This window comes from Chelon labrosus, assembly GCF_963514085.1.
Source record: "Chelon labrosus genome assembly, chromosome: 10".
Classification (NCBI taxonomy): Eukaryota; Metazoa; Chordata; class Actinopteri; order Mugiliformes; family Mugilidae; genus Chelon; species Chelon labrosus.
The window spans coordinates 27,202,845-27,347,023 of record NC_140360.1 but is presented as its reverse complement, the minus strand read 5'-3'; the positions used below and the strand labels follow the sequence as shown (position 1 = coordinate 27,347,023).

Sequence of the window (144,179 nt, the reverse complement as noted above, 5' to 3'; positions counted from 1 at the left end):
TTGCAAGGCTGGGGAAGAAACCCAGGTGGTGTCATGCGTTCATACATTTGACATCCATTAAAGTTACAAGCTTACTTCTGGTTGGTTCAACAAGCTTGCTATAGCTTCAAAACAGCGGTTGCTAATCTGAATAAGCCTACTAGCTATGAATGTCCCACTGCTCCGGTCAATAACTTTTAGCAAAGGAAAAGAAAAAACACTCGTATTCCAACTTCAATTTTTGTATTATAATGATTTTGTGTTACAATTCTCATATATTTTAATGTTTCTGTTGTCAGACCGAAACATATGAAACACTGCTTCATACTTGTTCTGTTGTCTGAAGCAGTGTCTCAAACCTAGCCAGTTAAGACTACATCACTTCACGCCATTTACATTAATTCATTCATTCATCTTCTGTAATCGCTTGTCCCCTGAAGGGGTCGCAGGGGGCTGGAGCCTATCCCAGCTGTCATCAGGCGAGAGGCGGGTTACACCCTGGACGGGTCGCCAATCTATCACAGGGCTAACACAGAGAGACAGACAATCATTCACACTCACACCTATGGTCAATTCAGAATCACCAATGAATCTAACCAGCATGTCTTTGGATGGTGGGAGGAAGCTGGAGTACCCAGAGAGAACCCACGCAGACACAGGGAGAACATGCAAACTCCACACAGAAAGGCCCTAGCTTTTTCATACAGCATTCAGCCTCCCTCATTTGGTGGAGCAGTCATAGGGCTGAGCAAAACGACCCAAAAGCAGAATGCTGACTTCAATGTACAGAAGGTGTTGAAGAGAAGAATATTTCAATCTTGGTATTTACTGATAATGACGCTGAGGTGGTCTGCTTGGTTGTGGCATGCAGGCTGACTCTTGTGGCCGAGGCCAGAGGTAGATTATGGTATGGGTGACATTGACAGCCGCCCGTTTGATTCGTTTGTGTGATCGGTTTTCTATTGCTCTGCGCACCGCATCCGGTCAGTTTGATATGATTTCACTTTGTGAACTGAAGTAGGGGGCAATCAACCTTCTGATGAGTAGGCAGTCTTCTGCTTGCTGGCCAGAAGAACTCAGTCATAGATGTATTGGGAGGTCCGGACGTTGGGAAGAGGACCTGTATAGTAATAGACTACTATGTATTTATAATGACAAGACAAAACGCTGTCAGATAACCTACAAATTCATTACTTCATTCATTATACTGTTAATATAGACCCATCACTTCACAGACAACGGAAGTTTATACAATAGCAATATGTTCACCATCAAGGTGAATTGGTTTAGTCCTGACTCTTGACTGATGGGTAATGTAGTGATTCTCCACTGTCACATTAACACCATGGAGAAGAAGAGGTCAAAGCCATCAGGTTCCCAGTTAAGAGAAAAGAAGAGGAGGAAAAACGATATAAGCGATAAAGGCATGCCGCTGTCATCTGTTTATGAATATGATGATATTATACATGCCATAATGATACAGGATAGATAATAGAACAATGTTAGCCTGTTGCTATGTTAGATAAAACTGGATATAATTTCACACTGCTTTTATAATGAAATTGCATAGCCTGAGACAGGACAGCTGTGGCTCAGAGTGGGTTACCGGTTTGATTCCTGGCACATGGATCACATGCCGAAGTGTCCTTAAGCACTGAATCCCGTGTTGCTCCCAATGCACGGCACTGGTGTGTGAATGCGTGTGAGCTTGTGTGAAAGAGTGGTTAATTGTGACATTGTGACTGTAAAGTGCTTTGAGTAATGGGGGGGAAGCGCTATATAAATGCAACCCATTTATCATCTACAAAACTGTTACAGGCCAACACATGATTTATTTTTCAACTTATGATATGACACCACCATGAATGAGTCCATTAAGCTAACAGGCAAGATGTATACATTATATATATTTACACCCATCAGGCATAACATTATGACCACCTTCCTAATATTGTGTAGGTCTCCCTTGTGCCTCCAAAACAGTTGTGACTCATCAGAGAATGGACATGGACCTTCCTAAGTTGTCCTGTGGTGTAACAGATGTTGTTATTGGGGGCCTTTGGGTCCTATGGGTTGAGGGGAGGGGCCTCTGTGGATCATCCCACAGATACTTGATCAGTTTGGGATCTAGTGAATTTGGAGGCCAGGTCAACACCTTGTGCTGTTCTTCATGTTTTTTGAGTTGTTCCTAAAGTGTTTTTGTGTGTGTGCCTGTGTCAGGCTGCATCCTGCTGGGGATGGCTGCTGCCATCAAGGTGTGTCATTGCTATGGGGTGGGGGTGCCTGGTCTGGTCTAGGTGGGTGCTACATGTCTAAGTAACATCCACATGAATACCACGTCCAAAAATTTCCCAGCAGAACACTGAATGCACAAGATGCTCAATGTTCAGAGGTCATATTGTTATGATTTATCTGAGTATTTTGTATCTATTGTATCTATTGTGTCCAATGCTTAGTATCAGCCATTAGCCCAAGAGGTTGTATATTTCGTATTGTTAAAAATATTCTATACTATATATTTAATGCTGTACTTAGACAAATTCCAGTACTGTATATAAATATGGATGTGATGGCCATCTTGGCAGTGCCTGACTTCGTCTAAATCCCTCCTAATTTGAAAATGGGCAAAGACGGGGAGCGTGACTGGAGCTGAGATGGGCAAATGATGCCATTCATGTCCTTAACAGTGCGTAACTTTAAGCCAAATACAATTTATGAGTTATATAAAAATTAATTTGTCATGAATGGAAGCTGAAGAATCCTACACAGTTTTTGTAACAGTTTGTAAACAAGTTTATTTCAGCGGTAAATTGGCGATTGAGCCTTGCATTTGTAGTCGGCCTCTAGTGGCCATTAGTAGAACTGCAGAAGCATTTTTCAGCTGAAAGTTGCAAGTAGTTTTCATTGTCTAAAATGCAGATTCGTAAAAATGTGTTATAAATGTAAACGTTAACATGAGCATAGATATATTTTTGTTAATAATATTCTGCGTACATGTCAAAAAACCCTTGAAGGGTGCAGTAAGTCTTCAATATGTCACCAACCAAGCTGAGCCCATACTCCATATGTTTTGTTTCAGCTGACATATACTTCATCAAGTTGACTGGCAGAATCAGAGCTTAACTGAAAGATCACTGTGGAAAGTTTTCAAATGTATCATTTTTATTAGATTCAGAAACACTTCTTATACGCCCCTGAACAGCACTTGACATAAGACTTAAAAGTTCAATGTGAATCATTTAATAATTTGAAAGACTTTAAAGGTAAAATGAAAATTGGTCTCTGGTGAAGTCTTGATACCATTAGAAGTTGCACAAAATCATGGATGACTGGTTCCCTCTCTTCATAATGTCAGAGTTTCGTTCTTGTGAAAGAGCGTGCAGTCATTCTCTGAGCTTAAAGCCATAACGGTCACAATGAGAAATGGATTGTTAAATACAGATTACAGAGGTGCTGTGATAAATCCTGGGCCACAATTCAGCTGGGAAACTTTCACCTCTATGTAACCTGCACCTAAGTGGCGAACATTGATTTGCTATAAAAGGGACTGCAGACTCTCTCCGATTCATTTTATCCCGCTGACCAGACTGCAACATGTGTAATAGACTCTTTTTTTCAGGTTCACTGGACACGTTCACAGATGTTTGAGTCAGTACACTCTCCTTTTCTAGAACTCAGTGGCTTTTATCGTTTTTGCTCTGTGCTGGGCGGATCTTTGGATGCCAGTCTCACTATTTGCCAGCACATTAATTCCCTTCCTGTTATCTGATGTTCAGACTCAAAGTTGCTTTGAATGTTTAGCGACCACCTTTGTAAACTAACACTTTGACCAGGAGGAGCTTAAAAAACTACGTCATATATGGATTTTGCTGTGGATGGTCATGGTCCACAGTTGATGAATTCATGCAAATCATTCATGCCCCTCATCAGGACAAAGTATAATAACTCTGGCAGCCCAAGAATATTTCATGTAGTGCACTAATCAGTTGTGAAAATGACATTTTTGCTAAACTAATGTAATTTCTAATAGTTAAGACCATATCAACAACTGTTCGTATGAAAACATGCTTTGTCATTTTGAGCATGTTACCATGCAGACATTTTCACTGAACTCAAAGCTCTGCTGTGCCTATAAGTATGGACCCCTTTTTACACATGTGTGACCTGAAGTCTCTTTTAAACTTCGCACTGATGAGGAAAGAAAGCCCTCCAATTACCATATCTGATGCCAACATAATAAGAAGAATGACGAAAACAAAATTTACAACATCTTAAATGGGATTTTACTTCATTTCTAGTGCATACTTGGGGTCTTCCATAATAAAACTAGCATTGGTGCACTTTGTGGAAGAATGTTCTGTTTCAGTATGTGGAATGAAATTACAAAGAGATTAAAAATCCCCCACCCTCCCAAAAGAGCCTGTAGAATAGATAATGGATCAAAAGCAAATTAAGATGCATAGCAGAAATATAAGTTGAAAGTTTCAAGCAAGGCAAGAGTGTGTGAACATGTTTGATATAAAGGTCCATGTTGTTTGCGATCAAATTGAAGTATTTAATTGTGTCTTAAATAATTCGTTTGAATTCATTGAAGGATTGTTGATGGCAGTAATTCTCACAAGACTGCATACATGGCTGTTAGCAGTGCCACATGCTTCTCATTGCACAACAGCAGTGTGGCTGAATGAGCCCGCCGTGGACACTAAACCTGCTGATATGCCGCTTTTCCATTATGGTAGCTGCAAACTGCAGCAAAAAGTATTTTTTACACATGTGTGACCTAAAAATCAAGTTACGTAAGCAAGCTGCGCTCTTCACAGATTTAAAGTCTGCTCCTCATTGGCTGATGTGGTGGAAGTGGCGATAAGATTGATTCTAAGTACTTTTGAAGTCTCTTTTAAATTTCACACTGATGACGAAAAAAACCCTCCAGTTACCATATCTGATGCCAACATAATAATAAAACAAAATCTACAACATCTAAATTGGGAGAATGGGATTTTACTTCATTTCATAGTGCATCCTTAGGGTCCTCTATAATAAAACTAGCATTGGTCCACTTTGTGGAAGAATGTTTTGTTTCAGTATGTGGAATGAAATTACAAAAAGATTAAAAATCCCCCCTCAAAAGAGAATGTAGAATAGATAATGGATCAAAAGCAAATTAAGATGCACAGCGAAAATATAAGCTGGAAGTTTCAAGCAAGGCTGAGTGTATGAACACATCTGATATTAAGGTCCATGTTGTTTGAGATCAAATATAAGTATTTAATGGTGTCTTAAATAATTCATTTGAACTGCAGGCCAGTAATGTACCACAACCTGCCATGGATTAAATGATTTGTTCTCTTCTTTATGAGTGAGGGGAAGAAGACTGCTGGAAACTATAAGCTTATGATAAATGAAATGAGCTGAATGCATTTCCATTTAGAGCAGACAGAGATTCAAGCAGACAATTCAATAAAACTGACCCTCAGAGACTTCAATGGAAGTGGAGTCACCATTAACGGAAGAGGTTAACGTCCTTGAAGCAATTATAAGGGAACACAATTGCGACGGTCACAACCAAGCAACGCAAAGCGATAAGGAGATGTGGAATATGCTGATATGCTAAAAAATACATTTTCAAGGTTATAAGAGAACATCTGGCAAAAGCCAGAGGAGAGAATGAAAGCAGAATGTAACCAAGTGGACTTCAAAGAAATCAAAGATTATCAAGGTGAATCCCTATGCAGGCAGCGGGATATAATTGGTTGTCATTAACTAACGCGCTGCAGCCCAGAAATAAGCAAACACTATTGATAAGTCAACTCCATTTGTGTGGCCCTGTTAATGGATCCTGTGGCAATGATAAAAATGTGTTGAAGAATTAATTACCACCCACAGCTGAGAAGGCCATGTTAAGGTAAAGAGAAAAAAAAAGACCACCAGAAAAGGTGTCTTTTGTTGGTTGGTTTATGTGGTTTTAAAAGAGTCACACTGTTAGAAAGCCCATGTTGTTTAGGTGTTTTCAATTGAATACTGTTCAATTATATTGTGTTTTTGGTGAGTTTTCATATGTCCGACGCTCGTGAACGCACCATAGCCGTTCCGACGTTATTTAACGCACCACACCTGTGTGTGAGATGCCGTAGCTGTGAAAGTTTGTTTTCCTCCGAAGACAGCAGTGGATAGCTTGTGATTTTCCCTTTACCTGTCTTCCCAACATTCACCTATATGTCCTGGGTTTATTGTGTGTAAATGATAGAAGGTGAGTCTAATGGCGTTTTACTGTCCAAGTTGGATGCTATATTCTGCTAATGTTTATTGTTTACCGGTGAATATGGCTAATGCTATCTCATGCTGCTTGATGTTCAGCTAATAAGCTAATACTTACTGTGTTGGTGCTATATGCCTCATGTGAAGTAATTATTTACCATATTTGATTTGATTTATTGCTGAATACAGTCCTTATTTCCAGAGTTATATTACTATGTGTGTATTATGTATGGTGTGTTCTGTACTGATTGTTATTTTGTATCGTTATTATAGAACCACAGTCGAATAAATCCACCACTAAACTGGACATCTGCCTCGGTGTCTTTTAACGGGGACACATCCCATACACCTTGCCGCTCTAAATAACCAGCTAAGTCCTAGAGAACACCTTATCTCCTTTTTATGGTCCTTCGAGCCGGATTAGAGTACCAACCAAGGTATGGATCCTACAGATGCCCAGACTGAGCCAGCACCCCAACGTGTTTCACAGAGACAGCGACACCCCCCAGCTTACCTGAGTGACTATGTGGTTGCAACTCTCCCTTCAGAGGGACAAACCCACACCACACAACGGGCTCCCTCCACCCAGAGTTCACATACCCGAAAAACAGGCTCATCTCGGAGGAGCTCCAACTCCAGGTCTGGACGCTCATCTCGCTCATCCACCAGCAGATTCCCTTCTCACATTTTATCAGAGCTAGAAACAGCCCAGCTCGAAGAGCGCATGAAAGAAATGGAGCTTGAGGAATTACAGCAGCACATAGAGGAGGATCAACAAATTGACCAGGAGTGTCAGCGGCTTCAAACACAAGCCAGGGAAGCCCAACGGCTACAAGAGGAAGCCATTAGACAACAAGAATCGCTAAATAGACAGATGGAGAAACGACGCCAGCTAAAGAAGAGAGTGAATGAGCTGGAGATAGCTAAGATGGTTACTTCTCTCCTCAAAGAGAAATCACAGGATCCTGATGGCGCCGGATTCTCACCACGTCCATCAGATCAGCACAAGACAAGTAACCCTGTGCCTCTGCCTCTGGTGCTATACGCAGCCCCATCTCCGGCAACTCTAGCTCCGCCTCCCACAGCCCCGGCTTCGCCACCAGCGATAGTGGTTCCGCCTCCCACGCTCCACACAACTCAGCCCGCTGCGGCCCTGGCCCCACCTCCAGTGAGTGTAGCTCCGCCTCTCACTGTCCCACCTCCGCCTCCAGTGAGTGTGGCTCCGCCTCCAGCACGCAGTGCAGCTCCACTTCCCTCAGATCCGCTTTCAGTACCGCTGGCTCAGCCTATCACGGCCCCTGCTCCGCCTCCAGTGCAGTATCCATCTCTCCCCCCACTATTACTGTCTGCTCCTCCTCCTGCATCCTTGCATCCTAGTTTAGCGCCAGTGAACTACAACCTGGTCCCTACTCCATATTCAGCTCATCCAGCGCAGTATCACCCAACTCAGTCAGCCTTTACCTATCCTGTCCCAGCAGCGTCGTACTCCGCTTCAGTCTTGCCCAAATCCAATCCACAACAGCCACAGGCAGCTGATGTGTCACCGTTCTTCGCCCCATCTTACGGCATCCCCAAACCTATGATTCCTTGCTTTGAGAGTGGTAGAGAAAGTGACTTCGCCTTATTGAAGATGGCGCTCGACAACCTTCTGACCGGCCATGTGCACCTGAATGAGCAGTACAAATATCAAGTGCTCCTTGGACATCTGAAGCTTCAGAGTGCGCTCCAACTGGCCAAAGCCTACATGCATGATCCAAGGCCGTATACAGCAGCTATGCAAGCTCTACAGGAGAAGTATGGACAACCTCGTCAGCTCGTCCAAAGTGAATTGGGTGCCATCCTAAACGCTCCAGCCCTCAAGTTTGGTGACTCTGAAGCCTTTGATGCATTCGCCCTATCCATCCAATCACTGGTAGGCATGCTTAGGACCCTGGAAGGACAGAACGGTTACGAACTGCGATGTGGATCTCATGTCGACCGACTATTGAGCAAGATGCCGCCAAGCTATCGTGATGGGTTTGTGGAACATTGTCTGAGCCAAGGTATTCTTAGGACAGGTACTGACCAAACTTACACCCTACCTGATCTGAGTTCCTGGCTACAGATGAAATCTCAAGCTAAACGCATAGCAGGTCGAGCAGCTTCACTGTATAACTATGAAGCACCCAAGCTACAGAAGAAGGACCAACGTCCCTTCAACCGATCAAAGGAGAAGTCAACAGCATTCTTCCTCACTGCCAGTGGAGACCAAATCCCCCAAGGACGGTCTTCACAACCGAAATCCTCGTCCAAACCCAAACCATATTGTCCTCACTGCGACAATAAAGAACATTTCCTGAATGCCTGCACTGAGTTCAAGAAATTCAACACAGACCAGGTCGTGAGGTGGATAAAGGATGGACATCGATGTTGGAAGTGCGGACGATCTCACAAACCTGAGGTTTGCACCCTCAAGCGACCGTGCAATACCTGCAAAGAGCAACATCTCACAGTACTACACGATGCAGTCCAGCAAACCCAGAAGAGTGTGCTCATGGTGACCGCTCCGACTGCAAAGGTGTACCTGGACAGACCAAACAGATCCCCCAAGGTGATGTTGAAGGTTGTGAAGGTTCTACTGCATAATCAAGACAGAGTACTGGAGACCTATGCAGTTCTAGATGACGGTTCGGAGCGAAGCATTATCTTGCCACACGCTGTGCAACGGCTGAACCTCACCACGCAGCCCGAAACACTCACCCTCCGAACTGTTCATCAAGATGTGGTGCAACTTCATGGTGCATCAGTCGCCTTCTATGTGTCTTCACTGCCCAAACCTGAAGAGAAATATCACATACGTCAGGCATTCACTGCTGACAACCTGGGACTCTCAGAACATTCATATCCAGTGAGAATCCTCCAACGGAGATATAAGCACCTCCGCCACCTACCTTTGCCTCCTGTGGATCACGCTCAACCCCTGTTGCTCATCGGATCCGACATGGCTCATCTCCTGACACCCATAGAGCCGGTGCAGTCGGGACCTCCTGGGGGACCCATTGCAGTCCACACCAAGCTTGGCTGGTCACTTCAAGGTCCCACCAGTGTCGACCAAGTTCCTGTATCCAACCAGCAGTGCCTGTTTACAGCCATAGTATCACCTACCTCTGAACTCTTCAAGAACGTTGAACGCCTTTGGCAGATCGACACGCTGCCTTACACAAGCGAGAAGCAGGTGACCCGATCGAAGCAAGATCAGCAAGCCCTAAATCTGCTCCAGACATCCACCGTCAGGGTCAATGTTGAAGGGGTCCAAAGATATGCTACACCGCTGCTTCGCCGAGCCAACTCCACTACCCTCCAAGCTCCTATGGAAGCGGTGTTGCCTAGACTTCGTAGTACTGAGAGGAGACTCGCCAAAGACCCACAGCGCGCCGAGGTCTATTGTCAGGAGATCCACAAACTAGAGAAGATGGGCTACGTAGCAGTGGTGCCACCGGAGGCAGCAACATCCACTCCGGAATCCTGGTTCATACCTCACCATATGGTGCGACACAACGAAAAGGACAGGATTGTCTTTAACTGCTCCTTTCAGTACGAAGGAAAGTCTCTCAACGACCTCCTTCTTCCTGGACCTGCCCTAGGCCCATCGCTGCTAGGAGTCCTCATTCGGTTTCGGCAGTACCCAGTTGCGGTGAGTGGTGATATCAAAAGTATGTTCCACCAGATTCGCCTTCTGCCAGCCGACAAACCTGTTCTGCGCTTCATCTGGCGGGACATGAAGAGGACTGAAGAGCCGAAGATCTACGAATGGCAAGTCCTTCCATTTGGGACTACGTGCAGCCCTTGCTGTGCCATCTACGCCCTGCAGCGGCACGTCCAGGAAACGGGTGAGTCCAACAGCCATCTCGTTCATTGTGTTGAGCAGTCATTCTACGTGGATAACTGTCTCCGCAGCACCCATTCAAAGGAGGAAGCGAAGCATCTTGTTGATGGGCTGCGCCAGCTGCTCCACACTGGGGGCTTCGAGATACGCCAGTGGGCTAGCAACATCCCGGAGGTCATTGAGCATCTTCCATCCGACGTCAGATCCGAGAGCAGTGAGCTGTGGCTTTCCCAATCCAGCATGGATCTGCAGGAGCCAACTCTTGGGCTACGTTGGGATTGCCTCCGTGACTCCCTAAAGTACAAACATAGACCAGCGGACAGAACCGAACCCACATTGAGGAACGTCTACAAGGTACTTGCCTGTCAATATGACCCCCTAGGTTATATTGTACCGTTTACCACCAGAGCCAAGATTCTAGTCCAGGATCTTTGGAAGGAACAAATCGGCTGGGATGAGCCGATCCAACCACAGAGCCTCCGTGACAGATGGTTTGCCTGGGAACGAGAGATTCCAGACCTCATCCAGATGGAGATCCCCAGATGTTATGCACCAGCATCTGCAGACTCGCCGACATCAAGCAAAGATCTGCACATATTTTGTGACGCTTCTGAGAGAGCCTACGGGTCTGTTGCTTACCTACGAACAGAGGACGCTCAGAATGAAGTCCACGTCTCCTTTGTCCTAGCCAGGTCCCGTGTGGCGCCAAAGAAGCAGCTGTCCATGCCACGGCTAGAGCTGAGCGCTGCACTTACCGGTGCGCAACTAGCCAGTGTTCTCCGCACTGAGCTCACCTTACCCATCAGGAGGATCACTCTCTGGTCCGACTCTACTACAGTTCTACACTGGATCAAGTCAGAATCCTGTCACTATAAGGTCTTCGTGGGTACACGTGTGGCAGAGATACAGAGCCTTACTGAGGTGAGCAGCTGGAGGTACGTGGACAGTGCGAACAATCCCGCTGATGACATCACTCGGGGAAAGAGCCTGAAGGAGCTGTCCCGACCACATCGTTGGCACCAAGGCCCTGATTTCCTACGTTACGCAGAGGATCACTGGCCGACCAGCCCATCATCCTATCCGGAGACAGATGATAGTGAGCTGAAGAAATCATCCTTCTGCGGACATGTAACTGTTGACACCGGTCTTCAACTCCCCGATGTCAGTCAGTTCTCCGCGTGGAAGGACTTGATGCAGACAACCGCACGGTCCCTTCACGGGGCGGCCGACCCAAATTCTGACTCACCCAGTGAAGCAGCTGACTACATCAAGGCTGAGAACCTCCTCCTGAGACGGGCGCAGTTGGAGTCATTCCCAGAAGAGGTCAAAGCTCTCATCTCCGACCGACCTTTGCCAGCCTCCAGTCGTTTAGGCTCCCTATCTCCTGAGTACGACAAGGATGCAGGACTTCTCAGGGTCGGGGGGAGGTTAAGGAGAGCGGAGCAGCTACCACAAGACACCATCCACCCGGTCTTGCTAGATCCCAAGCACCCGCTGACCAACCTCATCATTCAGGATTTCGATGAGACCCTCCTGCATCCTGGACCCGAAAGAGTGCTAGGTGAGCTGCGTCGTCGGTTCTGGATTCTGCGGGGGAGGGAAGCGGTGAAGAGGTGTCAGAGTCGCTGCATACAATGCCACGCATGGCGAGCCAATCCTTCTGTCCCTAAGATGGCGGATTTACCACCTGCTCGTCTACGCCTCTATAAACCACCCTTCTATTCGACTGGAGTCGATTGTTTTGGTCCATTCACAGTCAAGATTGGACGCCGAACGGAGAAGCGTTGGGGAATCGTTTTTAAGTGCATGACAACCCGTTGTGTGCATTTAGACCTCCTGGAGAGCCTCGATACTGACGCCTTTCTGATGTCTTTACGACGTTTCATCTCCAGAAGAGGCAAACCTTTCGAGCTCCTGTCCGATAATGGAACCAATTTCACTGGTGGAGCCCGAGAGCTACGTGAGGCCTTCGAGGCCATGGGCCCTCAACTGAAGGAACAGTTGGCAGAACAGCAGATTGAGTTCTGCTTCAATCCCCCCAGTGCTCCCCACTTCGGTGGAGCATGGGAGAGAGAAGTGAGGTCCGTCAAGACTGCTCTCAAGGTGGTACTTAAGGAGCAGTCTGTGCCTGAAACAGTGCTCCGCACAGTTTTGGTGGAAGTGGAGGGCATCCTGAATGCTAAGCCCCTGGGTTACGTCTCATCAGACGTAGCTGATCCAGACCCCATCACGCCTAGCATCCTACTAATGGGACGCTATGATGCATCCCTTCCACAGGCTGTTTACGACCCCAGTAACACCCTCGGGAATCGTCGATGGCGGCACAGCCAAGTCCTTGTCGATCACTTCTGGTCCAGATTCATCAGTCACTATCTGCCCAGCCTGCAGGAGAGACAGAAGTGGCTGAAGGATGGGAAACAGCTCGAACCAAATCAAGTGGTGCTCATCCTGGATCCACAGCTCCCGCGAGCTTTATGGCCTGTTGGGAGGGTAACAAGCACTTACCCTGGAGCTGATGGACGCATCCGGACCGCTGCTATCAAGGTCAAAGATCGGACGTACGTTCGACCAGTGGCTCGTCTGGTCCAGCTCCCTAAGCTGGAAGACGCGGCCGAAGATTCAGTTACTTGAGTGGACTTTCTACCTTGGATTCGACTGTCTGTGTAGACAGTCGGGGGCGGCTGTGTTAGAAAGCCCATGTTGTTTAGGTGTTTTCAATTGAATACTGTTCAATTATATTGTGTTTTTGGTGAGTTTTCATATGTCCGACGCTCGTGAACGCACCATAGCCGTTCCGACGTTATTTAACGCACCACACCTGTGTGTGAGATGCCGTAGCTGTGAAAGTTTGTTTTCCTCCGAAGACAGCAGTGGATAGCTTGTGATTTTCCCTTTACCTGTCTTCCCAACATTCACCTATATGTCCTGGGTTTATTGTGTGTAAATGATAGAAGGTGAGTCTAATGGCGTTTTACTGTCCAAGTTGGATGCTATATTCTGCTAATGTTTATTGTTTACCGGTGAATATGGCTAATGCTATCTCATGCTGCTTGATGTTCAGCTAATAAGCTAATACTTACTGTGTTGGTGCTATATGCCTCATGTGAAGTAATTATTTACCATATTTGATTTGATTTATTGCTGAATACAGTCCTTATTTCCAGAGTTATATTACTATGTGTGTATTATGTATGGTGTGTTCCGTACTGATTGTTATTTTGTATCGTTATTATAGAACCACAGTCGAATAAATCCACCACTAAACTGGACATCTGCCTCGGTGTCTTTTAACGGGGACACATCCCATACACCTTGCCGCTCTAAATAACCAGCTAAGTCCTGGAGAACACCTTATCTCCTTTTTACACACCTTTAACAGCAGTTACTCTTGATACTTACACCTGATTTGCAAAAATTTAGCCTGACAATTTAGACGAAAGAATATTCTTAAAGGGGTCTCATTGTATAGAATACTTGATTTTAGTGATTTTGCAGCTCTCCACAGAGGATGGTGCCTACCAGTATGGATCATGGCAGGTGGATGCGTCAAAATATCCACAGAGACTCTAACCATTCCTGGGAATATTCTCCCAAGACAAGCAACCTTTCAGAAAGTGACCCAACCAACATGTTTAGCCTTCTAGAAGTTGTAGGAACATGAATATAGCTGATTGTGACATCACCTCATCTTCATTCATTCATTCATTCATCTTCTATACCCGTTTAGTCCTGTTAAGGGTCACAGGGGTCTGCTGGAGCCTATCCCAGCTGTCATCGGGCGAGAGGCAAGGGTACACCCTGGACAGGTCGCCAGTCCATCGCAGGGCTTCACCTCATCTTGACTGTGCCAAATATTTGCACTTGAACACATGAAGCCAGATCAACTTCCTTGCCCACAAGTCTTTTGTGGGGAATTGTTCGTCTGGGGCCGCTCAATTGGGAAATGATGGTGCTCCAGCGAAGGTCTGCTATTCCAATCAGATCATTTATTCTGGATTCATGTGGTGATGGAGAGAATAGTAACAACGATGAAGTTATACACGTCACCTGAGCGCCATGGAATTTCATTTATTGATTAATCTTCTGTAACCGCTTGTTCCTGTGAAGGGTCGCAGGGTCTGCTGGAGCCTATCCCAGCTGTCATCGGGCAAGAGGCAGGGTACGCCCTGGACAGGTCTCCACTGTATCGCAGGGCTAACACAGAGACACAGACAACCATTTACACATACATTCACACCCAATTTTTAGAATCACCAATGAACCTAATGAGCATGTCTTTGGATGGTGGGAGGAGAAACCCAGAGAGAACCCACGCAGACACAGGGAGAACATGCAAACTCCACACAGAAAGGCCCAGTCGGCCCATGGATTCGAACCTGGGACCTTCTCGCTGTGAGGCATAAGTGCTAAGTGCTCTCCGTGTACTCCAGCTTCCTCCCACAATCCAAAGACATGCTCATTAGGTTAACTGGTGATTCTAAATTGGCCGTAGGTGTGAGTATGAATGGTTATTTGTCTTTCTGTGTTAGCCCTACGACAGACTAGAGACCTGTCCAGGGTGTACCCCGTCTTAAGCCTGATGACAGCTGGGATAGGCTCCAGCAGTCCCCGCGACCCTTAACAGGAATAAGCGGTTACAGAAGATGAATGAATAACAGAATGTCACCAAACTGTTCAAATTATCATTATTTTTGTGTGTACTGCTCCTTTAGCAAGTGCAGCGGTAACAGCCAATCAGGTAACTACAGCGCCGCTTGCTGCAGGGAGGGAGAATAATTAGCGCAAGAGCAGAATGCTAGAGAGTGCAGACAGAAAAGTCGAGAATAGAGGAAAAGGGGAAGTAAATAGAAGTAAAAAGTGTATTTTGATGTTTTACACATTGGTTTTTCATTATTGGGAGGATATTGTATTCACCTGCTGTCCGCGTTGCTGGATTCTGTTTATTTGAGTTTTGAACGAGGATTTGGTGAGTCAAAAAGCCATTTTCTTTCAGCGTGTGTGTTAGCAGGTTATTCCTTTGTTGTGTAAGCTCAATGTGAAGACGATATTACTAGCAGCTAAGCTAATGCAGTCTGAGCAAGTGTAATACTGTGTATTTTATGTTTTTCATTTGTGCAATGTGTAGCTAAAAGTTAAAAGGAGCATACATGGTCAAGTTTGCCTCGCAACGGCGGGAAAGCGAGAGCAGAACCGCCATTTTAGGTCCCAGTTTGAATTTAAATTTAAATAAATATATTTGTACAGCAGGCCAGGTATTTAGTTGGGATCGCCAGGTATTTAGTTGGGATCGCTGGTGTGTGAAAACACCTGGCGCTGCGGAAAGAAGATGGCGAGCCACCCATAGGGAGAGACTTGGAGGATCACTATTCTGCAAAACTGGACTGATAAAAGACTGGTAATACACCAAACTGCCGAAATGTGAGTCATTGGTTATATACACTGACCTGTGAGATCTGAGATTTGAGTTGTATTTTTTTGATACTTTAGTGAACTGTGTTTTCTTTTAATTATTTACTTTTTCCTTATTGTGTGCCAAATTGGAATTACACGAATGTAAAGTTGTATAAAGTGAGTACTTGGCGGTCTCATGTTGATTGGATGATGAAGGATGTTTCTGTTTCTGACCTTGAGAAAACAAGGAAAATCCTTGAGAGTCTTCTTGTCCCAGATTCTGATGTTGTTAGACATCTTGGTCCTGAAGCATCCCCTACGGCTTATCTACAAATGTTAGATTCTGCATTTGCCATTGAAGATGGGGAGGAACTGTTTGTATGGTTCATTCCAAGACTCTGGAGAAAAACTGTCTTCCTACCTGCAGCGTCTTCAAGTTGCCCTGTGTAAAGTTGCGCACAGAGGAGGCGTCCCAGCACAGGGCGTAGACCAGGGGTACCCACACTTTTTTGGCTTGCGAGCTACTTTTACAATGACCAAGTCAAAGCGATCTACCGTATGTATATATATATATATACACACATATATATACTAAGTCATATTAATTGTTGCTCGTGTGTTAAAAGTTCTATCCATCTTTGTTTTTATTTTTATCAAGAAAAATTGATGCACTGCACCTTTAGAAAAATAGCACTGTCTCTTTAAGAAAGACTGTAGTCTTGAGTTGTTGAAGTTGAGCGTGGCTGTGGATGTGTGCCGCTGAACTGAGGGCATGTTGCAAATATAAAGTAAAATAAAGATGAATGTTTGCCTTGCTGTTTGTTTTGGAGGTGCAACAGATAAATGTTTTAGACTAACATCTAAAACATGTTTTTTCAATGGCACGTACTGCCCGCACTGCCTTCGCAATCTACCAGTCGATCGCGATCGACGTAATGGGCACCCCTGATGTAGACACTCTGACAGTTCTGCAGGGGCTGTTCTCCTTAATGACTTCCACCTAGAACACCAAAAACAAAACCCCTATCATTCGCTGAACTCTTAATGCTTTTACGCACTGAGGAAGATAGGCAAGAAGCCAAGGCCGTGAGAATAAAACAACACTTGGGCACCACAAAGCAAAAAGCTGTGTCCCACGTGCAAACTGTATGTAACTGTGGTGAGACCCAAGCTGAGTCTGACACTAGTAGCATAGATGAGCTAAGGAAACAAGTTGCAGACTTGAAAAGTCAGGTAACATTCTTCATGAAAAAGAAAAACAGTATCTCCCAAAAGAGAAACTTCAAAACACGCAAAAACCTGACCATGCAACCACAGAAACCAACTTACCTTCTCAAGGGTGCAACTTCCAAGCCAAAGCCTTGGTACTGCTTTCGCTGTGGGGAGGATGGGCACATCGTTGCCACCTGTGAGTCTGATGGTAACCCTGCCCTGGTAGCGGCAAAATGAAAAGAACTGAGACAACGACAGCAGTTGTGGGAAGCACAGAACTCCCCTACTTTTCCTTTAAACTGAGTCCAGTTCCTGTCGAGGGACAGACAAGAAGTGATATTAGTCAACCATGTCCCACTGGACCCAAGCAACGTGCCATACTGAAACAGTCTTACACAAGAGGTCGTCCGTTCAAGCTACTTCAACTGCTCCTGAGGCACAGCAGCCAGCAGAACATGGCTACAAGGCCGTGTTCAAAGTCGTTGAGCTCAGGCAGCAACAGAGTAAGGATGGTAACCTTGGGTTGGTGAAGATGCATGGAAAAGACCCCCAGTTGGTCCCAGCTGGCCCAACCGTGGTCTTGGAAGGTTGTGTTGCAGTCAATGGGTTCACTATGGAGAAATCAGTAGTTCTGGAGCACCCTTCCTCATCTTCATTGCCAGGTGGTCTGCTGGTGAAAACTTGCTTTGTTGATTTGCCCACTAAAAAGCCATGCAAAGTCCCAGTAGTACTTACCGAGTTAGACCATGATGTTATTGTCTGCCAAAGATGTATTATTGGTGAGATCAGTGCCTTTCAGAAAGTTCTCTCACAAGAGCATAGTGTACTTGCCTCAAAATCTGACTCTCCCCAGAAGTCAGACATCACATTCAACTTCAGTGATTCTCCGGTTCCTGCTGAATGGAAAGAGCTTATCGCATGTAAACTGAACAGCATGCCTGAAGTGTTTGCACAGAATGATCTTGACTTCGGCAAAAGTGATCGGGTTAAGCACCAAATCAAGCTCTCAGACAAGACGCCATTCAAGCACAGAGCCTTCCCACTACATCCCCATGACGTGGAGGCTGTCCGTAAGCATTTACAAGAACTGCTTCAAGCTGGAGTGATCCGAGAATCTGAGTCTCCATTCTCGTCGTCTATAGTGGTAGTGAGGAAGAAGAACGGAGAGGTCCGTCTCTGTATTGATTATAGGAAACTCAGTCTCCAGACTGTGAAAGAGGCTTATGCACTCCCGAACATGGAAGTGGCGTTCTCCTCACTCACTGGGTCAAAGTGGTTTTCAGTCCTCGACCTAAAGTCCGGCTATTATCAGATCCAGGTTGAGGAAACAGACAAACCCAAAACCGCCTTGGTCTGTCCTATGGAGTTTTGGGAATTTAACCGGATGCATCAAGGAGTCACAAACGCTCCAAATGCGTTCCAGCGGTTGATGGAGAGATGTATGGGAGATATTAATTTGACGGATGTTCTTGTATTTCTTGATGACATCATTGTCTTTTCAAAGACATTGAAAGAGCATGAGGTGAGGCTGATGAAAGTCCTGAACCGTCTCAGAGAATTCGGTCTTGAGCTCTCCCCAAAGAAATGCAAGTTCTTTCAAACGTCTGTCAAGTACTTGGGGTTGAAAAGTTTAATGATTACCTGTACAGAAACCAGTTCACTGTCATTACAGACAGTAACCCCTTGACATACATTCTCACCAGTGCCAAACTGGACACCACGAGTTACAGATGACTATCAGCCCTGTCAGCCTTTACCTTCAAGCTCCAATATAGACCCGGCAAACTGAACTCTGATGCGGACGGTCTTTCTAGAAGACCACATGGAGAGAACAGGAGCGCATCAGTCAGTTCACACAAACACATTTGGCCAACTTTGGGGGTGTGGTAAGCCAAGACATTGTACACACCATCTGTGAGAGGCATCTTGTTTGTGGTGTGTCGGATGAATGTGGAGACAATAATGGAGGCATGACGCTGGTGCAATCTCTGGCAATCTCTCCTGAGGCCTTACAGGACAGCAGCATGGTGACTTACCTGGTCTTCCCCATCTGTCCTGTCTGAGAGAGATTGGAGATAAACAGTGAGCCGACCCCTGTCTCCGAGAGGTAATGGCTCAAATGGAGAGTGAAGAAAAGCTGCCTCCAACATTCAGGAAAGAACTCCCTGATATTTCCTTCCTTCTAAGGGAGTGGAATCATCTTGAAATGCATGACGAAGTGTTGCACAGGAAACGTCAAGACAATGGCAGCGTCACATATCAACTTGTCTTACCTGAGGAGCTCCGGCCTGTAGTCCTGCAGAGCCTTCACAATGATATGAGCCACCTAGGCATCAAACGAACCTTGGATCTGGTATGGCCAGATTCTGGCCAAAGATGGCGGCTGATGTGGAAAGAAAAGTTAAGACCTGCGATCGGTGCATCCGCAGAAAAGCACAGCCAGAAAAGGCGGTACTTGTCTTTAGAGCCCGACAGAAGTGGTGCAAAAGACTCGTACAACACATGAAAAAGAAACAAGGACTAAAGAATCAACAAGTGTACTTAACTTTCAATGTCCCTGGATCTGCTGGAGATGACCTTCTTACCAAGAGAACTATACAAACTCCTGAAAAGGATGTCCCTGTTGAAAGAAAAGAGAGAGAGTTGGACAATGGTGCAAAAGTTACCAATGATACCGTGCCATCTGAAAGTTTTGACACCCAGTGGTATCCATTGTCCAGTGTCTGTTTCAAAGCCTGAGTACAGCTCTTACTGATGCTTTGTTGGAAGTTGAAGATTCAAAAACAAACCTGAACCCATCCTTTAGACCTGTTACTAAACAGCTGCTCCCATGCACAGAGGCATGCATGAATTCAAGAGGGGAGGGTGTAACCAGGGTTAAAAATCTATAATAAAAAGAGCTAATTCATATTAAAAAGTAAGTTCATGGAGTACGTTATTAATGTTAAAGATTAAAAACTGATATTTCTCTAAAAAGCAATTCAACTGAGATAAAGAGAAAATAAATAGGAAGTTTATTTTGAAGGGGATGGGTTGGAGACCTGCTGTCAGCCAATCAGGAAGAGGCTTGGACTGTTGACCTGCACGGAGCAGAGTTCACTTCACCTTGAGCAGCTGGAAGAAAAGAGAACAAACCTCGTGAAAATATATTGAAATAAAAGTTGTTAAAACGGAAATTAAAACTAATTGAAATAATCCAGTGTGGAGCCCTGGGCCTGTGAGAGTGCAGTCGGAGAGACCTGACGTCTCCCTCACGAAGAAAACGCATCGGTGAGCGATCGTTTTTACCATGCTAAGCGCTAGCCGCTAACGCTAGCTCACACGGCGCGCTAGCTGAGATGCTAACCAGCACAATGGCAGACGCCATTTCACCAACGCTAAAACCATTAGCTTAATATTTTAAAGCTGCAAACTTAATCCAATGCTGTGTAATATGTTGGTTTGCATAACTGTGACACACACTGTGGAAGAGGTTGATTTAGCATTATTATTTGTGCATTTTTGTGCACATTAAGCCAGGGATTCAGAACTTTATATCACAGCTGTGAGTTTGTTTACATTTTTTATTTTCCCACTTACCCAGGTAAGATTTGTGTGAGGGACAGACTTGGAGGATCACTATTCTGCAAAACTGGACTGATAAAGGACTGGTAATACACCAAACTGCCGAAATGTGAGTTATTGGTTATATACATTGATCTGTGAGATCTGAGATTTGAGTTGTATTTTTTTGATACTTTAGTGAACTGTGTTTTCTTTTAATTATTTACTTTTTCCTTATTGTGTGCCAAATTGGAATTACATGAATGTAAAGTTGTATAAAGTGAGTAAAAGCTTAAATAGAGCTGGTTAAGCAAAGTAAAGAGAAAGTATAAAAATAGAACTAAACTCATAAATGACACGCCAGGAAAAGGAGGAGGACTCAGACGCAGAGGTAACAAAAGGCAAAGGAAAATTTATTCTTTTCGAACACAAGGCTATCAAAAAAACAAAACAAAGTATCAAACAAAAAATCACTCCAAGGAGGCAAAAACGAGACAATGAATATTCAAGGACAAAAAAAACTTAGCTATGACTTGAAGTACGAAGGCTGGTATGCACAAGGAATCGACGATACGATACGTGACACACTGGCACAAGACAGGGGAAAACGTAGACCATATATACACAGGAGGGTAATGGGGAACAGGTGGAAACAATCAGGAATCGGGGAAGACAATCAGACCGGTGACACAAGAGGAAGGGCAAGTGACCTGAAACGAGAGGAGAGTTAGACTTTCAAAATAAAACAGGAAACCACGAGACAATACGAAAACAATTCACCGCTGTGTGACAATAAATAGGCGGAGATAGAATGAGAACTTAAACTGAGTAAACTCAAAGGAGATACCAGGAACTAAACAACCAATGTAAGAAACCTAGGTATAAAATAATATCTAAACTCAAGTAGGTTGGATTAAATCCAAATGAGATAAATAGGGATAAATAACCTTATTTTTGGAGATTTTGGTTTCATTTTGAATGGTTGAAGGGAGTTGAGTAGTTATCTTTTTTATGTGTGTGCATGTACCGTAATTTCTGGACTATAAGGCGCACCTGAATATAAGCCGCACCAGCTAAATTTTGGGGAAAATACAGATTGTTCCATATATAAGCCGCACCCGACTATAAGCCGCTGGTGTTTTAATGTTTAATTACCGTATATAAGGGTTTCTTCTACCACGTAGGGGATTGTCGGGACAGAAATGACTGTTTGGAAATGCAAAGCGTCCCATTTATTTACATTTGAGAAACACAAAAAATCTTTCAATCAATCAATCAATCAATCAAACAATCAATTGATCAAACTTTCACATCTTTAACATTACAAACAGCATTTGTGCAGTGCACAAACAATACAATGGTGTGCTCCTAGCACACTTCCTGCAGTCATAGTACCGTAGTAGTGCAGTATAACAAAAAACAAAGCTTACAACGCTTGACGAGGCAATAACGTTAAATGGCTAAATTTAATTCGTTTGTAAAAGTGCTTGCCTGTAACACGGCAGCAAAAGTGCAGTAAACCGGCTGCTCAACAAAATAACCAGCATCTTTTTCGAAAACAGCCAACACAGCAGTAAAGGTGCAGTAACACGGCCGTTTACTGTATCAAAAAAACCAGCCTATTATACCAGAAAAGTCAGTTCTTAATCCTCGTGTACTGCATTTGGGCTCACTTGGTTTGTTTTGCTCTCGTTACCTGGCGCGAACTGTCTGTCTCGCTCTTGCGCTTCCATCATAGTGCGCCCCTGGTGGCCGTTAGCTGTAAAAATCCATAAATAAGCCGCAGCGTTGTATAAACCGCAGGGTCCAAAGCAAGTGACAATAGTAGCGGCTTATAGTCCGGAATTTACGGTATTTGGTACCAACGTATTATTATCTGTGTTTCCGTTATCCGGTAATTACCGGACTTTGACCAGTAAAATCTGCCGATATCCGGTATTTTTTAACCCTGCCGGTCAAAATGTCAGGTGAAAAATATTCCCTCCTGTACCAGGAAATCGTGCACTGTCAAAAGTTCTGCGTTGGAATGCAAGCTGTGATTACGTGCGTTCATTTTTTAACGTGTTCTTTGTAATTAATTATCGTAATTAACGCGTTAAAGTCTCACCCCTAGAAAATGCATGTTCTCCCTGTGTCTGCGTGGGTTCTCTCTGGGTACCATGATAAGATAAGTGCTGCAGGACTATATTCTAGGGATGCTTGGATAATTTATGACAATCTCCTCTGGCAGTATCTTTGTGTTTTAATTATAATCCAATGTAACCCTTCACTGCCTCCTTTCGAGCTCAGAGAATATTTGGATACTAATGGATATCTGATTTTAATTTTAAGGTCACAGATATTCAAAAATAACTACAGTGAAAAAGGGCACTGGATACCTGTTTTCTAGGATTGTAGTGTATGAGAAAGTATTTATCCGGTTATGAAATCAAACTGTATTATGCACAGTAGGAGCAAAATATCTTGCTGGAGGACTATCAGGAAACCCCACTTGAGAACCATCACTATAACAATGATGCCAGAGTGTTTGGTGTTTTTTCTTGCTCCAGTTTGCATGCGGTTGAACTGGGCCGTGATGTATTGTACATTATGTACACCGCATTCTAGTCAAGCTGAGAGACAGGCACCAGGGCAGCTGGAAACAAGGACACCACAGCACAGGGGGCAAATTCCTCCACAGTTGACCGTTCCATGGCTCAGGGCTGAGTCAAACATCTGTTGAATGTATTAAGATCTAAAACCGAGCCAATTACCAGAGAGAAACACAGACTCTGGTCAGTCTGTCCTCGGCCCATTTCTGTTTAGCTGTTGATGACTGCGGCTTGCTTCCATCTTCCTCCCTCCTGCAGGCGTGATTGGCTGAGTCTAGTCCAAGGACAGGGATGTGCAGACCTACAAGCACAATAAAAAGCCAACCTGACTGACTCATGTTGTTTATAAAGGAATCCATGCGGGAGTGGGTGTGAGGAGGTGGACCTCTTTGTTTATGTGTGTATGTGAGCGCTTTGTGTTTAATCTCTGGCAGCTATTTAACATCGATATATTCATATTCAGATTTGTGCTTCCTACCACTGGGATGCTTTAAGGCCCTTTTCTCTATATAGGTGGCTTGATCTGGAAGGAGGAGGCAATTATTTTTGATTGGACACAGATAAAAAGCTTTGCTAAACGGGTATGTGCCAGGTCTGTTCTGCAGCAGGAATTTAGATAACAGTCATTATGAAGGTGACAAATACGTAAATATCAAATGTGTGACATGGTTCAACCAAGTGATGACAAACATGGCTCAGATGCATTCTCATGAAGGGTTTTATTGTGTTTGAAATGAGATTCAGTTAAAAAACGCCAGTCGGCAAGGGTGACCCAAACAATAAATAATAAAGACGAGGGGGAAAAAGGGTACATAAACTCCTGGTAGTTATATACTGTGTATTATGGCTAAGACGAGTGTATATTTCTACTGCTTTCGTTAATGGAATTTGTTCTAAACGTAAGTGTTTTACAGTGCTCAAACTGACGCAAGGATTGCTTTTGATTCTTTCATTCTTATCGTCTTTGCTTTGTCGTCTTTTAATCCCATCTGGCTACTGTATTTAGCATGCCTGCGAATGCTTCACAATAAAAGTGCCAGCATTGTGCACGTTCACACTAAACAAGAACTAGTTCAAAGTTCAGTTCACACAGATAAAAGTGAACTAGTTCGAGTTCATAGTTCACATTTTTTAATTTTGAACCAAGTTCATAGACTCCAAAATGAACAGTTCACGTTCATTTCTTTTTTTTTTTAAATGAGCAGCTTCGAGCAATTCGAGCAAGTTTAATAGAATCTCTCACTGATCGTGCTCATGCACAGCACTGCCCATAACTATGAATTTAACTAATTTTATATCTGTTAACACAGTTGTTTTAATTCACACTGATATATTAATGGATGCAACATTTTTTGCAATTTAAAATGTTTACCTTTTATTTTCTTGTTTTATTTTTAATAAAAAAGACTGACTCGTACCTTTGCAAATGGCAATAAAGTCTATTCTAATCTAATAGTGGTCAAGTAACTACGTATATTTTCATTGGTCTGATTTTTATTTTTTATAAATTTTTTGTTGTTTTAACCTGTCTTCAAGATTTGTGAGAGCAAACCGGAGCGCCCGGGGAAAACCCACCGATGAAGACAGGTTTAAAGGGGAACTACTGTTTTTTACTACCTGGACCTTCCTTCTGGCATAAAATACGATTGTTTACTCACCCACATAACTTTTGTGTAATTTGCAGTCGTTTGGGAGATAATCAGATCAGTGCATATCCATATATTGGGAGTGACTGGGGCACCGAAACGCAGCCTCTAAATAATGCAATATCTGCCTCGAAACCCGTTCATTTCACCAATAACTAGTTATCGTACAAAATATTGGTGAAATAAACAAGTTTTGGCAGATAATGGTTATTTAGAGGCTGCGTTTTGGTGCCCCAGTCACTCCCACTACAAGTTGTGAATAAAAAAAAAAGTAGTTCCCCTTTAAGTCAATAGACTTCTTATCAGGTGTCACTGTCGAATGTGGAATTGTTCTTCCACTTAGCTGGTTTCCTCAAACCCAGGAAGTGGCGGGTTCTTTTCCAGACTGATTGTTTCTTCTCCTCCAAGACTTCATTAACCTCCATGGGTATGGGATCAAGAAGGGTATTAGGGGTGGACATGTCCTGCCTGCAGAATGACACCTTAGTTGTTGTCTCTGGTTGGTTTTCTACAGAAACCTTGGCCACCTCCATGGGTGTGGGATCAAAGAGGGTTTTGGGGGTGGACATTTCCTGCCTGTAGAATGACATGTCTGTTGTTGTCTCTGGTTGTTTTTCCTCAAAAACCTGGGCCACCTCCATGGGTGTGGGATCAGGGAAGGCATGAGGGATGGGTGCCTCCTGACTGTACACTGATGTCCGATTCATTGTCTCTGATCGTGGTTCTTCGGGGACTGGAGCCCACTCTATGGGTGTAGGATCAGGGAAGGGATGAGGGATTGGTGCCTCCTGACTCCAGAATGATGTCTTATTCATTGTCTCAGGTCGTGGTTCTTCGGGGACTTGAGCCCTCTCTATGGGTGTGGGATCATGGAAGGCATTGGGGATATATGCCTCCTTCTTGCATGGTTCTTGTCGTCTGGCTATTTTCCTTCGGGGAGGCCCATAGTCGTTTCTCTCCTTGATCTCAGTGGAGAGCTTAATGTTGATGGAGACCTGCTTTTTGAGCTCCAATTCAGTCTCCTGCAGTTCCTCTCGAAAACAGATTTCCTTCTCACAGAAATATTTTTGAAGAGCTGTGATCTCTTCAGCCATTTTTTCATTGAGGGCATCTCGTTGAGCTCTCAGGTTGTTGATGAGCTCCATATCTTGAGCCACCCTCTCTGTATGGGACTTGTTTGTCTTTTCAAGCTCTTGCTTAAGGCTTTCAGCATCCTGCATCACTGTGATAACATCATTGTGATATTTGGTGCTGAGCTCCTGGTTTAAAGCCATCAACTTCTCCATATCTTCTTGGAGAGCCTTGTTTTTCTCCTTCTCCACCTGAAGCTCACGTGAAAACCTTTCATTGTTGATTATATGGGCCACCTGCAGCTCCTTATAGTCTTTGTGCAGGTCTTTCTTCTTCTTATGCCTGGTGGTATTGTGGACTTGAGCTTCAATTTTTGCAGTGCTGAGGGTCTCTGCATCGGCGTATTTCTGCACTCTTTCTAGCTCCTTCTTGGTTTCTTTCTCCCTGTTGATGTACATTTCTTTCAGGGATTTCTGTCTACGCAACTCCACCCTTGCTTCATTCAGGTCGTTGGACTGCTGGTTTAGTTTGAGCCCCTGCTCATCCACCAGAACATTCAGTCTTTTAATTTCTTCAAGGAGCGTTTGGCGCTCGTTACAGTTTATCGGCTTCCTTCTCTCCTCTCTAAGCTTCCTCCTGATTGGGCAGTTTGGGTTGTAACCTGCCATTTCTTACAAAGTGGAATCAATGTAATGAAATTGCAAAGTAATCAAAGGTTTTGAATTGCAGTGTGTCTCTGAACAGATATCTGTATCAGTGATCTGCGTGTTTGCTTCGTCTCAGTGGTGTGTGTCTCCTTCTGAAATATCGAAATAATGTGTTCTTCTGAACAGCTGAGCTCCTATTTAAAGATTTTAGGATTTCAGAATTTTACCTTTGATCTTTGTCTTTGATCTTTGTCATGTGACCTTTGATTTATGTCATATGACCTTTGACCTTAGCCATGTGACCTTTGAACTTCAGTCTTCCAACGTCCGTGTTCTTCTTCTATTCTTTTTTAAGTGTTTACATTCAAAATCACATTCTGCAATTCAAATATGGTCCATTAGATTCAAAACAAGTACAATTTTATCTGTCTGACATGTTTCAGTCATAAAATAGTGATGGTCCGACTGTATGAAAACCCAAGTTTTCTTCAGTTTGGCACCAGCCATTAACACAGTGGTTTTTATTCGCACTGGTTAATGAATGGATGTAACATTTACACATTTGGGCAATAAAGAGTAGCCAATTAACCTATGGTGTAGCCTGACGAGCCAGACCCACATTAAATGTAGGGTCTGGGCACTCTCCATAGACAGGGCTCAACCGGAGGGGTGGGATAAACGGTTGTCTTTCAAACTCCCTCTCCACACAATAGGATAGCGCTACAATCAGTCAGAGCAACGAAGAAGGTGGCGTAGTCAGAGCAACGGAAAAGAGAGTTCCTTTCTCAGAGAAAAGCTTAACTTCAAGTCTTTCAGAGTGGCGGCCAAAGCCGATTCGAAAGAAAGTTGTTCACTAGCAGCAGCCATCGCTCTGGTAGTTCTAGCAGGATGGGGAATTCACGCGTAATTCACGGAACTTATGGAGAGCCGAAGTCCCGCCCCTTCCGATTGCCTCCATGGGACCTATCTTTCGAAAAAATATGAACGGCAGTCTATGGCGAAAGATAAATTATTTTCTGGTCCCGATCGACTTGTGCCTTGGATTATACATATATTGTTTTTCAGAATAAAAAATTATTTTTCATGTCAAGAATGTCACAGTTTGTCGCAAGATAGTTAAGTTAAACACTATGGAAAATACGTAATTAAACGAACTACAAGTCCAAGTCGCTTACCGCTTACCCGCATGCTGGCGCGTACAGAACCGACCAAAACTCCCTTCGTGTAACTACAGCTCTCGACATGACCCGATTTATAATGATTTTCACCTCGTTTGATGCTTCTGCCTTCGTCCTGGAAGAAGATGGTAAAACTCAACAAGGAGACAGCCATGGTTCTCTCGCAGGTCAGTCGTCGTCATGTTAAGCCCGCCCACCGACTCGTGATTGGCCCGGTACATCTTGGATTTTTCGAAATCTCAAGTCAACGGAGAGTAACTAGACTGACCCTGGAAGCAAATGTAATTTGCTGCCCCTAGGGGCAGTGTAGATTCTAGGCTACCTATGGTGACTTATGGATTCACTGGTGCGGCAAGTGTTAAAGAGTGACTTTGCAATCCAGATGAATTCTAATGCAGAAACTACATTCATGAATAAATATGTGTAATAAAGTAACATTTAAAGCCACTTTTGTAACTAAAACACAGTTTAGTCCATGTATGTTTGAACTCTTTTGTTACCAAAACATACTCAAGTTTCAGTTATGGAATAATTACAATGAATTCAACGCTCCCAACTGAAGTACAGTATAGAGGTTTGGATGTGTTCTTGTGCTGCCCATTTTACTAACTTGTGTAGATAAACAGTCAGTTTCCCAAGTTGGAGCCTACTTTCATACAGTATTTGCTCAAAGGTTTTTAGGGATATGAGGGCCCACAGGAGAAACGGTCAGCTTGTCTCACAAGTTATCGTGTTAACTGGGCAGTTAGCACTCATGTCACCTTGCCAAGAACGACATTATATCAACAAGTCCTTTAAAATTTAATGTGTCTTTGTCTCTGGCTGTTTCCTCAAATTTACACTACAAAGCTACTATTTTCCAGAAATGTTATTGCTTGTCAGTAAAATAGTCAGAATATTCCCACTGCCAAGAGGATGAAACTCTTCAGTTTGGTAATGCCCCGAATGCTCCTTGCCCTGGTTCCAGTAAGTTTGCAGGATGCAGTCCAACCAACAACAACATCTGTTTATCATTGCTCTTTAAAAAAGGGGGATGAAAACTGACACAAAAGAACCAGACATATCTTTTCTTTTTTTTTTTATTTCACGCATACTTCATCCTTATCAAAAACTGAAGCCAAAGCATTTTGCCAGACAAAATTGTCAATTTGTTTTCCAAGTTGTTGCCTGACAACAGTTTGACAATGGTGTTAGGTCTGCCCATGGCGTTGATTGGATGATTGCTTTCTCAAAAAAGATGCTGCTGTTTCATGTCACAATACGAGCCAAATCAGTGGAGTGGAAATATTTAAAGGTCTGAACCCTGGCATGCCGACGTTACCCACAGTGCAAATTGACTACAGATAGTTTAATCAGAGAATCCGGTGTGTTCGGAAAATTGTGGCAACCTTACAGGTGGCAGATCATGAAATAGCAGATCATGCAAATATGTTGCATTCCATTTGGTAAACATGGTTCTTCCCTCCAACAGTGGAGACTGTTGTTCATTAAGTTAACGCTCATGAAGACACACTCTGATTTTACACTGTATCTCACTATCCCCAGTTCTATTTGAAGGTGTCAAAGGATAGACAAGATTGTAAATGCAGTCTGCATGTGGCCACCTGGACTGGGTGTTTGATTAGCCATTTGGTGTATTACTTCCCCTTTAGTGTTGTGAAATGCAGCAGCACTGTTTCTCTTCATTCTTGTCCAGCAGACCTCCAAGTGGCTTCCCTCTGTGCCTCGCTCTATTTCAGTCTCCACAGGCTACTCCATTATTCTAACAGCGTAAATCTATGCTCACGCTGTCACGGGGATTCACTGCCTCACACTCTGTTCCTGATGGACAACAATGTCTCAATTTTATTCTGTAGAAAAAAAAAAATAAAAACATTAAACTAAACTAAGCTTCACTTGCCTTCTGTTACCAGCATGGAAGAAACACCTTTAGACAACTGAAGTGTAACTCAGCACACAGTGCTTTCTGTTTCTTTTCTTTACTTGGGAGCTTTACAAGGCTACATTTTAAATTCCAGGAACACTGAGCTTCGGGAACGTTAAAAGCCAGGAAACGCTAGAAAAATACTATTTAATGTACAAATTTTACGTCTGCTCAACAAAGGATTCAGTGAACCTTCCTGTAAGCAGGAAGTTTTATTCCTATGTGTGAATCTCTCCAGTAAATCCCAGAGAGGAGTGATTTTGTATTCTCAGAGAAAACAGCTTGAGCAGACAGCGCCCTGTCACACAAGTGCTGCGACTGATTCAGTGCTCTAGGTCAAGCGCCTCCCATAATCCATTGCAAATATGATGACATGTGCTAAAGCAGTTGTTCAAGTCAAAGCGGGTTTATGTACAGGTCATGTGCATATGTCCTGAAGGTCAGCAAGCAGCCGTTTGCTCTCGATATCCATCTCTAGAAATCTGGCTGATGTCATTATCCGCCTGCTAACAGGTCATCTTTCTACGCAGCAACACATGGAGACACAAGATGAATCAAAACAACCACTCAACAACTTGACATACCATTCTGTCATGTGACATGCAATCAAGTATTTATGACAGACTGAACAACAGTTTGGCTTATCACCTGTACATGCAATACAACGCGTGAGGCAGTGTCTGCCCTCCTGGGTGAGCACCACCCGCCCTCTGCCTCTGCTCGAATCCACTGACGTTTCTTTGTTTATGTTCGCCCGATACTGCTATCAAACTTTCACGCGGGTGCCTGTCAACCATATCAAACTCAGTTATTCCCCGCAAAGTCAGACACTTATGCCTCCTCTGAAAAAGTAATTTCACACCAATTAAAAGCTGCAACAACCGAATATGCAATCCGGTATTGCAGACCCCTTCTATCCAGCCTCCAGCCTTGACAATGTGATACAATGAGGTCAGTCGTAAGCTCAGCATGATGATCGTAATTTTTTTTTTGTGTGTGTGTTTTGTTTTGTTTTACAGGGTGGAGGGGAGGCAGGTTCCAGGAGAATAATGCGCATTCCTTTAAGTGCAGAGAGAAATAAACACGCAGCAACTGTTGAAGGATATTGGTGAGATAATTAAAACCTGCACAATACCTGTCTCTGCCCCGTTGGGCTTTATAGCCAGTGTTAAACTGCCAGATTATATTTAATAGAAATTGGGTTGTCACTGCGGCCTAAAGAGGGGAGGGAAAAATTAGCACAGGTTACCAAATCACCTCATTGTTGCTGTGTTACTGTTAAAACCGTGATTAAAAAACATGGGTATGCCTAGAAAGAAGGGTTGCTCCTCTGCATCCTTCAAGGGCTCGAGTATGTATAACACTGAACCCGTCGGGCTCCAGAAATCCTTTTATTATGTTGTGCCAGCGGGACATGGCCTCTTATCGAATCTCTCATCCCGTTGGACCTGTTATGGGGGATTTTCTCGGTAGGAATCATATTATTGATGGTTTTCTCATTTGAATAATTTTGCAATAACAAGAAAATGAATTTGCTGCGTCCCTTTCCTGGTAGCATTCGTGCAGCTAAAAAGTGTAGCAGCGTTTTAATAGCTTGCCTGTGGTTGTTGTTGCAGCGCTTTGAACAGAGAGCAGGAAACTATTTCAATGTTGTCTGCTTGAAGATAATCTTCAGCTAATAAGGGTATTTGCCTGTCACAATGGTTTTATTTGCTCATTATTAAATGCATAGTTTGGAAACACGTACCTCTTTTGCTGGTATGTTTCTAACTGCTGACTGTTTGATGGGATTCAATGGAGAAAATACAGCAGCGACTTTAACCCAAACACATAACATACGTCTGTTGGCTTACAGGAAAACAACACTGTAAAGCAAATGAGCATAAAGCATACAAGGCAGGGAGACACAAATGAACATTGCAGAGCCTCTAAGTCAAAACAGAAATAGAAAAATAAGACTGCAATTCAAAATTATACCATGTTACTTCTGTTCATATTATTCATTCATTCATTCATCTTCTGTAACCTTCTTGCTGTGAGGCATCAGTGCTAACCACCACACCACTGTTACTACCGCCCTGTTCATATTATTATATATTAGAACATTTCATCATTATCATGGGTAAGATTTTCATTTAAATGAAACGATCCGTCACAGAAGAACCTAACACATCTGGATATGAACACAGAATGATAAAAAGTCATCAGACAACAGCCTTCAGACACAACAAATGCTACTAATGCAAACTTAACATTTCGGTGGGCGGAAAAAAAAAGCAAGCCAGCTGCAATCAGTTACTGTTGAAACAAAATCTCCGTCTGATGTCTTTCCCTCTCTGTGTTACGTGTCAACTGATGTTGGTAGTTGAGATTATTTGTATGGAAAACACACCTCCCTAATTAACCAGACAAGAAACGTAGGCTTCAGAGCGCCGCGGCTGTCTTTGTTTGATCACTCTTGCTCTCTTAGAAGCAGGTACTACTACAGCGAGTATGCTAGTTGTGGATTTGGACTGGCTAATTAGAATTTTTTATTTTTTTTCCTCACCCCCACTCCGCCAAACACAGAGAACTTGTTAACACATGTTCTTGCAGACATTCTGTTACCGACTGGTGTTTTTGGTGATAACAAAGGAGAAATCATCTAAACAAGCACAAAGTCACCACAAACTTGACATGTGTAATTTCAGGTCTTGCCCGAGATGTTGCTGCCAACAACAATGGGCATCAGGTCAGGAGAAAGTGAAAGATAAACTTGAGGAACATTATCATGACCTTGTGTTTGGTGTGTTTTCAGAACTTAGCAGCCAAGGGGAAAAAAAGTGTACACAGAGATTTGCTGTCTGGATGTTTACCGCGGACTATTGACAGATGCCACAGATGAAGGAGATGTCCGTTAAAATACATCGGGCCCATTGGGCTATGCCTGTACTAGTGTTATTGGAGACACAAATAATTTGTCTTTCTGATGTGAGGGCAGGACAAAATCAATGTGGGCAGGATGGACAACAGTGATGAGCAGGGGAATTACTGCTGTGCTAGTGGTATGATATGTGGCAGAAAAGAAATTCATGAGTGAAAGTTTGATATGAGAAGTCACACTGGGAGAAATCAAAGTTCATTCGGAGCTCAGGTGACTCAGAGTACAGACTTGTTTTCTACGCCAGTCATGTTATGTAAAACTAAGAGGGAAAATATTAAAGCTGCTCTTCAGAGATGCCACAATTAATTCGCCTTCAGGTGTTCATTGGGCTTATATAACCTATTTAGAGGTATTTTATACAGGGCTTCTGCTTAACGTCCATTATATTTCATCCCATTACACCAGTGTAAATATTAAATGCCTGCATTGTCAAAGAAATTACTTCCACACTTATGCATATTCCAGCAGGGTTAGTTTGAGGTTTTGGAGCTATCTTCACCCAGATCTGACTTTCCTCATCAGCCACACTCCACACAAATTACATGCAACATCAGTCACTCTGGAACAAAGAAGACGAGGACAGAAATACAACTCCAGAGAGAAAGTTGCTGCAATTTTTCTGTCAGCTAAGGATATCAACAATGTACGATAAGCTTTCTTGACTCGCTTGCATAGATGTCTTTTCATTGTAGTGACACAAAACAAGCTGGAGATGTTTCAAAGGCTGACTGACAAGAGTTCTGTTGAAAAATCTGATAAAATTGCCGTCTTTTGTTGATTCAAACACGTGTAAACATTTCAGCCCATCTTCAGACACGTTGAAAGATAAAATAGCACAATGGCACTTGTGCAATTGAAGGATTTGTGTAATTTCATAAACCATATGTGCACCACACACAAAGGAAATGACACCCAAATCAATTTATTAATCTGGATATGTGATAAGTGATTTTAGGCTGCTATAATCAGCATTTTTATGGTAAAATGTTATCAAATGAATACATGCATGTGAATAGTGTTAGCAGCAGCAACATAATGAAGTACCACACCATTCACCTTACCTCTGTGGAATATGTTTAGTGTCTTTAGCTCATCGTTTTTCTTTTCCTGCCCTTAATTGTTTGGATCTCAGCTGTTTTAATTTAAAAAAAGCTCAAAAAAACAAGCTTGTTTCTGCTGTCCATGAGAGGCCCAAACAGTCAGATTAAATCAGTCTTTATACACCAATCATGCATAACTTTATGACCCAATATTCTAATATTGTGTAGGTCTTCCTTGTGCCTCCAAAACAGTTGTGACTCATCAGAGAATGGACATGGGCCTTCTGAGGGTGTCCTGTGGTGTCTGGCAACAGAATGTTGTTAGTGGGGGCCTTTGAGGGGAGGGGCCTCTGTGGATCATCCCACAGATACTTAATCAGTTTGGGATCTAGTGAATTTGGAGGCCAGGTCAACACCCTTGTCTGTGTCAGGCTGCATCCTACTGGGGATGGCTGCTGCCATCAAGGAGTGTCATTGCTATGGTGTGGGGGTGCCTGGTCTGGTCTAGGTGGGTGCAACATGTCTAAGTAACATCCACATGAATGCCAGGTCCAAAAGTTTCCCAACAGAACATTGTATTGTCACAAGATGCTCAATGTTATTTACTTAGCCTGTCAGTGGTTTTAATGCTGTGGCTGATCACTGTGTTATTTCTGACTGATTATAATATAATGAAATTATCACAGTGATGCTTAAATTAAACATCTGTGCTTAAAAAGCAACATTTATTCTTTTTTTGCTTCACTTTAAAGATGCCTGAAGAGAATTTTCACCACTAGAGGTCAGAAAGTCACCGAAACAAATAAAGCACAGGCTTAGCAACTGTCAGAAACACTTTTAGAGTCTGCCACCACAACATTATGATTCCGCTGGAGGCAAAATAACAATAATAATCACTCTTGTTTTACATTTTCTCTAGTCTTCCACAGCTAATGAGAAAAATATCTTTTGTCAGCCACTCCGTCTGTCCTATTGTGCTGGCAGGAGGTTTACTGCCCACAGTTCTATGCAAAGGATTGGTGAGCAGTAAAACTCAACTGTCTTTTTTTGGTGCTGGCAAAAACAATGGCTGCAGAGTTCGTAGGAAATAAATGTGTTTAGTGCTATGGGAAGGCCTCTGCAACACTCACCTAACTCAACTAATATCAAAAACATTCCAAGTTTCTGATTTCTTCACTTTGTTATTTGAAGCTTTTTCAGTGACAGTCCTAATACTGATGGTTAAAACACTTTCCTTTGATGCAACTAGAGTGTGTTGAATATTGCCTACACTTGTTTAATCAAAGATCACATCTTGACATAAAGCACATACAGAGGTGTCTAAAAGTCTAAAAAAGATCCCATTGCAATAAAATTTGGCACCATCAAAATATTCTGTAAAATTTTTCAGTAGTAATTTAATTTCTCTGGTCAAATTTTCAATTTTGCTAATTCTTAGGTAAAACTAATAACGTTCCAATCAACCTTATCTGTACTTGTGTTTAATACTGATATGAATATGCTAAGTCAGTGGTTCCCAACCTTTTCACAGCACGTACCTCTTCAGACATTTGACCTCCAGCCATGTAGCCCCTACTCTCACGCACTTGTAGCAGCTAGAAAAAGAAATGTCTGTGAGCCTGCCGCATAACATAAAATCTCTTAAAGTGATTTCTCACAAAATAGATTTATTCACCAGCATTTTCAGTGAGCAACAGCAGTTCACTTTTGAAAAAAATAAATCTACCAAACATTTCTACATTTCTAGAACATATTTAGTTATGAATCCACTTGAAACTGAAATACAAACTCACCACAGCTTTAATGAGAAGGCTGTGCTTGAGAGGACGCACATAATTCTGCAATGTTTGGTTGAATTTGAGAAAGTCTGAGTCTTAAATCGTTCTCCACACAGAGTCTAGTTCTGTATTTTGTTTTCATAGCTGTCAGAGCTGAGAATCCACTCTCACATAAATACGTGGTGGCAAATGGCATCAAAGTCTTGAGAGCGCGTTTGGCCAGCGCAGGCTGTTCTGTGCGCAGTCCGATCCAGAAATCTGGGAGTGGCTTCTGATTAAATTCCATTTTCAGGGATCCATCTGTTGTGATCTCAATTAAGCTCTCATGTTCAGATGTTGATAAAGAAGCAGGCACAGCTGTAAATGGATGACGTATCCAACTGTCTGATCCGTCTGTTTCAGGGAAATACCTGCGCAGCTGTGCAGCCAGCTCACTGAGATGCGTGGTTATGTCATCTTTTACATTGTCTTTCAAGGAGAGCTTATTTGCGCACATGAATTCATGCAACGACGGAAATACCTGTTTTGTCGTTGTCAATGCAGTTTGACCAGAGGTTCAATTTCCTGATCATGGCCTCTACTTTATCTCTCACATTGAATATTGTTGCTGAAACTCCCTGTAAACTGAGATTCAGTTCATTCAAACGAGAAAAAACGTCACCCAGATAAGACAGGCGTGTCAGAAACTCTTGTAAATTCTCAGACACTTGAAAGTTATGGTCATTGAAGAAACTTTTCAGTTCATCTTTCAGTTCAAAGAAACGTGTCAATACTTTACCTCTTGATAGCCAGCGTACGTCTGTGTGAAATAGTAACGTCTCATGATCGCTGCCCATTTCACTGCATAATGCAGTAAATATGCGAGAGTTAAGTGGCCTGGCTTTCACAAAGTTCACCATTTTCACTGTTGTGTCCAAAACATTCTTCAGGCTGGCAGGCATTCCCTTGGCAGCGAGAGCCTCTCGGTGGATGCTGCAGTGTACCCAAGTGGCATCAGGAGCAACCGCTTGCACGCGCGTTACGACTCCACTGTGTCTCCCGGTCATGGATCTTGCAGCGTCAGTACAGATGCCAACACACTGTGTCTACATAAGTCCATTTGACGTCACAAAGGTGTCCAGCATTTTGAAAATGTCCTCTCCAGTTGTCCTTGTTTTTAGAGGTTTGCAGAAGAGCATGTCCTCCTTAATTGTCCCTTCATGAATGTACCGCACATATACCAGGAGATGTGCCAGGCCGGCTACATCTGTTGACTCGTCCAGCTGTAGGGCGTAAAATTCACTAGCTCGAATGCGATGTAGTAGCCGTTTTAAAACGTCCTCTGCCATGTCACTGATGCGCCGAGAAACTGTGTTGTTTCATGAGGGCATGGACTGTATAATTTTTTTGGCCTTTTCCCCCAGCATCGTTGCAACCATATCTGTAGCAGCAGGGAGAATCAAGTCCTCCACAATAGTGTGTGGCTTGCCAGTTTTAGCCACTCGGTAACTCACCATGTAAGATGCTTGTAGCCCGTTCTTATTAACGGTATCTGTCTCCCGTATGCAAGTCTTACTGGTAGAAAGTCTTCTCAGTTCTTGCTCAAAAAACTCCCGTGGCTTACTTTTCAAAGGAGCATGTTTTGTTTCTAAGTGTCTGCGCAACAGTGAAGGTTTCATTGAGTTATGAGACAGTACCTTTGCACATATAACACACTGTGGCCGAGTAAATCCACCAGTGCTAACACTAGTAAACCCCAAAGCGATGTAGTTCTCATCATATTTGCGCCTTTTCGACGAGGTAGTCTCCCTGCCTGAGGTTGGCGCTGCATGCTTTCCCGCATCAGGAGGCTCCGCATCAGACTCCTCATCGCTGTCCGTGGCTATGCTAGCAGCTTTGCTAGCCACATCTGCACTGTTTCTAGCATCCCGGCCAAACTTAGAAGTTGAGGAATAGCCTGGGTTGTTGTCGCTGACATGTGCATCTTCACCTATGGGCTGACTGGTGGTAGCTTGTGAGTTCTCTGTGGAAGGGCAATTGATCCGTTTTAACCATTTATCCATTTCTGGCGATTAGCCGGGCGACTTTACTCAGACTGATGACTTGACAAGTCAAAGTTATCAGAATTGTTGACGACATAATTTAATGACCCAATCAAGAACGAGATTTGCTTGTTTCTGGGGGGAAAATAACTGTAGCGAGTATAGCTTTATCATCAGGAGATTTGCACCTGCCCACCAATCACGGACATTTCAGGGAATCAGCGTCTTTCTTATTTAGGTGACCTAGCGCTAGCTACATTAGCAGCAAACTGATACATAACTTCAAAGCCAGTTGTCCTACAATCTAGATATTAACATAATTGACTCACATAAAAAAAACAGTCTTTTGATTTTTCATTTAGGTGGAGAATCAGAAAATGAGAAAAACAACCCATTATCCGTTTTTTAAGTTTTGAAATGTAATCAGCTGAGTTCAGAATCACCTCTTTCGCGTACCCCCTACGTCACTTTGCGTACCCCTGGGGGTACGCGTACCACAGATTGGGAACCACTGTGCTAAGTAACTATAAACTATACTAAACATGAGAATGGTAGCAATATCATGGTGAATATGTTGCTCTGTCTGTGTTAACCCAAAGAACTGGGGTATCTAAGTCAGCCACATCCTCACAGTGCTGCTAGGTCGACCATCAAAACTAAAACAACTTACAGCGTGCTTGATGACTGGATATTGAAATTAATTGAATCAACTGACATCCATAAACACTCAGCACTCAAATGCAGCCTACCTTGGCTCAGTGACTTTCCATCTGACCCAACAGTAGTTGCATCTAAATCTCATGATCAAGATCAGATCATAATCTGATGTGTTCAAAGTTGTACAGTAACCTTAAGATATTATTAATTGTAGTTCCCCAATGTGTCCAGTTAAGATCATGGATGGATTAGGCCCTAATTGAATGGCTTTATAAATATGCACAGTCTTTACAATTTACAACTAGGTCATGAAACAGACTGTAAATAAAGAGGAAATACATGAAAATACATCTACTCACAGCAGTCTATTTACAGGCAAAGGTATATGCTACAAACATATCACACCTTAATCTGCATGCTGTTGGTGGTTGAGTTGCATTGTTGGCAACATAGTCGCTGAGCTTTGTCAAGGAAGAAAATGTGTGTCGTAATTTGGAGTTCACTTCTAAATAGATTTATGAGGGCTGATCACGGTTTCACTACCAGTAACATTCATAAAAGGAACTTACTAGGAGAACTTTAACATGTCCATAGCTAAGATGCCTTGAAGTTAATTTCTCTTTTCTTTAGCCCATGCAGATTTGGGCGTTCAATTAAATAAGTGTTGGAGGAACAATATGAAGTGTCACTTCATATAATGTCATGTTACAGTGCAGGGTGTCCAAGAATAGCACAATTCAGGCTGGTGACCTCAGCAAGTCTTATTATTTCAGCCAGAGTTTTGAACACAGCCTCAGCTCAAAGGTCAAGAAATTCAACATCAGCTAAGGCTTTATGGATATTTTTTTATCCCCACAGTGGGATAAATAAAGGATTATCTTATCATAAAACCATCAAAGTATTATTGGAAAAAAAGGTTTTATGGATTGAGGGAAGATCTTGTTTATGACTTATGATTTCTTGTTTATGACTGTGGAGAGAAGCAGCGTTGGCTGAGTTTCCCAAGGTGTGTGAATAGCCAGTTGCTCTGACCAGAAACCTGTGAATTTCAGTGAAGCTGAACATTTTCCACCAAGCTGCTGAGCTCTGAACCACACCGTCAGAATACAGAGAGAAGGCCAAATAATTCCACCTGAGACAAGGCAACTCTTACTCTGATTACACTGGAGATTGATTATTGAACCAAGCTCATGCCACATACCTTGCTCTATGGTGGGTCATACATTTCCAGCCGATGGCTTTAACCTCAGAGTCAGTGGAGGAGTGAGAGACCGAGATCTAGATAAACAGGGACATGGACTGACGGGGGAATGAGGTGAGTGATGATTGTATGGATGAGACCTGAGTTAAATGTGCTGTTAGACTGACGGTGAAAGTGGGGTTGACCTCTTATTGTCAGACGAGATTTGAATTGTACCGCATTTGATAAATCTAATGGCCTCTTGTCACAATAAAATATCTGGTGTCGACTCCATAACCGGCACGCCAGTGATTTGCAGCACCACAAGGTCAAAGAGGTGATGTAACTTCAAGCTGGCTTTTCACAATAAGATCTGCACTTTGAAATAATTGACTTCTGTAGACGAACAGGTAAAAATGGACAAATATTCCTCCAAAGCTGTGGATTAAAAGATGCCCTTCACCTGGAGAGCGAAATCTGATGTGGATCAGTCTGTGATTATCTACTTGGAGCTACAAACAGCTCCTTTATGTTCACTGCCAGTAACTGCTAGACAAGTTCAAGGTAACACGCAGAGCATTATTTTTTCAAGTGGGTTGCTGATATGTGCTTTGGTGTTTTAATTTGGCCCAAGTCCCATCCACTAACATGGAGGTGGAGTTTATGACCTGTACTGCAGATCGAGCTCCACTTGCTTTGGCTTCACTTTTTAGGAGCTGTTCCATTGTCTATATTTATATAGTCTATCTATGGCATTGTCCAATGGACTGTCAGAAAGATGGACTAACTCTCTATGACACCCCTGTGCACAGTTTTGTAAACTTAGTGTGGTGGCTCTGGCCATCGTCATTGCCTGTCTCTGCCTAACAGGCAGCTTATTCAAAACTTGAGACAGGACCAACCTGCCACTCAATGTCCCCTAAATTATGCATAACTTCCCGTATTGATATAATTTAAACAACTGAGTTGTATAAAAATTCTCCCCCTGTACTGTTGTCGTGAATGGGAAAATTATCTCTAAAGATAAGTATATAACAAGTATATTTCTGACATAAAATTCTGCATTTTAACATGGAGGCTTGTAGTTATTGACTTGCTTTTCGAGACAGCATAAAGTGGCCATTTGAGGAACTACAGTTTGGCCTTCTGTGTTGGCTTTATTACAGCTTCTACTCTGCGCATGCCAGAGGACACACTTACTACTGTACTTATTGTAGCTGGGTGCTCACACAGTTCTGATGTGCAGTGTATTTACAAAAAAAAAAGGTTTATTATCTGACCCTAGAGTTTCTTGATCCATCTCAGTTATTAAGTACAGTGTTATCACAACGACAAAGGCAAAAGCTTGAGCAAACCTCAAAAATAACACAAAACAGACATGCACACTTTTCCTTTCTATAGTACAAACTGTGAGTCAGTGGACAGCTACATAGGAGTTGGGGTACAAAGAGGCAGGGTTTGATCTTTTCTTTCAGCTCTTCATTTGCACAGACTAGTTCTGTCATTTTCTCCTGAACAACTGAGTTCAACATCATGAATGTCCTCAGGGAGACTGTCTGAAAATGTGTGCTGTTACCCCCATATTCAAATGGAACAATGACTGGCCCCTCCCAATGGTTGAGTGGTTATTCAGAGTAGCAATACAGTGAGCGAAATTAGTGCTTTTAAAACAGAACCCAGCTGCTTTGGATTGCATTGTGTAAGTAAAATATCAGTTAAAATAAGCAGATTTTAATATTAATGTCCAGTAACTGATATCCCAAAGACAATAACCTTTGCCGTTATGGATAATAATCCTTTCCTCTCCTTCATTTTAAATTTTATCCACACCCAAAGCAAAGGCGAGAAACTCACTTCTGTATTCTGTGTTCATCTCATAGTGTCGAGAAGAAAGCACATCCAATTAAAACAAAACACAGATGACAAGTGCATCACTGTGGCCCAGTGAAACTGAATCCACTAACATCCATAAAAAGCAGCTGGTATGTGAAGCAGACGTCCAGCAACTTCATTGTTGAGCCCATTGGCTGGCTTCCTCAGTGATCCTGGCCATTACTTAAAAGGTTTGTGTTTTTCTAATATGATTTTGATCCCGTGGCCCTCAAGAAATTCTTTGCAATTCCAAAAGTGGGCAAATGGTGATGACTGTCCTCCTTTTAATGAGCGAGCCACAGACATTATTCTCGTATGAATATTGCTCTGAGGCTGTCTGACCTGTGCAAAACAATGTTGTGGTACTCAGTCATTCGGTGAGTGGTAATGAGAGAATTTAATCACAGCTTTCGGCCTCTCACTAAACACGTGATGTAAATTTAAAACTGAGCCACTGCCATTGCCCAGGAGGAAGCATGAAGACTTTAAGTGGAATACCACAGAGCTGAAGTAAACAGAAATCATATTCCGGTGGCCTCTGGATGCCCAATAAGTATTTGTAAGCATTACTTTAGCAACTCCCCCAAAGCAAGAAAAAATGTGCATAAAACCACCGATATACAGTATGTCATGCTAATGTACGCCTGGTGCTGTGCTGCAAACAATGAGCAGATTTGCATGATAAAAAGCTTTGAGTCCGTGCCTTTTGCTATTACCTGTCAGTTTATGCAAATGTAACCCCAATTCTTGAAGGTTAACTCATTCCAGCCAGTCTGGGCTGTGCTACAATCATAGGTTTATTACCAACATAGCAAGGCAGCATAACGCACTGGGCCACGCTGTCTTTGGGTTCACTCCATGGACTGTATATAAAGATGGAAAAAGACTTTATGACAACACCCATTGGATTCATAAAGAGCAGCTTTGTAGCTCATTGTGGTTGGCATCAATCTTCAATCTGCCTTTGAAAGATTTGATATCCCTTTTTTTTTAAAAAAAACATATGCCATTTCTTGGGCCCTCTTGTTAGAAATCTTCCCAGATTTTGGATTTAAGAAGTATGACTGGAGAGAAAACCTGGACAAAAGCAATGCTATATGCAAGATGAGCCAACTAGAAGCACAGAATTCAAAAACCAACCATAAGTTGTGAAAATCTCTTTCATAACCATACTGAACTGATCCAGAAAGGAAGTATGGTAGACACATGTAAAAATGTCTTCAGGTTGTAAACATATTTACTTCAAATGTAAAGTTGGGAATTTTAACATGGAGGCCTGCGGGGATTGGCTCACTTTTAGAGCCAGACTGTCTCTGCGGTTTTTGGCACTGCACGAGTTGGATTCACACCCGGTTGTTGCCACCTGGCTCACATCAGGCTTGTTTTACACCGTCCACTTGAACTAAAGCTGCTAGGAACGGGCAACATCGAGTTGACATGTCAATAAGAATATAAAGAGGAATTTAGTTTTACTACAAAGACGAAGTTACAACAGATCTGTTTGAAACATTTCAGTAAGTATTTGAACAAGAAGGAGCAGCCACAGTGAGCTGTTAAATGAAGAGCTGCAGGCAACAAGCTGCACACCTCCAACTCCTGAGAGAGGAAATTAATTTCAATGTGTTCTGCTGTTCACAGAATGATGGAAGAGGCCAATTAGTATATCTTTATTAAAATGGCAATAGCTCATTTTTATTTGTCTTCTGAATAGCTGTAGGATTAAACTGAAAATCGAAGCGAAGCCAGCAAGTATAGCTCCCCCTGGTGTCTGGCTGCAGTATAGCTCATAAGCTCCACCTCCTCCATGTTAGTGGATGGGACTTGGGTAAAACTAAAACACTAAAGTACATGTCAAATAAATTATTTTCAAGGATGGTTTCTGTCATTTTAGGTAGTGAATATAATACTGATGTATACGCAAGTGTACGTTTTTCTGATAAGCTTCACTTTAAATTGTTATTTAATCGCGTGCCCACCACTCTGTGAAGTGGTACCGTAGTAAATAAATAAATTATATAATAATATCGTGCACTGCTCGCATGTTCTCCGCGCACAAGAAAATCTATGCAGTGCATAAAGTAAAATCCAATATGAAAATAAATTAAACAAATAACAATTTATTCTGTACCATTTTGCAATGTAACTCAGTGAGTGACACGTGTCCAGCCAATGATATGATGCCATTCACTTATGCAGCCAATCTTTGACAGCGCTTTATGTGTACGTGCCCTGCCCATACGCACCGTGGCGCCGGTGTTTTGCAGGTTAGCTATAGGTAACAGTGCGACGGAGTTAAGAGACGCAAATGGTACTAACCCCTTATTATGGCGAAACAAACGGGCAGTGTACTGTATCACATTGTATCACATGCTTGTGCTACAGCACACATGTCATTGTGCAAAATGTCAATGTTTTAATATGAATAGAATTTTATCTCTGAAAGGTCTACATGTCTCAATTCTTCCAGAGCAGGATTCTCCCTCATCCAGACCACAGCAGGACCTTCACACGGACATATAACATACTACACAGCTCATGAACAGCAAGATTCTTTTTCATGTTAAGTGGGCCAAATCATTTATATTAAAAGTAAACTAACGGAAATTACTGCTGTAATTTGATTCTTTTAATAAGCCATGTAACTTGCTATGATCTCAGGTTTTGGACAGGCATGATGCTGGTGTGTGGCCACAGCGTGCACGTCTGATGTTGCTCGCAGTGGTCCACAGTGTGCTCAGGAAGTTTTTGTGTATGCCCATACACATGAAAAATTAGAGGGAACTTTGACAGTAGTACAGTACTGTACACTGTATAATCCAACATTTCCTTGTAACAACTGGAGCGGAGCGCAGTATTAATTAAACAATAACGCCAGAGAGTCTGGATGAAGCGTGTTTGGGTCATCACTAACTTGGCTCTGGACCATTCTGGCTCCAAACTTGCAAGATGGCTCCTTCCTGGGAAACTTGCGTCAGTTTGGCCAATACAAGGAAGTGGGGACGCAATTTATATAGAGTCTATGATGCAGATCATATAAATCTACTGTACTCAATGTTAAGTGATAAAAAATAATTGCAAAATGTTGTACAAATGTAAATATACATTTACATACATACAATTTCATTGTAGTGAATATTATAGAAACACAGTTTCACACTTTACTGCAATCAACAAAGAAAAGGAGACCTTGTCATACACTATAGAAAATACAGTAATAATGAAATCAGTTCCCTATCTAATCAATGCCATTGTAAGATAAGGATGTTTATAATAATGTAACAGGAATTATGATACCCTTTCTAATTCAGTTCATATTTTTACATTTACATTAGAAGTTACAATTACAAGGCGGATCAGGCATAATTATGAGATAAGGTCTCTAATTTAGCCGTGGGCCGGTGTGGTGAATGCATGGTGATTCTGTACAACAAAGACTCCTACAGAGCCTAAAGTCACCGTGTCACTGACACACAGTGAGTTATAAAAAGAGGGCTCTGGCGTGGTGCTCTTTTGCTAATTGGGTCTTAAATCAAAGGCCTTATAGTGAGTAAAGCTACATATCTAGAGGGTGGATAAGTAAAATGATTCAACAGCCAGCGATAAATAGACACCATAAAAGTGGCAGAAAACCACAAGGCGCTAGCCAATTTGAATGATAGGAGCAACAGGAGAACAGGGACTCTTGGAGCACGCTGTGACAGTTCACACTTATTTTGCCTCAGAGTGTTGTATTTCAAGATAATTTCCACCTCTCTTATTTCAGTCCATCAGGACATTTGCATATCCTATTGCAAAAGTTTGGCAGCCACTGAGAGCCTCCTAATTCTGTTGTGAAACCTCTCTGTCTGAATCAAAGAGTACATTTTCTTCGCACTGAGCCCTGGCTCAAGACACTATAAGTGGGAGACTTACTCTTATATCACACTTGCATTGACTCAAAAGCACAATGATCTATACTAGTGAAGCATTCAGATTAAAACAGAATGTAATTAATACAGTGTCTTGTATAAAGCAAGCAGTGTGTAAGTAGTGAATAGATGAGCTTGTCCTCATTACCAGAGCAGATTAGAATAGAGGGGCCTGAAACTGAAAGGCTGGCCCAGTAAAATCTGTCCAGTTTTTAAAGTTGCAGTTAGGTATATTTTATTGGCAGAAACAGGCATTTTGTTAGCGGCTCCTCCTGCAAACTGTGCTAATGAAGTGTTTCGGATTGCAGTAATTGCTACTAAGATACAAAATGGTCTGAGCAAGCAGTGCTGGCTTGGCCTGGATGTGTGTTTTTCCTGGAAATGGTTCACAATTGTCAGGTCATCATCTGTGCACTAGTTTCCTGAACGCTACAGTGAACATTACTGCTGTTTTTATGGGGAGCTGGTAGCACAGGAAGCAAAAGAACAATGAAGCCAAAGTTATTCACATAAACACTTAGCTAACGTTTGAGGGCGAAGGATTAAGCATCAATTTTCCGGAGATGCATTTCCAGAGGAGATCTATTTATACAAGAAATAAACACATGGATGAATCTTTCTACGCTAGTTTGAAGACTTTAGTTGTACGGCACCTCCTCGTCTGAATCCCCTTTGATCTGGGGGAGTTGAGGATTTGCAGATGAAAAAGGGTTGGAAACCATAACATGCAGTATACAGCTACTGGATTAAAGTAAACAATCAGGATAAATGGGTGAGAGAGGTGCAAATACGGTTGCTTCTCCATGCCATTCAGCATCAAAGGTTACAGCCTGGTTTGATGAGTATGAGAATAAATCCAATAATACAGCCTCCTGGTCTCAGGGCGCACCTGAGGTTTTGTTGATATGATCAGGAACAAGAGAGAAAATCAATGTATTGTTGGTTTTTAGATCTGGTCTGGACCTGGACAAAGCCAATGGACGGCTTTGGTGACAGGCCACTAATTGTGACTGTTTCACGATTTCATAAGGAACTTGGAATACTTCTTGATATTTAGATAACAGATCAGTCGTTTGCCAGGTTCTTAGCAGTTATCTACCAACTTAAATCAAGTCAAATCAACATCTTTGAGGTGTTTGAAAGCTCACCAGATGAAAGAATTTCAATATGTTTCTTCGTTTTTCAACACTTAAGGCTGATGTTATCTCTTGAACATCCAGGGTTTTGTGGACACAACGTCCGATGTCTTAACCACAAGCTCAGAAGTTCCATTTGATGAGAGCATATTTCTTCCACTTTAATCTGTCTCATCTGTTACTCATTATGCTTCCCCATATTATGCATTTGATCCACATGTTCCGCCTCTTTCTTTATTCCTTTGTTTTTGTTCATAGCCTGTGAAACCTCCTGTACCTCTTTCCCATCAACATGGAACAGGTTACATTCATGATCACACACCTAATTTTGGACACCAGGCATGTCAGGGCATTTCAACTAAAAATAAGTGGGTTTGGAACCTGACCTGAAAAGCTGCTTCTTAGCTGGTTCCTAGTTGGAAACCAACTAAGAGGCAGCTTTTCTTTGAACTGTTTTTCTTTTTTTTTTCCTTTTCCGGATAAGAAATTCGTAAGACAAGCGGTTACGGGCTCCAGCCTTGCGGTTATCAAAGGTTCTCTGCTTTTCACTGAAAATAGGCAAATCAATGAAACGAAACCTTACAATTAATGAGCATGAAATGAACAAAAATCATTTCGATCTAAAAACTATATTTTGACAAGGACATTTTTTGAATCCCTGTGTAAGACTGAACCACAAGATGGAGGTGCAGTACAGTTGATATTGCACAGTCGAACAAATCTCTAACAAATGCACGATTAATCATTGTATGGAGTGGACAGGGTTCTTCGGGACCCCTGGATGTCTGAGCCTTTATGCCGTCGCCTGCTCTGACAGTCTTGTATGGGGTAATGAAATTCCTTTGACTGATAGCAGCTTTATGTGTTTATGTATGTTCTCTGGTGTCACCAACAACTCATAAAGTCATATGAGCACTGCAGCTCAACCTCATATTTCACAAGTAATAACAAACAGACAGAAATGAAGAATTTTGTACAATAATATATAACAGAAGGGTGGGGAGAACACATGAAGACACAAGGTCAACAAATCTTAGGTTTAACAGCTGTTGTCCTTCTGCTCTGTCAGGGACAGAATGCATTCACACACTAATGCACATGTGTTACAATGGCAGAAAAAGAAGCACGTACGCCATACATTTCTTATCAACACACTGCTTTCACATCAGTTCATCATCAGCAGGTGGATTTAAGTAATTTAATGTTTGCATTCATGCTAAAAGCACATTTAAAGTATCAAGATTTTTTTTCCACACCACAAATAAACTGGACTAAACCGAGAGACAGGCACGCTCAGTCTGGTTCTTAGTCCACACCAGAGTTTGATTGATGGCTTTCACATCAGCCTTAAAGAACTGCTCCAAATGCACCAGGGTTTGTTTTAGCCAACAGCATCTTTAAAGGAATCCTGCGTGGTATATCTGTATTTCTGGAAGAATTATTGAAACACAGCAAATACGGAAAAAAAGAAAATATAACACGTTATTTAAGGTCTGGAGTGAAATTTAACTGATCCATGATGACCTCAATGTTCATGCCACATGCTAAAATTCACTTGAGTCCACTGTAGATATGCCTTATTTGAAGCTGAAGAAACACTGAAACATATCTTTGTGATTGATAATGATTAGTAATGAATCTAGTGAACTGCAAGGACTTGTACAGGATGTGTCTGCTGTGTTGACTAATTATGCAAATTTCATTTTTAGTTCATCAGAAGATCAGCAAGAATCGGCAGGGGAGGATGAGATAATTCGAGAAATCGTTCGTTTCATCAGCCATTTGCATTTCATTTGGGGTTTTGAACGTGATCCATTCATTTCTCCAGTCACTGTAGAAATAAACATGATCCATTCATGATTCAGGACAAATTTAACTGCTGCTCTTCACTTTTTTAGTAATACTGACATCAAAACTACAAAGGAACACATATTGAATTATGTAATTGACCTGGCCTCCAACTTCACTAGATCCCAAACTGATCAAGTATCTGTGGGATGATCTACAGAGGCCCCTCCCCTCAACCTATAGGACCCAAAGGCCCCCACTAACAACATTCTGTTGCCAGACACCACAGGACACCCTCAGAAGGCCCATGTCCATTCTCTGATGAGTAATAACTGTTTTGGAGGCACAAGGAAGGCCTACACAACATTAGGAAGGTGGTCATAATGTTATGTCTGACTGATGTATCTTATGTTGTAGTCACCTGGAATGGTTTTCCAACGGTCTTGAGGAAGATCCAAGAAGTGCTGAGCACTTGTTCTCTGCTTTGCCTTCACTCTGCGATCCATCTAATCGCAAACCATCTCATTTGGGTTTAGGTTGGGTCATTGTGGAGGCCAGGTCATCTGATGCAGAACTCCATCGTTCTCCTTCTTGGTCAAACAGCCCTTACATAGCCTGGGGGTGTATTTGAGGTCATTATCCTCTTGAAAAACAAATGATGGTGTGTAAACCAGATGGTGTGGCGTGCGGTTGCAGAATGCTGAGGTAGAGATGCTGGTTAAGTGTGCCTTGAATTTTGAATAAATCCCAGACTCTGTCACCACTTTTTCTGAGGCCAGTAACTCTAATGAACCTACCCTCTGCAGCAGGGGTTACTCTTCGTCTTCCTTTCCTCACAGGAGCCAGTTTCATCATAGCGTTTTATCGATTTTGTGAGTGCACTTGAGCCTACATTCAAAGTTATTAAAATATTCCGGATTCACTGACCTTCGTGTCTTAAAGTAATGATGGACTGTTGTTTCTCTTGACTTAGTTGAGTGGTTCTTGCAGTAACATGGACTGGAACAGAAAGTCGAACAGGACTACTTACCTCGCCGTAGAGGACCGTGTACCAACCCTATCTCTGTGCAACACAACTGACGGTGTCAAACACATGAAGAAGGCAAGAAATTCCACAAATTAAGGCTTGACAAGGCTCATCTGTTAACTGAAAACCATTCCAGGTGACTACCTCATGAAGCTGACTGAGCGAATACCAAGAGTGTCAAGAATTGTCAAGAATTTAAAATATAAAACATAGTCCGGTTTGTTAAACTCTTTCTTTTGTTTGCCACATAATTCCATGTGCTCCGTCATAGTTCTGGTGTCATCACTACTAATGTACAATGTTGAAAATGATCAAAATAAAGAAAAAAACTATGAATGAGGAGGTGTGGAGTTAACGTTACAGCTCAGCCTGGTACTGGATTTTTGACCTATATAGTATGACAGACTAAAGATCTGATGAATCTATTGTCAGTTCTTTGAATATGAAGATATTATATTTTTCACATTTGCCCATTTATTGTTCTCCAAACAATAGGACAAACCCACAATCCACATAGCATACTGTACAGTTTGTGTTATGTTACACATACAGTACGTTATATAGGGAGTTATTGCTATTTGACCATGTTTCTGATTGATTATCCTTAAGAGAGACACTATCATTTACAGCAGCTGACATGTTTATTGTTGCTTTGTTTAAGGCTGGGTCCAAGGATTCACAATTCATTCATAAAGTACGCATCTGTGTCATGTCACTTGACACCAAATGTACGCTCTGTGCAGCTGTGTAATTTAAACATATGGTATAAAGCACCATCAACCAGGCATCATGGGGGCTTGAAAAGTCATGTATTTACCCTCATATTTCACTTTTCTGCTGCACTCAATCAATCCCCTCCGCGTGCAATAGGAGAAAGAGTGAGTGAGGAAATTGAAGGCAAGGGCTGTTATATGTAAGGATCCCCACACCGCGCTTCCTGATTTATTTTATTTGCGCTCCCTCGACTCTTTCCCGTTGCTTACCTCTCTTTTCCTGCTCGCTCGTCCTCCTTCTCTCAATGTCTTTTTCGCTCTCCCTTCACAATTATCTCTTATAGCCTGTGAGGTGATTAATGGGTTTCATTTGACGTCCTCTCCTACCCTTCGCAGAGCACCAACAAATAAAATCGGGGCCCAGCACACAAATTGTCCCTCAGAAGGGCAGTAAAACTGGGCAAAATACGGGGGCTGCGAAGAAAATGAAGCAGAGAGATCTGGCCTTTGGAAAGAAAAACATTTGCAGAGGAACGGCCTGGAACGATTTCCTCTGTAGCCTCTCTCCCCAGAGAAATCCCCCTACTGCTAATCTACAGTTATTGCTATTGCCGACGGCAGTCTCCAAATTAAAGAAGGGAGGGGGGATAAAAAAAACACTTAGACCTTATCGTCTCTTTACTACTTGTTGTTATTAACACTTTTTTTTTGTCTGTGCTTTGTAGCCAGATTCCAGGTGGCATTATGTGGTAGATTATTGGCCCAAGAGTTCAAAATGTGAAAAAGATTCATATCACGTAGTGCCATTTCTTAAGTTTCTGATGCCATATCAATTCAGATGTGTCAAAAGCACTGTGAGGACTCCAGACATCAATCACTGCCAGAGACATAATCAATACCAAGACTGTGACCCTGTGGTTCATCCCAGAACATTCTGGTTGAACAATAAATGGAAACAGGCTCATTGGCATTTTCCCTCACCACATATTTAATGTGAAGAAAAAAAAAAACAGTAAATCCTGTATGTCAAATATATATGTTTGCTGGCTTTTTCCATTTGTTCCAACTACATCTCAAGAGTCACGATAATCTATAACAATCTTTGCATGGATCCCAGTATAATTAGGCATAAAATACATGGATGTCTGATGATAAATTTGGTGAGCAGCTAATGTTCACATTTGGGCTTTGAGGGAAATGGCTCATCAGCTACAAATGATTTCCACAAATCGGGAATTCCTCTGATGATATTTTGACTTTTTCCAATCATCGGGACAAATATTAATTTGTCCAGTACTTTGGTTTATGATAAAACATTCCAGATAATCCTGGCTCTACTTTCTGTTTAGTGCTAATTTGCTTAGGTTGGCATGCTAACATGCAAAGCTAAACTAACACAACAAAATTATTTAAAGTGGCAGTCTTGAAGATTGTACTGATGAAAGTATTTGCAGTATTTATATATTTTAATGAATCCATCACTATCTAATGTCTATTAATAATATAGATATCAGGTATTTGATCTAACCTTATGTACCATATTTTCCTTTATATTGTTAGAGTGATGTAGGACTCTTCTTTCTGCTCCAGACCATATTCAGCAGTTTTATCCAAGAGGCACGGTGGGAAATGCCAGCCAATGACATTCAACTCATGTAAAGGGTACATCATTCCATCTGCTTTGCGGTTCGCAGCTGTCTGACCACTTACCAAACTGTGTCTGGGCATCATAACCGTATGTTCAGCGTCCTTCTGACAAATGGATCCTATGTGAGATAAATATAAAGGAAGCCCTGAGGTCATCCAGGACTGCAAGTACGAAAGAGGAAAAGGATGGAACCAATGGCCGTGGTTACTGCTACCACAGCGCTGTATTGACGTAAGTGTTCTGACACGCCATCACTACAGACATAGCATGACATTTATATCACAACCGAAGGCTTTTCTTAATTCCACAGGCGGACAATAAAATGTCATTAAACACAGAATGAAACCTCCTTAAAGTTTATATTTAGATGCTAACTGACAATCTCTGTATTGTAAACTTAATGTTCTACATCTGCCACATACTGTACTATATGGTTAACCTATAACAGACTGAAGGTCAGATTTATTTAAAGGGATAGTTCATCACAAAATCAATATTATATAATTATATATATGGAAGTGTTTCCTATTGATTATCCTATTGACAAAATCACATCACCATAGGTTTCCTGACCCTGAGTAGACAGATTGTTACCTGCGTCCAAAGCCTACATGTCCTTAACTCTGCATAACATTTAAGCTTTAATACAGTTTAAAGGGATTAGTTATATACAACTTGTAAAGTTGTTATAAATGGAGAAATTACGGATAGAGACCAAAACTGCTTTTGTATCAGTCTGTGAACATGTTTATTTTTGCTGTAAAATTTAACACAGAGGTTATGGCTCTATGTGGTTTGATTCACTTTTGAAGCCTCAAGTGGCCAGTCAAGGAGGACTGCAGTTTTTGCACTTGCACAATTTTTTCCTCAGCTCTGTAGCGTAGTCTGTATTGTTTTCTGTATTGTATCTTGTCAGGTTTGGGCTACAATCCTAAACCATGACCCGGTCACTCAAGAAAAGCCACAGACCTTGTTGAGAGCAGTTTCACGCTGGAACTATTTTATGACTACCTAACTAACCTGCTGACCGTATCACTGCAGAGAAGGAAGCATGCATGTATCCGCAAGGACATAAAACAATGTCCTCCCCAGTTGAGCTGTAACACTCTGATGCTACAGTAGACCCAGCACTGTCAGTTAGTTAAAAACTCCATGAGCTAACAGTTACCGGGTCTACTTAGACATAAAATAATAGGTCATCATTTCTGAACGGAGACATTGCTGTTCAGTTTTTCAATTGTTTTCTGTTTGTTCTGAATGTTCCACCTAGCTCCATTATATTTGAGAGGAACAGAGATCTCAAATAATGAATAAATAGCACCCAAAGCCTGAGGAAAACATGCATATTTGATTTTGGGTTGAACTGTCCCTTTAAATTTTTGCTGTTCTGTGTGTTCACATATATACATAAATGCATACAGTTTTTAAAACTGTTTCACCCCAAGACTCGAAAACCACAGACAGGCAGGAAGCAGCCTCTCTAAAGTTTGTAGACATTCAGTTGCTAATTAGCAAATGGTAAAAAACAAAATATCCCACACCCCCGACACAGCAAAGGTATTCAGCACAAGTGACTCTCCAATCAGCAAATTGCCACAGCACACCACAGTGGTTTACATTATCACGGAAACTAAAGCAGGGAAGGGGACATATAAATCATTCAAATCACCTGCCTTGAAACCATGAAGGAATTTATCGCCGAGTGTGGAATGGGAAGGCAGCGGCGGCGTTGTGGCAGAGGAGGCGGGGGGGTTTCAGTGAGCTTTACGAGCCTTTCAATAAACATATGAATAATTTTGAGAGTCGTCAGGAGCGGCCCGCTATCTTGATCTCAAATCGATGCATTCAGGGTAAATTAAATGCCACAGAGGGGGGGAAGGAGTGAGCAGAGAAAGTAGGAACTGAGCTGAGGCAATATTACAAGGTGATTAAAACAGTGTCTGTGAATTGCTACGCTGGGAGGCTGGCGTACAATGAGGAGTAAGGGTGCAAAAGAGAAAGGCAGGAGGTTATCTTTTAGCCCGGGTTTATTAAGGAAGCAGCCTCTTTTCTCCCAGAAAGTGCAGGTTTCAGCTTTTACCATTTGCAAAGCTTCCATGAGAGTAAGAGTTGTACTTGCTGGAGGACTTGTGCGTCAGCAAAATCATGACGCTAACTGTTTCCTTTGAACGTAATGCTCCGGCACTAAATTTTCCTGGACAAGCATTAAGTGAGAGCTAAATGGTGCCTAGAAACAGAGCAAACATTGCTTCTTTACAGTAATTATACTCTTAGAACTACACACTTTTAAGAATATATTATGAAGTGCTGTCACTGTTCGGTCTAGATTCTGACGCTCCATATTGAGATAAAGTACATTTGGCTCCTGTTTTACAGCAGATTACCTAATCTGATATGAGCATCTGATGATGAATTTTATTGCATTTGTGACCTTCAGTCCCCTAGCAATGGCATAACCCACGGAAGCAGGGGAGCACTAAAGAGGAAAACAGGTGAGTAGATGAAGGGTAAGATGAGATCAAACAAATGACACAACCTTAAACACCCCACTTCAGAATGTCTAAGTCTGCCTTCACCCATGGGACAGCATTAAGACAGAAAAGCAAATTATTGTGTTTGTACAGCAAAAATCCTTTGAATTGCAGATGAAAGCAAGTAAAACCTATTAACTGCCTCATAATATGCTGGTGGCACACACGCTTTTATCCAAACACACTATTATTCAGCCCCTGGCAGACAATAGTAGGGGTATGGTATGGCCGGATATGTTACAAGGATGATTGCTGCTTTAGCTTCAAGGGTCCTGTTCTTCCCAAATGTCGTATTTGCGTAGCTTGAGAGGGGAGGCGGGAGAAAAGTTTAGTGCCAGAGTGTCTTTAATCCATTGCCTGACATTTTTTTTTATTGCTCAGCAACAAAGTGATTTATACCATTCCCAGTGGTGCAGCCTGAGGAATAATGCCATCAATTTGCCCTAATTCAGTTTCAGTGACAAACCTCTCACACTGGGTAAACCCATTCCCGCTGATCACCTCACAGCTTAAGTGGCCAGCAGTTTAAAGAGGGAGTTTGCTGCACAAAGCCCAGTGTCCCTTGGTGGCGTGGCAGCAGTTTTTAAAGTCAGATTATTGTCACAAGCAGAACCGTCCCAACAACAAGTAGGTCAGACAAATTTTGTACCAAGCTGGCTTCAGCGTACAAATCAGTAAAATGATGTTGACTTATACCATTGAAAAAACATTTCATTAATATTTCTCAGTGAAGGAGTGATCATACTATTCATCACAAAAGTTACAAGAAGACATAATTAGGAAATATGCTGTTTACTATATTCTAACATTAGTTAGCATAAATGATTATGATTTAACTTTAAGGGTTAGAGCCGATTGCTATTGGCAATGCAGCTGTAATATTTATCCTCAGAAGGTTCACCCACGTAGAGCATGCCGTTTATGGAAGTGTACGTTGCAGATGCACTGGAGAGGAGTGCTGACACACCATCCATTAGCATCTGCTGTAGACTGACTTTGTTTAGTTCTTGTCCGAAAAACAACACATTGACCAATCGAGAACCAGACAAAGCTCACTGTAATATTCGTGCTGCTTTCTCTTCGTGTCAAGGTCAGAAAGCCAGTTGATCCTCTCTGCTGAGATGTTCGTGCATAGCCGCTGTACTGCCATGGTAGGCCATTTAAGCTTTACAGTGTCCACACTGTCTCTGACTCATTTTGGACAATCAAGTGTAGGCATGCTTTGGATACAATCCCATTTTAAGCATGCCTGCCAGCAGTTACTGTAATTGGGGATGAACATGAACATTGCAGAGCTTTTTTTTTTATTGTATTCCACGTGAATACTTAGACAATAGATCATGTTGGCATGTTGTTACAGCCCAAGTCTGCAGTTCATCTCCAGCACAGCACTTGAGCAAGCTGCTCGCCACAAGGTCCATGTTAGTAGCAGCTCCGGAGCGTTGACACACTGTAACACGATGCATAATCACCATCGGCATCCAACACCAAAAAATAACTGGCAGCAACTGGACTGACTTGACAAAGATCTCACAAAATAAGAACAGCTACTAAATAGACATTGTATTGAGGCCTATAATGTACTGTTTTAATACAAAATTTTTGACGTAATTAGATCTGCCGCCCTCGGCAAGATTCAAACCAGCTGCAGTTACACGTTGTTAGTATTAACCTGCTCATCTACTAGGATGCCACGTCATTTTTTCTTTAGATACTTTTTTTTTTTTTCATAGTGCAAATTAGAAGAGACCAAAAGACCAAAGACATGCAGCTGCTTCAATCTGGCCTCTTGAAGCTCCAGCAGCAGCTAGTGTATTTGTTTCATTGTAGACAATATCTCTCTATAACTTGGACCATTTTCTGTGAACTGAAGTCCATCCTTTATCAGTTTTTCTCCCAGAATGCCAACAACCGGTCCTTTGTGGTCTGTCCACTTCCACTCTCTCTCTCTCTCTCTCTCTCTCTCTCTCTCTCTCTATGTCCATAGACATCCCATCCTACTTAATACTGAACCCAACCATGTGTGATATTGGCTGTGCTGGCTTTCCAGTGGCTGCGATCCACCCATTCCAATCCAGAGGTGTTTTGCTTCACCTACAGCCTGGAAACCGTGGTTGCTCTGACTAAAAATTTCATCCAAGAAGACAGCATTTTTCCAGGTGACAGGGTGACAGAGGTGACTTGAAATAAATCAAATTACCTTCGTGGTCATGCTGGTCATCATGCTCTGTTTCTCAAATGGAGGCGAAGAGCTCGTCTCTCTGACCTGTTTTCTGCTTCACCAAATTCTCAAGACGTCTCTGAGTCCTGCTTTACTTACGGGAGGAAGAGAGGTCTTTTTAGTATTCTGGTTAGTCCTATTTTCTCAACCATATGCAGTAAGGACTTCAGCTGAAGCCAACATTAAAAGCTTAGACATATTTTAATACTGCTCCAGGTATCATAAGAGGATCAGTCAAATAAGAGACCCATCTGTCTGGGTTGAGTTTGCACTTAAGATCCAACAAATGTGCACATAGTGCTTCTTCCCCCGAGGCTTTTATCCATTGTCTCCTGCAGCAGTGTTACCATTTGTTACAACAACTTATTTCTGCCTAGACATGGAAAAAAAAACTGTAATGTAATTCACATGTGTGACCTGGGAAAATGGAACAATGTATTTCTCTGCACTTCCGTCAGTGCTATCGACCAATCAATTAGAGCATTCTTTCCTCCACGGTGCAGTTTCTGCTTTAAGTTATGCCCTGTGTATGCCTCTTTTCTGGCAGTGTTATGCTTGTTTCCATAGCAATGACTCCTTTGCTCCCACACTCTCCACTTCCAGGTAGGCGCTGCTGGGGTGACAATGCTTCAGTGAAGAATTTCTCATCATTACAGCTCCTCTGCTAGACTAAGGAGAGACATCCTAGCAGTAAGTCAATTGTCCTTGAGTGTGCTCCAATAAATTTCCATTGATATCTCGTTGAAAGGCTCAGCCGTTAACATTCGACATACCAGAGTGGCTTTATACAAGCTTATATACTTTATAGTGTTAAACTGAGGAAAGATGGTGAAAGGAAAACAGAAGGCGGTGACTTTTATGCAGATGAGGAAAGCTCTAATCAAGCTTTATGCATCTGGGCATAGTACTGTTTTTGTTTGATTATTTAACTCCTGAAATTTAACATTAAGTTTAGCCACTGGATATTTTGGCATCCACAGGGCTTGGAGAAAACGCTGCTTAACCAGAAGTTAGCCCCCGCCGCCAACACAAATTGAACATTTCTTCAAGGTCAGCTCCCCACATTTCACAGTACTGCACCCCTTTCAGCCGGCTCTGCTGACATTGCTCAAATTCTGATTTATCCAGCTGCCTTTGTATGATTCAACAAAATGACAAAAAAAAAAGTAAAGAGGCAGCACAGAGCTGGAGCAGGAGAGACACGTGCTGCAAGATATATCCATCTCTAAAGCATTACAACAATAAACCGTATATGTCGTCTATGTGATCGACGGTGCTTTTTGTGCCTCTTTTCTGTGTCGTTTTTTAACAGTGGGGGTGCAGTTATTTTTATTTGTGCATGGAGAATGCTTGCAGCCAGTATGCACAGGGATAAAGGTCTCGCAGCCAGCCAATTAGCAAATCGAGCTTGATTTAACGTTCCCTCCGCCATCTAATCATGTAAAACACTGAAGCAGTCTGGTGATTTATCATACGCCAATCTTTCCCACTCCTAGAAGGGACCGCACAGGCAGTGAAATGGATAGAGACATTTTTTTGTTTTGTTTTGCATCCTCGCCTATTCCAGGCATATGTCCGTGGCTGCCCGCGGATGCCAAATGAAAGAACCGCAACCTGCTTCCCTTGGAAAACATCATCCTTTACTTAGCTGCGTAGTTTCTTAAATCACAACTTTTACTCTTTCCTGAATTGTGTCTTTTTCTTTTCTTTTCTCGCTCCCAGATTTATTCTAAAGAGCAACTTGGAGCATCAAACTTGCCCCTCAAAGGTGTCGGTGTGAACCTGTTTCCTTTCAGGTTGACATGTGAAAAATTGGTGACACTTCACAACAGCTGTGTGAAAGCAGACGAAAGAGTTGAAAGTAGTAGGTACTAGATGTTACAGAGAGAAAGACGGAGCAGACGGTAAATGGGTACATCTTGTAAGGGTGTGATTCCTACTCTCTGCATTCATCTTCAAGCTATACCATGTCCAGACATAAAGTTCTCCCTCGCAGCATACCGCACACCACTGCAAACACATTATTTTCCCTTTCTGCAAGTAAATGTTAAGGTGAATGTGAGCTGAAACGTCACTGCAAATAAAATATATATATAAAAAGTAAAAAAAAATATATCTGTTACTTGTCTTTGAATTGAGAAGATATGACATTTCTCTAAAAATAGTTGAGTGGCCCTGAGCAGCCGGTCCATTGTGCTGACAGGGCGTCTGTGCACTGTTTAATAAGAGATAGAATAAGTGCATGTCAGGCTCGACACAGAGTTCTGCTGGGGGAGTGGTGAATATCACAGCCCTTGATGGCAGGAGATCAATGGTGATGGCTCATCCACACACTGAAACAGTCGCCCCGCTCACACTTACTCATACTTTTATCTCCTCGCTCTCAGACCCTGTTAGCAAGAATTTGCAGAAATAATGTCAAGTAAATCTCAATCAGTTCAGACAAAGGCAGCTGAAGTAATCAAGTTTTCTGCTTGAAATTTAGTCTGGCATTATCATAAATGATCACAGTTTGTGAGTAAATCAGTCATTTGTCATTGAGTAGAACTGACTGCACGATTGGTTTGGTTTTAGACTGAAAAGTGTGTATGCAACTTACTAATACAGCAATCAGCCACAACATTAAAACCAATGACAGGAGAAGTAAATACCCTTGACCATCTTGTGACAATTCAATGTTCTGCTGGGAAACTTTTAGACCTGGCATTCATGTGGATGTTACTTAGACATGTAGCACCCACCTGGACCAGACCAGGCACCCCCACCCCATAGCAATGACACACCTTGATGGCAGCAGCCATCCCCAGCAGGATGCAGCCTGGAAGGCTACTTCACACTGACACAGACACACACACAAAAACGCTTTAGGAACAACTAAAAAAAACAGGAAGAACAGCACAAGGTGTTGACCTGGCCTCCAAATTCACTAGATCCCAAACTGATCAAGTATCTGTGGGATGATCCACAGAGGCCCCTCCCCTCAACCCATAGGACCCAAAGGCCCCCACTAACAACATTCTGTTGCCAGACACCACAGGACACCCTCAGAAGGCCCATGTCCATTCTCTGATGAGTCAATACTGTTTTGGAAGCGCAAGGGAGACCAAAAAAATATTTGGATGGTGGTCATAATGTTATGCCTGATCTGTGTATAGTTCAGTATAGTTGGAAGGACTGCCAGAAGAAATATCAGAGGTGTCTGCAAAACCTTGCAAGTCCAGTTGCCCTTGTTTCAGCTTGTTTTTGAGATATCAGACATTATTTAAGACAGTGAATCCTACTTTTCCCATAATGCAATGTGCATCCAGGAACTTGAACTGTAGGTTGTGTTTTTTGTGAAGTAGCTGGTAGCAGGAAGATGGCTGGAAAACAAATATTGCACAGTTTTTATGGATGTAAAAAATTTAAATAATAATTCAGTGATTAAAGGTAACAGGTAAATGTATTTTCCAGTGTTAATGTTCCATACACAAAGTGGACACTGATCAGAAACACTCCTGCAGCAGGCGTGTTTGATTTGTGGTATTTACCAAGATGGAACTTGAATCGTGCTCTGACAGGACTGTGGAAGCAAATGAAAATATTTTAATGAACAGGAGTAAAGACACGATGCTTATAGGGAGTATAAGAGGAAAAATATCTAACATGAAGTAGCCTTCCAGGCCAGACTGCAAGTGATCTTGTACACTGAACAGTAAGAAAGCACTAGACAATGCAGGCAATGCTTCTTGTTATCTGAAGTAAAACAGAAATCCTGCTTTCATGTTAAATATTTACCTGTTACAGTGTATAGGTGTTTGATGTCCAAAGACTGATGATAACTTCTGGAAGAAACAAGGGAGTGGGCAGATACTTCAGATCCACTCAGCCATTACTAAGAGCCAAACCTGATTCTAGAGGCACTCCACATGGTGCTCTATGCACTATTAATGGCCAAGAGCCGAGGAACTACAAGAAAATATGATTGCCTCTATAAATTCCTCAACATCCACTTGACCATCTTTGCAGTTACAGCCCAGTGTTAAACATTAAATATACCAACATCCCAAATACTTGTTTTATTCAGCATTTCTACCGTTGCCTCTCTGTAAAAATTTCACGTCTTGAAAAAGGAAATTCTGTACATGATCTCTGGAAAGTTAGACTGGTAATCCTAGCTGCCACTAAAATGTTCCTCCAAATGAGGTTGCCATAGTAACACATCAGCTTTTGTCTCTATCAGCCGTTTCTCGTGCTCCACGTTTTCTTGGTGCAGGGCATGAAACGATCAGATTTTGCTCACCTGCTGTAAGGTTACTGTGGTAAAGAGTCTATAGTGCACATGTGGGTATGCATAACATATGCAGTTTATAAGTGCTGTATCAGTTGAAGCACGGAATATGTGAACAGTCTCTAAAAACATAAATCAAATAAGCCTCGGCTGCCCTGCTTACCCTCCATCTATGAATGCAGACCGGGTGCATCTCAGCACAGATCAATAATTGGCAATTCAGTGTGACACCTCCTACAAAATAATATAGTAAATGACTTCATTATGGAAAGGTCGTCTGTTTCGCTTGCACCACCCATTTTTCTCCATGTATTTGGAGAAGCCGTTTGGTAAGCACAAATGCATGATGAATTATATGCATGCACATTTTGACTCAAGTTATCTTTTAGCGAAGTATATCTACCTGAATGTGATACCTTTGGTCTCACTCTGCTTTTTGCGATAAGAGTTTTTTTTGTAATATAAAAGGTTGCTTGCAGAAATTTAGAGACTCCCATGATAGTAGCAACTATTATCCTCACATTCCTTTTGGGCTTCTGGGAGACATGTCTGCCATCCCAATTTGATTGACACTTCTTTGCCCACTAGAAACATGAAGAGGAAACTAAAAAGTGCCTATTTTGCGGCTTTTTTTGCAGTAATAAATTCTTACCATGCTTGTGATTTCAGTTTGACATTCCCACCAGCGATGACTCTGATAGCTGGTGGGAACGAGAATATATTTCCTTAGTCTGTGCTTCATAACTTTGAGGAAGAGGCTCAGTATGATGGGGAAGAATCATTTTAGGGTTGCTGTGGGATATGAAATTTGTCATGGGGTTGATGGAAGAGGGCGTATTGTTGATGCATTGTAGGGCCTTCGTAGGTCCGAGGTCTTATAGTTGTCTTTGCACAATATACCAAGACAATTTTTTTGGTTGACAATACCATGTTTTTTCTTGTTCTCTGGTTTTCAATGAGATGATATTTAAACAAATAAAATAATGGTGGTCAGTTTTGCTTGAACCTTTGGTAACAGAAACCAGGAGATGTCACAAAGTAGTATACAAAGCAACTCTTCGTAAGATGTTGGTGATTTGAAATTGAGCTAAAAATGGCTTTAAAAATGGTCAGACGGCTTCCGGATAAACTAAAAAGCTTCCAAAACTCTGGATTGAGTGGGTTTATATCATGTTAGTGTACAGATAGAGTTGTTACAAACATTCATGTAAAAAAAAAAAAAAAAAAAGACTTTTTTTTTCAATCAAGAGCAGATAGTTCTATAGTTTAGCGTATTTCATGGTAAACTATAGTCTGCTCTTGTTATTTCTAAAAAAACATATCTTCTTTATGTTATAAATATGTCAAGAAAACATTAACACATATGCATTTAAAAGAAAAACAATAAAATATTGTAATAATATTACATAATGTAATAACACTGCTGCAGCTCTATAACTGGAGGACAAATGTGTGAGTGCAATTACATTTTAAACATGTGGCTATCTCCTAACGGATCTGTTAATTAGAAGCTGTTTGGTAAAACTTTAATAAAGCTGCCAAGATGCTCTGCCTGTTAATGTATGTCTACCCATAATCGTAAACACAGGCTCACTTTAGTATGCTGTAAACACTGCATTATTTGTTTGCTAGTCAACAAGAGAAGACCTGTCGTATCGCCCTATTAAATGAGGGTTTTCTTCTTCTTTTATGTTGTCAAATACTTGGCAGGAGAACTACTTTGAACATCAATAGCAATAAAATCAAGCATTGTGATTAAATGAGCATTCATTTAACTTACTGCTGATTAATAATGTTGCCTTGTGTTCTCCCATCTGACTGTAGGTCGAACAAGAGAAAGACTGAAGGGAGGAGAGGTAACTAGTTTGTCGATCACCAGTCGCAAGACTCCTTAAAGCTGAACTGATCGATATTTTTTGTGCCCACTGTTTTCTTTCCACTCATTAACTCTGTTTCCAGTTGCAGAAATCCGCTGAGAAGAATCCATTTTTTTTCATTTCTATCTAAAAACCTTTACTTGTAGAAATTGAAATATTGCAAAACATTAAATAAAACAGCCAAATGCAAGTGTCATAATAAATACTGCTGTGTAAATGATCATTAGATACATGTGTAGCGCCCATATAGCGCCCATATAACAATACCAATACAGGCACACTGAAAGAAATTTAAAAGCTAGAGTGCAGAACTTTTACAATCAAGGCCTTGCCCATCAAGTTCATACAATTCTGATTTAGCTCATCGGCGGCAGGTAGATCCCTCTGTACTTTACTGTACCAAGGCCTTAAAATCTGGAGGCAGTGGTGACGACAGTCCTGCACTGGCAAACCATACGTTTTACGCCAACCAGCAATGCTTGTTTTCCTGACCTGAAGAGGGTCAGCAGCCAGAGCAATGGTGACTGAGTGGGCTACATCAACGAGGTGTATGGAATGTGTACAGAATGTAATGTTCAATGAATTCATTGTCTTTGATGGGCAGGAAGAATTCAATAGAATCTAGGAGGTATGCAAGAAAGGGTCCTTGCATTCAAAGGAAGGATTACAGTCTAAAAAACAAAGCAAGCATCAAGGACAAACAGGGATTACCTTTGGTGTAGCTCTTCCTTGCTGAAGAGCAGTGAAAGAACAGATGTGACTGGGGGACTATCTACTGTATAAATACGTCGTACGAACGTGTCGGCGGTGTTTGTATAATTACTCTCACTGCCAGGAGGGGGAGACAAACGTTCTGCACTGATGCTCTTTTGTATGTCTCAAGATTTCTGTTCAGATTAAAGCCTGGAAAAGCTACAACAAACACCCGGAAGGCCAAGAAATCCGGGTTTCTAAGAGACAGCCAGTAAAGATAATCCCATGGCAACCTCTGAACACTCAGACGTTTCCACCAGAGAAGCAACTCTGTCTGTAACCCCAGCAAGACCACAGCCATAAACCCACTCTGCAGCATCGAATTCACCGTGTACATTTAACTATACCCACAACTGCTGTTCAGAGCGACTCAATCCAGCTTAGCAGACATACACAGCAACACTCAAATCCCTCTTCCTTTTAATTCGCACTCTCGTGGCGGGGTGTTAATGGCTTACACAACAGATGTTTAGTATGCTGCGTTTTGGTCCATGTGAGCCAGAACCACCCGCAGCCTCAGACATCCATGACAACCTGTGACTCTGTCTCTGAGGCAGAATAAGCCCGTTCACAGTCTTATCACACGTACGTGTCGCTCGCATGAACAAAGGCAAGCACGCATGAGTACGGGTGAGCATGAAACAGGGGAAGACGGCATGCAAACCAGTGAGTGTGAGAGATGGGGTGTGAATGAGAAGGGTAGAGATGGAGGGAGTGACAGAGGGAAAGAGAGCGATGACAGCTTCCATCTGCTGGGAAGCAACTGATGCGCTCCTCAGACAGAGATATCCACTTGGATGAGTATGTATGTATGTATACACAGTAATGCACTAATGAGGGTATTTGACAGAAGTGTGTGTTATAGCAACAATTAGTGGGGGAGGAAAATTTGCCTCATCATGTATAGAGCAGTCGGTTTTACAAACAGCTGCAATTCATCTGATTGGGAGATGAGTGTGTGTGTAATGGTGATAGAGGCAGAGAGTGTGAGGCTAAGATAGAGAACCCACATAGAACACACCATAGGCTAATGGATGCTCTATGTTCAGAATCTGAGCACAAAACGGGTCCAAATACAGCAAATGGCTCTTTCAGGAAAGACTGGTGCGGTTGCAAAGGCTAAAAACAGGTGTAATGTGCTCATTGGTTTGACACTTTGACCCCGAGGTGTACAAGAAAGGCCGCCACATTCTCTCTCTCTTTTTTTACGCAAGAGCTGATCTTGTCACGGGTAATGTTTTCACCCATCCCGCTGTGCGGTCACATCAACACAATGATTCTAATGTAACAGGATTTTTTTTGCCCACCACTGACATCTTGTAGTACAGGTGTGCAAAAAGCCTCCAGGATGACAGTTTAATGCTGCACTCGTGTCATACAGGAGCCATGGTAGATACAGACCCGCTTGCTAGACGGAGCCTTTCGCTTCAGCGTTCAGCTGGTAAATATTATAGAGGAACATATTTAACCTCATCTCAGCAAGGTGACTTGATCGATTGTGATGTTCTAAAGTCTTCCTGAATTCTCACGTCATGTCCACCTAGTATATACTAGTACATACTGCACAGTATCACTTTCTTTTTAAAATGGGGCTTGTACATTTTAAAGGAGGTAACAGTATGTCATCTACACATTAAAAACAGCAACAAAAATAATATTCTATGTATCATTTTGTTGTGTGATCATTGCTAGTGACTCTGTAGAAAACCTTTCATTTTTTCCATAATAAACTTCAGTGTAAAAGTAAATGGTCTTGTCTTTTAGATAGCACTTTTGTGACTAATGGTACTCAAAGTGCTCTACAGTCACAGAGACACATTTACCGATTCACTCACACAAGCACACACACATTCACACACCAGTGTTAAGCAATGGGAGCAACTGGATGTTCAGTGTCTTGCTCGAGGACACTCTGGCATGTGGCATTTCTGGGGATTGAACCAGTTCGTGGACAATTTCCTGGTTTGGGATTGATAAAGTATCTATCTATCTATCTATCTATCTATCTATCTAATAGATAATAGAAAAATCCATTCTGACATCAGTCATGGACTGTAAATTTAAAGAATGACGGTATTTTTTTTTAAACATGAAAGTAATATGACATGATATTTGTATGGAATTTATATTTTTATGTAATATCTCTTATTTGGGGGGTAAGTTGAACTTGAGTTCTCCATTCTCAATTCTCCTTTCATGAACAAATTGCTAGTGAAAAAACCCCAACAGACAAGTCAAGCCTTACAGGCTTTGGCAGTACTGATGTATTTCCTCATTGCATTATTACAGGTAATTCTCTTACAATAAGGACATGTCATAAAGTATCAGGCTTACAAGAAGTAATCATGTGCTGTCTGGTTTTGGGAGCGTTTAAAGACTTAAAGTGTTTAAGAGTGTCCAGGAGCTCAAATACAAGAACAGAGAGAACACCGTTTATTTAAAATTTCACTGCTTTGGAACAGCGAGGTATAATTCTCGCCCAAGTTCTGACTTGGCCAAACACATTTGGCAGCACTTTCTGGGTGAAGGCTGGTGAGGGTTCATGTGTTTGTTGCAGCACAGTAATATGTCACATTAACATAACAGTATTATTAATAATAATTAAAGCAAATTCAGCATAAGTAATTACATAATTCATTCAATTATGAATAGATATGAGATTTTTCTCAAAGTCCAACAGGCTAACATTTCTGCAGCAACAAATACCAAATAACAAGTATTTGCTATTCGATAAAAAAAAAGAAAGAAAAAGAAATTAACACATCATATGATACTCAGACTGGAATAGCAAAACTTTACAGTTTTTTTTTATTACATCATATCATATCCTATGAGTAATGCTGTATGTTTTTCAAATATATTTCCAGATTTATTTATTTATTTTTGTGACTATTTTTAGGCACCGCTCTGTACACTTGTTTAAACCCAATGGCATTTCTGCAACAACAGACACCCGAGGATCTAAAACTTAAAAATCTTAAAAGAATAAAAATATAAACGAATTATTATAATTATTTTTATGACCCAAATAATATATTTTGCTGCTTAGTATTATATTATATTATATATGCTGTATGCCTTTCAAACATACAGTATTTCCAGATTTCTTTTCACTCGTTTGCTCATGCAGCCCGTAGGTACAGAGCCTTTTACAGTCCCTGCTGTCCCTTGTCACACTCGGTCTGACAGTCCTGAGTGTGTGCACCCACATGACGTGAGACTCCAGCACATGACATATTTGGCTTTAAAATGACGTCACGGCAGCGTGGGACTCAGCGGGCAGGTCGTTCGTCAGTCTGAGAGAAGAGGAGCAGCAGGAGGAGACGGACCAGTCTCCTCTCCTCTCTGATGACAAGCTCTGATCCCCCCTCTCTCTCTCTCACTAACTCCTCCGAAACAACCCTCAGCCTCCAGGATTCTCCTTCGCCGCTTCCCCTCTTCCTTTTTTCAGTTGCACCTATTTATTTATTTTTGTTCTGTTCATTTTTTTTACTTTGTATACTAACCCCTCCGCTACCCTCAACACCTCCAGAGATGTGAGCAGATGAAGAGGACCCCTCGCCAGTGGTGACTTGAATCCTCCGTGCTTCAGAGTGTCGAACGTCCTCATCATCCGCCCACATTTTCTTTCTTTTTTTTTTTCCATTTGGACGTTCATCTGCCTTTCAACAATGTAGGAGAAGGTGCGCTGTCATTTCAACGATGAGGATGCCAAGTACATGCCCTGTTTTTGCCCGTCTTACCATCTTTGTCTCTCCAGCAGGGTGGGAGGTGGAAATAAGAGATTTGCGTGAAGGCAAAGTTTGAGGGTATCTCCTCTGGTTTCCCGCTCACCTGTCCGCCTGCACGCGCCTACCCCTCTTCTTTTAACTGACAACGAGGACGAGCGTCGACAACAGAACAACCGACGAACAACTTCAAACAGACCTCATATTGTTCTGCTGGTTTGCTTTCTTCTTTCTTTTTTTTTTTTTTTTTTAGTGGGATTTGTTGGAGGAATTTGATGTGCGCAACGCTGAAGGATATGGCTTAAATAATGTCTCCGTTGACAGCTGGAGGAAGGTCTGTAACTTGAGTGTTTTTTATTTATTTATTTTTTTAAACATCAGCAATTGTCGACTTTGGTGGAAACCCATCTAAATGGGAGGGTACCTGGAGGACTGAGTCGGATTCGGCAGTCGAGAAAAATGTGGATAAAACGGAGTGTTGCGCGCAGGTAAGCCACGAATAATTTTATTTAGCGCCGTACTAATTACAATATAATTAGCAAATGCGTGGGGTAAACGAGGAATGCTGAGAACGTTTTATGTAGTTTCACATTTGACGCTGCAGTTCGACAACATGTCTCAGTTTTTAAATCTACGCCACTGCAAGTTATGAGAGTCTGCTGGAATTGATGACCGGATTCCATGTATCGATACATACGAACGTAGGAGCTGTTGTGCCAAAGTTCTTCACATACATCGACCATTCTGTAGTGCTGCTGTAGTGTTGACAGTAAGAGATGTTAAGGCGCAGGTTTTGTGGAGATATGTTTTGTTATGTATTATTTTATTATTTTTTTTTAGGAAGAATATGATGGAAAATTTCTTATCCTGTACGCTGGGGGTCGCCAACAGAACGGCGCACGCCACACACATACACTCGCAGACGCGCGCGCGTGCTCAAAAACACACGTGTACAGACACGCGCGCACGCACGCAGCCTCAAGGTTAGGTCTGTCAGCTCCTCCTCACTCGCGAGGGGGAAAATATCAGGCGCGCGCGCTCAACACGCAGTTAATAAGGAAATTATAGGGAGAAATTAGAGGTGAAAAATAAGATATAAATACGTCTAAGCGTGGGTTGTAATCACGTTATATTTCTAGAGTGCTTTTAGCTTCAACCCCCTAAAATATGGATACCGTTAAGTGTTACCACAGATAGAGTAGAGGATGAGATGTAGACTATCTGGGTGGAGAGAAAAGCTTGACCTCGATGAGAATCATTGCCCCTCAGTTATTAAGCCACAGTGAAAAACTCTACATCCAAACAATAAATAACAACAATATATAGTAAACTATAACTCTAAATTGCAGCAAGCCTTCCCCTGACATCAACTTAGTTTCAAAGTCTCCAAACAAAAGCTAAAATTGAGCTCATTCATTTCCTGTGAAATAGGTTTAGAGGTAATGACACGCTGCGAAATGAGACCGAAACCTGCCAGCGGTGAGAATCTCTTGCCACCTGCTGGATCTCATTCCCACCGGTAGCTCTAATTCCTGCCCATTTGCAGCCGTGCGTTTATTATGCATGACACCCACTGTACATCTTAGGGCTGACCTCGCGGGGTAATGGCAGTGCAGCAGACAGAGCTGTTGCGCAAGATGATGAAACGAAATGCTTTTAGGTCCCACGTCTCGACACTGATCTGTCAGAGGCACAGAGAAACCAGTTTTCATCTTCAGGAATTTCCTTGTCACTTGCTGGCGAGATGTGGAATGTCAAAATTGGAAGCTGGATGTTATCAGTTCTTGTGGCTGAACCTGCTTCTTCTAATGACATGTTTCAGATACTTTCCTATCACACACTAAAACTTTGTGTTCTTTGTAGTTGTCACTTGTCATCAGACAGTGAATGTGAAGGTCTGTACTGGGATAAATCCCTTCTTTTCAATGTGACTCAGTTTTATTTGTTTGTTTGGAGTAAGAAGGAGAAATGAGCCGTGTGTGTGTGTGCAGAGAAAGCTACTGTACCTGTTGGAACAGACAAAGAACAAACCACCTACAGGAACTAGATATGTGGGCGTAAATTCAACAGCACTGACTCCAGCAAACCAGGAGAGAAGGACTGATGGATAGCATTTTAAACCAAGGCCTTTGAGGATGGCCTCTGTCGTTACTCATCGGGTATTAAGGGCAATTTGTATCATTTAAAAAGCCCGTGGACTAGGGCTGTGTGATAATTCCTTATTATCATCATTTATGGACGTTAGACTGTAGGGGACGTGATGCTAACAAGTTGTGATCTTGTTTTATACAAAATGTTCCCACTGAAACTAACAGTATATTCTTTAACAATAAAACATAGCTGATAAGAATATATTGTGTTTACATTTATCATAATAGATGGATACGGAAATACTGTATATTCTTTAACTTTCAACCGTACTGATCTACCAGAGAATAAATGCAGGAAATGTGACTTCAGCTTGGCACATATTGCAGTATTTCTAAATAAATCCCGGATCATTATGAAGATTATTGATATTATTTTAACTGACTGACACAATTGCGTTTTCAGTCTCCATTGTACTGCGCTTGACATAAGTTAGCTGTTTCATGTGGTGACATGGAACATGCACTGGCCACTCTAATATTTCATTGGACCCCCTTTAGCTTTGATTACAGCACGCATTCTCTGTGGCATGGTTTCGATAAGCTTCTCCAATGTCACCAGATTTCTTTCCATCCAGTGTTGCATTCATTTTTCACCAAGATCCTGTATTGATGATGGGAGAGTCTGACCACTGTACAAAGCCTTCTCCAGCACATCCCAAAGATTCTCAGTAGGATTAAGGTCTAGACTCTGTGGTGGCCAATCCATGTGTGAAAATGATGTCTCATGCTCCCTGAACCACTCTTTCACAATTTGAGCCCCATGAATCCTGGCATTGTCATCCTGGAATATGCCCGTGCCATCAAGGAAGAAAAATCAGGAAATCAGCTGGTCTGATTCTTTGGCCACATAGTGTTGCTGAACCTAGACCTGACCAACTGCAGCAACCCCAGATCATAGCACTGCCCCCACAGGCTTGTACAGTAGACACTAGGCATGATGGGTGCATCACTTCATCTGCCTCTGTTCTTACCCTGATGCCCCCATCACTCTGGAACAGGGTCAATCTGGACTCATCAGACCACATGACCTTCTTCCATTGCTCCAGAGTCCAATCTTTATGCTCCCTAGCAAACTGAAGCCTTTTTTCCAGTTAGCACGTGTGGAAATGCTCTTACTTTCACTATTAATCATAGCCCTGAGTTCTACTGTTGTTTTTCTGCGATTTGATTTCACCAAACGTTTAAGTGATCGCCGACCACGATCAATCAGGATTTTTTTCCGACCACATTTCATCCTTGAAGACGATGGTGCCCCACTATCCTTACAGTTTTTAATAATACGTTGGACAGTTCTAAACCCAATTTTAGATGTTTTCTCTGCTTGATGCATGCCAATGTCTTGACCCTTCTCAGACAGACTAACATCTTTTCCACGACCACAGGATGTTTCTTTCAACATGGTTGTTTAAGAAATGAGAAGCTACTCTTTGCATCAGTTGGGGTTAAATGCCAGCTGAAAGATAATGGCCCATGCAGTAATTATCCAATAGGAGGCTCGTACCTATTTGCTACTTTCTTTTTGGCCAGGCAGTGTAGTTGCTTGGTGAAAGCTGTCTGTGTTGAATAGTGTGCTTTCAATATCAAAAGTGATATTAAAAATTAATAAAAAAAAGTTATTATTCACATGCATTGCAAATCGGTAGTGATGCACCGATGTAAAAATTCTGGCCGATACCGATAACCGATGTTAATATTGCTGTTATGGCCGATACCGATATTTACCGATGTCGATATATTTATATGAAACACATTTTTATGATAATCAAAATCATTAATCATCAATAAATCATTTTTTTCTTTTACTTTTGCATTTTATTTTCAGAAATGACTGATACTGTATTCTGATAACATTGAAAAATATTTAAGGTACAGTAGTAGGCCTAAAAAATGGCCAAAGCCACTTAGCAAAATAAAATGACTGATACTGTTTTCTGTAAACATTGAAAAATCTTTAGTTGAGCAGAGATGTCGTCTGTTTGGTCATTTTTCAAAGTCTTTGAAGAGGATCCTATGCTGTATGTAATGACTCCTCGCTATGCTGTATGTAATGACTGTGAAGGCCGGGTGATGCGAGGGGGAGCTCGTGTCAAATCGTTCAACACAACCAATTTGATCACCCACTTAAAAAACAAGCATCCCGAAGCCTACAAAGAATATGAAAAACTAGCTAATGCTAAGCAGCGGAAGAAAGCTACTGCTATCAGAGCTAGTGAGCGGAGCGCGAGCAAGCGAGGGGCGGAGCGGATGGAATTTTGGTGGAGCGCGGAGCGCTTGTTAATTTAGAGGCCGGAGCGGGCGCTCTGTTCCGCTCCGATACCGCTCACACCACCAGCCTGACGCGTGCCCAAATCCACCCAGAATTCATTTCTTCCTAATAAAACCAAAACCGTTCATTTTCAAAAAAATTGCCATGGCAAGATGGAGTTCGTGAAATATTTTAGAAAGGAAACTGATAGGGTTATTTCTCCCTCTTTTAAATTGGAGCGAGCGTGGAGCGATTTCGCTGCAGCGGGGGAGGACTTTTAGGTGGAGCGGGGAGCGAAATTGAGCGGAGCGGCCTGACGTGAATTTGAGCGGAGGAGCGGCCGACTGAACAGCCACCTGAGCGAGGAGCAGGACATTCGCACCGCTCAGCTCCTCTCAGCTCTGCACACACATCAAATACACAGGAATAATTATCGGCCTGTTCACATCGGCTCTATTTTTACACCTGACCGATACCGATGTGTAAAAAAATGACCATATCGGCCGATATTATATCGGCGGCCGATATATCGTGCATCACTACAAATCGGTAAAAATATGGTTAGATGACGATGAATGCCATCAAATAAATAGCCTACGCTGCATTTCCTCTTGTGAAATTTAGTAATGAGTTCTTCAAATTCCGTACACATATATGCATTTCAAAGAAGATACATTTAGCTGTGATCCAGTATGCCTGTAATGGTAGAGAATTTTAACAAGCTCGAACCAGAGTGCGTTAAACAGCAGGGATTCAGCTCTCCCTGGCTTGCCATATCCAAGCTCAATCTTTTATGGACGTCACACAGTTTTAGGTTCCCCACGGTGAGCTCTCGTGTTGCTGAGGCACAGGAGATGCTATCAGGCCTCGGCACACTGCAGCTGTAAAATATGACTGGCAGAGGCACCAGTTGCCTTTCACGAGGGCTTCGTTTGTCTGCTTCCTCTTGCCTACATTAGGACTGTTGAGCGCAGGTGACTTCACGGCCTGAATTGATTCTTGCAAAAACAGGGACAGGATGTGACATGACATGAGTGAATGAAGCATTAGTTCAAAGATGATGATTAGAAAATACAGTAACAAGAAGAGAGGAGGCCGTTTTAATGAAGTGTAAGCTGCAAGAGCTAGGGGAGTTATGCTCTTGTATCGATATTCCTGGAGCTCATGTGTTTAGTATTCTGTGTGTTATCCCTGCACTAAGAGCTGCTTTGTATCTGACTAGTTGTTTAATTTTGATTTATATCACTACTTTAATGAACAAGCGTTCCCTATGTATTATACTCTGTTCTGATTTATTTTTTTTCCACTGAGAAACAATTGCACATCTTCAGTCTAGAGCTGCTAATTGTGTATATGACCAGCCATCGTCCTCAATGATAACTCCAAAACCCCCTCACCAAAAACTCCAGGGCTGAATGTGACATTACTGTGTTAGGGGCCATCAGATATTCCAATATTCCTATGATTTAGGTGCCATCTTAATAGCCTCTATGAGGGTTATTAACTGGGCCTCTCTGGAGCGTGATTAACCTAATTTGCAGTGAAATAGGCTGTGTTGCTTCTCTGAGATCCTATCCTCGGGAGGAGTGTGAGCCTGTGTATGCGTGTGTATTTGTGTGCGTGTGTCTGCGTGTGTGCCGTTAACACCCTGCACTCAGCAGTCTGTTAAGTCCAGGAGGACCAGAACAGGTTGTCCCTGTGTAGTAACGCAAGAGACAAACAGACATGGATGCTCGGTCATCTGGCCATTTTTGAAATACCACAAAGAGAGATACGAGTTGTTGTTCCAGACGGTGGTGAACTGTACATGACCCACCACTGACTGGCGTTGTAATTAGCAGAGAAGAGACATACAGTATGCAGAACTGGATCATAATTGCTGTTGTGGTTTACTTTCCTACTAAGACATGATTACATGGAAAACTGGAGTTTTGCTGATGTTGATTTTGGAAAAGTAATACCAGTAAATAAATATTCAATAAGATGAATTCTAAGTATAAAGTATAAAGTTGTGGCTTTACACCATTATGGGACAGTAAACTTTCCTTAAATTAAAACCCCATATTCGAATCTCATGAATTTTAAGTGCAAAATTCCCACTGAACTGATCGCAGTCCTCAGCCTGATTGGGTTTAATGACCAGCTCGTCCAGTTTGGGTTACACGAGGAAGGAACGGGAGCACATCCATCCCATAGAGTAAAGGAACTAACGGCACAGAGCTCATACTTGATTCATGTAGTGAGCTTTTGCTGGATCAATACTGCCTCTACAAAGGATCAGACTTATCCGTCATGGCCCTTCCCACTAACTGGCCCTCTCCTGGCACGGGGGGTGTATCTCAGCGGGCTGCTTTCCTCTAAAATACTTCATAAATGAAGAAAATAATGCATGTCGCCCCACCAAATCCCCACCCGCTTTATTTTTTTCCAGGCTACTCAGAGTTAGTTGATGTGGATTTTGGCATAAGGCACAATAAAAACTTTGACAGCAAGGACTGATATGATTGGAGCATTGTCCTCATTCTTTTTTCACCCTGTTTCTTCACAGCACTGCTTAACTTTATGAACACGTGGGTCAGGCACACTGTACTAGAGGGGTTTGTGCAGAGGGAGTAATTAATGGGATGATGCATAACCCTTGGCTGTGGCATCTTAAACCCCCCTCTACCCACAAACCTGTATACACTCTGCCCCACCCTCTTTCTCTTTTGTTTTCCTCCATGAATTATGTTCCGTCCTCAGCAGTGCAGCAATGTTTCTTACACTACAGCCATTGTAGCAGCTGCTGCAGCCTGGCCTTACAGGCATGGCTGTATGTGTGTGCTGCACTCTACCAAAACATTTGGAAGATTTCATACAATATTTGCCTCCCAGAGGCCTGCTGCACAGAGGCAATTCATAAATCTCTGGAACTCTTTGGAAAGCCAACTGTGGTATTTATCTCCCTAATACTGGATATCTACCGAAGAGAGCTTAACTCCTACACCTCAGAGCCTGTATTTTTTTTCAGAGCAACGCAACCACATGCAGCTGATATTTTTAACAAACACACACACACACAGCCAACAAGTAGAGATAAGTCCAAATGGTGCATTTTGATTTATGATGAGAAGATGTTAGGATGTGAAACAAATTCCAGTGGAAAGATGATACTATACTTCAGTATAGTATATAACAGGAAATTGTGTAGCTACAAAAAGGTGATGGTGACTTTCAATATGTCCCTATCAATGTTTTTGATCTCTGGAGAGGTCTCTTAGAGTTTATTTACATGTTCAAAATGTTGTTTATAGATAACTACGGCATTCAGTACTTGAATGTGAACATGTGCCGCTGTCCAGGGGACATATTTTGAGAGTTAGGCTGTTGTAAATTGTGTAAGGGCAATTCTTTATTGAACCTGCCTTATAGCAGGGTATTCAAGTGATATAGCTTTTGCTGATGATCAGTGGGAGATGTCTAGAGGAACTGTCAACACCTGGTTAGTCTCAGCGCTTACCGCACTCATTTGATATCAGGGGCATGCCACTTAGCTGGAGCAATATCCAGGAGGATTTAGTCACCGTAATCAACAAATCAGAAACACAACATAGTGGGAATAAGAGATTTGGTTTCTGTGTATCTTGGCAATTGAGCTTGCCAACTCCAAGTCATTTGCATGTGTGTGCGTGTGTGTTGGGGTGTGTGTGTGTATACATGCTGGGTTATATTTGCCCTGTCACTTATTCTAAGAGCTTGAGCACACATTACCCTTCAGCTCCGACAAAGGAATGATTGCATATTCAACAGGTTGCAAATGGAAACTCAGAGGTATTACAGCTTGTCCTTTTAGGGGGCGGAGGATGAACCCTCTGTACTTGCGCACTGTAAGGAACGCAAGTACTTATACAATTGCAATGCAAACACAGCTGACAACTACACAGAGATTCTTATTAACTTGAGTATAATTTGGTGCATACATGTGCAAGGCTGATTTGATAATATTCAGCACTTAAATACTGGCCATAAAGCAATAAATCATCTTAACGACAGGATAATCATATTAGAATTATAATGTAAAATGGGCTTCGAGTGACACTAGTGAAGTTTCTTTTCTTCCTCCTCATATGTCGTTCAAATGTATTATGAGCTCAGTACACATACTCTATGTTAAGTGCCCTATAATGCCTGAGTTGTATCAGGAATATAATATATTAAGATAAACTGTTACATTTGTTGTCCTCTTGTGTACATTTACTTATGTTTGAAGAAATACAGTAACTAAGATATTTGTTCTCACTTTCAACACATGGAAAAGCTACTATATGTATCCAGAGCCCGATGGAGATTTTTCTTTACAGCATTTCAGTAATATTTAGGTTGGACCACTTGGGATCTGGTTCCCCGTAGGCAGAATACCTGGCTTTATAAAGCTTTAACCTCTACTTATCAAACACACTATTTCTCATCATTCTTCCTATATATATATATATATATATATATATATATATTTTTTTTTTTTAGCCTTAAGCTACTAGCAGATGTTGAAATAAGATTGAATGTTTCAGTACAGTAAAGTTTTCATTATTGTAGTGTAGCTTTTAGTCGCTGTATTAATCCACAGTTGGAAATAGTTCTGTACAAATGCACTAAACATCTTTACATGTTTGAGTAACCACAACACTGACCCAATCATTTAGCCCCTTTAAAAGACTATATATTCTTGCATTTAGATTTGGTAAATACTGTGCATGACAAGCACTGGGACAGGCTTCAGCCCCCCGTGACCCTTCACAGGACAAGTGGTTACAGAAAACAAAAGAATGAATGTGCATGATGAGGATGTTGTGAAGTCATTGGATGTTGTAGAGTAATAATGTGTGCAACTGGATTATGTAATACATTTTGGCCCATCTCCAAAGTGGTGCCATCTGGTTCTGAAAATTAGAAATAAGAATATATCAAGATATCAAGACATTAACTTCCATAATCTGCCTGTAATAAAAAAAACAAACAAAAAAAAAAAACCTGAACAGTGTTCCGCACAATTGGAGAGAGTGGAAAAAAAGTGCAGAGTAAAGGCAAAAGTGAACAGAACTGGATTAAACCAACAATAGAACATTTTGTTCACGGGCCATTTTGAGCTGCTGCCACAATATGATACCGTCTGTGAGAATTATGGTGGATAAGAAAGGTGCTGATGCTTTGTGTGCCTTACTGTATGAGTTCGTTAGTATCTGATGAACGCAGACTATCGTTCTTGTTCTCAGATGTATTTCTTTGTTAACACATGTCAAGGCCTACATCCAATTGCGCTGAGCTATAATGAGAAATTTACTTTTTAGTCTGATAAAATGTAAATCTCCACTTCAGCAACTTGCTAAAGTTTGTTTTCAGTGCCATAACAGATTCTGTTGTTGTGACTATGTGGGACATGTGCCATTTAAAATGAGTTTTAAAAAGAATAATGGAACAAACCTTGTCCCCTCATAATTCATAAATATCCAATGTGCTGCACCATTCATCAAGAGAATTCCTTTCAGCATTTTGTATGCCTTCTGACATTTTCAGTTTGCTTTATTATTAACAGTATTGAGCTTATTGACCTGGAAAGGCAGACCTGCCATATTTTTCATATGAGTAACACATTTCTCTGAAAAGTTCAGCCTTTTTAATGGCCATATAGTTTCCTTAATGACAGTTTAGGAACTAAAGGTGTTCTTTTTTAGGTGTTTTTTTCAAGCTGTACGCATGATTACTCTGCTTGGTCTAGACTTTTATTTCTGTGTGAAAGAAGAGATGATTCCAGTCAGTTTTGGCAATATGTCTCAAGAGAGGTTATATTGCATTGTTGCTCCGATCTGACTGTCAGGTTAAAATGATCAATGCATTACAGCATGAAAGGGTGATGAGGTGAGATCAGGAGAACTTGAATAAATTCGTTGGACCACTATGACTAAGAGTTTCTTGGAGCATTACTGATTTTCCCATATCACTAGATCTTATGATTACCACTGCATATGTTGTTTGTCATACAAAGATGTTATTCAAAATAAGAATGCTGACAGCTTTGTGCAAATGCGGTTTTATTTTGTTTGCAGTATGTTGTGGATGTTTCTGGTAGATAGTGGCATATTAAAGGTAAAATGATGGATAAAGTTAATAAGATTCATTCTATAGGAATATCCAGATGTAACAAATGATAATCCATCAAATAATTATCAAGGGACTAGGGACTTTGGTAAGGACCAACAAGGTGGCCTAAAAAAGACAGTATATGCTTGGTGAAATATCAGATATAGATTCAGTGACCAGTTTGAGTCTGAGTGATGATTAGCAAAGCAATACGGACTAGGGCTGGGTGATAAAACGATATCTATCGCGATAGACACGTGATCGATATCAATAGAAAATATGTTTGATAGAATGTTCGATAATTTCACTTGAACTGCGTTAGAGAAAAATAGGAAGAGAACCCTGAGCCAGAACTGCAAGTCATTCTGGGGGATGTAGGCAGAGGAAGGTCTTTAGCCTCTCTACCCCTCACACGTCCTCCACTCAGCATTCCAGTGGCTCCCGTCTGGACGTCGTCTCCGCTGCCCTGCCTGCAGAACTCGGAGAAAAGCCACCTTCGTCCCCAAAGCCATCCTCCTCCTCAACTCCTCCCCACACTCTCTCTCTCTCTCTCTCTCTCTCTCTCTCTCTCTGACTCTTCTCCAGCTCACACACAGCCATAGTACAGTCAACCTCCCCTTGCCCCCCACCCCCATACTCACATACCAGAGACTCTTGGTTGTTTTTATTTATTACCCATTCTACCTCGGCTATAAATTGTAAATACATATTCCCTGTAACCTGTAACTACTGTTTACTGTTTACATTTGCACTTTAGTCACTTTACTTATACAGTCTGTTTACATTCTCCATTGACATTTGGATAGTCGTAACATTTATGGCATGGTAACTTGTATATACTTTGTATTTTTTCTGCCTCTGTTTTTTTGCACCTTAAAATGTCTGTACTTGCACGTTAAGCTGCTCACTTGTGCCTTAAATTGCCCCCCGGGGACAAATAAAGTTTTCTGTATCTGAATCTGAATCTATCACGGCCCAGCGAAGCCAGGTTGGTGGCATCAACAACAACAAAAAAAGAACGGCGTGGAGTGAAAGGAGAATATGAGTGCGACAGAGCGAGAGGAAATTGTAGATAAAAAAGGAAAGGTCACGACCAATATTTTGGTTATTTTAAGTCAGACGAGTCAGACCGACGTTGTCTCCAAACTTGGTGGCGAGTGAGCATATTAATTGGCTCTTGTCTCTCTTGATTAGTCAGTTAAGAGTCGGTTAAGTTTGGTTTATCTGCCGGCCAGGTGACTGGCTGCTGACTCTCAGTTAAGCAGGGATCCACGAGCAGCGGTTATGAGTCGGTTAAGTTTCGTTTCTCTGCGTATTGTGCGAAAGTGAGTTAGTGGCAGAGTGTCTTAGTTTGCTAGTGGTCAAGTCAGGTAGTACGTTTTGTTTCTCTGCGAGTGAGATGTAAGATGTTTAAATGGTGCCATTTATTGATTATATATCAATCAAACGTGGTAAGACTCAACTGAACCGGTTAAATAGACTCTAGATTCATGATTCTTGAGTCATCTTCGATGGCCGGTTATATGAGCCGAATCTTTTTTTCCACCGCTACTGAATATTAATTAAAAATGAATGAAAATTAAATGCTATTGAATATGTCATTGTTATCGTTTAAAAAAAAATTTAAGTGACGGGTAAAAAATGGGTTATGACGGGATTTTTATGACCCTGTCAGTCAAAATGACAGACAATGAAAAAGTCTAGTGCAACCTCTGATCAAGAGGTACACGGCAGCAGTGCCATACAACAAAACTTCAAAGCGATATAAAGAAATAACGGATGCAGTGGCGTATCATTTAGCGAAGGACCTGCTCCCGCTCAGCACAGTTGAGAAGTCTGGGTAGAATAGGTTAAAAAAACGAATCAATGATTATCGATATCGACTGACACGAAACACTTATATCGTGATACATTTTTCAGCCATATCGCCCAGCCCTAATACTGACAATGCTTTTAAACAGTGGAAGGATTAGCTTGTTATACAAATTAAACTAAAATGGTATGGTTATTTGTGATATAAATAAAGACCATAGAATTTTGTTCTTAAATTGACTGTCAGACATTTTCGGCATTTTCCATCATTCAGTAAGCAACTGAGTCACAGCTCTCTAAGGCCTCTCCGACAGCAGTGTATTTAAATGAAAGATCTTAAGATGCTTTAAATAATGCGAGGCCACTTTGGTTCCGCACGGTTTCATTTTTTTGCTGTTGTCAGTATGTGTAGAAAACAAGTGTAAAAAGGGGACAGACACCTGAGAGAAAGAGGAATGTCACATGCACCAGAATAGTCAGAGACCGTATTTGAGTAGGTCGGTTTCTGGAGCTTGTTAAACTGAAGCTTCCACATACTAACTCACTACCCTAGAGAGCTTTGCACTGTGCAACCACTGCGCAAAATAAGAACCTCATTTTTGTTTTACAATCTGAATGTCCCAAAGGTCTGCAGCCCTATCATCAACCCTACCCCACACATATATACACAGAAGATGGAGCTGCAGGGAAAAGAAGGGCAGGGCAAGGAAGTCTTTTGCCCTGTAAGTCGTAGTCAAGGATACTACAGATTTAATTATTATTTAAAGTGAACATTTTCTAACCGTTTGACATTTACTGAGCTGCTCAAACAGGGTATCATTCCATATTATCAGTAATAACAGTAACAGTAACTTTGATTTGTTCTTAGATATTTCTCTGTCAAGTAAATTGTATTTATATAGCTGAGTGTTCTTAAATCTGTGGGTTGTGACAGTCACAAGCTGGGAAGTGTGCTAAAATATGTTAAAATATAATGAGATCACAGACTAATAATGATAGATGGTTCTGAGAGGTGATCTTTTCCTCTTTGTGTCAGACTCATTTTTGTGTCAGTTGCAACATTTTTACTCCATATGTTGAGTAAAACTCTGCCAAAGATGGACGGTATGAAGTATTTATCAAACACCTGTTGAACCAGCTGAACAAAAACTTGTGGACCTTTCGCATCCTTTACCATTCTCCTACTGTCACACTCTTGTTATGATAATCTTAGTGAATTATTGTGATTGAGCTAAAATCAGACTTTGATTGCGTGTAATGATAAGTTTAATTATATATATGCACCAAAGGATTTCTCAGGAATTCTCATGGACATTAAACCTGGCACTGATCAGCCCCTCCATTATAGCACTTGTAAAGCAGAGTGTGGTCACATTGGACGAAGCAGAGGACAGCAGAGGAGTGGATGATGACTCAACCGCTAAACTTTCTATTTCTGGGGTGGCTGGATTTCTACTTACATTTCATACTTATACTTACTTACCTTTCATGGCAATGAAAATAGGAAGTAAAATGCAACCTCTTCTCTGTTCTGCTGTCCAGTTGCGTGTTTACTCATATTGTGATGTGTGTCTGTGTGTGTGCATGACAGATAGTGAGCTCGGTAGAGTGAGGTGAGGTGAAAAAGCACCGCTGAATGGTTTTAAGTGGCATTTTAGTCTGCATTATACTGCACCCCTCTGATTCATAGTCTTATTTCATCACCTTCTCTGCTTTTGTTTTCAAATTTTCTGCAGACGATGGTATAACCATGTGACAGTGTTTCTCCATTAAGACCTGTAGTAGGGCTAGGGTCAGACCTGGTATTAACATCCCTCCTGAGTGATCCTATGGCAACTGGACACCTTAAAGTACATGCTCTCACCTATTAAAATGCATCCCCGTAGCCACCACTCGAGATCCAATCTGTATGCAAATAAACACTGACATGACGCAGTAGACTTTTGTGCAAACAGCGTGCATTCACCTTGTCAGACCACCCTTCAACATAGCATTTCTGTGTTTTCAGAATGAAGGAGGCAAAACTCTCTTGAGAAGCGGTCTGCCAGTGTGGCAAGATGCATGTATGTCCACGCGGCTGACGGAATATGGTCACCTGTGACACCTGTGTGACAGCCATTTGAACATGTAATCCCTGACCTGTGAATTTGTCAGCAGCTGTTTCCAAACATCCAAGAGAAGTGAGGTGTAGAATCTCCTACAAACATAAAAGACATCATTTGAATTTCAGTTTCGTAGTATTTCCTTTATGTACTCTCCCCTTTATTTTTCATTATGACATTTTCAGTCCTCCATAAATACTGAAACAGTATTTGACAATAAATTAGCAAGAAATGTCCAGTAAAATTCATTGTAAAACGTCTATACTGATTTCACAGAATCTGTTCCTGGCTGAATGGCTGGCTTTATTTCTTTACACTAAAGCCACTTTCATGAAATAATACAAAATCAAAAACACTGTAGTGGACTGTGCCTCTGTTTACAAAGAGTGCTATAGTTAAGGTTTACTGTTTAGTGCTTCCACACTTGAGGTTGTTTAATCTTTACAGACTGCTGACCTCCTCTTGAAAGCAGTGATTATTCTGGGTCAGACTCTCTTAAAGCTACATGCTGGAATAAATGGAATAAGGAAGGGCAAAGAAGGACTGTTATCACGCCCTCATTTTCTCAGTGTGCTGCAGCAAAAACAAAATAAAGACATTTTTTTCATTAATCCCAGAGGGGTCAGCGTAATTTTCATGCAGTGTGAATATGTTATTTTTATAAGAAAGCAAGGCAATTACCAGCATATTAGAAGTGTTAGAAATAAGTAATGAATTATTTATTGTGCATCAGCAAGGTCAGAGTTCAGTCTTTGGGGACATTTAGCCACACTTTAGCTCCCTAAGGCTCCATGCCCTTGTGATTTTACTGTGATGCTAACATGGCATGAACCCTCTTCTATATTAGAAAGCTTACGTCTGTCATCATAGTGTGACAGCATGAGATGTAAATTTAGTACCTTTAGTCACCAGTTTCAGCCGACCAAGCAGTGATCTGTGCATAAGATTTTTCATTACTGCAGACATCGAGAGTTCGCTTTGGCATTGACATTATTTTCTAAGCTCAGCAATAACATCCTGTCAAGTTGAATAACTGAACCCTTCATACACTATCCCATTATCAGAATCACATAGAGGGTTTGGGTGAACTGTGCCAGACTAAAATGTTATTGTGGCATACATATAAATATACAGGCATATAATTCCTATGTTGTCATTTTTTAAGGTTTTAGTTTTGAAAGAATAAAGCATTTGTGTGGGTTCTCTCCAGGTACTCCAGCTTCCTCCCACTGTCCAAAGACATGCTTGTTAGGTTCATTGGTGATTCTAAATTGGCCATAGGTGTGCATGTGATTGTGAATGGTTGTCTGTCTCTCTGTGTTAGCCCTGTGATAGACTGGAGACCTGTCCAGGGTACAGAAGGTGCATGAATGAAAGCATTTGTGGCTGTTGCAGTGGAATACATTGCATTGGACATTAGAATTACCTTTACAAAAGGGATAATGCCCAACAATGTATCCATTATCAGGAATTCATGTCTGCCACCAAGGACATAACTATTGGACACGCAGCAAAGGTGTAGCAATCAAACATTTTTCATTAGTTATAACTCAGGTTCAGTTCAGTTCAAACTGAATGTTTGATTTGTTACGTTCCCATAAGGGTCGAATGCAAAGGAAACATTGTTAAGTACTCCAGGCAAGAGGAGATTTTTCTTTTCCACTCAGTGGACTTATATGTAATTTTACAGTATGTTTAACAGCAAAACTAGCTAGATTCCCAATCACGTTATTATCCCCAAAGCAATATCAAGACTTTCATGAACAAATGATAGTCCATGTGTTCTACTGGCCACACCTTCAAGTAGCGACTTGAACAGAGTTTCTGTGAAACTACTAGGTAGATAGATGTGTGCACTGCCCTCAGAGTGAGTCATGTGAAAGGAGCAGTGTCCTTGTTCTGTGCTATCAGAGAGATTTTACACCCCAGAGGGGTAAGACTGCCACACAGCTCCTTCCCTGTTCTCTCCTTTCTTTCTCCATCTCTGTCACTCTCTTAGGGTAATGCAAATGCATATTCCATATCCTCCAATCTCTATTTTAAGAATCTTCTCCCCAGTGTGGACGGATGCACTTGGGGCTGGCAGAATCGGGGAAAGTGGAGTGAATCGAAACACATTGTTTGAGCTCCCACCAGCATTCCCCTGTCTTCGGTGTATTCTCTATACATAATCCTTTTAAGTTGTTCAATCTAGCAACATAGCTCCGGGAGCTCCTTAACAGTTGCCACAAAGTGTATGATTTTAAAAGGACACATAACAAATCCACAAATCCCCTGGAGGCTTTTGAAGAAAGCCATGACAGTGCTATGCTTTTCAGACAATAAATAACATCTATAAATAACATCTGTTACAATGAAGCACTGAATACCAGAATGAAACTTTCCAACTGGAATGATATCGGACTGAGCAGACGCAAAGAAAAGACATCATAGCCTTACAGATCTTACATATCTTCACTCTGAATTGTTATACATTCTATGGTGTTACTCAGAAAAGATGCCTGATAAACATAAAATATTAATATACTGACCGATACTAGACAGATATCAAGTGGGATTTTTTTTTTAATTATTACGTTGCTTAAGTAGCCATGAATCAGTCTTGTTTTATTTGTTATATATAATGTCAAACAAACAAACAAACAAACAAAAACTTCACAGTCCACAGCCTGGAAATTATGACTAAGAAATATTTATTGTGCTGAAACCTACAGTAGAATATATTAAAGTCTTTGGTTATGCCTAGAGGCTGAAGAGGTTTTGATACAACAGTTTAACACAACATACTGTACATCACAGGTGGAGAGGTTCCTTTATAGGGTGTTCTTTAAAGGGTTTTCTTTCTCAAAGAAAGTGTTCAACATGGCCACTGGCAAAATGTGTGTCTAGATATTTGTTAAAATAAATGTCAAAGTAGAATTGTAGCATCGCTACAGCACTCGTTAAACAGATAACAAAATTATGCTTTTACAAAAATTTGTGTTAGCAAGTAGACTTTGTAAAGCAGGCATAAAATATATAACCCTTAGTTAAGAACTACAGTTGGTGAAGCACCCTCATCTACCATGCATTTTACAAAGAAAACTGTAAAAATTGTCAAAATTAGAAATTATGTTCACTGACCTTACTGAACCTTGCCAGTTTGTTTGTCAGTTGATCACATCCATGCTTTAACTAAACAGGAGTATTTTTTTTTTAATTTTGCATAATGGTGTATAATCTGGCCTGGTTTAGACAACTCAGTTGGTAAGGGAGAAATATTGATCCCATACTGACAACATATAAACATTGCTTCTGTCACGGTTTTTTAAGGGGAGGTAGGACCCAAATGCAGGACTTAGACGACTGAGGCAGGAGTGGGCAAAAACTGAATTTAATTCAACAAAAAGGAAACAAGACTATGACAGTACCCCCTCCTCAATTTACTGTCATGGTTCTGGTTTGATTCCTGTGTTCATGTTTTGAGTTTCGTTCATGTTTCATGTTTTCCAGTTTCCTGTTTCATTTTGTTAAGTTCTGGATTTCCTGTTGTGTTACTCCCTGTGTTTCCCCCCTTTTGATTAGGCCATTGGTTTCTCCTTGTGTTGTCTTGATTTGTGTCACCTGTGTCTCGTCACCCCTCTGTTCCTCGTGTGTGTATATATAGCCCTGCCTTCCCCTTTGTTCCCGGTCGCGTCATACTGTTTTTTGTTTTTTTTCTACTGTTTTCTACTGTTTCCCTGTGTTTCCTAGCTCTGGTGTTGTTATGTTACAGTTTTGTCTTTTTGAAGGTTTTGTTTTTGTTTTGTTTTTTTGGCTTTCTGTTTGGTCTTGTTTCCTTTTTGTTTAATTAAATTAATTTTTTTGCCCACTCCTGCCTCAGTCGTCTAAGTCCTGCATTTGGGTCCTACCTCCCCTTAAAAAACCGTGACAGAAAAACCAAGAAGTTAACAAAATACAATAAACAGAAACCCAGGAAACTAGACAAACCATGACAGCTTCTTTCTTCACATTTTAATTAATTAATCAATTTGGCATGTTTTCACACCACTCCACACTCCATACTTTAGAAAACTATTAAAAGTCAAAAACTGAAATCTCTCTGTGTCTCTGAAACTGGAGTTGTTGAGTTTTCTTGAAGATGCTTCATCCAATAGCTTCTTCAGTTCTAAATGACTTGTGGGGGAGTTTAGGTATTTATTTGGAACATCTGATGTCCCAAAATTTAGTGTTTTATTTGGAACCCCTCTAGTCATTTACTGAAGACCTGAAGAAACAACTTGGATGAAACATTGTGAGGCATATTACAAGAAGAGTGTTTATAAGCTTTGGGAAAGCTTATATTTCACCTGGGAGCACATTGGCCTGCATAATTGTGAAATGGAAGTAGTCCAGAACCATCAGGACTCTTTGTAGTGTTGGTGGTAAAGCCAAACTGAGTAACAGCCAGAGAAGAGCCATGGTCAGGGAGATGACCAGGAACTGAACAGGCACTGTAGCAGAGTAGAGTAACTGTTTAGAAGTCCTCTGCAGAGATGGGAGAAACTGCTGAAAGGACAGCTATCTCACCATGTCTCTGTTGATCAGGTCTTTATGGTAGCGCTGCAAGTCACATGACAACCCACTTGGAGTTTGTCAAACTGCATTAAAGGGCTGTGAGAGCATAAGAGAAGAAATCTCTTGTCTGATCAGTCAAAAACTGAACTCTGTGGGCAAAACTCACAGGACTATATTTGACAAACACCAGGCACTGCTTATAATCTGTCAAGTCAAACATGGTGAGGGTAGCATCATGGTACCATCCAGCTAGTGGAGGTACTTCTAATCAGCAACCAAAAGCATAATAAGACAATGGTAACAATAACAAGACAATTCTTCACCTTAAAACCCTCAGAATGTGTGAAAAGACCTAAAAATAGCAGTTCACTGATGCTTACCATAGCATCTGACGAAGCTTAACAGGATCTAGTTGGAAGTAGAGATTTACCCAAGAAGACTTGAGGCCGCAGTAATTAACAAAGGTGCTTCTCCAACTTATTGAATGAAGGGTCTGAATAGTATTGTGAGATTTTATAAAGATATCATGATTTCCTTTGCATATATGAGTTATCGGTGTAGATTGGTATGAAAAATGCCAATATTCAAAAATTGTATTTACAATACTTGACAAGGATGTCTGAATCGGTACCAGGAGATTGGTATTGGGGCTGATCCAGGCATTTGTAAAATGACCCAATCAAATTGGTATCAGGTGTCGGGCAAGCCCGATCATTTGTAGTTATTTATTTTATTGCTGCGATCAACCAAAACATCGTCCCTCTAGCATCAAAATGTCTTCTTCCTCTTTGTTGACTTGCGTCAAAGCTGCCCAAAAAAGCAGAAGAGGAGCCAAAATCATGTGACTAAACATGCCTGCTGTGTGAAAATAAATGAAGTTAGTCAGGCAGCAATTTGTAAACTGTGCAATGGGATTGCTGTTCTGCAAAGTGTTAGTAGGAGATTGTCATTCAATACTACCAACTTGATTCACACAGGTTTTCGGGAGCCATAGTACGAGCTAGTGAACTTGAACATCACAAGTGAAATAGTGGATTATTATTTAATGTACATGTATTTGTCACATTGTGTACTTTATTCAGTCTAAATAAGTCAGCTGTGGGCAGTACCACAGTGTGCATTTACAAATATATTGTTGGGATGTAGTCCAGCATATTCTCACAAAGTGTCATTTTAACCTCTTGCTGTGCCCGTTTGGACTCACCAGAGAAAACCTCCCACTTCAGCTTGAAACTTTGTGAACTGTAGCTGGTGAAGCTGTTCCCCAGCGGATCTCTTTTTTTTTTTTTTTTTTCTTCCAAAAGCCGTTTTTAGAAGCGTGTGGGTAGAGACATGGATACCAGAGTTCAGCGAGTAAATACTCTGTCAATTGCAAGTGCTATCCTGAATAAAAACACTGGTTACATGTTGTACTCTGAAATTATTAACACAAGGCTGAATAACAGCACCTTACCCAGAGGAGGAAAACCCTCACTGAGAATTAAAAATAAAAAATGAACTCAAAAAAAAAAAAAAAAAAAAGAATTACTGATTCAGTCTTAATCCTGCCTGGCAGTAGTCAGTAGTGTGTCTGCCATTGCACCCAGCTTTGCAGCAGAGGTGGACACACCTTCAACAAGGCACCTTTCAATGACTATGTTGGCTAGAACATTATGTGTACTCTGTGGTTGGGCTGCTGAGACCATACTGATAAAATATCTGTTGATGGCAGCCTGGGGACACAGGTTGAGAGGATTGAAAAAAGCATGCCTTTTCCACCTCCCTCAGGTGGGAAGCCCATCTGCTGAGGCCTCACTTCTGCAAACTCACAACAAGTTCTAATTAAGACCTACTTCGCACAAGTGATCACAGTGTGATGATGACGTGAGAAGTGGGCCAGAGATATAATGCAGAGATAATAATTAGGCACAATATCTGATTAGCTGCAGAGATAATTGTTTTGTTCTACAGAGTCTAACGTGGAGCAAAGGATGAGTTCAAAGGGTCATATAAACCTTCATCAGGCCCTTGTACTCTCATGACATTAGTTTACACACACTATACAGAAGAAATTGGACTCTTAGACTTTTTAAATAGTCTCTGTGTGTAACCATGCTTTAATGTATTCTTAACAGTTTTGCCACTTTCTGTTAAGCTTGACTTCTTATGATTAGTAAAATATTGAGGCACTGTGAAGCAGTTTAAAAAGGCATCAGAGGAGCCTTTAAAGTTGACCTCATTCACAGAGACAGTATCATGCCCTCTGTTTCTTTGCTTATCTGGGTCCCATGGTTTGCAGAATGGCTGCACATAATAGCCTACACAGCCCTCAGCTACTTTGATCTTTTCTGGGGGAAGAGGAGAATCATCAGCCTTTGGGTACTGCTTGCCTTCGTCAAGATGCTTGACATGTTACAAGCCTTTAGGTTATGATGACGTTGGTCTTCGCTGGGATAAAATAGTGGCAACTGGCCGTGAAAGCTTCTGTTTGATTACACATTTGATTGTACAATTGGGTCATGGTGGTTATTTTATGTTTATTCTATGAACTATTTAACCAACAGTTCATGTAATGTTGTTTTATTTCCAACTTCTGTGTTACAAGGGCACCCTCTCTAAAATTGTAACTCTTCTTGGCATCTCCTGACCCTCCTGGTACATTTCACTGAACACCTATTGTATAAAGCAGATCTCTAGCTACCCACCTATCATTCCAAGTGGCAACTCCTTTAATTATGCACATTTAAACAGATGAATTATATAGTATTTACCCCAGTACAGTTAGCAGAATTGGATAAATTAACTATAGATACCAACACTGTTTTTCCACCCAGCTGTAAATGTTTTTATTTCAACTGTAAAGTTGAACATTTTACCATAAAGCCATATGGCAGGGGTGTCAAACTCATTTTAGTTCAGGGGCCACATACAGCCCAGGCTATTCTTACTACAACAGTGGCCAAGTTAGAAATGGCAGTTATTTTTGTAGCCCGCCGACTCTATACTCTTACTTTACAGGGAGGTAGGTAACCCACCTTGAAACAATTCTGAGAAATCAGTCTTTGTATGGGGAGGCGAATGAGTGACGGGTCTGCTGAAGTATTACACTTGGGATGTGTGTATAGCAGCAGTTAGAATGTACAACTCTTTCTAGGGTCCAGAGAGACCTGATTAGCTGGATGTACAGCTATGCTGCAAAACATTGGCTCAACCTCCCATGCTTTTACAAAACCACTGTAGCCCCATAGTTCCACACTCATTACCAGTTACTGTTTATGACACAAGACAAGGTGTGTTCAGAAACCATATTGAACATAGGATATTCCAGATGCTTCATGAACCTTCATCAATAGTAGTTGTCTTCTGTCTAATTTATGCACTTTGCACTTTGCAAATTCATTCCGTGGGCTACCTTCATGTTTCTGACTTATTTTCCAAAAAGCTCTGCAGGCTCTGTGAACCTGCAGGAGGAGGAGGCAGCTAAACAGCCCAAAGTACTGAACAGTGTGACTCAGGATGGTAAAACTGAGATCCCAATATGGCTGGCTTCACATTTGAGCTTTAAATGCCCAGTCAAAATAACTGAACTGATAGTTTAGCTGAGCTGGTTTAACTAACATCAGCCTTGTGTAAACTACAGCAGCTGTTGGGGGGGGGGGGGTCATGATCAACTGTCATTTATAAATAATTAAATACAAATGTCATTAATATAGGTCTATGCAGTGCACTCAACAGTGATGCCCGTGCATGTGTTGCTGCTTGAATTACCATTTGTGCATTTAGCCCACTCTGCATCATATCTTGGCTGATTTCATACACATGACTGTACACACGAGTCATATGCAGTTGTGTCAGTACAAAGTGATCTACAGAAGGCAGTGTTGACTGTAAACTATTAGTAGAGTTATGAATAAGGTTTAGGTCATCAAAGGATTTTCATAGCATCCAGGTTTGAGGGGAGTGTCTTGATTTATTCTAAGCAATTATTAGTGTTTGTTCTGCAGAGTATCAGTGTTGGGAGTGCATAAGAGTGTGATTACACCATGACTAATCTAACATTCACATACGTTCAATTTGCACACCCACACAATTTTGCTGTCAAATTAAAGTCTGCCTCATCATATCCATGTGAAACGCCTCAGCTAAGGCTATGTAGTGTATGCAAAAGAGGGAAGAAAATGCAATTATTTCATGCCTTAGTCATTGTGCTGCTGAGAGCAAAAAAAACAAAAAAATAAACAAATGCTACTCTGGCTGAATTCACAGATTATGAAAGAATGAAAAATAATAAGATGAAACCCCAGCCTTCACACAATTGTGCACACCACAGTAGACCACTTCACATATCAACAACCTGGCATATTGGATATGGACAACACCCTCTTATACAAAGCTACCTGTATCTTCAAGGCATAACAGTCTGTATGAATGGCCTTTTTTATTAACCGCTCTCACGGTTTGCTCAAGCATTTGATTGAGGATTATGCCGTGAATCTTTTTGACAGACTTCAAAGGCCACTCTTCATTCATTTTGGTCTTTTGATGGTATTATATTGGTTATGCGAGGCTTCCAGTTTCAAGGCCAGGTAAATGGTTTTAAGTACTGTATTCAGTGGATTACTCAGTGTAATGTTTTCCTGTTTGCACAGCCGTATAGCATGGGTTGTGAAGAGGATAACGCCAGGAAATCAGAAAAATGTCATATGCTTTAACTTTGCCACCAAAGTCTTCAGCTTGACTTTCACAGATTTTTCATGTACTTTTTCCTCTGTTCATTTTATAAAGGCTTTTTGGCCATTGGCATGTTGCGAACTCATTTGCTAACTCTAAGATTTAGCTGTATAAATCAAAGCTTAAATCACATGCCAACGATATTTTGATAAAGTGGGAATCCCTGATTATTTGCTGTGGACTGTGGTTCTCAAGCGTAAAGATCATGTTTAATTCAGAGTGCCTGTCAAGGACTAATCCCAACCCCCCTGACAGTGGCATTTGTAAGAAGCTGCAGAATAAGTTGGAAGTAGATTTACTGAATATAGTACAGCTTAAACTGGCACAGAGGAGAGAGAGGAGTCAGGCTTGGTGAACCTTCCACCAGTGCTTTATTGTGTTTGGACTGAGAAGCATAATCCAGATGTATTGCTCTGAAATATCACATCTTACATATACAGTTACATCACTGGTTCTCTGTTGTAATCCTACATAGTTTGGATTTGATGAACAACAGCAGAGGTTGTGATCGCACTTACATGTGTGTACCATATAGGCAATCTCTTCTGGCTATGTGGTAGTACTGACCAGTTGACAGGCATTATGGAAGAAAAAGTGCAAGAGAGAATATGAGATAACAGGAAACATGTCATATACGTGACATATACACAACGTATTGGGCTTTATGTGTGTCATTTGATTGAGTGTCCTGGAGTGTGTACGTGCTGTATGGATGTTAGATTTGGCTTTGCAAGATGCATCTGTGAGGAGAAGCCCAATGTGCCTCTTTCATCAGCTGTCTGTCAAGCCTTGCTTAAAATCATCATTCCAGCAAGTCTTTAGCTGACCTTCAAACCCGAGTCCTCCAGGCCAACAGACACGCTAATTAACGGCTCACTCCACAACTTCACAGAATCATTTCATTCCCTGTATGTCTGGGTCTAGGATGGTCTCAGCATACTGAGATCCAGGATGTGAAAGCAGCCTGTAGGGCTACTGAAAACTTGCCAATTATTACACACAGAGTAGTTTACAGTCAGCTTTAACTTTTCCCAGCACTCCAGTAAACATATGCGTAAGGTTGTCATACACCAACGTACCATTTTTTTTTCTGTTTTTCAGCTAAAATGATTTTACAACTGCATGTAGAATCACAATACTTCAGGATGATAAGGCTTGGGCTGAGTACAAGCTTAGAATCAGCAGACGTCATGAGCTCCACTAAAGGGATTTCCTGCCATATTGTTAAGGCTTACCTATATTCCGAAGTTAGTAATAACAGTATGATGGAGCATGTGCTCATAAAATAGGACACCAGACACAAAATCCCACCAGAAAACAAGCTGGTATGTTCAGGCTGTGAATACTGCAGTTATTGCACCATCTGTGCAGTATTCGTCCAAATGTTTTTTTTTTATTATGGGGCATGTCAAAGTGTATTAGTTCTTCTTAAATCATAAAACGGTGGTTCTTAGCAAATATGACTTGCGGGTGTGTTGCTGTAATATTCCCTCTGCTGCTGTAACGCTGCACTTTTCCCCATTAGAGGATCAATAAAGGATTATCTTGTATTAATTTGTCTTATCTTTATCAGGAGCATGTGCTGTTGTGACTGGACGTGTATGTATTCAAAGCACCAAGATCAAGACAGGGTATTCTTATGTAGAAAATCCAAATTAATTCATTTTGCAGTAATTTTACAGAAATACATTTTGCACTGCACTGACTTACATTAGAAGTAACAATATTTATGGACATTCATAAACAAATTAAAAATATACTGTATGTCACTCCAAGTGTCCATGAAATGGCTAGTGGAGTGCTGTCTGTTCTGTATATTAACACGTTTCCTGTGAAAACAGTAAGTTAACGAGGCCGTCGCCCCTTTTTGATTTATTCTGACTGGTCAACCTCAATGGCCTGATGAAGAAAACATCTTTGGGGGGGGTATAAAAACCCCTGTTGGCTCAATTAATACAGTGTAGGTGACATACAGAGCAATACAGATCAAACTCGAAAGACACAATGCTTGAATGGAGAACAGCTTGGTGGGTTGAACTTTATAAAACTAATGTTTAGTGTTAAGAAGGAGCAGCTGTTGTTCATTCCATCCATTCACTGCATAACATAGCTTTATAAGAAGTCAGTCATCACTGAGCATGCTCTGTGCAGGCCAGCAGTTTTAGCATCTTTCATCTTTTATGGTAGTCATGGCATTAAGGGCTGCCACTTCACTGCTCACTGTTAGGAACATTTATGGGGGCGTTTTGTTTGAAAAAGTTCTGTTGAAAATAAGAGAAGTAATGGATTCAGCTGCGTAGTTACCTCTTTCTTCTCAAAAATCAGCACCCCACTTGATTTCAGTGTCACTGAACTGCCTTTCTATTCACTTATCTAACACTGATAGTAGTCACTTCTGTTGCCTCTTGATGCCGTGTGCCCTCAGGCTGCTCTTGCAGGCTCCTCTGAACGGTGTAACATTGTTGTGGCTGTGTTAGCAGGGTTAAAAGCAAGGTGTTTCACAAACATGGTCATTAAACCTGTACAGTTCCATTGATCCTGCTGTAAAATAATATTACTGAGACGAGCAACAACCCATTTCCTTATTAGAAACTGCATCCATTTGGCCTGGAGACTATAAAATCTGAGTCACCTCCAGTTTGCTGTTTAAGCAAGTTCCAGGATCTCAGTCTGAGGTCACAAGACAAATTATTTCCCATATTTTCAACTGTCAATATTGCACTGACCTTGTCACGGCTCTTTCACGACCACATCAGTCATCATTTACTGCTCAATTAAAATGCCATTCTAAATTATTTATCAGTGGTGTGCTGATCCTTCACACCTTCAGAATGAAAGATGGAGGGTAATAAAATCGCGTTTTTTCTTGAAAACAAAACAACAAAAAAGCTAAAGAAAAACTGTGTCTATGATGCATTTTCACTAGCAAAAATGACTTTGGTTGCTGATTAGAAAACAGAGCATACAAGGATTCAGACAGATGTTTTAGGAAGGGCCACAGCAGTACGTGTCATGTCTTGTTCGAAAAGTATATCACATTTGTTTTAGCAGTCCAGTTTGTCTCAGTCAGACATCCCTACATTGTAACTAGGTGGTGGTTAGAAACTTGTTAAAACATAACTTGATGATTATGTGATGCCTTTCTGTTGCCTTAGAGGGTCGATGAACCCATTCACACTTTTCCATCTTTCATCACCTCTGTGATGCTTCCAAAACGAGTCCTCTGTGTGGGATTAAATTGGCCAAGGACAATAGAGATGAAAGATAGCCCATAATGAGCTTTCTCCCTAAGGAATCAATGTGTAGCTTTGTCCCAGGGGCCAGTGAAGGTTCTCTGTAAAATTTGTCCACAGCAGGGTCCCGGCCTGAAAGAGCAGCCTCTCTGTCACCTTGCCATCTTGTTAATGAGCAAAATTAAGGTTTATTTCAGAACATTTTAGAACAGTCAGTGGCACTGAACACATTTATGAAATAACCATAGTGGTGAATGGTGATATACTTGTCATACTGTGTCTCCTCCTTGTGTCGTATGTTACCTCCCTGATCATTGCTCTGCATAATCAAATTGCCCTTTGGGAATCAGATGACTTTGTGTCTGCGGGAGATAATACAGAATATGATGATCAGCTAAACCAGGCCCGACCTTGTGTGTTGCTGTAATCATCCCCAGAATGATATGAATCTGTAACATCAAGGATAAATCCTCACTGCTTTTGACAGTTGAGAGCAAATAATGCAAACCTATAATCTTTCTTATGTCCATGAGCAACATTTACTTTGTGTCTGCCCTTTATACTGTAAATCAAGAGGTGCTTCACGAAGCTAATTATTATCACAGCTTAATTAAGTGGATATTTAAGGAGTAATACTTTGTTAATTGTGCAAACAAAAGATGAATACAGTGCAAATTCATATGCAGTAAAGCTAACTCTTATTTATTGTTTGATTTAAAGAGGTGTCTCTCATTTACTCTTTCTTTTTTCAGCAGTCTGTCTGCTTGGAGGCCAGGCAGCTGTGTGGGGCACAGAGTGTGGATCCTGCTGGCCATGACTCACCTCACCCTGGACTTTTCAGTGTGCAGCCCCCTCAGTCAAGGTCTGGGTATCAAACTCACGCCTAAATCGGTGCTTTACTCACGGCCTCGCTTGCAGCCCCTCTGGGAAACGCCCAACAAACTTCAGTGGAGAACAGTGAGCCCGTTGGCCCGCCGGCTCCTCAGCCCTGTCCCTCCACCCCAAGACAACAGGGCAGGGTTAGGGCCAAAAGTCAAAGGTCAAAGGCACCGAAAGCCAGCACATAAAGGACAAGCAGCGTGTAAGGAGTGCCGGCTGAGATACTCTCAAATAGAGACAAGTGATCCTTTGGCTGTAAAAGCAGAAGCTCCAGCAGCTTTATCAAGCGGGAGGTTGTATATTAGAGCCAAGAGGCAGCTCAAATGGGACAGCTATGACAAGTCTCAGGAGGGCCGGACTACAACGGTGGCTGGATTTATTGACTGGGGACCCACAGGGACAGATAGCATAGACGAGGACGGCAAACCGGAACCCAATGTCACACTGTCCACCCGGGCCTCCACTACCACAGTGGCCACAACCACTAGCACTACAACCAGGCTCTCCCAAAGGACGTTCACTTTGGTGACCACAACAGAGTCCAAGACCACCACCAAATCCACATTCAGCATCACAGAGACTGTCAAACCACCAAAGCCATATGGGGAAGGTAAGTCATGCAAAACAGCTTAACAACTAATTATTTAGTGTAAATTTCATGCTTGACATGTGTTTATTTGTTTTTAATTGCATTTTCTTCTATTAGTCCCATGACTCATAACTTTAATACGAAACAAATACAGGACTGAGATGTTTCCACAGGGTCCTTGGTGTTCAAACATTTCTTGTCTTAGGTTTTCATGCAGGCTGCAATTTTAACAAAACAAGTGCACAATCAAGCTTTAAAATTAAAATAATGAAATCAGTACTAGGCTTTCCCTATGCAGTTTTTGAGCGGCTTAAATGTGGTGTGTTGAGGTGATGAAGTGTGGACTTGTGTACTTATCAACCTTCAGAAAATGCTTTAAATTTTAAACATATTATCAAGTGAGCCCTTTCTCTGTTTATGCCTGAATAGATCTACACTGCACTTACCAACAGTATGACACAAAGAAATACTGAGTTTTGCTATTTTAAACAAAAAAATTAACTGACACTGTGCCATTCATGGAGGCTGGACAATGTCTAGATGGACTCGGAAACTTGAATGCTAAACACCGGTGACTCAGAGGCAGAGTTCTCACCCACCACCTTCAGAGAGACTCAGTTTTGTCAGTAGTGACAAAACTAACTTCGTTTTTCTTCCAACATTTTAAATGGTGTGAGTTCACATGTGGGAAGCTGACTTAGAATCACATTCTTGATTTCAGCTGGTTGGTTGGGGAACCTCTATGTGTGTGGGATAGTGTGAAAAATGACAGCACATACTGCTCCTTACTGGCAGGTCGAATGGGTGCACATAACTTGACATGCAGGGGGTATTTAGTTGTTTACAGGTCAATAACCATGCTATGCTGGGAATCAGAAATTCCAACTTCTCAAGAAAAAAAAAAGGTGGAATTGGGTTTCGGTAATTTGAAATAATATGGAAGAATAAATGGATAAAGATAAATGTTTGTGTAATTTTTAATGAAAATAATATTGCAGCTTGGAGAAACAGCCCATGGACTATGTTATTCATAGACATAGCAGCCCTCATACCTGAAATACTGCACATATGATTTTTATGAGCAGCTCCTCCGTGCTGTGGACACAAACCTCTCAGCCATACACATTATATTTACCATTTCATTACTGTATAGGAGGAAGATGGCGATTTAAAGTGTCCGTACGAGTAGTTGTAAAACATTAGTCATGTTTAACAACTCATGCACAAGACTTATGCTAATTGAAGTTTCCCATTTAGTGCAGTAATAAAAATGTCATGAAATTAGGCACAGATCAGTGATCAAAAGTTCTTATTCACCCCTACAGTGATTTTTTTTTTTTTAAAGATACAGAGTAATGTAAAAATTCTGTGAATGTTTTTCTTAATAAATTAAAGACTATAAATACAAACGTCACCAGGTCCAGGGGAAAGACTCAGCTCTGATGCTGGAACAAACTAACTATTAAAACAGGTTGTAATGTTGGTGCCATAAATATATGTTGTCCTTTTGTGACTATAGAGTGAATGTCAAAAGCAATGGCAGCACATAATTGTCTTGTCGGGGTTGCTGTGAACTCTTCATTTTCTCTTGATGGGGCGGTTAGTGTGAGACCACCTGCGATTCAAATGATGGCTTTATATTGTATCTGGAGGAAATCAGTCACCGCTGCCAACTGAAAGCTGATAGGCAGACAAAGTCAAATTTCTTCCGAATAGGTGCACATTGTTGTATGAATAAGTGGACTGTGTCTCATCACAGCAGATGAATAGGAACCCCTTTCAAAGCAAAGCCTAGGTGTATAACTACTGTGGAAAACTTTCCTTTGCCTTCACAACACATTAACCCATGCCTGCCTCATATTAGCCCCAAGGCAAGATATAATTACTACACTGACAGCACAGCAGAGCTGATGAAATAAAACTGTTACAAAAAGAGAGGTGTTTCACTTTATCTTTGTCTCTTATGTTTGATGCTGTATTTGTGTAAGATGTTTATGGATATATTACATTTGATGGAAAGAACAAACACACCCTAAACTGATTATCTTATTCAGAGTAAGGTAAAAATCTGAGCTCACGTAACAATTTAATTCAAGATTTCCGCTTGTCGTCTGACTTTTGCAGCTTGTGTTCAGTTAAGCCAAACATATTTATTCCTTAAGGGCATATAGAACTAAATTGGTTGAATCAGCTGAGGAAAAGGGATATTTAAGCATTGTATACAACCTAATTTTTTTCTTACAAAGAAAATATTTTACATTGGTGAAACTGAAGCCTTGAAGATTTTCTGATATTTCTGACTGATTACATTGTCATGAATGTTTCTTGACTGCAGTAATTGCTTTGATAATGGATAGCTACCGAATCTGACCCATCTATACACAAAAAATAGCTAATAGTAGATAGTAGGTGTCAGACCAGGGGTCGCGTTAACCAAATATTTACCAAAATGGAGGAATCGTTGCTAGGACTGATGGAAGGCAAATTTTATTTTAAAAAGATACCTGATGGAAGCCTTGATAAAAACGGAGTTTTGTGGAAATTGTGCAAAAAAAAAAAAAAAAAAAAAGGTTTGCATACCCCCGAAGCACTTCAACCCTATGGTGCCATCTAAGAGCTGTTAGCGCTAGCAGTCCCGGTCCGATATACAGTCAATGGTCCATTTTTGTTGTTGTTGTTGTTGTTGTTGTTTTTGCCATTTAAAGTCAATACCATTCTGAAAAAGTACTTAAAGTTAATGAAAATTTAATGAAAATTAAATGCTATTGAATATGTCATTATTATCATTTTAAAAAATTAAAGTGACAGGTAAAAATATATTATGACGGGATTTTTATGATCCTGTCAGTCAAAATGACAGACAACGAAAAAGTCTAGTGCAACCTCTGTGCCAGACAGATTTTTTTTTATTTTGCATATTAAAATTTAAAATCTTTCAACCAGCTTGATTTAAAAGGTTTTTTTTTGTTTATTTTCTTTGTTTTTTTTTTGCACTAGACCAACCACAGAGAGTCTGGTTCATGTCCTCACATATTTAAACTGAGGCACCTTAACTTTCATTTAAGGTCCATTATGAGAATAGGAGTAAGGCTGGTGCATGCAATGGCGTGATAATTGAGATGCATTAGTCTGAAAAATGCATGACCAGTGCAACAGACTGCATATGCATTATGCATACATTTCATGCATGCAAGACTCGAAGTTGTAGATGTTGAGGTATCAGTTGTCTGGATTTGGAATACAGCTGTTACAACTATCTGAGGTGAATGAGGCAAGATATTCTTTTTTTTTTCAGTGAAGAAGAATTCTGTCAAATTCGGCATATATGTTAATTTGGATAAACTGATAAGAATCTGCTCGTCAGATGTCACAGTTTCATTTTCATTGCACGTCGTGGTGAAGCTATCACTCCTCAGCCTCAAAATTGCCTCTAACTAAAGACAACATTTTTCTCACTAGAAAGTAGGGCTGCAACTATCTATTGATGTAATCAATGATGCAGTTTATGTACATGCATCCCCAGTTATGCTGGGACACACTGCTGATCCCAATTGTCAGAAGTGTGTCAGTTATTTACACAGAGACGTAATGACAGGCATGCCTTGAAAAAAAGTAATGACCTACAACAGCTTTGTGCGGGCATCTCACAACAGAGAGGATTTGGAAGCATTCCAACTTCCAAACAACAATGAATTTGCATTATTACAGTGAGTTTTGTGTGATTGTTGTTTTGCGGTGAATGCCCAGAAGTTGTCATGTCACGACGGTGTGGCGACCCCATCTTTTTCAGACAAGAACTCAACAAACACTCTCTAGAGACTAATAACTAGTATGGCAACACTGCTTTCAAGTGTATTTGCAAGTTGTAAGTGGCTTGTTTCTGTGCATACAGACCTATAATATAAAAGACCTAGATTTCCATTAACATTGTGTTCTAAGCTGGTGTAAGCAACCTTCAGCAGATAAATAATTCAGGTGCATTTCCAGGACAGGGTGCCTCTCTTTCCTGTCCTTGTGCTGATATTGAACTTCAGGCAATGGCCATGGCACCATCTTCATCAGTCCTCTGTACCCCTCTGTATAAACAGGCTTTTAGTAAAGAGACCAGAAATGAATCATTGGAATCTTCCTGGTCAATATAGTGATAACTATATCACTATAGTGATTATAAAAATAAACTCATTTGAATTCTGTTTTCACTGTATATCCACTCTTGAAAGGACATGGATGTAGTGCAACTTGACATCTGGTTGGAGGCATACAACCACAAGGCATTAAGTCTAATTAATCACTGTACTAATTCAACTTTATTAGATTATTCCTAGTAATCAGCGTATCAGTATGCCTGTAAACTGCTCTTTCTGTCTCATTCAGTTTCTGACACAGAGACACCTCAGCTCAACCTAAACCTCTGGGAGAAGCAGACCTAGCCATCCTGACATTCACAGCACTCAGAACTAACAGTGAAAATGACCACTGTAGAATGGGAGGTGGCTCAATTTTTTTTATTAAATAATTTGTAACATATGTTACACAAATGTAGGTTACAATCAAATATTCAGCCGGTTTGTTGATTCTTTTATTCACCTATTTTCTGTACCTGCTTCTCCTTTTTAGTATCAAGATGATGGGGTCAAGATGGCTCTGTTTTTTAGCACATTCACTGGATATTACCTCTTTGTGTTTCATCATATGATATATGTACGAAAATGAAGATGATGTAAAGAATTTCACGTAAATGTTTTAGCTCTGCTGCTGAAAGAAAAATGTTTCATTGCCACTTAGATCCACAGTAACTGTCAGATTTAAGCAGATGTGTGGATCTGTGCTAGAAATGCCAAATAACTAATCCCCACTCATGATACTGTAGGGAGCCAGCATAAATTCAAGTCATGAGTATAGTTTGCCTCACTGTATGGCATGTGTGTATCATGTCTGCAATCATCACATGCTGCCATCACTGCCGAAGATGAATGCAAATGTTTGTTTGTGTAACGAGACAGAGACGAGTGAAGGCAAACAGAAACAGAAAACAGTAAATTCTGTCAACAGCAGTCGGAATGTCACCGTGTCTATCTTGTCTGTGGTCAAATATAAGCATTAATGCTTTAACTGATGAGAAATCTTTGACAGCTCATTGCACCTGTTTTACCAACAAAATAGACTTAGAAATGCAGGTGTCAGAGCACAGTTGTCAAGGATTCCTGTCCCTTCAAATGGAATACCTCTGTACAAAAGAACAGTTTGGAAAAAAATGTAAATCTTTTTGTTTTTACAGAGTTAGTGAGGGATTTCATCATTGCCTGACAGTCACTGGTAGTCAGATTGAATGGGATTGCAGATGTGAGACTGCTATATTATTGTAACACAGACTGAAAATGCACCTGGTGTCTCGGTGGACATGTGTGACAGCTGAGAGCTATTGATGTTTTGTATTTTTCACTAGTTTTTGTCAGAGTTACAATACAAGCACAGTATTTTGTAATTGCAGTTGAGTCACAGTCATGTAGACATCCCATGTTCAATAAACATGCAAGAATTCTTCCTCACGCTTGTTGTGTATACACATTTGACCCAATTAACACTTAAATCTGCACGCCTACCATTAGATCAGATCCATTCCATGCATGTTTCAACGGTTTTAGCTTTACTATGACATTTTGCCTTTGGTTTGGTTGGAAACAATCTGAGTGGTGACACAGAGAAAGTACATGACAGCTTCCCAGAGTTGCACTTGTTGGCTGTTGACTATGTGTCTTAACTCCCACTCACTTTTGGCATTGATGGTGCCAGAACAAAATAGACTACTATGTTATTACGTTTTGGCGAGGTAGGACCCGACACAGGACACAAGGGGAGGCAGGAGCAGGAAACAAAATGACTTTTGTAAAAATTTACAAATCCAGGAATGGAGAACAGGAATCACAGACGACAACACAACAAGCGGATAACAAAACAGAGAACTCTTCAACGCAGGCAACTTCAAAGGGATGACTTGACAGTGGTAACAGAACAGACGACCTGACAATGAACAAAGGGAAAGGCAGGACTATATATACACATGGGCGGAGGGGTTGACGAGACACAGGTAGAACTTAGGAGGGAAAAAACACACAATGAGAAACCAGTCATACTCAGAGGAGGGAAACACAGGAAGTAAAGCAAGATAAGAACCACCAAGGAAGAAGCTTACAGAATAAAAAATAGGAAACCCAAGAAAAACAAAACAGGGTTACAGAAAACATCCAGAGTCCATATCATGACACTGTGTGTGTTATTATTGAACATTTAACGGATTTACACCAGGGTATAGAAATGAGGGGTGCTCTTAATCAGTTAAAGGCCTTTAACAAGGAGGATGTAGTCAGCACTGTCTCATAGCAGGCCACTGATAATAGTGTTAAAAAGCCACACACGACACAGCCTTGGTTGTTAATAATTAAAATATAATGGGCTATTTCTAGTATGTGCTACCAGTGTGCCTACTTAACATCGTGTCCCAGTTAGTTTAGATTGGGGTATTTCTGAATGCTGCAGCTTCAGGTGGATGGCTCCTGTTGATCATACGTTCATGGCACTGGACATCATACAAGAGGTGAGGGAGTTGGAAGAGGGGAAGGAGGTGGGTGAGCATGTTATAGCCGTGGTGCCTCCAGCTGCTCACTGATTGTTCCTGGTGTTTGTGCTGCTAGTAACTTCGACCCCCCTCTGCTCTACGCAGATGGAGCTGTCAGCTCCATTATGGATATGAGATGATTCAAACTCCAGTCTGCAAAGCCTCTACTAATAACTAGGGTACTGACAGACAGTCCAGGGGATTGTGAGGTTAAGTATTGTAGGTTATTGAAGTGTACGCAAAAGGTACAATATGTGCCTAAAAAACAGTCTAAACCAGTCAAAATTTACAGATCTGTGGCGTCTTGTAACAAACGTAGTTGATATTTAAAATAAAAGACAGAATACAGTGCACAAACCAGCAGGTATTTAAAGTCAACTGATCTGTCTGCCAACAATTTATATCTTGTCATTTCTATCAACTAAGAGCGGAAGGCTAAATGAATGGAGTAAATAAGTAGATTCACCTCCAGTGTAGAGCACAGTGAGCACATGTAAAATGTATGTTAAGTGTCCTGGAAATCTCTTTTTAAAGACGCTCTCTAAGTAAACGTTGTAATGCAGCATTTTGACCTCTGCTTTAGCTGTAGAGGCATACAATACAGCCTCTTCAACAATGAGACACACACAGAGAGACAGAGAGAAACCACTTTTCCCAACAGTTACCATGGCAATCCAATAAAATTGCCATTACTCTGTGTATTGGCTCTCAATAAAGTGGGTAAAAGTGAATCTCCTTTTCTGCAGCGTTAAATCTGGACTTAAATGCTGATGCTTGGTGACAGGCGTGCAGAGTCAAACCGCCCTGTCCCTGATTTACAGAAAACTCAGCCAAGAGGAGATGAAGAGGCGAGACTGAGCAGATGCTGTTTCACTTTCTGTTTCTGCAGCTCTTGGTTCATGGCTTGACACATCTGCCTTGAGGAGCACAGGTACAGATGTTGAGTGAAACACCGTTTTGGAGATTGTTCGGTCAATCAGAAGAACTAAAACAGAATCTCAATTGCGTTCGTCAAACACATTTGAGTTTTATTTGCTTAGGTTTTGTTGAAACATAACAGTGTTGCCTGACAGGAGTTGGACTCATTGCGGGTGCACGATGTGTTTCAGAGCTCATTCACCTGCTATTCAGCTAAGCTTTTGTTTGGTTGGTAAAAAAATGAAAAACTCCTGTCACCAACATGACATTACACAGATTTCAGGATGGTTGTTTGAAGCTGCCATGCTGAAATCTGTTGAAGCAATGCCTCTTTACACCCACCAGAAAATTGCGCTCATTTTCATTTGTCTGTTGTAGCATGAGCTCTTGTGTGTTCCCCTGCTGTTTCTGATACTGACAGGCTCACCAGCCGAGTGTGTCTTCTTGTTACAGAGACCATCACAGAAGCAATGTACTCGCTGCCCTGCTTGTTTTTGGGCCATTTTAGCTTTTGCCATCCAACCTGACTGAATTATGCAGCAATGCCTTTGACACTGAGGGAGAAGGCATGTAGTGTAATTGTTTCTGATCTCCCCTCTTCTCTCTCTCTGTCCTGCTCCTCTCTCAGCCTCTTCTTCAATAAGTGTTTTAGATTGCTCGGTGACTCGGTGGAAATCAGCCTAGATTGACACTTTGACACCAGTGTTAATTGGTAATTCCTAACTATCAGCAGTCAACCTTTGACGGAAGGCTTCTCCTAACCTGTCCTGTTAAGGTATCTGGGTGTGGGAGAGACAATCTCAGAGGGGTCATGCAGCATATTAGCATGTATTGAATATACCTGTACAAATGCTCTGGTTTGTGGGGGTGGGGTGGCTCAACCACAGTTTTACAAATGAGGCGTATTTTCCACATTTTTCAGAAGCTTCTAAGCAAACACTGTGTGGGCTAGGTATCATTATCTCTAAACGGGTCTTTGCAAAGAATTACTGATGGCAAAGGACACTATAACTCATATGTACATGCATCGTATATTAAATAGTTATTTTCCTCATTGTATGTCCATCATTACCTTGTTACAGCATTTCTAGTCAGTGGATAAACTGCCGTTTAGATGATATCACACAATTTAATATTTAATCTATAGACGAATCAGGGAACCAGTTCTACCGTTTATGTACACTACATGTACACAAATTCTTACATATTTCAAAGTTCATTATTTTAATAAACAATTTTAAATTGAAAGTTACCATCACTCATGGTTTTGTGAATATGGTCAAGGATTTTTACGTGTACATGATTATGTTTTTACAGAGTTTATTCTTAGCATCTGTAATGGCCGTGTTCAGGAGGTGTGACATAAACTTTGCCCCTGTAACATCTTAGAAACTGTAATATATTTCAGTGTTTGGATTTTTGCAAGAGATGAAATATTGACATATTACAGTAGAAAAAGCCCAAGAAAATGAATGATGGCTAACTTTCATTTAGCTGCTTTTGTGACATTGTCATGTTTTACTGGGACATCTGAATGGAACATTCAAAAGTCCTAGTATAACAAGTAGAAGAATGTTATTGGAGTGCTGTGAATCCTTACACTTTCTGAACACAACTTTGTAACTAATTATTGATCAATATTTAATGTCAAAGAAAATCCCAGTTTATAATAAAGGCTGAAATTGATCCATCTATTCAACTGATAGATGGATCAATTCAATTACAGATATTTCAGTTGCAATACATTCATTCATTCATCTTCTGTAACTGCTTGTTCCTGTGAAGGGTCGCGGGGGGTGCTGGAGCCCATCCCAGCTGTCATCGGGCGAAAGGCGGGGTACTCATTGAGAACCCCAATGGAGTAATATTAATGTTGTTTTTAATTAGCATGAACAACAAATGCTGTGGGATGGTGGATAGAGGCTCTATGTTACTTCCAGAGTCAGTTCTAGATTCACTTACTTCTTGTTCACTGTTACCTGCCTGTGTTAGCAAATGTGTAGAGGACTTAGATGGAATGTTGTCATTCATTTCGGAACTTGCTCACTAATTCTGACAGCAACATGACTGACATCTCAGTGAAAGGTAATGTTACGTCCACATTTTTTTGATTTTTCTGTATGTTGTGAACGTATTGAGGAATTGACAATAAAGAAATCTTGAATCTTGAATTACCCGCATCGCATAAACTATGTTAGATTAACGTTAACTCGCATTTTCATAAATGTTGGCTGCTGCCTACATATCGGTAGTCTGTTTCTGAAGTTTTGCTTCCTCTTGTCTAATTCTTGCTGTAATACGTAAATGAGTTTAGTTCAAACATCTGTTTCATCTAAGAACAAGCAGAGGAAACCTAAACTGATCAGGAGTGGGAGTGTATGATTCCACAGATGCTGCAGGTCAATGAATAAGACGTTATATCTGAAATACATCCAGACATGGAGGCTTGATAGCACCTTAAACATTTATGCAGCATCAAAAAAGACGTGTTTTAAAGCCCAGTCTATGAATCAATACTGAAGCATTCAAATGAAGATGAATTTAAGTCACAAAATCGATTTTATAAAGCCTGCCCTATGAAAGTATTCCAGGTGAAAATAACAGCTTAAGCTAATGATGACTTTTAGGTCACAAATAGTAAGAGCTACTGTCTCAGATGACATGTGTGTTCCTCATAAATGTTTATTCAGCATAAATATGGCCATGTCATAGCTAAAGAAATGTGTTGAGTTGTTAAATTTAAGTTCTATTCCAAACTATGATACTTCCTCTTAAAACAACTGTGATAGTTTCCTTGTTACTTAGGGGTAGCAGAATAAGCATTCTTACTACTCTAGATAGACTTTAGCACTTGAGCAGTGGTTTGGTATCCTCCAAATATTTAGCTCTAAAGCAACTGACTGCACTATTGCTAACTTTGTCTGCTGCTGCCGCTGCTAAGCAATTAACATGCACGGTTATATTTAAGCTTTTTCACTAAAAATAGCCACCCTGTAAGTCTGGATAAGCATTGTCATTGCTGTGTGGGTTCTCTCCGGGTACTCCGTCTTCCTCCCACCATCCAAAGACATGCTGGTTAGGTTCATTGGTGATTCTAAATTGGCCGTAGGTGTGCATGTGAGTGTGAATGGTTGTCTGTCTCTCTGTGTTAGCCCTGAGATAGACTGGAGACCTGTCCAGGGTGTACCCTGCCTCTCACCCGATGACAGCTGGGATAGGCTCCAGTCCCCCCGCGACCCTTCACAGGACAAGCGGTTACAGAAGATGAATCTGAATGTAAACCAGATAAAGGACACATGTCTTTAAAGCACAGAGATTATGTGATGTGAAAATGGTTAAATACATAAGATGTGTTGCTCTACAAACTAGGCATTAGTTAGTATGCACGCGATTCACTCTGTACTGAGTTTTTGCATTTAATCTGAGGACCTTTTATTAAAAGTGGGTGGCAAGGGATAATTTCCTTTAATCGCAGCGCTTTTTCTTGACATATTAATAAAACTGTCATGCCCAAGAATGTAAGAAAATTTCATTTATTCCCTGTTGGTAGCTTTGATGGCGGCTCAAATCCTGCAGCTGAAGAGGTCACAAGCTAGCTGTCCTCTCCTCTCTCTATCACTTTATGTCCCTTCCCTTTTTCCCTGCATTTCTCCCTCTATCTATCCCCCTCTCAGTCTCTTTTTGTTTGGCAGTGATTTGACCAAACAAAACCTAACCGGGTATCTCTAAAGCAAGGTGACTGCCAAAGGTGATTTTTCAGCCTGACTGCCAGGACACAATGAGTTTTAGATAGGCAGGCCAAACTTTCCTCCCTCCAACTGGCAGCTCTGGATGAAAATAGAACTGGCCTCTGCACTCAGATTTGTCACCCATGTCATTATCTGCTCTATTATCCCCGCTCCCTTAAACATACTGCCCTGAAAATTAGATTATAACGGACCTAATGCTGTGTTTGTGTCGCTGGACCTCACGTTCTTGGGTTAATTTGTTTTATTAAAGAGATGTTCAAGGCAAAAATGCATATATTGGCCCCAAATGGCATCCTGAAGAAAATCTTAATGAGCTACTTTGACTTAGAAGGGTAGACTACACACAGTACACCCATGTTTACCAGCTGAGCCAATCAGATCCCTCTCATTTAAAATTACAGACTCAGTTTATCACTGACTTATTTAGGTTTCTCTGGTTTCCCTTGCCTGGGAAGAGTTCATAGGATGCTTGGATAGATTTAGTCATTTTATCTGTTTTGATTTACAGATCAACTTCACCATCTTTTATTAGAATTCAGCTGACTGGAAAGTCTCCCTTTCGGTATACGTACATCAATATAAAATGAAGCAACTCTCAGTAGACCCCTCAGCTATTGATCAAGGTCAGAGGCCTGAACTTAGACAGATGTTAATTCATAAAGGAATACCTTCAACTTCAGCGTCAGTCTGAGACAGGCAGAGAGGGAGATGGAGGATAGAGAGACTTGTCAGATAAGTTAATGTGCCTTTGGGACTCTGATTGCACTGGGAAGGTAAGGCTTCCCTGAGCCAGCCAGAGATATCATTAATCCAAGGTTGACCTGGTCTGCATTTTGCATAGCCCTGCCCACAGACATTTATTATCTAAGAGGAGGCTATCCAGGCAGCAGCTAAGCAGAGGAGAGGTTGTATTCTTTTCTAAAACGACAGAGCAGCACTTCCTTTTGAGTGCTTCCTGAAGACAAATTGGGTTGGATCAGCAGCCAGGCAGCTGGCTGATGGAGAGGTGAGATGTATAAGGCCCATGTGGGCATTTTCATCATGACAGCTTTCTTTTTTATTTTTTTTATTTTTTGTCCTCCTGCAGCATGTCACCTGCTGCAGTGTGTCATTGTGTCCTAGTAGCTCTCATGCTCTATCCCTCAGACACGCACATACAAACTAACCTTAGAATACGGTGCAATAGACTTGCGCTAATCCTCCCTTTAGATGTGTACTGCACAGGTTTGTTTGTGGATTACTGTCCTCTGGCAAAAGTGAGAGATCAGCACACACTGGAGTCTTAATTGTTTAAATGAGAACAATGCTTTTGTACTTCAGTCACACGGAACAAACTGGACAAACGGGAAATTTAGGCTATATTTATGTCTGCAAGCTCATTAAGATGTACTTAATGAGCAAGGCTGTGTGATTTATACTTTTTATGGCTTTGGCAAAAAATTTTGGAAGATGACAGTGACAGAAATTATGAATGCATAATATTTGTTGGTTTTACTTGTGATCACATACAAAGGTTGGTGGGTTTCATAATTATTTTTAAATTAAATATTGCACATTGAATGGTAACAATTTAGCTTGTTCGTATTAGTTTTCTTTTCTCTAGGATTCTGTCTGAGTTATCATTTTCTCAGCCAGTTGCCCTGCAGTTTTCTTTTTTGTTTTTTTGATAGCACTATAATTGGATTTTAATTTTTAGTCCAATAAAAGCAGGTAGAAGAGTGCAAGTAAATCTTAAACAACTTAATGTACCATGAAAATAACAGTTATGAGCTGGATATGAGCTTGTGACCTGTGAAGAAGTACCATCTTGTTTTTCACTCTGTTCTTCTCTACTGTCACATGTTTACTGTGGTTCAGATACTTATATTCATCATTCCTTAAAGCAGTATTTTTGGAATATTTTTACATTTACAATGGATTTGATAAATATGTTAATGTGAAAAGCCCCATAAACTTTATTTGTTATTTTCAGATATACAGTCGCTCTCAGCCATTTACAGCAATAGAGTCCTAATGAAGCCGCTACCTTCCCAGCAGGAGACAGACAGAGTCTGAAGCTAGTTTGAGAAGTTACTGGAGCATGTGTCAGTAAATGAACCAGACGTTACTCTCATGAGTTAGAGGAGCTTAAAAGAAAGTGAATACGAAACTGTATTTCATTGATTGACCACAAACACAGCCGTTTGGCAACAAAACTACCATGACCACTTTGCTATTTTTAAAGAGAATAATTGTTAATATTCATTTCAAGGCCCGATGCTCTATCTGCTAATGCTTGTTGTGTGTGTACCCCTGTTAGTGTCTTGTGCATTAGCAAGTGCTCACAGTGCTTATACTACCTCTAAAGATAAAATAGATATTTTATTTCATATGTGTCATTGTTGTGCAGAGCTCCTGATGGAAAACTGATTTGGTTTGGTTAATTTTCTTTTGATGGTCTAAGAATAAATGAAACTCTCTACCACAGATTATTTTAGACTTATACTTGATCTCCTTTATACTTTACAGCTGGCTGTAAAGTATAAAGGAATGGAATAATGGAATAATTTATACCAGCATCAAATTTTTCGGAGTTGTTAACCTCTACTTTTTATGTGAGCTGCTCTCTCGAGTGCGGCTTATTCTGCAGCACAGAAAACACGAGAAATGAAGTGCGCGGCTTTGTGCTGCAAATGAGAAGAGTGAATGCTCTAAAAATGACCATAATTATCTGCTGTCATGTTTGTTTCTGTCTTTTGCAGGTTTGGCAGTTCACCAGATAATCACAATCACTGTGTCTCTCATTATGGTCATCGCAGCCTTGATCACAACACTCGTCCTTAAAAACTGGTAGGAAAGATTCCTTTACTTTTGACCCATTACATAGTAGTAGCAGAACCTCACTCTGGGTCAGAAACAATAGATAACCAGAGGTACAAGGTATGATTTTATGTTTGTTTCTTGTCTTTGGTGCGTGTTTTTGTAGCTGTGCGCAGTCTGGAAATGGTCGCCACAATAGCCATCAACGTAAGATCCACCAGCAAGAAGAAAGCTGCCAAAACCTGACAGACTTCACCCCGGCCAGGGTGCCCAGCAAGGTGGACATATTCACTGCCTACAATGACAGCCTGCAGTGCTCACATGAGTGCGTTCGGACTGCCGTTCCCATCTACACTGATGAGATGATCCAGCAGACACCTGTCTACAAGACTGCTTACAACGGAAACAGGTATGCTTCTATGAAAGACTGGTGCACCTTGAAATACTTCTTCCAGTAATCAGTGTTGTATCTTTTTATAATGTCTGTGTCCACTATAGATATTATCGTTGCTGTTATTGGCATAAATATGATCCATGCTAAACAGCAGACCTAGATCATTTCAAATAGGTTTAAGAAAATCAATGTTTCTGTCCTGTAATTGTTATGAAGAGATAAATTCCACATCAAAAGATGAAATTCACACAGATGAAAAATCGTACACTGAATTGACAGTCATGAGTCTTAACATTCTTCTCCTTGCTCTGAGCCAAGAACAGCTTCAGTCCAAGATGTGTATGAGCATATCTACACATAAATGGGTTGTTTTAATACTGTTGTCTATCGCCCCATTCCTCATCCATCTGCCTCATGCCTGGCTGAGCGCTGTGCCTCAGCACGCTCAAGCTGCACGCAAAAATCTGAAATGTTCCACTGATTTTCAAAAGCTGTGTAATGTGTCAGTTTATAGATGCAGAGCAAAGGAATGTCTCTACAGTGCTATTTTCTGATGTCTTTCCGACAGTATTTCAAATGCCGCACAGGTGTATGTGCTCTGAAAACAGGACTTCAGTACCCAGAAGGGATGTAATGTGATATCAGGAAACCGTGCTCAAAACATCCGTATTTACCAGATAATCTGTTCCACTTTCATACCAAAAAAAATAGGCAAAAGAGCTAATATTGGTGAGTCACTGGTGAGTTTGCTTTCAAATCAGTCTTCGCTGTGGGTGACGATGAAGTAAATTATTGTGATTTATGTTCACAGCTGTGTTTGACTTCGAAATCCTATACCTAGTTATTAACAATGAGTATTGTGTTAACTGTATAATTACAGTCACCTAAGATGCAGGGCCAGCAAAGATGGTCACACTTACTCATTGTATCCAAACCCAGTAAGGGTTTCATTATGTTATGTTGTAATTCATCTGGTGTAAATAAGTGTGGTGTAAAGTTAAGGGATGATGGCTTCATCTTTAATAGTTATATTTTTCAGGTCGGAGAAAATGAGAATATAAGGTTTTCATCTTCACCAACAAGTAGAGGCCTCTGTTTGTGTTAGTCTGTGATAATGGCTACATTTATAAGGACAACATTTCTTCAACTCAATTATAGTAATTCTGTCAAGTGTCCGAGTCAAGTTTTACTTAAACACTACAAAACTATAGTAAAATATACTATATGTGTTTATATGCAAGGAACATACAAGTACAAAATGGTTCTGCCCACTGTGGAGCATCAAATCTTTCAGAAATATAACAGAATATTTTTTTATTATTATTTATTTTTTTTAACCTAATTTTATTGACTACACTGAATTCATTCAATAGAAAAGAAGACCAAGACAACCTTTGTTGGAACAACTGGTTGTTTTGCTACCCCCATGTTTCTGTCCCTCACTGTAACTTGATGTTAGCCCCATGTGGGAAAAGTGCGGAAACGTGCAGAATACTAGACCATGTAAACATAGTCACTAATGCAGTGTTGACTGTGGCACTAATTCTAACTAAGGAAATAGTTAACCTAGGAGACCATATGAAGTTTTCTGAAATGAAAATGTTTGTGTTCTGAGGAAATACCCCTGCTCAGCAATAAGTCCGTTCAGAATCACTTCAGGCTTATTACTGATAACTAATGTGATGTTGTTGTATATGCAATAAAAATCAATATGAGTAAAGCTAATGACAACTTCTTCTTATTTTACCCAACAGGCCCTCCCCCACTGAAAGACAGCTGATTCCTGTGGCCTTTGTGTCAGAGAAGTGGTTTGAGATCTCTTGTTGACGAGCTGAAGGCCTTGTTTATGTTCTGTGGGTGGAAAATACTTCCTGAATTCACGCTCTGGTGGGTACTGTGCCACTTGGTCCTCCTGAAAATTATTGTCTGAGCCATCTCCACCTCGATCCCCGTGGTGATGCTGCCCCACTTTGGGAATGGAAGGGAACTTGGCGTATGTTTGTTATTTGTGACACGTATATGTTCCTTTCAATCGTCTGCACACTGATAAAAAGAGTAGTGAAACCCAGCATCACAGGTCTTTCGTTCGAACGTAGAGGCTAATTATGTATGTATCAGTCTTAATAACTGTAAGAAGACAGTTAATTATTTCTCTCTTCATATCTGTAAGATTTTCATTAATATTTATGCCGCTACCCTTGTTCTTACGCCAAAAGCGTATTGTTTTGAACATTTCTAGGTGTAAAGGGCCACTTTCACTTGACTTGTGACACATTTATATGCATGGCTAATATATGCCAGAATGGCCCTGCATTTGAAATTCAAAGCGTGAACATTAAACACATGCTCTGGGCCCATGGTGTTGCTGGAAGCCCGGGGGGAGGTGTAACGTTTGCTATTGACCCAGATTTTAAAAGGAATAGATCGCCTGCAGGTAACGTAGTGAGAGGACAGAGCCTCGCTGTTGTCTGGACACACATTAGTCTCAGTCAGCTAGGCTTTCCACAGCACTCTGCCAATGCTGCAGTCTTAGAGACATAAAACTCATTATAATCTCTGAAAAAGCCTTATATAGGCTAAAATATATATTACCATAGGCCTTGACGTTACCAATTTTAAATACAGCATTGCCCTTTCATCTGGTTTATGAAAGGCATTGGGCTGCATGTTTCTCAGACCTGACCTAAAATAATTGGAAACTAGGCTAATGTTGGAAATCCTGTTTGTGGTGTTTTGTTTTGCACAGGGCTCATAATGAGGGGTAATTGGGCTTTTGTTCTCTGCATCTTCACAGGATCCAGTTGGAAACAAGCAACACACAACACAGCTTCTTTTGTAAAATAGTGTGATCACTCTTTGGACACTGGTGAAGATATTTATTTTTCTAGAGATGACAAGCAGCGCAGCCATTGCGCTGCCGCACCATATTTCCAGGAACCTACAGTCATTTAGATATAGATTCTATATAGATATATTTAGAGGATGTATGGAACAAGACAGTGGACGTCACGGATGTCTCAAGGAAAACATTTGACATTGGACAGGAACCCAAGGAGCTGCTTTGGGTAGAGGATGGACTGTATTTCTGAACAATGTGCCAATAATGCCACTATGTGCCACAACCTGGATAAATGGAAGTTTCAACAACTGATGGACTACACACAGAGCGCTATATTAACCCAGTATCAACTCCAATTACATAGTTTTTTTCTGTTTTGTTTTTTAAAGAAATGTGAAAGTAAAAAAAAACAAAAAACACTACAAATGTATTTGAATATGTTTTCTGAATTGTTTTAAGAAATGTGTTGCAAAAGAGTAAAAGATATTTATGAGATGCACTATTCTATTAGTTGGGGAGGAGAGACAGTGGGAAAATAGAAAGGGTTTATGCTTTACAGAATGATTTTAATCGTTTCTACTGCCCCCATTTAAAAAAAACAACAGAATAGTTATGTCTATTTTTTTACATACTAGAGCCTACAACAGCCCTAACAGTGGAGGTCTTGCAGCACCTGGGATCACTGTTAATTAAATCCTCCCACCCGAGCTCAGATTATAACAAAGAAAACCATCTGAATGCACCCAGTGCAAGCCAATCCAATGCCCACCTCAACTGCTTATTATGTAAGATTTGTACCTGATGTAGGTTAATGGAAAAATACACAAAAGGCTTCTGTGGAGCAGGCTACCGGCTTCAGCAAATCCCACAGCCAAGAATTCATATATAGACTCTAAATATCGGCAGCCACAACAGACTGCATTGAGCTGGACAGGACATTCATACTGTCTCAGGTCTGTCTAGCTCTCTCGCACACTTCATATTGGCCTCCATCTCAGCTCCTTTTTGGGCTAAATACTAATGACTGGTTATGATTTAGATGCAGGCTGTAACGATAAATAGTGGAACAGATTTAATTTGAGCCCCGCATTCAAATAATTCATGTGGTAATTTGCATGAATAGCAAAGAGGAAAATGAATCTCTCCACAGATAGTAATTGAATATCCACCCCCCAAATCCCAGATTGGGTCTAATATATTTGTTTTGACAAATTATTTTTTAATCATAAAACTCTGAATTAAAGTCTAAAACCCATCCTCAACGTGAATCTGTTGGGGATGGATCACAAAATGAGCTGGAATTTTTCAGCTAGGACTGAAGAAGAAGCTGTGAAGAGGGTGTTCCTCAGGATCCACATGATCTGTTTCAAATGCAGGATGTGAGCAGGAACGGGTTCCCCCTACTGAATGTGTTGTATTTGCTCTCTCCAAACTCAGATCCACTCAGTACTTAAGGACATTATGTATCGCATATCAGGATTTCAGCTATCACAGCCAGGAAGTTAGGAGTTGCGCACAAATGGAAAAGTTTTAATTTGTGCTTAAGAAAGCTGAGCAAAAACACAACAGAATCTGGAGAAAGAGGAGTTATAATGTGTTCTCTGGAAAGCCTAAGTTGCAGTAAGGGGATTAAGACAAGCCAATCAGCTGCTGCCAAATTGGTTTCAACTATCTCTTGAGGGAAGGTGAGGGAATACTCTGGTGAGGAAGGACAGTGGAAATCTATCGAGAGCTTTCTAGCACCAAAAATTGTATTATCAAGCTCTGAAAGACACATTACCATTGTGCTATGAAGCTTTTAAGCAAGTTGTCTATTAATCTACCGTTTATTGTGCTGTGGGTTTGTACAAAGCACAAATACAACTCTGTAATTGTAAACATTTTTGGCTGCAGACAGCAATATGTACAGACTTAAATGTTGGGCTCGATAAGGTATGGACGGTAATCCAAGTGGGTGCTTCATAGACCCGTTCTCACTTCCTCAAAAGATTGACGAAAACAGGTTGTCCCAGTGCGATCTGTAAAAGCGAGCCATTCAGGAGGCGTCGAGGCGGCTTGGGATAAACACTGTGGTGCAAAACTCCTGCTTAGGCCCATTCGCAGCATCAAACCCGCTCTCATGACAGTTCCGCTTCGGGCTGCTTCTTTCAAACATAACATATATTTTTTTGAATGAAGAGTGTTATCTTACTAGTCAGAAGGATATGAAACTTACTGTATATTATACACGTGTAAATGTATTTTCTATATATTTGCTCCTATTTGTGTACAGGTGTGTACTATTTTTCAAGGCCTCCCATTTTTGGGAAGGTTTCAGCTAGGTCGGGGATAGTGTCTTTGTTTACATGTGTAACTACGGTATTTCTTTCAAAACACAAAACTAACCTTGTGCCAAGCTTCTTACCTGCACTTTCAAGCAGTACTTGTATTATATCTTTAGCTAACCAGTATAATACTTCAGTAGACGCTGCAATAGTTCAGAGACTGCAGAGTGGTTTCCAGGCGGAATATCTGAAAGTAATAGTGCTGAGTGGTTTCAAAAGGTGTTGTGATCATATCTTGGGTTCTGCTGTATTCATGGTTGGCTGGGAAAACCAATGACTTGCTCTTCTTGAACATCATTTCTAAATGAATTTTAATAGATAGTGTTTCATCAAGTGAAAAAAAGAAAAAAAAAGAATATCCAACAGTAGCTGCCAAGAAACCAACTAAACTTGACCTAGACTGGGTTGCATTCATTTGCCATTTTTCTCAGTTTGTATTTGTAAATACATATTGCTACAACTGCCCCCAGAAAAAAAAATAAGCCATTTGTCACATACTTCACTGTAAAGACTGCAAAAAGAAACTAATATTAGCATTTATCAGCATATGAATTAATCAGGGAAAGACATATAAAGAGATAATTATGAGAGTAAGGTGGTTTGTAAAGTACGAACTGTTTTCAATTTGTATTCCATGGTTCAAATTTTAAGATCACATCTGATGAATTATGTTTTTCATTTCCCAAAGTTTTTGAAGGATACGTCTGATTTATTTCAGCTTCAGCCTTATTTTTAGCCATATTGCCGGCACGGCTGTTGTGATGGCTTGTGTTGGTGTGAGTCGATGTGTTACAGACGGATCCTCCTGACTAGCATGCTTACACACAACACTGTAACAGTGGTGATGGTAAACGATATACCTGCTGAATCCCAGCACGTTAGCACTGTCTGTTAGCATGCTGATGTTTAGCTCTGAGCATAGCTGTGCCTAAGCATAAATTAGCAGAGCTGCTAGCATGTCTGGATCCTGTAGCTTTGGCCAACATTTCCACTAGTTATAATGACATTGTGCTGGCTAAGTAATCTGCTGAGACCAGGGAACACATTTACATGGACAGTATTTCTTCAACCTAATCCAGTTCTAAATGATTAGAGATTTCAACTCTTTACATGGACACTAAATAAAATGATCTAATGAGATCAAAAATCAAATCTGCCCCCTAATATAACAGAAGAGGTTATTCTTTTTACCCCCAGCTTTACTGACAACAGAATTCATTCAGTAGAAGAATATGTCCAAGTTAGGACTGTGTTTTCAACTGGTCCCATGTATTTGAGTTGTTAATTACTTGTTTCGACAACTCAGTGTTTTAAACCCTTAACTTTCACGGTTGTTAACTATCTGCTTTCCTCCCAGAGGCTAACTATGTCACATGATGTTTACCGCACTTTGCACAAACATGCACAGAAAGACTTATTCTGATCAAGCTTTTTCCTTGTTACAGATGCTATTTTTTTCATACTGAAATGATTATCAAAGGTTTACACCACCCCTTTCATTCTGATTGAAAAGTCCCTTTGATTGGTCAGTCCTCTTTGGGCTGTCATTCTGGAATACTTGTGTCCATGTAAATGCAGCAATGAAGCCAGTTAAAACACAAGTGAGAAACTTGTTCAAGTACAACAAGCACAGTAGGTCAAAAGTCCTCTCTGGAGCAAGCAAACTGTGACTGATGTTTACAATAGCCTGTTTCTGCAGTAATGTTATAGTTTGCCTCACTTTTCTCTTTCAAAGTTTGGCTCTCCGGAGATTTGTTTACCACCTGTCTGATGGTCTGACACGCTCTGCTCTGTCAGACTCATTTCCAGCAGCAGCGTGGCACTTCGTTGAATACACTGTTATTATTACTGATTGCAGTGATGGCCAAAGCTCATTTTATTCTTAATATCAGGTTGAACAAGACTCAGATTGTCCTTTAAGATTACATACCGAGGATGGTGAGAGATCCGTGCAGAAATATTCAGCAGTTCACTGTTGTCACCTGCAACTTTGAGCAGTTTGTGATCCCCTTTGAATTCCTTTGAATGGTGTACTGTTTCATCAGAGAGGGTACTTGTCGTTGTCAAGTTTCTGTGCTACTAAGAATATTTTGAAATATCAGTGTGACCCTTCTAAAAAATTGAAATTTCCCCCAAGCTGTTAATGACAGTGTAGGGCTGATTTTCTTATTTTAATTTCATTGTTCTGGAAGATAGTGATCAGAACAGAACTGATTTGATGGCACAATTGGAAACATTGCAGGTTTTGTTTGAGTTAGCCTTGATCTTGCTTTGTTAGCGTTCCTTGTTAAAGCCACAAGGAGCTGCTAGCTAAAGCATACTCACTTTGAATTCCTGTAGAACATTTGGACAAATAAAAATGTAAGTGGTAGCTGCGATATATATTTTAAAGAGGCACGAATGTCTGGAGACATCAACATGCATCAGCCTCCTTTTACCTCTGTCTGAAATCAAACTGATGCTTAAGGAAACGTCTTACTGCTTTCTTGCCTTTTCAGTTTATATTTCCAGATAACTGATGAGTGTGGTTTAGTATAGCTAAGAGGGGAGGGGGAAAAGATTCCACTCGGCTGGTCAGATTTGATTCAGGAAACGTTATCTGAGATCAGCGCACGCAATGGCGGGAGGGCGGAGGCGGGCGAAGGAGGGGAGGCAAAGACTCGAAATGCCTTTTCCGCAACGAATGAATATTTTGCAGCTCCCGTTTCTGTCTCTTCAGCAACCCATGAAACCTACGCTCCCTTCAGCACAAACAAGCTATCAATCAGCAAGGCTTTTCCTGTCAAGATGAAGGATGTGGCGCGTTCACAGGGACTGTGATTCCTGTTTGCATGTCAGACATACACAGTGGAACTCATTGACATGTGTTGTTTGAATTAGATGCTGGCTAAATATCTCCAAGACCAAGAATTGATAGTTCTTTGGAGTATTTGGGGAAGGTTTCACGTGAGATGAATCAATATTGACTTAGTCCTGGTCTTTTGGTGTCTGATTAGCCTGGAAACAGGACACGGCTGGTGTTGAAAAAAACTGATAAGACGCTAAGACGATGGGACAAGGCACAGCAGGAAGGAGAAAACTCAGAGGAAAGGACAGATCTTCATAGACTGATATGTATCCATTTTTTACCGTCAGAAAACTGTAGCTCCTCACTCCGCTTCTCCTCATCGTTTCAGAAAAATCACGTACTGTGCGCTTACTGTATCTAAAGTGGAGGGCTCCGACTCTCCTCTTGGGTCATGTTTTTACTTTTCTATTCAGAAGAGCTAAGGCACTGTCACTGTCAGTGCTCATCAATACAGTCGAAGACTTGAACAAAAAAGAAATAAACACCTTGTTTGCAACATCTCAATTCTCCCATAATCCCCCTGCTAGACAGAGACTAGTGACCCAAATCTGCCGTTGTATCAAATGATTTGCATCGAAGGCCTCGAGCACTGTTTAATGCCTTCCAAACAAAGTGTAGGCCTGACATGAGTGATGCATCAAGGAAAATATGGACCCATGGTCGCCCATCCCCTGAAACTTCAAAATAAGATATAAAAATAAAAAAACACCTTATAAAAAAACAAAAATCATAGGTAGAATCAAAATTTCAAGGGATGAGGAAATTGTATAGAGTATTTTTTTCTTTTTGGGGGGAAGGGAAGGGCTTTTCACGTGGGGGCACACTGGTTTGTTCATTGGAGCTGACTTACAATCACAATCCATACCTACCATAAAGGACTCAAGTTGTGTTGTCGCCATAAAAATGAAGAGTTTGTACTTTGTGACTCTTAAACTTTTTATATTTGTGTTTAATATATCAATGAGTACCTCTGTTAACTTTTGTATAAGACCTATGACTATAGTATATACAAACACACACACACATACACACACACACAACACACCTCCACGAAAAGGGACTCCAGTCTGTCTCTGTGACGGCTAAATGTTGTATAACTTTTATTTTGTGTCTTATGAGCCACATCTCTTCCTTTTGTAGTTATTGGTAAACGTTTCAATTTCCAGGTGACTTTGATTTGGTTACTCTTGTACTACTAAGCTCTGTATTTGCAAGCACTGTAAATGCGATTCTCATTGGATTCGTCCTATGTACATTTAGTACTCTGATGTTGCTATTTAATAAAATGTAAAACAACACGGGACTGTGCTATAGGGAGTTTGTGGGGCATGGTGGAGGGCAGTGTTCAGGGGAAACGGCACAAAATAAAAGATTTGAATATAAATCCAAGCTGGGGTCCGATGCATCTGTCAAACTTAATGACATGCTAGATTTTAACCTCATATAGTTAACATTTTAATGAACAAAAAGTGTCACGTTAAATTTGATACATTTGTATTATTACTGCCAACAAATTAGACCATCATCTACTGACTTTACTCTGTGTTACACTTTTTTATTGCTTCCGTTTATGCTGCATTCATCTAAACCTAAAAAACTTTTTGTCTGACGTTATTACTATACTAAAAATGTGTTATTATTACTATAAGACAGTTCATGTACCTACATATGCTGGAATAGCAATCAACAAAAATCTTGGTACGCAGTTTCTCAAAGTAATATTAACCCAAACTTGGCTTAGGGTTACTTGTTGAGCACCTGTGAACATACCAAAGTCAGAAAAACAAACTTCCCAACTCCCATCCAAAGAGCCTGTGCATGCATTTTATTGGTTATTGACACTGGAACCTTAAATACTGATAAATTCAAAAAGAAATCAGTGCAAAACAACTCTTATATGTCACGATATCATACAGTCAATGTTATTATGGTAATGATCCAGTTATTGGCTGCAAAACACCCACTGCTTTGTGAAGTGACAAAAATAACTGTGGCACCGTGGACCGTCTTGATAAAAGGCTTGCAAAAACATGCAGTGGCATATTTGGAAGCAAAGCCGTAAGTGCTGCAAGAGCTATTTTCTACCTGATTAAGGTGTGAAATGTCCTCTCAGCTGGCTTTTCTTCCTATCTAAAGCAGTCAACCATTAATAATAGCATTGATTAAGGCCTTGCGAGCACAGCCCCTGTTTGTTTAGTATTCGCTCCACAACGGTTTGGGTGGAGAACCCAGTTTAACATTCACCCAGGTCACCAGCAGCTCTTATGGGAAAGCCACTGACAAAACCAGTAACTATGGGCAATTGTTATTTCTGATGCACTTCATTAGCTGTGTGGCTCAACAATCAAGGAATTTACTTAAATTCAAGGTCACTAGAGGCAGCGGCAACTACTTGCTTTATCCACTGGCATCTCATTCAGTGTGAGTTTGAACTGGTTTTAATTGCAGAATAAAATAAAACTATTCTGTCATGCTATGAAATGTTAGCATGCTAATAGGCTAAACTACAGTGATAAACCTGGTAAATATTTTAGCAAGATGCTGTCCAAACCTGGGAAAACAAGCTCTAAGTCAGGGGTGCCCACGCTTTTTTGGCTTGCAAGCTACTTTTACAATGACCAAGTCAAAGTGATCTACCCGTATATATACTGGTGCACTGCACCTTTAGAAAAATAGCGCTGTCTCTTTAAGAAAGACGGTAGTCTTGAGTTGTTGTTGAAGTTGTGCGTGGCTGTGGATGTGTGCCGCTGATCTGAGGGCATGTTGCAAATATAAAGTAAAAATAAATAAAGATGAACATTTGTCTTGCTGTTTGTTTTGGAGTTGCAACAGATAAATGTTTTAGACTAACATCTAAAAAAAATGTTTTCAATGGCACGCAATCTACTTGCACTACCTTTGCGATCGACATAATGAGCACTCCAAACAATTAATTATGGATAGGTCCTCTAATACTGCATCCTGTTGTCCTTCTCTTCCTAAGATGCATTCAAACACTAAGGACTAGGGAATCTGTAACAGTAAAGAGAGATTTTAAAGCAAATATGACAATAGTTGGCCTCGTGGTTGCAAGTGGCATCTTCAATACTAACAAGAACTCCACACAGTGCCATCAGCTTGTATTTCATATACAAGTATGATCTAAAGAAGTGGTTTTCAGGTAGACGGTCTTAGTGTGTTACAAGATATTTCATCAAAGACCTTCAAGTCAACAAGGCTTGTTGAACAGTACTTGGAGTAGCATCACACTTTTTAGCATCATTTTACAATCTTTCCAGTTCCTGTAATGTTTGGGATGCACATCACTTAAAATGGATGAAGACAGTGCCTAACTCTTTATACACACACTCAGCTGATTCCATTGATGAACAATAAATGTTAATTTCCCCAAGCAGCAAATTAGTGTTCTTCTATTTAAATGTACATCTTCTCTGTCCGGGCCTCTCGTGTCTTCTCTCTCTCTCTGTCTCTCTGGGTTGTCGTATTCTTTCTCCCTCAACCTTTCTCTCTCGTGCTGCCTGTGTGTTTTTGGGATCACCTGGAGAAACAGTTCTCCTCTCCCATTTGACGGATCGGCCTGGGCAGAATGAGTCCTCCTCCTGCGCTCCCTAAAGCCAGAGCCTGTCCTCGGGGTGGCCTGCCAGGCCGCATTAGCATGAGGCCTGTTGGATCAGTCCGCACTGACTGTGACAGGCTTGGAACCCCTTTGCTCCTCATACATTAAATAGAATTATGCGGCCCTGCCTGCACAGACGGACACGATCAATGGGGTGGACGGCACATGCCAACAGCTGCCAAAGAGATACTTCAGTGCGGTGAGATTAATCCCTGCTGCAAACCTGCACCCGTCAAAGAGTCTGCTGCCACCAAGCCCGGGCAGGGCAGTCAAAGTTGATTAGCTCCGTGGTTGTCCAGTTGAGTAGAGCACACAGACCACCACTGACTGGCAGCTGAGATAGGTGAGGGCAATGCTGATAAGACTGCTACACTCTCCAACTCAGAGTTCTGGTTGTCTAATGACATTATACAGTCATTAAGGAGGTGATGGGTAGTCTCTAATCAAGTCTTGGTATTGTCAGCAGTAGTGCATTTCCAAATACAGATTTGATTTTCCATAAATCCCGGTAATTGTTTAACAAGAGAATCGTTTCATTTATGCTCTGTGACCGAGGAACATCAACTATCTTGCCAGTTGCTTGCGACTTGACAGATTCCTAACGCACAGCCTGCTCATGTCTCCTGGTTAGGACTCCCCTGAGAGCATGCGCCTGACAGCTCAGCAAAACTACAAAGAAATTTGAAATGACTCGCCTCAGGCAACTTGATAAGTCGTAGCTGCAGGTGATGTTAGTCTGCCACTGTCTTATGGGTATACCTTTACCTAAAACAAAGGCTGCAGCGTTGAAGAATCAGAGGATAAAATGAAAGAATCCTGTATCCTGCATATGGTGTGACTCTCCTTTAATAGAAAAATACATCATAAAGTGTCTTCCTGGTCAAGGAGTGCCATAACCAATTTATATATGTGACTGGCCCTAGACTTTGGTATCCTCTCCAGAGACAGTGGCTGTGCTTCTAGCTGCACTAGCACAGGGTGCTAACTGCTGCGTTATACATTGCATTTTATTCTAACATGGCTGAATCCTGAGAGTCCAGTTCCAGAAAGTAGTTTGGCAGCTCGTAAGCGAGTAGGTTGCATTTCTTCTCTTCTTCTACAGTAGCCTTGTTTGCCGCATAAACTCACAGTGCCAAAATCCAGTGACAGCACCTCTACTTCTTACAATGTCAGACCTCAACATCTTTCTCAAACATGACAGTGCTTTTGTTGTCCTTCCCTGCAGTCCGAGGGACTTGAGCCAGCGTGGTGTTCCAGCTTGTGTCCTGATGAGAACTTCCTAAAGTCTTGTACGTTGGTTATTACGTGTTCCAAGTTAGATCTAGTTCCACGTACATATTGTAGAAGTGTGGATGTAGCATTAGCAGAGCAATAGCATTACTAATGCAGACCAGAGATTCTGTGAGACAATTTCCCTCTGTGTGCCAAGGTTCCTTCTTGGTGCTCTGGACGTGAGATCGATTGAGCACTTAAGAATTGTCTGTATATGATGTAACTCTACCATCTAAGCAGGACTTCTAAGGTAAGAGCACAACTGTGTTGCCTGAGCATCAAGGCTGAGTCTAAAGATGCTGTAGTGGTGCTGAAGGTCCCTGAGAATGAACTGTGTACATTGATTAACAAATTCAAGGATTGAAATTACCAACAAATGTGCCTCAGTGAAGTTTTAATCTAGAGTACACTGAGATAGTTCATATGCAAAAGAGAGATTGTCTGTAGGAAAAACAGGAGCATCAATCAGCAAATGCATCAAATTACATTTGTTTACAATTAAGCTTTCTAGCAGTCGCAGTAATAATGACTCTGGTCTTGATCTCATGTTATCATCGAGCCACAAAGTCTGCAAAGGGAGGACATCAGGGTGGATGGATAGGTAAACTAAACCTTGGACTTCAACACAACTGACGGCTGCTTGGTCCCTGTTTACTAAGACAGGTGAATGGTTTCTTTAATCTTGACCATGGTCATTCCACAATCTTAGGCAGTTCTTCAGTATTCTTAACTACGACTACAAACCCAAATTAAATCAAAACAACATTTTTGAACCAAATTTCCGCTAATCAATTAAAAAAAAATAAAATAAAATAACAATGGGAACAGGAATTCTTTGTTTCTTGAGGACGCTTTACCATTGAGTGAACTTGAGAACTGATCATATTCTTTGCCTTCCACTATAGGACAACAGTGTCAACAACAGTGACAATACAATGACTCATTCTGGACATGGGACTTATATAAATATGCCATCCAAAGAAATTACATTTTTATGTCTTTTTCTCAGCCTGCTTCACATCCTGGCTCATATTGCCTAACTCCAGAAACCACATTGTCATGGCTAGCTCTGCCTCACTTCATCCCTGTCTCATTTGTTGGATAAATACACAGAGGTTGACAGTGGTAGTGGTGAGAAGTCCTTTACAGCAAACCAGTGGCCTTCTTTATGTCTGTTCTCCATGTTGAGCAAGTAGCTGGCTTCCTCTATACCCAGAAGAGGAATGGTGGGCAGAGCCTGCCTATAGAGCAGACCACTCAACCAAGACTGTAAATACATGGAAACACATAGCACTCAAACAGCAGCTGTTATACACTGAACTATTTAAAGAAATCCCAATCATTTGTTCAGCTATTTAATAAAACAGACATAGATTGCTAAGTAAATTATGTGATTCTAAAATTGTTATTTATTTGTGACAAATGGTCTTTATTTGCAGATTTCTCAACCTTTAAGAGTCTGTGGACTGACTCCTGCCTGCGCATCACTCCATTCACACTTCTCTGTTGGACCAGTCTGGGATTTTCTGGCTTCAAGAAATGCCGACTAAAGAGCCAGGCTTCGTAACAGCCCTTGAAAATCCTATGGAGTCATGACAGATGCTAACTTAATCTTTCTCCAAAATCTATGATTAAAACCAGATCCAGTAACTGAGTCCTGAGAGATGTTTTATAGCCGCAATAACGAGCAAACAGGGACAAGGAACACCAGAATATTACACACCAGTTATGGTCAAATGCCATGCTGTAAAAATACACTCATTCTTCCTTAGCGCCTCCAGTCAAGCATTCTTAAATCTGCAAATAGCAAAACATTTTCGGGTGACAGACTAACTTAATGCCTGTCACTTAGAGGAGCTGTGAGATGCCAAAGGGTGAGAGAAACCAAAGAGAGAAAAAGAGAGAGAGCCTAGTTAGGACCTTTTCAATTCCTTCACCCAACTTCAGAAATCAGGGGTGGCCCCAGGAAAGCGTAAAAATAACATTTTAATTCCTTTTGCAACAGGAAGAAATGCTCCAAAACAGGTTAAAACCTGGAGCTAGAGTTGCCAGAGGTGATTGGTGGTGATGTCACCCAGCTAAAATAGCTCCTCATTAGCACCTCAGAAGCAGGTCGTATGATTAATCGTCAGCAAAGATTTACAATCCAATTAGAGAGTGTCTGGGTGCAGGACAAATGACTCACCTTTGAGGGAAACACATCAATGAATGGACCCAAATGGACCTTCTCTGGGCAATTTCTGTGCCTCCAGCTGATTGATGCGCAAGTGAATGGGCAATGTCTCCGGGACGGTAGGTGTTTTGTCACAGAGGCCATCACTCACCACGCTGGGAGGACTGTCATCAAAACACGGCAAGTCAGTAGACTTCCAGTTTCTTCTAGACGTCAAACACTTTGCTAAACTGTTTTTATGCCCCCTTCTGTCAGAGACCAGAAACAAAACACTGGGTTCTAGTTTGAGCATTTGTGTGTGTGAACACATGTGTCTGCAAATGCGATTCTCTGAGAAATACTCATTTAGCAGAGAGCACTTCCCCGCTCTCCAGCCTCGCCTCAAGTTTTAATCCCCACATTTGCATGGCTAAACATAGATCAGCCTCCACGCATTTGTGCTGGATATCAACTCGAGGAATATAAATGCTTGTTTTGACTGCATGTTGAATATGTTCATTAAACATTCATGAGCTCGCTCCGACTCTGTCTTTGCGGCAGCCATTCGAACACTACCTGGATATGACACAGCTAGGCAGTATATACACAAATACCCAACTGTACTGAAACAACTTCGCTTTTTTTAATCCATATTGGGGCTGGGCCACTCTCTGTTCCAAAGTGTGATTCAATTCCTTGCAAATGGGCTTCTCCAAGAGTTTTTTTTTTTTTTTTTGCTGAGTTTTGAGGAGATAGTGCACAGATGCGGAACGGATGCAATAACCAGCAACTCTCTGGCTGATAGAATAGCTTTATCACACACTACTTGCACTGTTGAGCTGGGGCATTCTGTCTTGCTGGTATTTGCACTCACAGAGAAGCACAGACATGCAGAAATGCTAAACAAGATACGATGACATATTCTGAAAATTAAAATTTGTTTTGTAGCAACCATCTTACACGTGGGCAAACATACTCATTTTCAATATTCTCACTTAATTACACATGAATGGAGCTGTGTGTGTGTGTTGTGGTGTGATGGGTAATAGTAGTGGACACTGAACAGGTCTCAGCAGCTGTCCAGTCTTCCTGTTTGGCAAAGCTCCTTATCTGAAAGTACCTCAGCTCTTGGCAGAGATTGTGGCTGACGCTGCTTCAGAAAATAATAACTTGATGATGTACACAGACGCATGCATACATCAATACATATAAAAAGAATTGGTGCATTCCATATTTTTTACATCAGGCAAAAAGCCTATGCTCGAAAATATAAGGTAGGGATTGGACAAATTGAGAGAAAGGCCAACCAATTCAAGTGAATAGCCATGCCACAAATTCTACTTATGTCAAGCTACTAATATTCAGTTCATGTTTACACCAACTGTACTGAAATGTACACTTTTATTGGTTATGGTAAGGGTGGTTGAGTATTCTGTTTAAGTACTGCACGCTCAGATGTCACCTCTGGGTTTTAATAACTTGGATATTTTCGCTGAAATATTTAAATAGTTAGTAGGGACCTTTGGGTGCTATGGATTGAGGGGAGGGGCCTCTGTGGATCATCCCACAGATACTTGATCAGTTTGGGATCTAGTGAATTTGGAGGCCAGGTCAACACCTTGTTCTGTTCTTCATGTTTTTTAATTTGTTCCTAAAGCGTTTTTGTGTGTGTGTGTGTGTCAGGCTGCATCCTGCTGGGGATGGCTGCTGCCATCAAGGAGTGTCATTGCTATGGGGTGGGGGTGCCTGGTCTGGTCTAGGTGGGTGCTACATGTCTAAGTAACATCCACATGAATGCCAGGTCCAAGCGTTTCCCAGCAGAACATTGAATTGTCACAAGATGGTCAACGGTATTTACTTCTCCTGTCAGTGGTTTTAATCTTGACAATCCACTGTCAAGAGGATCATCTGCAAGTGCCAGTGAATGACTGAACGATCGTAGGACCTGCTGGTGTCTCCTTAACTGTTACTTAACCATCACAAAGAGAGAGATTTCACTAATATGACCTGCATGAGAGGCATGCCAGGACAAAAAAACTCTTTAAAAACTCTGTCAATGAACATACAGACAAAGACCAGACCCTCGGGAATAATGCGTTCTGGACAGACAAATCAAAGATTGTTGTTTTCTTTTGTTTTTCTGCCAACAGAAACAGTAGACATGTCTGACAGCTCTTTTAGGAGGAAAAACTTCATATCAACTGTGAAGCGCAATGGTGGAATTCATCTGCTTTGGGGCTGCTTCGCTGCTTTAGAGGCTGGGCAGCTGGCAGTCATTGATTTATCTGTGAATTCTGAATAATATTAAAGAATGCTTGGAGGTAAATATAGCCCTCTGTCTAAAAAATGAAGTTTAATGTGAAGTGAAACTTTAAACAGGTCCTAAGCTTCTAAGATCCTAAACTCACCAACAAATCCACCAAAGAATGTGTCCAAAAGAAGAAATCGATGGTTATGGAACGTCCTTGTCAGAATGCAAAGCCTTGATCTGAATCTTGTTGAAATGTTGTGGGGGCTTAAAACAAGCAGTACATGCAGACACCAATCTGGAAAAAAACAACTGCCAAGTGAGTCCATTGGGTACAAAACAACAATTTAACTAACTCCTTGTTTTCCTTTGCCAGATTTGACTGAATTAAAGTCTGCAATTACATTTAACCAAACCTATTACGGTGTGGACTAAATGTGGACCCTGTTCTAAACACCTGTAGAAAATCAGAAGTGGAACCAGTTACACATCCATACTTTATATCTCCCCTTTACTCAGTCAGATTCAGTTACGTCCACACGGTGAGTCACCAAAAGGGAATACACGCATAAAAAGGGAGATTTTATCAGAGTGCACTTGATAGAAATGCCACATTTCCTTCTCACCTCGTACTGCACAGATGCAAAGCACCGTGCGAATTACAGACACGGCGAGAATAGACATGTGTGCGTAAACATGTGTGCAGGCGTACTATTATTACACAGACTTAGTCAGATGTGTTAGTGTTAAAAGCATCTGTCTTTAATGAGCAACACTGAAAGCCTGAAATCCCTGTTAACACCCCCTGCAGCCTTCAAGGATCACTAACAATATGAACAATATGACCAAAAGTACTTGATTTAACAGTTTAAGGAAGCAAAACAAAGTTCACTTTAGATATAAAATACTACATAACTACTGTGAATCTACAGTATTCTTCTTTTAATTATGTTTAATGAAAGATGGCCAGAAAAGCATGCTGTATGTGTGCAGTTATTCTCCTCTTGTTATAAAGATACTATAACCTGTGGACATTTGTTTTTTTACAAGGGCAATGATACTGTATTTCTACAGTATACAGGCCTCATTTACACAAAGACTAAAGATAAACAGTAAAAATGAGTAGAAATCTAAAAACATCTGTTATAAAGGGAGCTTCCTAAATCATGTTTATTATTGATGTTATTGTAATAACACTTTTCGTGGCATGCATAATCATGCACATACTTATTCTTGTGTGTGTGTGCTCTGAGATTGTGCTGATAGATCCTTTGACATCACCTATGACACTGCTTCTTGGTTTTAAATCAGACAACTGAAACTTCACAGTATCTGAACTTGACTGAGATCTCCATGGGCCAACTGCCAACACGTCAACTGAGTCTATAGCCTCTAGAGCTCTAGACAGCAAACATAGTGTTTACTAGACTATAGAGGGACTTACTGCCCAGGAAAACGTCTACCCTCATGTGAAGTACAGAAAAAAAGGTCTGCAATCCCATACTGAAAGATCTGGGGCAGAAGTTCTGCTGGAGTCCATGCTTTTACTACAGGACCCAGTTGTGCACACAGTCATCATCCAGCCTTTTACAGCTCACATCAAAGAGCTCTCTGCTAGGCTGGAAAGAAGTATTCTCCCACTGCTCATGGAAAGATGTACTCCAGAATATGGCTGTCACTACAGGTACACTGGTAGCCATCTGTTTAATGTTTCCTAAAGCATGAATGAGCTTTTTAATTTATATTTCAGTTGTTCTGACCCATTTTAATTAGCGTAGTTCTAATTTCATTGGTACACATTAGAAAATGCCATATTACCTCCATTGTTAATGGATGTAGCCTTGTCCTGGAGGAAAGGTCATCAGGTGGTACCCAGCCATCATTAAGTGTTTCGACCCCTAACCACAACAAGAGCTGGTGAGTCAGCACTGGTGGCCAAATCACTGCCACTCTCCTCCAGGCTTCCAGCTAATATCCTCCCTCTTATGCCAGAGCCAACAGGAGGCTCTTTCTGCTGCCTACCCCAAACTTCGAGCTGCTGTCTTTCTCATCCGACCGCCCACCCCCAACTTGGTCAGCAGTTTCCAGACTGTCTTGGCTGGGAATCCCAGACACCCTACTTCCACAAGGGATAAGCAAATCATCCACCCTTTATCCTGACAATCCTGGACCAGTTGTTCATATTTTGCTCATTTCCTTTCTTCTGCTTCTTCACAGTTCTTCTTCCACGGGACGGTCAGTGCAAACAATATCGCATTCTTACCCTCGTAGGACCACATAACCTCTGGTCTTAGTGCTGTGGACAGGATCACCTCTGGGAACTGGAGCTTCTTTCCTAGGTCTACCGTCATTTCCCACCCTTGGGAATGGCCAAGGCTCCCTCACAGCCGGTGGACTCAGAGCCTCCCTCCTCCATCTCACCTCTCACCATCCTGGAGAAGGACGTGAAGAGGCTGTTTGCAAGGCAAAACCCCCGCAAGGCTGCTGGACCAGACGCTGTGTCTCCATCCACCTTGAAGCACTGTGCACTCAACTGTCTTCAGTGTTCACAGATATCTTCAACATCTCACTGAAGTCATGTCACGTGCCAGCTTGCTGGGAAAACACATCTCAGACTCCCGTACCATCAGCACGGGTTCCCCTCAAGGCTGTGCCCTTTCTCCTCTGCTCTTCTCCCTGTACACCAACAACTGCACCTCCAGTCACGAGTCTGTCAAGCTCCTGAAGTTTGCGGATGACACCACCCTCATCAGGCTCATCTCAGATGGAGATGAGAGCGCCTACAGACTAGAGATCGACCGCCTGGTGACTTGGTGCAGCCGCCACAACCTGGAGCTGAACGCCTCCAAGACAGTGGACATGATCGTGGACTACAGGAAGAACACAGCCCGACTCCTCCCCATCATCCTGTCTGATTCTACAGTCAACACTGTGGACTCCTTCCGTTTCCTGGGCACCATCATCTCCCAGGACCTCAAATGGGAGCTGAACATCAGCGCCCTAATTAAAAAAGCACAGCAGAGGATGTACTTCCTGCGGCAGCTGAAGAAATTCAACCTGCCAAAGACAATGATGGTTCACTTCTACACTGCCATCATTGAGTCCATCCTCACCAACTCCATCACCACCTGGTATGCTGCAGCCTCTGCTAAGGACAAGAGCAGACTGCAGCGTGTCATTCGCTCTGCAGAGAAGGTGATTGGCTGCAGTCTGAAGTCTCTCGACGAGCTGTCTTCCAGGACTCTGAAGCGTGCAGCCAAGATTGTGGCCGATCCCTCTCACCCTGGACACAGACTATTCAACAGACTCCCCTCTGGCAGACGGCTGCGATCCATCGAGTGTAGAACCACTCGCATGGCGAACAGTTTTTTCCCATCCGCAGTGCGTCTGCTGAACAATGCCAAGCCCCCCCCCCCCACGAACACATCAAACCCACTACCATCCCACTGTAAATCTTCTGGTTGAATACATATATATATGTACTGTGTATATTTTTTGTATTTTTTGTATTTTTGTATATTTGAGAGCCAAGTTTCTTTATTTTATTTCATCCTATTTTTTTTTTTCTATTTTATTTTATTTTATGTGTAATGCGTGCAACAACACCGAAGCAAATTCCTTGTATGTACAAACATGCTTGCCAATAAAGTCTTTTCTGATTCTGATTCTGATTGGGCTGTGTTCAAGAGCTTTATTGTCTCACTCTTGACTATTGGCTTTTGCTCCTCCTTTATGAAGGTAATAGTGCTGAGTGGTGGTTTCATTTTGTTTGGCTGCTTCTTCTGCCTTTGCTGCTCCAAGATCTGCAAGCGCGGCTAGTACCTTGTCATGACGAGCTCCACACAGCCTGCACAATGGGTCCTCTCTCATTCCCCACCTGTGCAGGTTTGTTAGTATAGGCAGGGTCTTGTACACAGCTCTGAGCATTAAAGACATATGAAACGGCTCCAGATGCCACAGCTCTGCCCATGTGATTGACCTCTTAAGAAGATCCCATCTGGTCCAAGCCCCCTGCGTTCAAAGCTCGATTGCCTTTGTTCTCCTTTTCTCCTCCTCCATGCTTCAAACTTCCTCTTGAATGAGAGTGTTCCTGTCCTTGGGAGTGGACTTTGCCCAGTACTGAAAATAGGAACTTCCTAAGCCTTGCCTTCTGATGCAGGGGTTGCCAATGATTTCCTTGACCTTGAGGGACCTCTTAGCTTGGTCATTTATTTTCTCTGGCACTTATGACCTGTTACGTGAATAATTGTGTGTCAGTCATTGTTTAAGGTTAAATTATTCAGTTAACAGCTGTATATGGTTTTTGGTAGCCTTTGGTGCCCAACTCCTGCAGCAGAACAGAAACAAGTTGACAAGCAGTATCATCACATTTTATCATGATTTAAATAATTGCTTTGGTAGGTTATCTAAACCACAGAAGCTATTGATGCCATCTTTCTGAAAACTGACCTTCAGTTACCGTAAATGGCCTTCATGAGAGATCAGGCTGCATCCTGCTGAGGACGGCGGGTGTGTCTGGTCTGGTGTAGGTGGGTGGTACATGTCTAAGTAACATCCACATGAATGTCAGGTCTAAAAGTTTCCAAGCAGAACGTTGTATTGTCACAAGATGGTCAATGTTATTTATTTCTCCTGTCAGTGGTTTTAATGTTGTGGCTGACGCTGGGTTTGAAACCCCACCTCCACTGTTTAGGCAGGCAGCACACAGAAAGCTCAGCCTGCTGCCAATATAGCATGCACAGAGGAATTCATTGCTTCAGTTATCTATAATTAACATGAACACTGATTAAATATCCACATAAAAAGGTTTTCTGCAACATTCCCATTCTGCAACCTGTTCACACAAACTGGCAATCGTGTTCCTAGCAGTGAGCAGCAACTCATGGGGACGCGGGGAAGTCACCTCCTGGGTGTATTGATTTATCTTCTTGTGAATGTTAAATGTTTATTAAAAGGGTTCAGCGGTGGCAGGACAGGTGGGGTGGCCTGAGGTGATGTCCTCATCTCTCACAGAGAATACTCCCCCCATCCCTTACCTCCTACCTCCGCTCACCATCACTTCATCTTCTTTCTTTGAGAGAACACAGATTAACTTCAGGGCAGCCCAGATCCGCCTTCTACCGTATATTGCCCCGATGTCCCTCCTGTCTCGTCCACACAGAACTTTGATTACCTTCTCTCAGCCCAGCAGCCCTGAATGGCAGGACCGCAGGTCAGGAGTCCAACTAACAACACAGGCAGCAGGAAAGAATTGAGGCAACCGAGAGAGCTCCTGCTACATTCATTGTCCGTCATCTGTGGCTTGTTTTCTTTCAGCTGATAGAAGATGACTTCTTCCTCTCTGACTGAGTTCTTTTTTTCAGCCAGACGGGAGAAGATCAAAGAGCCAGGAGAGGGAGTGGAGTGAAACTCATTTTTTAAACTGACTTGAAACAGCTGAAACTTATTTGCATTATTTAAGCAGAAAGGGTGGGTTGTGGATTTGCTACTCGTCTATTAAAATCAACAAAACGTAATCTCTCACTAATTAACACAAAGGGGTATTTATTTAGAACAAAACTACACATTTGACCTTAGTTTCAACTCAGAGGGGTTAAACGAGATCAAAGCTGGTTCTGATGTTAATATTTTAGAGACAGAGTGAAAGGGAAAATGCACTTTGTTATGAGCCGAAAGCCTTCCTGTCGGTTTTGTTCATTGTAGCGTTTGCTGCAGATGAGAAGCACTGCTACCGGGGAGGGGGGAGGGGGAGTGGGGGGAAAAGGAACTTATGCACTGTGATGCAAGAAATCCTCAGCACTGCGTGTGTGTGAAAGCATTTTAAGACTGGCAGAAATTAAGTGGATGAGCGCAGTGAACGGGGAGTCATGTAAAAATGCAAATACTGTGAGTGTCTTTGGGAGATCAGATCCAATTAAACATTACAGCTCACTTAAGAAGCATTGTTAGCTTAAATAATGATGATGTTTTATACAGCCTTACAGGGAGGACTATGAGAGGCGGTAAAAACACAAAACAATTTTCTCTGTCAGCCTACTGCATGTATGCGTGGTACCATTTCCATGCATCATGTTCGATTACAAAATTAATTTGCTCCATGTGACATATTGCCATCCAGATGCTAATCGCCCGCAGGCGACGGATGAGGTGGCACACCGTGATTGTAATCACAGATAAGTTAGAGATTTTCATATTTCGCAGACAGAGTCCCGCCAGCTTGACCTTTCGGCTGTTTTCATGGGACTTCCCTGTTTATGATCAATATAGCAGTGGCCCTGCTGAGGATTGGACCCAGTGCTCAGAATCCTTTATTTCTTTCACAGCCTCGTGTTTGTGCTGCATTTACAGCAGTGTCATCACAGTAACGAGAGACTGAGCCTTACAGCCTTGTTCAGTGTCTGTTAGAAAGTTATTTTTTTATGTTATATTGTTTTTAACTATACAAGCCCATAACTACTGCATTTTGACTGCTCTGATTTACTGTGATGAGTTGGTCATGGCTGAATATAAATGACCACAGTATACAGTAGGTGTCTGGTCTGAGGCAGTTTGTATTCCCGTCTATCCCGACCCGATGATGAATTAAATTTTCATAGCTGCATTATTGGGGTTAAATATGTCAGTGAGTAGTGTCACCATGATATCCAGTCTAACCTTCTGGTGAAATCCAGTTAGTAGTAAAATATTAACATCAAATCTCCAAACCTTTTCACATTATGCCACATGTTGTAGTTTTAATTTAACCTGCAATGTGTCAAATTTGAATATACAGGCAGGTTAAAGGTAAATAATATTCCTGCATACAGTCTGTGTTTTATTTCCGTTTTCATGGTTTGCGGGTTATATGTTTTCATCCATTTTCTGCCTGTTGTCTGTGGAATCATCCAATACCAACAGGTTTGCGTTCTGCATACCTTACTCTGCAAAAACCTAGCAGCATTATCTGTCGCCTCAGCTCATAACTTGCTGGTTGTTAAGAGCAACTTAGTTGATGGGAGAGGCCAGAAAGCAAAACCATTGACTGTATGTGATGTCCCCCATAGGATTACTGTAGAGCGGTTTTGAAGCTCAGTGTGGTGGTTCCAGATGACCCCATTTCTACAATGCCTGCTTCCCCTCACTCACGGATAATTCAAAAATGGCCAAAGAGGTGGAGTGTGAAAGCAGCTCAGGTGGACGGTTGACTTCTTGGCAGACGGCTAGTCCCCTGTGACGACATACACCTGTCACTCAAAATGGCCACACCATAAATTTTATATACCTTTGAGTCTTAATAAAATTTAAATGAGTAAAAGAAACAAAGAAAAAGGGAATCACCCCCATTACAGAATGGGGAAACCGATACCAAAACCATTTTGTGTACCAGACTGACATGACCAGGCTTAACATAGCAGTCTAAGGGGATTGCATGCCTCGCCTCAAGTGGACATATGAGGACAAAACTGTCCTCTGAAGAACAGTAACATCAAGTGACATTTTTACATAGCAACAAAGGCCTTGTGGGGAGGACATCACAATGGTTGGATGGGTCAGTACAGTTTTGAAGTTCAACACACAACACTGTTCATTTCCTGTTTTAAATCGTCTGTTCTGTAAAGTGTGAACACAGTCATTACCTAAACAAGTGTCTCTTATTTGTCATGATGGAAGCCACTGTAACACAACAAACCTGCCCAAACTACAACCTTTACACACTGCCATGTCATAAAACAGATTTATTTTTGAACAATTGTAATGGCTGAAGGGAGATTGTTTTGGAATAGCGTGGTCCTGCTGGCACATCGAATGAGAAAACGATTAATGTGTTGACCTGGACAGCATGGACACACAACTGATTTTGTGGATCCATTTGTTGAATTATTTTTAGATTCACAATAACAGGTCATGTTGTTGTTGTAGATGACGTATTACGTATGACTCGCTGCCCAAATTTGTGATTCTTTGAGCAGTTCAAAATATTTCGTTTTGTGTCCAGTTTGTCACAGCAGTTTGTGTTGAAACAGCTGACCAGTCAGAGTGGCAATGTCATTTTTTGCCAGTTTCCTAAGTGGACTGATGTAAAACAGCAACACCAAAGTGGTCACAGAAATAGTGTCAAGTATGACTCACAATGAGGCAGAAGTAGATATAAGCATCATTTCAGCTCTAGCTGTGAAAAGCATGAACAGCTCCTACCATCTGCTGCCCCAGCTCCTTCCCTGACTGATAATGATCTGAATGGATAGTTCACTCTCTTCCCTCTGGTTGTATTTTCCTGGGTCAACAAAACAATGGAGTTTTTTTTTGTTTGTTTTGTTTTTAACCGAACAACTGTGGACAGGACAGACTTGGTACATGGTGAGTATAAACGAGTTTCTTCATCTGACTTCTGACTCTGAGCCACTGCTCCTCACCAATTCACATGACCACATGGCTGACTATAGACTCCATCAGACGTCTGAAGGTGTCCTGGGGTCTAAGGAACTAAGATATAAACAGCAGATCCTTTAAATTGGGGAAGTTGCAAGATGGGGTCTCTATGGATTGAACTTGTTTTTCCAGCTTGGTCAGACTGAGCTCTTAGAAATTGTGAGGCCATGTCATGTCTCTTAAATAATTCCTGAACGAATATCGCAGTTTTACACTATTATCCTGCTGAAAGAGGTCACTTCCAAGAGAGAATACTGCTGCCATGAAGGTGTCCAGATGTGGTCTGCATCAATGTTTAGACAGGTTGTACATGTCAAAGAAAAATGGATGAATGCATGGTTTCCTAGCAGAACATTCCCCAGAGCGTAACACTTCCGCTGCTTTCTTAGATCAATAATGTACACGCAGCAAGGCATCTACAGGATGCATAACAAGACTGATCAGACCAAACCACCAACGTCTAGCTACAATGCTCAAACGCCTCATTGTTTCAGTGGTGGAGAGGGGTCAGTATGGACTGTCATGGACTGTGTTCTGATAGCTTTCTAACTTAGCCAATATTAAAGTTTTGTGCCACAGTAGCCCTTTTGTAAGAATGCTACGAGGAGCCTTCGCTCCCCATGATCAATCAGGGTTGTCGTTCCTTGATACTTTACTAGTCACTATTACTTGGAACACCTTACATAATCTACTGTTTTGAAGGAAGGTGCTTTGACCTTTGTCGGTGTTAATCAGATCCTTACATGTGCCCATTTTCTTGCTTCCATCACATCAACTTCAAGAACTAAATGATGGCTTTCTGCCTAATGTATCCCACCCTTTGACAGCTGCCATTGTAACAATATAATCACAGTTATGCACTTTACCTGTCAGTGGTCTTAATGCTGTAGATCAGGGGTGTCAAACTCATTTTAGTTAAGGGGCCACATACAACTCCAAATGTTTCCCTTTGTTTTACTGCAAAGAAGTACATTACATTTACTGGTTTAGCATCAATTAAGCAGAATTCCCAAAGGAAAAAGGCTCCCACTGAGCAAACAAACACACTAAATCGTGCAGGCAGGCACATAACTAAATCACACTAACTTAAAACGCTATATAGATACTGAGCTTACCTCTCGATCCCACCCACCTAGAAACCCGGTAGGTTAACTTGAACATGTTGAACACAGGACATTCCATATACTTAATGAACCTTCTCAAATACTAGTAATCTTCTACGTAATTTCTGCATTTTGCAAATTCATGCCATGGGCCAGATTAGATCCTCTGGCGGGCCGGTTTTGGCCCACGGGCCGTATGTTTGACACCCTTGCTGTAGATGGTCGCTGTATGAAAATCCAATGAATCACTTCTCCCAAACAAATGAGGAGTAAAGAGGAATAAACTGGAACCTCAAAAGCTGTGAATAACATGACGACATGAAGGACAGACATACAGAACAGTACCATCCTTGTATTAGAAATACTGGAAACTCTGATGTCAGTATTGTTAGAAAGTTTGAGCTTTCAAAGTCATTTCAGCAGGTTTCATCAGTGGCAGCTGGTGGGAACATTAATTGCCAATCAGTTGATCCTAGCAGTTTGCAGAGGTTAAGACCATCTCATCTACTTAATGTCATCCGCTGCCTCTCCCTCCTCACATTGATCGAATGTTGTTTAATTATCAGCCAACTGTAGAGACTCAATGAACTATTAAATAACTTAATGATTTGGCACTTTCCCCCCAATAGCTCTGATCCAGTGAAGCGGCTCCCTGCACATATTATACAAATGACTACTGGCGAAGGTGTATCAGCCTTGTACTCCTTTACACCACCAAACACTTTGTAATTTAGTCGCTATGAACCACTGAGGCCATGTAAGTACCCCAGAGATCATAAAAGCTACAGAGAAAATTGTTATTCTTGATTTGCTCTTTAAGGGGTTCTAAAAACCACATATAAGTCATTTATTTCTTCAGTGGTGACTCCCCTGAGCTTGTAGCACTGAGCCATTTAAATTCACCTATGTTGCACCGCCAACCCCCCAGAGGTGCTGTATCACCCAAACTGAACAGGAACATTGCAGGCTTTATGGACTGGTGATGAGATGACCGCCATCGAGCCCGCTGTGTCAACACTTACAGAGAAGGATTCACAGCTACTGTTTCATGCCGTAGCTACCTGCTTCTTCTAGCAGCTTAAGTGGAAAATTGAAAGTTGTGGATTATTAAAGGCAGCTAAGAGGCAGCTGGGGTAAGTCAGTGCCACCGGAGAGATGTCAACCCAATCTACACGGTGGCCGAAGGCAGCTTTCATCTTACTAAAGATTCTTTTTAGTTCTTATCTGGCTTATCTGGAACCTGGGGAGTTCACACTATACAGTATATAGTAAAGCTCATCAGCTATCCTGCCTGCCTGCATCACCGTTAACAGTCTCTTGATCTAAATTCATGAAAATCACTCCATAAATCATTAAACATCATCTCTCTGATCTTACCAAGGACTGAAAGGGAATGTCCAATGTACACACTTGACCTTAGTAAGAGTTTTCAGCCAAATTAATCCAAATTGTGCAAACATGACAATATTACTGTTGCCCACTTTCCAAGCATTTGGTCAGTCTGCAAACTTATAATGCTTCTTTGTGGCTAGAATTGCATTCATGTTTCATGCTAAGAGCCTTGGTGAGAAGGGACTGTTTTAAATGTACTCTTAAAAGGCTGACCATTTTTAAACCGAGGTAATTATATTCATCCTTTTCTATTTGCCTATCCCTTGCTCATAGAGTGAAGATTCTCTAAGAGCACTGCACAGACAGTAAAAGCAATGATTTGATTTTAAAAACTGGAGGTGAGTGTCTCTAAATGCACCAATGAGGACAGTTCTCCAAACAGTTCTGTGTGTGAGAGCTGTTCATACGTATGATTGAGCACAAACGTACGTATGGCTGTTAGTCGGTGGCTGTTTGTCAACACAAAATTCAATCTTGGCCTGTCCTCCCCAGTTTAACAAGCAAAATAGTGACAGAACCCAGCCGTGGACAGGCAAGCAAGAAAGTCAATGAAGAGAGGGAGCGACATTAGCAAGATGAAAAACAATGCAACTGAGAAATATGTTATCTTTCTGAATGTTTCATGCTGGTCGTGTTCAGGAGCACAAATAAAAACATCTACAACTCTGCTCAACCGTGCAGGAAGTTGGAGATGGAGACCGCTAGGTGACCTTGCTGCCAAATATGTATAGGGTGTGCTTCAAACAACTGCCCAAAGGTTGCAGCCCAGAAACTTCCCCAACACAGTGGACGTTAAATGATGACTGAGATGGATTGCTATTCTATGAGACTACACATTGTCTTTTAGCAAGACGCTGAGCAAAGAACTCTCTGCTCTTAGCTGTGAGCTTGATCCGGGGGTAACTCCATTCACAGTAAATGCAGGGAAAATTGTTCTTGTTGAGAGAAGCATCTGGCGGGGCTTTGAAGCTGAACTTTCCATTCAAAAGACCTGCTCCTTTATCCATTTCTGCTTGTTTTTCCTGCTCGCTCTCTGCTTCCGCTTCTTTAGGGATTGGGCGTATCACTTCCCTCCTTAGCGTAAGAAGAAAGTCAAACAAAGTTCTTGTGTAACAACGCATGCAACAATGTGTGAAACATGAACAGAATGTGGCTACATGTCTCAAGCAGTTAACTTCACATGTCATTGTGTCCAAAGTCAATGGCTGCTAATTTTGGAAGCTGTCCAGATACAAAGACGGAGAAGGTGAGTCATCCATCCTCTGCCCTTTCTTTGCGTCTGACCATTCATCCCCACTCTGCTCACCGAAAAGCTATCCATTCATCCTCACTATGCTTCAGTATGCATGGCCATCCATCCACCTTCAGCAGGGTGCAACAAACCATTATCATCAAGGCACAATACACCTTTGATGGATTTAGAAAGCAAAGCAGTTTACACATTCCGGGTTTGCTTTGAATACTATTATCTCACTTATTCTAAAGTGCTATTTATAATAGAGAATGATGATGAAGGTGATTTTCGGGAGAAAATCGAAGAGTGGACAATAACCTCTGCCCACTGTTTGTGAATTTGGCAGATACCAGTGTTTCCTCGGAGTTCACCCTAACTCTTGCATTGGAGACTTTGGGATCTAATGTTCAATTTATCACTTTCAGCGTTTCAAGATTATTTGTGACCTTGTTGTGCAATATATGCACACATGGGCAATGCCAATATTTCAGATGTGCAGAAGTGTCCTAATTGCAAGGCAATTACACAAAAGTGCTTAGTGCACAGTACAGGCTGTAACTGTGCCTGCATCAAGCATCTTCAGGTATAAGTAAATGTGTGTTTGTCTATATATTTAATATTTAACTCTGCTTGTATGTGAAGGTAGTGCAGAGTGGCCCATCCTCCTGTAACTACCCCAAGATACAGCTGTGTTGTCACACAGCTCTGAGTATGCAATTATGACATACTCTCAGAATGCTGGCACTAAAAGAGATACTTTTAAGAAAAAAAGAAAAGAAAAACAAAGAAAATCACCAATTTGATTTTAGTCCTCCACTCTAGCATTCAAAATAACAATTACATGCCCAGTGATATGGAATGCTCTTATTGTCAGATAACTGCTAAAAGAACATTAAAACCTTTCATGGAGAGAAAGTCAACATTCAAACCCTTTCAAGTCAAAAGTTCATAAAAGTCATTACAGGAAGAATAACAGGATATATAAATGGATGATGAGACAGCTGGATTACTGCCTAGTGTATGATATTGTAAACAGTTGCAGATCCGAGTGGTTGTGACGGTGATAGCCGGGCAGCGGCTTTAACGGCATTTAACTTTAACGGCATTTTTGCCATTAAAGTTAGTACACACATCTCATCTCAGGATAAACTGTTACCACCTTTTAGAACCCTAAACTTTTTATCTAGCATGATCATTAGGTCAAAATGTCTATTTTCCTATCAACTATCAACTTTTCACATGAACAATTAGCTCAACATTAAGCTCACACAAATGCTTTAGCATGCAAACAACGCCATCTTGTCCAAACTGGTGGCAAATAATGGCTTTGCAAGACACCCAAAGGATGTTACAGAAACCATTATCATTCATACACATTCACACTGGTGGTGGTAAGCTACGTCTGTAGACGCAGCTGCCAAGGGGAAGACTGACGGAAGCGTGGCCACCAATGTGCGCCAAACGGCCCCTCTGACCACCACCATGATCATTCATACGCATTCCCAACCCTCTGATTATAGGACGACCCGCTCTACCTCCCATATAATTTTGTCTAATGCACAGTGGAATTAAATTTTCATAATCTTCTTGAAAAAAAACAAAAACAAAAAACATTCCTGTGTGGGGCCAAGACAGAAGGAAAGTTATTTTGCAGCTAAAATTACTGGACACATTTAAAAAAAGAAAGAAAAGAAAAAAAGAAGAAGAAACAATTCTAAAGACTTTTGCCAATTTTGTCTTCCAATGGTTTGATTTTTAATTTGTAATGCTTCCTCATGTCTTAGGAATACTGTCATATATTGCCAAATGGTTAAATGCAAGTCTTAATATATCATTCTGGATTAACTGGTGTTTTAGTGGTAAAAAATAATCCAAAACCTTGCAAAAGAAACCCTTGTACTGTAAAGGTGACAAAGAGATCCACAACAGAAAAAAACATCACAAATATTTACATATCCAACACATATATGTCTTAGAAAATGTCAAGGTTATCACTGGTACTGCTAAAACTTTGGTTCAAAGCCACTGTTGAATGACAAACCTTTTTTCCCCGAAGGGAAATATTTGAACTAGGTCACTCATAGTGTGCAGAGCAGGCGCAGAATGACCATGCTGCTTGATGAAACACCTGAAATCAGCCCTGAGGACTGTCGGTCCGCTGAAAAGAAAAGAACCATCAGGTGCATTAACTGAGGATTTATCCCAGAATTTTGTTTACTAGCCTGCAGAGGAAAAGGCAAAGAGCCAATAACATGCAGTTTTGTGAAGTGAAAGAAGTGCTTGAAGGAAGAAAAGTAACTTTGTCTCTGTCCCAAATTACTGAAATGTGTCTCCTTAGAATAGCCTCATTCTCAGTTTTTATGTCAACTTCACTTTGAGTGCTACTTTTGCAGCCAAAGCTGCCAATTTGCTATACAAGACAAGACCAGACTAGACCTTTTGCTTCTAAGTGACACAAGCCCTGGTACAAGTAATTTGAACCTTGCATCAGGTACCTCGGCGCATAAAAATGTGGGATTACCAAAGCAGCATTTCCACCCCGACATCGTTCCCTAAAGATGTCCTGGCAGTGCCTGCGTATCCTCCCTAATCATTCTCTGACTGCCAGCCTTTTGCTATTGTAATGCAGGGAAAGAGTAGAAACTATTGAAAGCCTTGTTTTCAGCAGCTGCTGTGTGTGTGTGTCTCTGTTGAGTTTTTCCTAATTACCTCCCAAAGGAGCCTCACTGCTGTCAGACAGAGAGGGAAGAGGGTGAGAGGAAGCAAAAGAGAAGAGGGGCGACGATGTAGGGGATGGGACAGGAAGAAAGACAAGAATGTCAATGGGAACAGGAAGACAGCGAAAACAGAGCGAGGGAAGGGAAATAGCGTAGAGGCAAAAGAAGGAGCTCGCATGCGATCTTCCATTTAGCCTCGCTCTGCCATGCTGACTGTCACTTCAGCTCTGGCAAACAGGTGGAACGCGTGCGTCTCAGAGCAGGATTTTAAAAAATGCATTGAGCCTGTTTCTCCAAAAACGCTCCATGTGATAAAGCCAGAACGTACGGGCATAGTGACTGTTACAGCACATAAATACTGCATGTACAGCAGTTGATTGTCTGGCACAATGTGTAGATGTACTGTATATATACAACAGATTCTATACATGCAATGGGAAGCTGATATAAGGACGGCACAAGCTCATGTGAAATCTTTTATCACCATAGGCTCACCAGCCACTCCTTATACATAATTTTTTTAATTTAGCAACTCACTGATATTCATCTGTCTTTAGCAATGAAGTAGTATCCAAACACCAAATATGATGGCATTTTCCATGGATAACAGGAACAGGAGCAGTCAAAATATGTCGACACTACCTAGTCCAAACTTATCTTGGAATCACTGATGATGATCATATAGTGCAGCAACCCCAACTTCCTTGACCCTGCTCCCATAAATAGTTTTCCAAATCAAATTTCCTGGTCTTCCAAAAGCTAATGGATTTCATTTCTGCCCTTTTCAAATGTTGTGCCTTTTAAGATACATCTCTATGATGCACTGGGATGCATCATCTGTGATGTTCCTGGTGTCATCAGGTCCCTGCTTGCACTCCAGCAGCAACAAGCCTGAGGTCTCCCCTCTTAATCCAGAGCCACCTTGTGTCAGTAATGGAATTTATGGCTCCCCCTTTTCCTTCTCCGAGCCCGCCTCGATGGCATCGCAGCAAGCCTGCCAGCCTGCACTCTTCCACGAGCTCCTCCCAAGGCACCGTGAGCTCCCACGTGATCACATGTTTGGTTGCATCTGAATAGGTGACCATATCAGGGCGGAGTGAGGTCCGGGTGATGTGCTCTGGGAACTCAAGCTGTCTGCCAAGATCCACTCTCAGCTGCCAGTCCAGGCCCGTAGAGAGCAGGCAACGTCTTGTCTGCTGATGTGGGGGATTCTCACCAGCTTTGAGGAAGAGGATGGAATTCTTCCCAGGGTGGAATTTGCTACACTTAATGCTACATGTATAATTGGTAGGGAGGATTTTGGGTCGTTGTTTGTAGGCCTAAGAATTCAACCATTTGGTTAGAGAGAGAGAAAATGTTTGCTCCCAAACAGCTGGCATTTCCAGAGAAAATAAATTGTCAATGAGAGATATTCTGCCTTTATGGTTAAAACACTGGAAGTAGTGCATATGAAATGTTTGACATTCAAGAGGTATCATCAGCTGTATGTAGTGAAAATACATCTACTAGGCAACTGTTGGTAGAACATGAGGCCAGCAGTTTAAAAAACTAACAAGGTGTAACTTTATGTAGGAAATGTAAAGGCTAAAGGAAAAGATGAGGCCACGGTGGGAAATACAACATGTTCCTCAAGGATATTATAAATGAACAAAAACGCTCTCTGAGTTACGGTAAACGTTCATGGCCTGCAGCATTTTTGAAAAAATCGCAACCAACCAATATCTAAGTTGTGAATACCAGAAGAAATATTCATCCAGATTCATATAGATATGATGAACATGGTGAACACGACCTCATTTAAAGGCATCAATAGTCAGAGAAACAAGTCAATAAGCAGCTACAGGTGACGTCTTCAGCTGTCCAAGGTGAGTCATTCGTACGTAGAAAGTGACATGTTAAATGTCACTTTAGACGGACTTAGATATACCCCATAACATGTTTGGCAAAATTAAGAGGAAAATATTTAAAACTATGTAGTATTTGGATCTCAAACCATTCAAGATCAGGACAAACAGGAAGTAATCCTTGACACTGACAACAATCTCCTTGCTGATGCACAATGACCCATTTGTTCTAACAGTTGTTAATGTGTTTGAAGCTGACATGGACGCTCTTTGAGTGCACAAATGGACATAATCTTGCGGAGTAGGTATATTAAAGGATATCTAGTCCAAGTGGGTTGTTTCTTTTTGATCCGGCAACACACCACAGTGATGGCATTTAAGGGAAAGAATCGTGTTTTTCATGATCAGAAGATTTCCAGGTCATTCTTGTCCATTTCTTACCATGCTTTCACTCAAAACCAGGTTATTGGAGTAACCAGGTCAAGAATGTAGTTCTGAGAGACTGGAATTGAGGCCACTAAAGACAAGACTCCACTGACTGCAGACAAAGAGCTTTTTTATTTTTGGGTTATGGTAATGTAGACATATTTTCCATTCCAGTTTCATTAATTGTCATTGCCCCTGCTCCAGGTCCAGATTTTATTTTGGCCTCCTTTTTCATGACATGCAGCTAAAGACAATATGCTAAAACATTTAATATGACATTCCTGACACTTCAATCATAACTTGCTGGGATCATAGTTAAATTTATATATTGGGAATGCTAAATAATGCTCTTTAAAGTCATTTTTCCAAATGCATGCAATGTTTTGTGGCATCTCTGTAGCTATCCATGGTGCTGAAGCGGTGCTGTCATTGCCAGCCTGTGTGTGTCAGCCTACGAATATGCATAAAAATGAAGCTGAATTTAACAATAGGAGCATCTGCATAATCATTACACTGAGTACATGCAGAGAACA

The 144,179-nt window shown here is 41.3% G+C and overlaps 1 protein-coding gene across 1 annotated transcript; it reads left to right on the top strand.

The window, feature by feature from the left end:
• Positions 1 to 66,835: 66,835 nt before the first annotated feature.
• Positions 66,836 to 111,049, top strand: ajap1 (adherens junctions associated protein 1; the record flags this gene model as incomplete). The annotated part of the gene is made up of 5 exons (XM_084553780.1): positions 66,836 to 66,864; positions 94,031 to 94,767; positions 108,771 to 108,858; positions 108,995 to 109,237; positions 110,977 to 111,049. 5 exons carry the CDS (start codon positions 66,836 to 66,838, stop codon positions 111,047 to 111,049), a joined length of 1,170 nt encoding a protein of 389 aa, XP_084409906.1.
• Between the last annotated feature and the right edge of the window lie 33,130 nt (positions 111,050 to 144,179).